Source organism: Ochotona princeps, chromosome 26 (genome assembly GCF_030435755.1).
Source record: "Ochotona princeps isolate mOchPri1 chromosome 26, mOchPri1.hap1, whole genome shotgun sequence".
NCBI lineage: Eukaryota > Metazoa > Chordata > Mammalia > Lagomorpha > Ochotonidae > Ochotona > Ochotona princeps.
The window spans coordinates 3,079,168-3,221,915 of record NC_080857.1 but is presented as its reverse complement, the minus strand read 5'-3'; the positions used below and the strand labels follow the sequence as shown (position 1 = coordinate 3,221,915).

The window sequence follows — 142,748 nt, the reverse complement described above, 5'->3', positions numbered from 1 at the left end:
AACCATTAAGAGAAAAGGTAGACAAGAAGCTGGGACAGATGGAATAATGACAAAAAGATTCACAGAATCTAAGAGAAGTCACAAAATGAAAAAAAATGGCACACTGAAGCTTGAGACTGTCTTAGGCTTCACATTAAAAGCAAAAGGACAAAGACGGGCAAGAGAGAAGGAGGAACAGTTCTGTGCCTCTTGCATGGTGCAGTGTGAGGACAGAGAAAGACGGCTGGAGAGACATTTCACTGCACACCACACTAAAGAAGGAGCTGGAACAGCTGCCTGACCAGCACACACTGCGGGCTTCAAAGAAGAAAAGCTGACTGCGAAGGGGGTATCTGGTAAAATACAAAGTCTAACTTTCCAGAACGTCAAAATAATACCAAATGTGTGTGCACCTAGTAACACAATCCCAAAATGCATTAAGTCAAAACGAACCAAACCCTTAGGAGAAACAGACAATAGCATTACCACAGTGGCAAATTTTAACGTATTTGCAGTTGGTAGAACAGACCAAGCTAGCAAGGATAGAAAAGTTGCGTGCACTCACAGAACACCTCCCCTTGTAACTACAGAGCGCACGAGAGGAAGTTGCCTGCATGCTGAACCATCTGCAAGCCCAACGCATCGGGAAGATGAAAGGCCACAGGAGCACACGCTCTGATCAGAGTGGGAATCAGAGACACGTCTGTAACCACCCAGAATAGTTTTTGGAAGTTAAGAATTAGGGAAAATTAGCAAATACACCAAGTCAAACAAAAAAAATCCTAGCAGAAATTAATGGAATAATAATAAAGCTACATTCTATGATCCTTCCTGCTCTGTAACTCTGCCTTTCAAATAAATTAATTAACTAAAAAAAATAGGGGAGGAAAGGAGCCGATTAAACCTAAAGAAATGGTGGAAGGGGTGGCTGCTGAAGGGCCTGGGGTCGGTCCCCTCCTGGAGGCCACACAGGGACACCATTCTAAAGCAGTCTTCGAGGTAACCCCAAAAATATCAAATCCAGACAGTCCCCGCCTCCTCCTGCTTGTCTGCCTCTGTCCATCTAGTATTTCAGGCTGTGAGACACATGTCCCTGGTTCCTTAGAAGTTGGGCAGGGTCCAGAACAGTGGCGTATCAGGCTAGTCCTCCACCTGGATCTGGGCACAGGCTGCCCCACTTCCCATCCAGCTGCCTGCTTATGGCCTGGAGAAGTACAGGAGAGTGGCTCAAGTCTGCTTCCACACCCATGCGGGAGACCCAGAAGAAGCTCCTGCTTTCTGGCTTCAGATCGGCTCAGCTCCAGCCCTGGCAGCCATTGGGAGAGTGAACCAACAAACGGAAGATTTCTCTCTCCGTTGCTCTGTCTCTCTCTTTCTTTATGTATATCTGCATTTCCAATAAGAATAAATAAATGCTTTTAAAATGAAGTCTAGGAGTCTCTTCACCCATTGAACTTCACATGATTCCCCGTCTGTGAATGGTCGTTCTGGTGCTTTGACCATTTTTTCTATTCGTTTGCCCTATTTTCCTTATTTTTATTTGTAGAACCTCCCTGAATTTTGTCTTGCAAATATAAAAGTTTAATGTTAGTGTGGTCCAGTGGCATTAATACATTGCCTCCAGGTTTGGCGGGGTTTTTGAAAAGCACTGGACAAAAGGAGGAAAAAACATCCCCAAATCAAGGAGCTGTTCCACTCTATTTCCTTCCACTTGTGTTCCTGCTTCTTTTCTTACACTTGGGTTGTTGGTCCATCTGCAACTTATCCGGGGTCAAAGGATGCTAACACCATCTTTACTGCAGATGAGGTGAAGACTCAGGCAGGGGAACAGACTTCCAAATGCCAAGATGGAGACTCAAACCCGTATCTGTCTGATGCTAACCATGTGGCCTCTCCCCTGCACCCCATCACAGCCTTCCAGCTGCTGGCAACACAGTGAACACTGCAGACCGACACATCCACCACACTCAGGTTTACCCTGGGGAGCTCAGCATCCGATGGCTGTCCGGACCAGGATGAGGCAAGGGGACACCCGGACAGCAAGTTCAGGGAACATGAGGACACATAGTGTAAGCACAGGGCCAGTGAGGAAGACGGTGGCCAATAAGCCAGTGGCACGCGAGGTGCTCCTGCCCTAGCCACAGAGCAGGACAACGCTGGGGGAGAGATGCAGTGGCCCTCAACTGCACACAGGGAAAGCGGCAGTATGGAAATCGGAGGCCAGGCCTACAAGATTGAAGGCTGGTTTTTTGCACCCTTTCAGCATTTCTGTACAGAGGGAAAAAGAAGAAAGATGGAGCAAGCATGGCTGTGGGCTGCCTTTCCACCCCAGCTGCCCAGTCCTGGCCCCAGAACTTGGAGCGTCCTGGTTCCTCTGTCCCTAGCCATCCTGGAGGGATTCTCACATTTCCCAGCAATGTCCAGCCATGCCAGTTGTAGCCAGGTGTCCCTGCACCCGATCTCCCCCACGCTTACTCTGCCTGGGTCCCTTGGGCAGGAGCCATTCCTCGCCCCCTCAGGCTCCATTCCCATAAGCCCAGCTCAATCTTGCGACTCATCACCCAGCTGCCAGGCTGCCCCTGTGGTCACTGCAGGTGACCCCAGCACAAGCTGACACTGAGAGTGACAGCGATCCAGCACCAAGCCCACACCGGAAGCCTGATCAGAATCATGGAATTTTTAGGAAGGTACGGTGAATGTCATGTCTGTGTGCGCCGTGTCCACAGTGCGAGCACCACGCCCTCAGTCCCGGGCAAGGCGCCTTCACCTTCATTCCCAGGAGCTCTCTGCCTCTGCACATCATCCGCCTTCTCTCCCTGCTGCCTCCAGCCAACTCTCTGCCTGTCCTACACGGAATCACTTCCAACCCACAGCACTTCACATTCGGTGAGAAGTACTTCAGTCTCAAAGTGATTAGAGGTTGTGTATCAGCCGTTTAAAATTTAAATTAAATCGATTAAAATTACAAGAGTGTGTCACATGTTTTAAGCAAATAATTTTTTTTTTCAAACAGAACCAGAAGGCTGGGGCCAGCCAGGTCCTAAACCTGGGATGAGAATAGGGCCAAAGCTGTTCCCCAAGCTGGCTGACTGCCCTGATCAGGTGAGCCTGGCATACAGCCCCGGATGGAGACCTCAGCCCCGAAGCACAGCTTCATGTACTCCCAGAGACCAGCCGTGACCTGGGACTTCTTCCCAAGGTCACTGGAAGGATAAGGCGTCAGGTGCAGAGTTGGGGCTTCCAGTGCAAACGCAGGAGGAAGCAGGTCTCCATGCAGGGAGTGGGGCCCCTGTGCAGTAACACACATCCCTAGCCCCTACCCCACCCACATCAGCAGCAGAGACCCCACCCCAAGCAGCAGAGTGTGACCAGGGCCTTCCACCCCAGCAGGCACCCAGTGCTGTCACAGATGACGCAGCCCAGCAGAGCAGCATTAACTGCAGAGTTGTGAGTGTGGCAACAGAGACCTGAAGGAACACAGACAGAAAACGGTGCTCCGGGTTGTCCTTATGGCGCAGAGGCACTATGAGCTGGGATCTGCAGGATGGAGAGGGGTTTTCAGGTGGACGTTGGGAAGACAAACACAGCAAGGCCCGTGGGGACGCTCACGGTATTCTTTATTGTTGTTGTTTAAGATTTATTTATTTTATTTGAAAGGCAGATTTATAGAGAGAAGGAGAAGCAGAAAGAAAAATCTTCCATCCACTGATTCACTCCCCAAGTGGCTGCAATGGCCAGAGCCAAGCTGATCCAAAGCCAGGAGCCAGGAGCTTCTTCCTGGTCTCCCATGTGGGTGCAGGGCTGAGATGTCTTTCCCTTCTTACCTTATTCCAAGCTCAGTTTTCAGGGGCCTCCAGATTCCTGAAGCTTTTCCCAAGATTTTCCCATCCTAGAAAGACAGAGACATGAGTGGGTTTCATGGAATGCCCAAGTCTGGGAACACATAGGTGTCTGCTCATCTGTGTGAAGGCTGTGGTCCCGTGGGACAGACAAAGATGCTGTATTGGGGCCAGAGTGTCCTTGCCAGGCCTGGCTGTGTTGTGCTGTGCTGTGGTGGTACATAAGGGTTTCTACCAGCTCATGTCTACGTCTATGTCTCTCCTCTCTGTAAATCTAACTTTCCAATAAAAATAAATAAATCTTTAAAAGGGGGGTGGAAGAAAGAAAGAAAGAAAAAAAAAAAAAGAAAGAAAGAAAGCGAGCTAGCCAGTTGATCCAATTTCCACACCTTCTTGCCGCTGTAGATAAGCCTCCTGAAAGCCATGCATCTAACCCAGCCCCAGGTGTGCTCCAGCGTGGCACGGGGGCACTGCCAACCAGGCCTCGCTCCTACGCTTGGCACACAGACCCTTAACATAGAGGACTCACCCTTGGGAGCACTGACAGAATGTCTGCCCAGCTGCACAGGCAGGTGGGAAAGGCCCCAAGTGGAGGGAAGAGCTCATCGGGAGAAAGAGGTGAGACAGGAAGGTTAACCACACTGAGGGTCCCTACGCAGGGGCGAGAGGGAGCTCCAGGGCGGCTCCCCTGGGGCCAAGCAGGACAAAGCAGGGGCCTGTGCTGTAGGGTTTGGAGATGTTTTGGGATAGGACACTGTGGGGTCTTCTAGCAGGAATGTCCAGGGTGCAGCCACTTGGGGAAGCCATCGGCACCTCCTCCGATGGCTCCACTACGTGAGCAGTGACCCAACGACTCCATCATTAGCCATCAGCCCAGGAGAGCCCAATACAAGTGCCTGCAACAGTCGCCCATGAGCATTCAGGGCAGTGCTGCTCAGACAGCTGTGTGCTCATCAGCTCACGGGTGCAAGAAGGAAATGAGCTCTGTGCACACCATGGAAGGCTGTGCGGCCATTAGAGCAAAGAAAATACGGACACTGTGCTGCCCCAGGGGTGAGCCGGAGGACACGCCCAGGGAAAGCAGCCAAGCCCAGAGAACACAGTGTAAGTTCTGGGCACAGAGGACAGGCCTGGGACACAGAAATAGAGGGGAGACCGGAGCAGCTGCTCAGGGCTGAGAGACTGAGGTGAGGATGATCACAGCAGGGGTCTTTTAGAAGTGAGCAGTGTTCTAGAACACAGTGGTGAAGCTTCTACATGGTTAAAGGCGCTGCATCATAAACTATAAAAGGGTAAATGGTATGGCTTGTGGGTCACCTCTAGATAAAGTTATTTCTAAAAACCACGCAGGGGCAAGTGCTTGGCACAGCAGGGAAGACACTGCCTGGAACACCCGCATCTCTTATCAGAGTGCCTGGGTTGGAATCCCTGCTCCACTTCCATCTCCAACTTCCCACTGACGCACACCCTGGGAGCCAGAGGTGATAGCTCAAGTGCCTTGGTCCCTGCCACCTGCAGGAAGACCTGGGATGCATGGGCTCCCTGCTCCCAGCTTTGGCCTGGTCCAGCCCTAGCTACTGCAGACACTTGGTGAGTGAACCAGCAAATACACAAATAGATGCTCTTTGTCTCTCTCTCTCTCTCTACCTCTCAAATAAATGAAAAGTAAACACAATTTTTGAAAAACCACATGCATTATTCCACAACCTAGCTTAGCTAAAGCTGACCTCAATACAGGGATACTTACCAATGTTTCCCATTTACAAACAAACAAACAAACAAAAAAGACAGCTCAGAAAAGGTGAGTGGCAGCTTCAAGGCCAGAGCCGGTGCTCAGAGCCCACATCCCATGCCGTTACTTCTGTCCTTCAGAGTTCTCAGATCTGGTCCCCTGCCCAATTCTCTGGGCAGCACACATGCCCCTCAACTCCACACTCCTCCCCGGCCCACCCCAGCCCTGTGGCTCTGCCCACATTCCCCAGCCCAGGCCACGTGGTCAGGTTAGGCTTTGCTGCCTTCCCCAACTTTTATCTTCACAGACAATTTCTGCTCCAAATATTTACTACAAAACACTGAGAGCTCCCTTGCCCCTTGCCTTCGCTGGGGCCTGTGTGGGAAGAAGCTTGACATTCCTCAGAGAGCTGTAGGCACCCTGCCCTGGCACGCACACACACACACACACACACACACTAGGCATCAAGTCCCAGCATCCTTATCATGGCGGCTTTTGGGGTAGTATCCAAAGCACCACTCCCAGGGCCGCCCAGAGGAGGTTCTGTGAGGGTCCCAGCAAGACATCCTGGGTGGACAGCAGCCACCCTCAGCTAAGGCACTGACACTCGCTGGGTACCTCAAGCAGGTCACCCCACCTGGCTGAGATGTCCTTTCACTGTCAGTTGACGGCAGTGCCGGTGACATCAGGGTTGACGAAGCGACTTGTAAAGGTCCTGCTGGTGGCAGAACTCACTAGAGTTCCCTGCTCTTTCTCCATCTTTTCTTCTTCCTCCTCCTCCCACACCTCCACCTCTTCTTCACCAAGCATAAGTGCTACAAGCAAAACGGCCACCGCATGCCCATCCCATGGGTCCCCCAAGCCCCACCATTCTTTCCCACAGACACCCCCACTCCGGGGGAGACCCTGCAACCCAGGCTGGCCAGCACCCTCACCCTCAGAGACAGAGAGAAATAAAGCATTGTCCTCTGGTGCAGCCCAATCTGTGCCCCTGCCCATTCAATTTCTCCCCAGAGAAAGCCAACACAAACCCAACATGGAAATAACCATGGTGCTGGATGATCAGTGGTGTCTCCCGTCTAAGTCTTTTTCAGATTGAGGAGGTTTGGGGTAAGAGAAGTCAGCCACCACAGGTGACAGCCTGCACCCCATCCCGCCACCGCTCCAGCAAGGCGGACCCTCCAGGTCAGACAGATGCCAGCAGTGACTGGAAGGCCCCTGGTGGGCAGGGTGGCTCCAGCACAGACCTTGACCAAGTGCCCCTCCCTAGCCTCCACTCCTCCCAGACTGCATTTTTGAGGACTGGTCAGAACAAGGCCGGGGGAACGGTGCCAGCTCCCTCCTGGCTCTAGGCACGCAATGGAAACGAACTTCCCAGACCCTGCAGCGCAGGGGCGGGACCTCTCTGCTGTAGGGAAGATCCCCCAGCCCCCAGCCAGACCGTGTGCTCTCCAGGTGTGCTGCTTAGGCACTGAGCCAGCCCATCCTTCCACCAGGGCCAAACCCGGAGGACAAGGACTCAAAAAGGGACAGGGAAACATCCTCGAGCAGAGGAGCAAGCATGCAACTTGCAGGCAGACAGACCTGACTTTGAACTTGGTCCTGCCACACATGAGCTCTGTTGCTACTCGGCCTCCAAGACTCTATTCCCTCCCTAGCAGGAGAGGTCAGTGAGAATGAGCTACCAGGTAAGACCAGCCCGCCACCATCTCCACCCTCCTCAAGGCTCCCCCCTTTCATTGCCAGCCGCTTGCTCCTTATTCACCCACCACTTGCTCATTGGCCCATTGTTCCACAGACATAGCAAATACCCAGGCGCTTTAGGCAATGGCACCTTGTGCCTGGAATTTGTGAAAGTCTGAATTCCAAGCGAAGCGACAAGGAGGATCACGCCTCTGTCTTTGTAGACCAGTGACTCCAAAGAGGTCATAAGAAACGTGTGTTATACAAAATCATGTGTGGATTTCAAGCAGCTGAGTAAATGCATCTTCTAATTTCCATGAACTTGTTGAAGCTCCCTTCTGTACCAGCTGATTAAACCGCAGGGCTTCAAGACGGGTATATTTGAAACTCCCATACATCCCCATGCTAAGTGGACTTGTGACACTACAATGATGCCAAGTGACACGGTGACCCTGGCCTGCCACCTTCTCTTCCCATGCACTGCAAACCAAGTGAAGACCCAAGGATGGCTGTCATTCTGAGAAAGAAGCATGTCCCTACAGCAGCTCCATGCTTGCCATCGACCAACGACAGCAAGCGACATCTTCCTAGCCCCTGCATGAAACAAATAAATAAACACAGTCCCAGCACCACCTACACCAGAGTCAGCACACCCAGCATGGAAGATGGAACACGGGGACCCCCGGGCCTAAACTCCAATTCTATAAATGCAGACAGAAGCTGTCGAGTCAAAAGGCCAGACCATCCCAATCTGTCACCCTTTTCTGCGATGATAAATTATGTGCACCTCTTCAGAGGGGTCTGCCTGCAGGTCCCAGGTCCTGTCTGAGCAATCCTGCTCTGTTCTCACAAGCCGCCCCCGGGGTCCCGCTCTCCACGCCCTCTGTCCCCGCCTGCCCACCCCTCCCTTTCTTCTGTCTCCTTCGGGCAGACCAGGTGTGCTGTGCCCTGATGGATTGCCAGGCGGCCCCCTCGTCCCGGAGGCATTCGGCCCTGGTGGCGATCATTCCTGGGCCTTTGACAGACAGCAGGCAGGTCAGAACGGCAGGGAGCCTGTCTGGGGGGATCCCCAGGGGCCTCTGCCCTGATCCCCTCCTGGGAGGCCGATCTGACCACGCCCCATGCCTTTCTCCTCTGCTCCTGCCTCCACAGGGCCCTCCACGCTTTTGACTCAATGCATGAAAACCAACTTTTTGCCCACAAGCAGCAGAGAGGAAACAAGGCTTCTCCCCTTCTATGAGACCTCTCTCTGCATGCCCACGAGGAAGCCAGCAAGGCAGCCTGCCTCCAACTCGCTCTCAGGCTCCAGTGTGCTAGAAGGGCCACATGATAAACTTGATCCAAGTCTCTCCTCTCCCTCTCTTTCCATTTTAACCTTACAGGACTGGACTATTGCAAGACTGGTTCCACCTGATTTAAAAAAAAAAAAGGGGGCTTACCAAATTCAAATTCAGAGCCTCTCCCAGACACACATGCAGAAGCATTCAAATCTCCCTGGTCTTGGAACAAAAAAATTCTATCATTAAAAATAAAGGCATAAGGGTATATCTAGAGTCTGGGGAAGGGGGGCAGATTTTAGAAAGAGGAGACGTTTCACTATCACAGTACAATCACAAGATTTTTAAGCAATGTCTCTAATCGCCTTCCCACTGCCCCTCCACAACCCTTCCACCCTGCCCCCTACCCCCTCCCCTTCTTTTCACATCAAGGTCTTTTTATCTTCCAATTTTGCATCTAAAGATGAGGTGAATACCATTAGCTCAATTCAAGCTCAAGTGTAGTCAGATGGGCCTGTGATTTCTGAAAGGCACCGTCTAAGGTCACATTAAAATGTATAAGAGCATCAGGATGCCCGGGAAAGGGGCTTATTATCCAGCGTGGTGTAGGAGAATGGCAGTGACCACAGTCTTGGGTGAGAACGCCAGAGACACCAGGCCTGTGGTCCTTTGTGGGCTCCTCTGCATTCTTCTCTGCACTGCAAAAAAAAAAAAAAGGAAAGAAATGCACAAAACATTTGTAGAATCAAGTGCAACTGGCTTCCCCTCTTCCACGCTCCCAGGCTGATCAGCCTGCACTTGCTTTCCAGTCATCAGTGGCCGTCTCCTTGAGGGGTGGGGCTGGTGCCATGTTTGTGCGTCTATTCTTCCATACAAGTCAGGAACACGTGGCAACAGCCCAGTGTCGCCATGGCTGAAGGACACAGCCCTGAGAACCCACTCGCCTGTCCACTTAATCCACTAAGCAGCTGCCCAGTGCCCACCACAGTGCCTGGTATTAGGAATATAGAGGTGAATGAGACAGATAGACAGAACTTACAAGGGTTTGCTTTCTTGTAAGGTAGGTGACTGCGGGCAGAAATGGAAAGCCAGGAGACAGGTGGAGATGGTCACCAATGTTGAGGACACACCTACTGCTCTGCAGAAGTGGAGGAAACTTGAAGCAAGCCGGTTGTAGGGAGGGTGATTCAGAGAGATCCTCCCAGGTGTTTGAAATGAGATCTGAGGCTGCAGCTAAGCCAGCAATGCCAAGGGCTGAAGGAGGCTGCCAGGAGCTGGGCACAGCAGGTGAACGAACGTATGAGCTGAGCATCTGCTGCCCATCAAGCATCCACTGTGTGGCATAGTCTTGGTGGGGCAATCACTGGGGCAACCAGTGAAGAACAGGGTAGATGACCTCAGAGAAGCCATCAGATGCTCACTGGGGTTGGTGGGGTGGGGGGGCAGTGCATTCCCAGTGCAGGGACATAAATCTGGGGACCATGGGAGTCCATCCCACCGGGGTGGACTGATGCAGACTATTTGGTTCTGTCTATTTTGTTTAAGGATTTATGTATTTGAAAGGTAGAGTTCCAGACAGAGAGAGACAGAAGGAAATCTTCCACCTAACTTGTTTGTTCTCCAAATGGCTACAATAGCCAGAACTGAGCCAGTCTGAAGCCAAGAGCTTCATCCTGGTCTCCCATATGGGCGCAGGGCCCAAGCACATAGATCTGTTGTTTCCCAAGTGCACCAACGGGATCTGGATCAGACACAGAGAAGTCAGAACCTGCAGTGCCCATATGGGACAGCAATGTTGTAGGAGGCAGCTTTATCTGCTATGGCATATACCAGCCCCCATTCTGCTTCTTATATCCCTAAAGTCTCTCTGGTTCCTTGCTGGTCCCAGTTTAGATTTTTCAGCTTTCACTCAGGTCCTCTGAGCATGTCCTAGCCCTTCCAGTAAATGTCCTTTCTGCTCAAGTGAATCAGAATTCAAAACATGATATGACATCTAACAGCCACAGCTTCAACAGGAAAATTTACAAAAATTACTAAGACTGGATTTTCAGATTAAAGAACCCCAGGAAAGCATAGGGCATAGTGGGCAAGAAGGTGGAGTGCACCTGGCCACAAGGAGGCAATGACAATGAGATCCTGATTTATGCTTAGGATGAGGCGCAAGCAGCCAATGGCACAGAGACAAAGCAGGTAAGCAACTTATCACTGCAAGACCCTCAGGAAGCGGTCAGGGTGAGAGCCCGCAGGAGATGGGCTGGACCGGAAGCAGAAGTGTTGCTGTGAGTGGAGCATACTCAGAGCCCAGATCTCGGTTTCTAAATACCATCATCCACTCCAAGGATCCAGGGCCCTCAGAGAGATGCTTCATTCCAGGGATGCGACAGAGAAAGCACGAAATGCTCTGGGAATGAGGGGAGCATGTTAGATCAGAGACATCTGCCACCTTGAAGAGGCCATGTTGGCCAAAGTGGGGGATTCTGCAGAGCTTTCCAACAACTTAATTTTGATGCAATGTGTAGACAATAGAATGCACTTTGATTGTGGTTCGGTGAGTCTTGACAACCATGTGACCATTGCTCTGTCCAATAGCAGGCCCTTTCTTTATCAATCACCCTTCCCAGAGGCAACAATGGCGTGATTCATGTCTCCACTGGTTACTTACACCTTTTCTGGAACCCCACACAATGCAAAGCCATAAAACATGTATTCCTTGGTATCTGCCTTCTTTGAGGAACAAATTTTTGAGAATCCTCCATATGGATGTGCGTTGCCAGCGACTGCCCGTTAGTGCTGAACCACTGTCCAAGCTGTGAAGTCCATCCCCTCACCTCATGGTGGATGGTTATCTTGTTTCTAGTTTCCAGATATTATGAATCAAGCTCACTTGAATATTCATGTGTATCCATTTTTTTCTAATAATCAAGAGTAGGATGTTGGGATTTTCTAATAAGGCTATATTTAACTTTGAAAGAAGATTTTGCAGTGTTTTAAAAAAATGATTGGACTGTTTTACATTCCCACAAGCAGTGTCTGAGAGTTCTAGTAGCTCCACATTCTTGTCTCTATTTGTGGTGGTGTGGGCCGTTCAATTTTGGGCTTTCTAGTAGGCATCTAGCAGTACTGTTGTTTCATTATAGTTTTGAATTACATTTCCTAATGGCCAACAATATTGAGCAGCTTTTCATGATCTTATTGCCCATTTTTGCAGATTTTTGGTAGAGAACATGCCCACATTTTGCCAATTTTTATTGGGTTGTCTGTTTCATTATTGACCTCTAAGAATCTTCCTGAATACAAGCTGCTTACCAGACACAGCATATTGAAATTATTTTCTTCCAATCATAATATTCTTTTTCTTAATGTCTCTGAATTTTGCTTATTTATTCATTTTATCCAAAAGGCGGAAAGACAGATACAAGCAACAGACAGGGAATGGTTGAATCCCAAATGCCCACAGCACAGCTGCCAGCACTTGGCCGGCCAGAAACCAAGATCCTGCAACTCAATCCAGGTCTCCCACACAGCTCTCAAGGACTCAAATACCTGCTGCCTCCTGAAATGTGCATTAGCAGGAAGCTGGAATTGGGGATGAAGACGGCACTAAACCCAGGCGCTCTGATAGAGGATGCAACTCCACCGCATCTGAAGCCCACCCCAGTGGTCTTGTAGTCATCTCATCACATTCTCTTTTATACTTGGTATTGCTGGTGTGTGTCATCCATTGTCAACTTCAAAGTTAGAAATACCTCCTCCTTTGCCTTATTCAGGAGTTTTCCAACTCCAGTCTTCATGTAAGGTATAGGGATCTATTTGGAGCGCACTTGTGTGAGTGGCAGCAAGTGGAGTCGGACTTGCATTTCCCCTGCGGATGTTCAGGGTTCCAGAATCGCTTTGCTGAAAAGGTTCCCACCCTCATATGAAATCAACTTTGCCTCCTTGTTAAAATCCACAGTCAGATATGATTGGTTATAATTCTTTAGCCTTTATGTATGTCTATTCTCATATTCTCTTGAATATTAGAGATGAGCTATGTAAGAATTGTTGAAAGTACGTTACACAAGTCCTCCAAACTGACTTTTAAAAATTATTCTGGCTTTAGTAGGCTGGGTTATCTACATTTCCACATAAATCCTCTGATAGTTTTATAAATTTCTCCCCAAAACTATCAACAGAAATATTGGAATTTCATCTATAAATTAATTTGTATCAAATAATACCATGGTATGCTAAGAAACATATTTATCTCTTACCCCTGGCTCCTTAAATCCTTGGAATTTCCTGAATGAAAAGAGCTTCTGTTGTGGATCACAATCATTATTTCTGTTTCCTTCCCACCCTGAGGTGAAATCCCTCTTAGGCTACTAGATGTGGTTGGTCATCACACTTAGCAGTGACTGGAGAGTCCTGCACTAGTCTCCTAGGAGGGGGATGGAACATAGAGACTGGGTTCTAGAGAAATCCCAGCATGAGAAGACATAGGGCATTGCTGGATGCTGGGAGGAGGGAGCCCCTGGACAGGATGGGGAGTTCTGAGATCCTCCACTTGTGTGTCGGCCTTGGAGCTCTTCCACTGGGCTGTGCCTGATGCTGCATACTTTAGGATGGCAGGAATGCTGGGTGTAGCCTTAAGTTCTGTGAGCTGTTCTAGTGAATTACTAAATAGGAGAGGGGGTCACAGGAACCCACAGTTGTGCACTCTGCTGGGTAGCAATGTGGCCAGTCTAGGCACCTCGTTTGTATCTAGCACCCTCAGCAGAGCCTCTCAGGTTGCTGAGCCTCAAGCCTGTGGCATTCAGGCTCATCCCAAGAATTTGTCACTGGCTTTTACCCACAAGTCACAGTTATGCCTTTTTTTCAGTCATCACAACCTATCTTCGCAGAGCTCCCATATAACTTCACACCTCACAGAGAACCCTTCCCACAATACCCATCCAATGCCCTCCCTGTACCCTACAGGCTTTTGTTTCCCTAATTTCATTTCTGCACATGCAATGGCCCCCTCAGTAGATGGTTATTTTCACTTAAACAGCTGTCTTTTTCTAAAAGCTCTACTCAGGCATAGACACCCTGGCATACATCTATGCTTTTGCCATTTCTGACTGCCCTCTTTCCACACAAGGTGGTTTTTCCTTTCGCCTGAAAAGCTTGGCTTGACATTTATTGTCATTATTACAGGCCCAGTGGTGACAAATGTCCTCAGCTTTTGTCTATCTGAAAATGTCTTCATTTCACCTTCACTTTTGGAGGGATTTCTTGCTGGATATAAAATGCTAGGTGGCCCACAGTGTCTTATTTTCTCTTTTCAACACTTTCAAGATGTCATTGCGGTATCACCCGGCTTGCATTGTTTCAAAGAGAAGTCGGAAGGCATTGTGAATCCCCGTTGTCCTGCATAAAATATGTCTTTATCTATAAAAGCTTTTAGGAATTTTCTCTTTGTCACTGGCTTTGAGAAATCATTATAAGCCTTGATTTAATTTAACTATAATGTCCCTAGATACAGTTTTCTTTCATCAGTCTTTCTTGAGTTCATTGAGATTCATAAATACATGGCTTCAGATTTTTCACCAAATTTGGGGAAACTTGGGCTATTTCCACACTTGGTTTCTTTTCTCCATCACCTCCCTCCTCTCTCTGGGACTCCAGTTACACATGTCACTGACCGGCTCTGTTGTGCCATGTGTCGCTGCACCCATGCCCATTTTTGGAATCCTTTGCTTTCTATTCTTCAGTTTGTAAAGTTTATGACACAATGTCTTCAAGTTCACACATCCTGTACGATGTTTCTAATACATTGTTAAGCAAATCCCGTACTTTTTTATGCATAGATTATATTTTCAGTTCAAGAGTAGCCATTTGTCTCCTTTTTAGCATTTTCTCTTTCTTCTTCACACCACTTCTCTTTGAATCTTTGACAATAGCTTGATAATTCCAGTCCCTCTGGCAGTTCTGAATCTGTCTCTGTTGATTGATTTTTTTCACCTAGCTCTGAGACAGAATTTTCCTGGTTTGTTCTTTGCTTTTGTGTTTTGTTTTTATTTTGTTTTTGTTTTTCACATGGTTGGCAATGTTTCACCAGTTACTGGGCATTGTGAGAGTGACATGGCAAAGCGGCTGGAGCTTCTGCCTGGAAGCTGACATCCTTGAAGTTTGGCCTCATCCTTCCGAGGGTTACTGGAAAGCATTCCTAGAGTATTGATTTCATCCTGTCGCTCAGGCAGCTTCCTCATAGGGCCTGGCCTTCCTGGAATCTCTGACTGCTCCCAGTACTAAACAAGCTCCTTCCACTCTGGTTGGTTGGGATGTCACTGTACCGTCACTTTATCCCCCATGGTTTCTGTGCCCAGTGTCATGGAGTGTCCCCTATGCAAGTATAAACCAATACTGAAGCACTCATGCAATATTCCCCGGCCAAGGATGTCTGGGGTACTCAGTGCAGTTGCTTTCCTTCTGGCTCAAAGTTCTAACCATTTCAGTCCCCCTGGAGCCTCGACTTGTGCTGCCTTAGCTCACCACATCTGCTGCACCCTCTGCAGTGCCCCTTCCCTGTGCAAGAGTCATGAAACTCTTCCAGGAAGAAACCTGGAATGGCTATAGGCTGATGTCATTTGCTTCTCTTCCTGTAGTGATGACAGTCTGGGAAAACAGTGCTCTATTCATCTAGTGTGCTAGTTATTTAGGATGATTCCTCCTGGAAAATGCCAAATCAGAGATAACTTGAGAACCAATGCTGCTATCATGGGTTATAACCACTGAATGAAATAGATTCCATCGAAACAGGTATTTGGCATAATGATTAAGACACTAGTTGGAATGCCTGCATCCCATGTTGGAGCGCCTGGGTTCAAGACCTGACTCTGCTTCCAGTGCCAGCTTCAAGCTAATGCACAGCCTTGGGCACAACAGTCACGATTCAAGAACCCACCAGGCGGGGGTCAGGCCCCTTGTTTCATTCTGGCCCAGTCCTATTTATGCATTTGAGCAGTGAACCAGAGGACAGAACAGATCACTCCTTGTTGCTATCCTCTCCATTCTGCACTTTGAATAATTTAAAAAATATAGATTCTAAATAAGAAGTAAATATGGATAAAGAGCAGGCCAACTAATAAATGTACTAGGAACAAAAGAATTATAAAGTCACCACTTGGCAGTCATCGCAGTAATAATTCATCCAAGAAACATCAATAATTGATAAAAATGCATAATAAATATTTATAAGCAATAGAATATTTAAATAATTTCCAGATATCTTCCCTCCAAGCATTGATTCATTCCAAAAGAAGGAATAACTTTACAGAGGAGCAACCTGCAATAAAATTCCAGGAATGGAACAAATTAAAACTACATGCCACCTGGTATTCTGTGAAGTGTAATCTGTATCCTCCTCAAATTCATGTCTGAAAGCTCTAACCCCAGTGTGACTAGAGATTCAATCTAAGAGTCAGTAACAAAAGTAGGTTGGGGTCATAGGACCGGACCCTAATCCAGGACACAATGCCCTCACAGGAAGGGGTGAGACACCAGGGCTGAGAACAATCAAAGAAGGTGACCACCTGTAAGCTGGGATGAGAGTTCTCGCCAGTGGTAAGATTGGTTCTCTCAGTGATGGGCATCCAGCAAATAGCAGGACCAGGAAGCCATCAGTCTACATCTTTTATCACAGCAGCATGAGAACAGTGACATGGAACACAAAAGGGAGAGCGTCGTCTTCACCTTGGTGTTCGTGACAAAGAGGCTCACCCTGAACAGAGTACCTGAAAAGGAACTAGCCAAACACGTGAGACATTTTGCAAACTACTTTATGTACTTCCAGAATGTCCATGAGAAAGTACTGAGAGGGAAATGCAGACAACCGATTCCAAGCCTAAGGAAACTAAAGACACATGACAACCAAACACAGCACCTAGTCCTGGATCCTTTTGCTGTATGGGATGTGCATAAAACTAAAGGGAGTCTGTCCAGGGATGGACAGTAATCGCAGCCCCATGATGATTCCAAGTTCTGAAAAACGTCTTATGTCTATACAAGAATACGTGGTGTTATTTTTCCTAAAGGATGTGTCAATGATAGGAAATAACATCAGCAACCTACTCTTGTTCAAAGACAATTCTTGCTACTCTTGTGCAACTTTTCTGTAAGTCTTGAAATTATTTCTAAAGAAAAAAGATAAATATCAACCCCCTGGGAGAATTGTAGCTGTGGAGTATTAAATGAAACAGAGGTGATAGTTCTTATCACAGTCATATTCAATTCTATGGCTTTAATCAATGCTAAACTGATGAATGAGGAGGTCACAGTGGGTTTGGATGAATTTAACCAGATGATGAATCCAATTGAAACTGCTCCTTCCACATCTGGTATTCCTATAGGACGGATTAGCTTAATCAGATGGTGAATCCAACTGAAACTGCTCCTTCCACATCTGGTCCTCCTATTCTTTTGAAGCTTCTCAAAGTGTACACTTAACTCATTTACTTTTAGAAACGTCTTGTTTCCTAATAAATACACATGATGCTGTTAATTTTCATTTAAATACCAATTTATCTGCATCTCCCAAGTTCTTCTGTTCAGTGATTTCATTGAAATTCAGTTCTACATATTTTAATTTCTTTTATGAGCTTCTATTTAACCCATGAGTCATTCAGACGCTTTAGTTTATATGTGATATTTCTAAGTGCATGAGAAATATCTAAATGCATGAGTCTTTTTACTGTTGATATTTCATTTTGTTTCAGCTCCATCAGAAGATGTGGTTTGTATAAAAGCTGTTATTTGGAATACGTTGTGTGACTTCCTTAGTGGTTGAACACATTATAGTTTTCTGTAAATAACCATGCATGCTTTAAAAGAATAAACAATCCCCAAAGAGGAGTCTTCATAAGTTTTCCTCCAGATCAAGATTCCTATATGTCTTTATTTATGATTTGCTTGGTAGATCAGCACATTTGGAGAGCTGGTTAATAAAGCCTTCCATCTCTGTTGTAAATTGCACATGCTGCACCCTAACTTTGTGATACCTATTGTTTCTTGTATTCTGAGGATATGCAGATACATGCAAATTGGTGGTTGTATGTCCTCTCGATAGGTTACCCTGTTTATTAATGTGGGGTACTCTTATTAATATGAAATAATTTTTAAATGCTCCATTTTTAAATATTACTCTTTAAATATTATTTTAATTTTATTCATATTAAATTCTGGTTTCCCTATTATTTAAGAATGCTATACTAACTTCCATTTGGCTCACAAATGCCTATTATATTCTTCTCTTTTAATCTTCATTTTCAAATGTCCTTTGTATATTTTTAATATATCTTACATTAATCATAGATTTTCATGTAATCTGAAGTCCGTTTATTTTAATTCCAAATTTAGCCTATTTACATTTATTGTAGTTGATAATATATATGTCAATTCAATTGTATCATCATTCTTTTGTGTTTCTCCCTTTTGTATCTTGTTGAATTGATCAAGATTTTTATATTCCCTTTCATTTCCCACTGCTGGTTAAGAAGTTACACATTCTGTCATTCTAAAATTCACTCTTCAATTTTAATATTGTCTCTTTTGTATCCCACTCACTCCTTCTGGAAATTCTTTCTGGATTTAGGTGTTTCATCTATAATTGCATTAGGGAGAATTCACCTATAGCAACAATTCCACATTCTGGTTCATCTGAAAATATCTGTGTATCATCCTCATCCTTAGTCTGTTATATGATTATATATTCACAATAATTCTCTCTTAACTTCAAAGACTTGATTCCACTTCCTGGCATATGTTGTTGCTCTGGAGAATTTGGCTGACAATCTGATCTCCGATCTGCTGAAGGTACTTTGTGTTTTATTCACTGGTAGCCTTCAAGATCCGTGCTTTACTCTTCACATTCTGTAGTTTTTACTACAAAGTTTCTAAGTGTGGGGTTGAGTCCTTCTGTTCTGGAACAATCCTGGTCATACACTGATTCACTGCCCGTGGCTCCAGTCTCGGTTTCAATGTACGTAAGAGCTTCATTTTCTGTCCACCTGTTTCTTAAATTCTATTTTAGATTTTCTACTTCAATCACTCCCATCTTTGGGGTACTTATGGCGATACTTATTCTACAGTTGACATTGCTTCATTTGTCTCCTAAGTGGTATTATTTTCACATTAACATTGGCCATGTGTTTTCCATTTGACCAGTCATAGGCTGACACACCTAATTCTGCCTTTAAATTCTCTCAAGCTTTCTTTTATGTTTCCCATGTATTTCATGGTTTGTATATCTGTGGTTGTGTACCAGAGCATGGAAGACTTTGTAGGTTTAGTATTAATTCAGTACTTACATTTTAGCCTTCCAATGCTTCTGTCCTTTTCTCTGTGGAGTCTGGTTGATCCCTTACACGTTGACCAAAACCTATTCTTAATTTATCCTTGGCCTCAGTTGCAACAACGTCTGTCAACCCTGATCCTCATCTGAAGGCATCTTGCTCTGCTGTCTTGTCACAAGACGTTGATTTTGGTTTTTGTTGGTTTTTTTTCCCCTTCATTCTTGATTTCTGCTGCTACTTCTTTCCTCAGTTCTTGACAATTGTTCCATAACATATAATGTGAACTACACAGTGTGTTCATTTGGTGTGGTTTGTGGCTGGGGAAGGGACAGGCCAGATTCTCTTCTATCTGATTTCTGTATCCTAAGTCCTTCGCTCTCCAGCCTCCCCCATAGGACTTTCAATCAAAGTATCTCGCTCTCACATAACCAAAGCAGGATTGGCTATATCTTTTGTAGGAGTCCCACATGAAGAATTTTAGAACATCACTGTAGCAACAACAGAGCATTAAACCAAGAGTGAGACCCTTCCAGGGAGAGGTCTGTTCCAGCCTGCCTGGTGACTGTCCTGCAAAGTCACCTTCTCGCCCCAGAATTTCAGTCTCTGCCACAAGGACCTAAGTGTGTGGAAATCTTGGATCTGCTTCTCCCTAGAAGGCACCATTGGTCTCTGCTGTTTGAATCCCAACAGAAGTCCTCAACCCAAGTCCTTGTCAAATCTGACCCATTTGCTTCCCTTCAGTTCTAGCAGTTGTGACCCCCTTTCCTCCCAACTAAGCCTTTGACTTGGTCTAGTAGCTCTGATGGCTAGATCAAGGAGCCCTAAATGAAACCATGAGTGAGAGACCCCACTTGAGTCTTGGGAACTTTGCATTTCATCTGAGAAGGAGAGGTTATGACATAGCTCCAGTGACTCTATTTGGGACTCAAAGAAGAGAAATGAGCATGACGTGTACTCAGATATGGCTCAGTTCCAGGTTTTCTGCCTCACCTCCAACCCCTCTTACCAGACCAGACAATGAAACAACAGGCCCTCAGGTGTCCAAACAGAAGCATCATCTGACTCGGGGAGATCTAGACATCATGTCGCTCAGACCCAGCAGACACTGAGAGGTCCTCCCTTGCGGGGGACCAGCGATGGGAAGGAGGAAGAGTCACAGTGAGGTCAGGACACTTTCCTGCTGTACCCCCTCCCTGGGAGCCAGTCTGGATTATTTGGCAGGGATTAGCACCCTCGTCACAGATTTTCTCTGATCACGAGTCCAGAGTGAGTCTCCAGCATGGCAAGCTGTAAGGATCAGTCTCTAATCCTCCCGGCCCCTGGTAAAGCAGATGGTGAGCCGTACAACCTAAACCAACCAGCTCTGTCTTGCAGGATTTGAATCTTGAACCACCACATGTGAGCAGAGATGTGTTTCTGCTGTACGTACAGCAGCTAGAAGGTGGTGCTAGGGGCCTCCTAAGCAGGTGCAAGACTGTGCTTTGTCTGCCCTCCCTGCTTACCAAGTCTCCTGTGCTTGGGTGCATTCCCAACTCTGGTCTCCGAACTTCCATACATCTTAGGAGCTTCTCAACTCCCAGCATACCAACACCTGGTACTATTCTTCCACCAAAGCCCTCAGCGCTTCTGTTGGCCACATAGAACCTGATTTCCTGCTGGCAAAACTTCCAACTATTGTGGACAGTCAGCCTCACTGCCATCTGGAGCAAACAGCCTGCAAGAGCCAAGATGAAGGGAAGAAGGCAGGGTTGGGGAAGAGAACTCACGGTGAGCTCCTGAGTAAGACTGAATCAGGTCCTGTGCAGAGAGAACCCAGAGCCCAGATACGCACTGAGGGAGGTGAGCACCTTGGATCCCAGTGGCGAAGATAATAAGGTCTCCATCTTCCAGGGAAGAAAAACAGGATTTATGGAGTCCTGTGATATACCATAGAGGCGACAAGCTGGACGTGAGCCACCAAGTCTGAAAGATCATCATGCCCACTTCTGCCACTGAAGGGCCCATGTTTCCAGGTGAAAGGTAACCCACAGTTATTGCGCAGCAACCAAGTGCCAGGCAGTGCCCTTGACCAAGCACAGTGAAGTCACCTGGGCAGTGAAGAGAGGACCCACGTGGCCAAGGGCACAGGGCAGCTGCTTGCAGACAAGCAGAGCACAGGAATGGCTTCAGCCTTCTGTGACAGGAGCAGCACTCTGCTGGCCCAGCTCTGTCTAACTCTTTCTGAGGAAGCATTTCTTTGCAGAAGAACTGGGTCCAAGCCTCCAGCCACCCACAACCACCACGAGAAACCTCGAGGCTACCCTCCTAGGTGCCCTCCCTTGCTCCATGCAGGTGCTGTTGGCACAGCCCTGCCTCCCAGGTTGGTACCACAGGGTCCCAGGCAGGCAAGGGGAGTATCCACCCCGAAGCTACCCATAGGGATCCTGCAACCCATTTGGAACCATGGGGAGCAGACAGCACCGCATGTCTGGGGTTCCCCATGTTTGCAACAAGGAAACAGGTATTTGAAAAACAGGGCCGGGTCCATGTTCACCACATTCACCAAGCAGCTGGGCCCATTGCACCTTACTGTGGAAGGAAGCAGCATCCCGCACAGTTTGTGCACTCATGGTTTGGTCGGGGGCTTTTGTTGCTTGCTTTGTTGTTGTTTTGGTTCATTTTGCTCATCTTAACAAATGTGGCTTCCCTTCTTGGGGAAGTGGTGTGCACAGCCCCACAGCCTCGCTGCAGGGACATGGCTCTGGGGGAGGACAGAGGACTCACAGGGAAGGCGTGGCATGCCCCACGCTTCATGCCACGGCTGCCATGCCTTGAGTCTGCACTACAATCCCATGTGGTAGAACCTGGAAACAGGAGCTTGCCCACGGCCACAAAGCCAGCCACGGTGGCATCCAAGCAGGGAGCTACCTTCCAGGCCTTGCCTGCAGCCTCCACACCTCCCTGGATTCCTGCCCTCCACCTGAACCTGTTCATGGCACACAGGTGTGGGTGAGGGGTGTCTGAGACCATCCTCCTGGCTTAGTTGCTTAGTTGCTCCTTGCCTCCGCTGCTCTCCTCCCCAGGGCAGGGGTCTGAACCCAAACTATGCCTCAGCACATTCTCCATGTGCAGAATGTCTCACATGGTACCTGCCTACCACCCAGGACATCAATGCCAGGGGTGGTGGAAGTCCACCTTCTGCCCTGGTGTTTGCCCCCCCCACACACACACACACGCAATCCTGCAGTCTCCGCCCCTGGGACACAGCCAGGCTTCCCTGCTTGGCTGCTGCGCATGCAGCCGTGCTCAAGAAGCTGCTGCCAGAGAAGTGAGTGACCCACTTGCCTCTTCCTCCTCTTGGTCTGTTTCCCCCCTGGACTCTTTAAAGTCCAATCACACTCTGACACCCTTTGGCCAAGCTGCTGCAGCCCAGCGAGAGCACTGGGCTAGCTCAGGCGAAGGGGATGAGAACGCAATGAGGCTGTCAGAGACCCCAGCCCCAAGGCGAGGCCGCTCCTGCACCCGCCTCACAGAACCCAGGTTCCCCCATATTGGGCCCCAACCCTCCACACCCCATTAAGTGACTGCACGAGGAAGTGGGCTGGGGAATGGCAGGCAGGCTCTGTCTGGGCAGCCACGGTAGGCTCCGCTGCGATGAGCAACATGGAGCATGCGTTGCCACCATCGTTGAGCTCTCCTGTCCAGTGGTCCGCCACCTTCTTCTTGTTGTTTTCTTTTAAAGAAGGAAAAAGAAATGCTGTTCAGTTAAACTAAAGCAAACTAAAAATGCCAAGAATTAAAAATGCAAATTCATCCAAGATGCTCTCTGCCCAAGACAGCGACAGACACATGGCTTGCTATCATTTTAAATGCTAAAAATGGGTAATCTTCAGTAGAATTTACCAGAGCCTGGGTTTAAATGCATCCCATACAGTACTCATGCACCCAGCCAACATTAAGGAACAACAAGTTCCTAGGAAGGTGGTGTGGGATGGAAATGCAGAGAAGGCACAAACTTCACTTGCAGGCCACACTGGTTCTTAGGAACCCAGAAAGCACAGGGACCAGGCCTTGACCAGTCAGCACACTTCCCACACTTGATTGTTCCATCTGTAAAATGGCTACAAATTAAACCTGCCTTACGGTTTTTTTGCCCTAAAGCATCTCAGACAATCTCCAAGGCTTCATCACCCTACAGGTCACTCAGTCAGTAGATACATGGGTTGGTTAGCTGATTGGTGAGTTCGTTAGTTGGTAGTGTGGTTGGTAGGTTAGTTGATATGCTGGTTAGTTGGTAGTTTGGTTGGTTGGTTGTTCAGTTTATTAGTCAAGAAACTGATTCATAGTTGACATGTAGGTTGATCAGTATATTGACTAGTTGGTTCGTTGGTTGAATGCATGGTTAATGGATTGGCTTATCAATTTATTGTTTAATTAATTAAGTAATTTTTAATTTTAGATTATGTCAACATAGTTGATCAGAGTGGGATGGATCAAGGCTTAGGAAAAAACAGGTGTGATCATTGCTTCCAAATTTGCTATTTCTCCTTCTTGTTTTGGGGTTTGGGGGTGCAAGGATAAGGGGAGAAACCATACCCAGCCTTCCCACCGCTCCAGTACCCAGGGATAAGGATAGCCACCCAATATCAAGCCAGGGTCCCAATGTGACCACACTCCAAGGGTTCTGCCCAGGTGGTTTCGATAGTTCTGAAATGTACATCAAGCCAGTCCAAGGATGAGGGAACCCTTTCAATGTTTGAGGCTGACGCAGTCAACCTCAGAGTTTCCATTTGCCTAGATGTTTGCTGTCATTGTTTGGCTGGGGTAGTTGTCCAATTTGTTCTGTCCTCCTTCCTCTGGGATGATTCCTCTGAGATGTCCCCTGCAAGGCTCAATGGGCTGCCATATCCTATAGGTGGATCTGAGCCATCTGTCCACCATTTCGTCTTTTCCACTAAGGAGGACCAATTTACATAGGTGTGCCAAGAACCCGAGCCAGACTACTCGGGCTCTGCCAGATCCCCCTGCTCCCAAGGCTCACAGACCTGGCACCCACCACACAGGGAGGCCAAGGACCCAGGGTACGCAACTCAGGCCCTGCCAGATCCCCCATCTCCCACCCCCGGGCTCACAGACCCAGCACCCATCACACAAGTGTGCCAAGGACCCAGTCCAGGAAACCCAAGCCCTGCCAGATCATGAACTCAGCACCCACCTGCCCCTGATTGTCACAGCTCACCTCACCTCAGCACCTGCCAGCTGATGCCACAGCCTGGCTCAGCCCAGCCTGTTCCCAGTTCCAGCTCCAGCAGGTGGGTGTTGCAGCCCAGCCAAGCCCAGCTAGCTCTCAGTATCGGCCCGGATGTGCTGTTGTTGTAGCCCAATCTGACCTCTCCTGCACCTCATTGTAGTTCTCAGATCTGCCAGTGGATCTGCCCACCTCCAGACCTCAGCCACATGTATGCCGGTGGGTATTGTAACCTGGCCTACTCTGGGCTGCTCTTTTTGGCTTGCCAGTGTATTAGTTGGTAGGCTGGTTAGCCAGTTGGTTTGTTGGTTGATGTGTTGATTGATTGATTGCTGAATTGGTTGTCTAGTTAGTCTTTTAATTGGTAGGTTAGTTGGTCGGTAACCAATTGGTTTGTTCTGAATCACCGCCATTCAGCAGAGGGCCATGTTTACAGTGGGCTGGCAGTGTCTGTTTAGCACTCACATCCATCCACCTTCTCCCATTTGATTTTAACACCTCCAGGTTACAGCTGAGGTAACCGTGTTTCAGAGAAGGGTGGCAATTTGTCCATGGTTCCACAGTCAAGAAAAGCAGCGAGAAGTGTCCAGGATCCCTGATGCCCAGCCTGGTGTCCCTCCTTCTATTTGTGTACATTAAATTCTGAACTCCCACTAGGCAGCACAGAGAACACAGTTCATGAGCAGCCTGAGTTTCAGAATCCTAGGCCTGTGCAAGCAGGCTGCCTTCTTGGCCATGGCTTTCTCACTCTGCAGGCTGCACTCCCCGAGACCCACTTAGAACTGCCTGGCAGGTGCACAAGCCTTCAGCTTCCCCAAGGCAGAGGAAAAGTAAACAGATTATGGAAAATCCAGGAAGGGCTGCCAAGCCCACAGCTAGCAGGATGAAGGTGCAATCCACAGCCCCTGGAGCCTACCATGGAGGGTCATCCATATTACCCAAGGGTGGGCCAGAATGCAGGCAGGAGAGCCAAGCACATCCACCCATCAAAACTAGCCCCCTCAGACCACCATAGAACCACCTGTGAATAGTTCAGATTCCTCCCCAAACTCTCTAGGTCATGATGAAGTGGGGCTGAGTGCTGCAAACTAAACTGGGCAAGTTGTAGATTTAGCCAGACCAGCCAGTTTCCACCAGAGGTACAGCCAGACCTGGAACCCCAGAGTCCCTGGGCCCCCTGCTCTTCCTGCCCCCAACCCCGTGCCGAAGCTATCAGATCTGAGCGAGCCTGGCCTCCCCAAAGCTCTTGCTTCTGAAATGAGAGGAAACCCTTCATGACAACAGCAAGCTGAAAAATGAGGGGAAAATAGCATGTTTGGTCCCATTACTAATTGTGTGGCCTTGGGGTTTTCCTAGTCTGTATTTTTGGTCCACTTAAACTCATCCCACTTAGAAAAGTCATTCTGCTGGCCCCACCACCATGCTGGGCCGTGGGAATGGTGCTCACGACCACCAGTTTCATATCGGTGTGGAACCACCAGTGCCTGCCAGCGGCAAGGAATGGGTCGCCCCCACTGCCACCACCACCACCACCTGGAGTCACCGTCTGGTCACTAGCCTCATCAGGCCACAGCATACACTTAGCACATGCCACCAGCTGGGACCCTTCAGGGCTGGGGCACATCACCCCTTCTTGGAACCCAAGACCCTGCTCTCTACTAATTCATGGATGGGTCTGAGTAGGTCGTTCAACCCATGCAATCAGTGATCAACACGGGCGTAACGGTCACGCGTGCCTTGCAGCATCCGACAGGGAAGTGTGTGGACGTGGCTTAGCTCAGACTGGGCTCCTGGCAGTCGTTGGTGGCCTCGTTCCCCAGGGCTTGCCAGCCCTAGCTGCTTCTCTGCATGCTTCCGCGTAGACATCTCACATAGCTCTCATCATCACCTCCACTTGGCTCTAAGGGCACCCCCGTGCCCTGGGGAAACTCAGACACAACAAACCAAGTCTCTCACCTGGGCTGTCACAGCTGTGGTGTAAGAATCAAGTAGCCTGCTGTCAGCCGTGAGGGAGACTCGGGGGTCAGTCGAGGGGGACACCAATCGATGTGGGCACTGTGGGTCACACAGTCCAATTAGGATGGAGACTGTCTCCTTGGCGAGATGAGAGATTCCCTGGCACACTGCCCTAGAAGCACAATCAACAGGTAAGAGGAAGAGACGCCTGCGTACTCAAAATCAACCTTAAAACGCTGTTCCCCAAAGGGGAAACTATCAACAAAGACCTCCAGCGCTGCGGCACTCCGCGGAGGGCCCCGCCCAGCTCAGCCACCCAACAAGCTGCACACACATGCCCACGCTGCTGCCTGCCCTTCCGTCTGGCCTGCTGCAGGATGGCCAAGGGGCCTTGCACCCCTTTTTTCCCAGCACATGGGCTCTGAGCGCCCAAGTTGCTCAACCAGTTCCAAGATCAACAGAAAGTGCCCACAAGCCCATCTCAGACGGCCTGTGAACAGGAGACGTGCTGTCTTGGTCACAGTGAGCACCAGTTAGTCGGTGCATGTGTGCATGGCTGTGGGTGCACCTGTGGCTATGTTTGAGACTGTGTGTGTAACCTACAAGTGTGAGAGAACGTGTGTGATGTATTAGTGCATAGCAGGGTGTGTGCACACGGCTGTGTGTGACGGATGGCTACATTTGAGAGTGTGTATGCAGTACACAATGTAAAAGAACTGTGGTATGAGTGTGTGCACCGTTTGTAGGTATTATACAGTTGGTTGTGGGATCATATTGTGCACCAGTGTGTGAATATGTGTGATACACAAGTTCGTGTATATGGCACACAAGCGTAAGCGTGTGTAGATGGTGCATGAGTGTGTATTAGATGAGCATGTATCGTGCCTGACTGTGAATGTGTGTATTGTGCGGCAGTGCATGTCTGCGGGGGTACACTGAGGGCAAGAAAAGAAAACCTAACACCTTCCGCTGCCTTCTGAGTCCTCTAGGCCAGCATGGCCAGGTCCCCATGGCCGCGGGGGCCTGGGCAGGTGAATGCAGAGCCTGGCCTGCTGGCTCCCAGTCCAGTGCTCTTCCAGCTGTGCTAGTAGTGGCCCAGGACTTGGCTTTTCTGCCACGTGTGTTGGCTGGGTCATGGGGGCAAAGGGAAGGGAAGGCCATGAGACCTGTGGGGGAGGCAGGTCTCTGGGCCAACACTGGCCCAGTTTCCTGGCCCTGCTGCTGTCTCCCAGTCCCTACCAGCTCCACTCCCACACATGGCCTCCAGGAGATCAGCAGCACACATGTGGAACCTTCCAGGGAGTGGGGGGTGGCCAGAGCCAACACAGGAATGCAAGACCTCCCCTGGGATGGCCCCACTGGCAGGTGGTTCCTCTCCCCGCTCCTCCTCAGCCCCCGTCTCTCGTGCTTCCACTGGCTTCTTCTCCCTGTGTGAGGGCACCGGTACTCCTGCTCCTCTTAGATTTCTCTCTGCTTCTATCTCTGCCTCTAACTTCCTGTCTTTGTCTCTACATGTCTCCCTGCTCTGTGACAATCTCCAAGCTGACAGCCTCAGGTCCCAGTCCAGACTGGTTCCCTTCCAGCCATTCAATCAGACTCCCTTCCAAGGGAATCGGTTGACTAACCTGTGAAACAGGGATGAGCTCACCCATCTCACAAGAGACTTGACCAGGGCAGGGGCAGTGGGCGTGCTGGGGGACTGAGGATCAACAGGTGTTGGAAGTCCGATCAGAGAAGCAGCTTCACAGTGATGGGAAAGAAGGCAAGCTGGCGACACCTCAGACGCAAGCACCTGAGAGCCCTACCCTGTCTGAGCTCTGCTGTGGCCTCTATCTGTGGCCTCTCTCTATCTCTTCATTGGAGTCGGGCTCAGACTTACAAAGTTGCCCCCCTCCCGCCACCTTCCTAGTCCTTCTCCCCAAGACAGGGCAATGGCAGGAACCCATTAAGCATAAAAATCTACCTATAGAAAGTTCTAGAAAACGATTAAATCATCTGTCTGAAATGTTTGGGACCAAGAGTATTTGGGATTTCATTTTCCTTTGGTGGCAGGGTGGGGGGATTTATGCCTGTACTTCATGAGCTGTGTAAACGTGCTAGCCATTTGGGATTTGCATCTGCCTGAAACACACGGCCTGAAGATCGCTGTGCACACAACACTGGTGTACACCTTGTGGCCCATCAGCCGAGCTCCTGCTACTGCCATCACATCGGTGCCCCAAAGCTTTCAAATTTGGGAGTGTTTCAGATTTCAGTCTTTTCAATTAGAGATGCTTACACTGCAAGTCCTTCCCCACATGGAAGCAGATGCCACATCACAACTAAAAATTACGGAAGACCTTGCTAGCACGCAGTCGAGGAAGCAGCGAGGCACTGGGGGGCTCCCGTGCTGATGACGGGGTCATGTTTTATCCTCCACTCTGCAACTAGCATTGGCAACTGCGAGTGCGATGTTGGCAATAAATACAATATTTAATAAGAACTTTATCATTAGGAAATTTTAATTGATATTTTCAAAAATCTGAATACTCACCAAGTCAGATACTATATTCAGACAGAAAGGTTCCATAATTTGCCCAGAGACACGCAGCTAGTAAGGAATAGAACTGGAGGGGAAGAACATAAGACTACAAACATACAAAACACATGAAGCATATGTGTATCAGATTAACACATCACATGTTGCATAGCATACTTTTTAAAATTTATTTTTAATGGAAAGGCAGATTTACAGAGAGCAGGGGAGACAGAGGGATCTTCCATTGGCTGGTTCACTCCCCAGATGGCTGCAATGGCCAGAAGGGCTGGGCTGATGAGAAGCCAAGAGCCAGGAGCTTTTTCCAGGTCCCAAGATGGCCTTGGGCCGTCCTCTACTGCTTTCCCAGGTCATAAGCAGGGAGCTGGATGGGAAGTGGGGCTGCCGGGATAAAATACAGCGCCCATACAGGATCCTGGCACATGCAAGGCAAGGATTTAGCCACTGGGCCACTGGGCAGGCCCATGACATACATTTCTGACATTTTTAAATTTATCTTAAAGGCAGAGAAAGACAGAAAGTTCACATCTACTAGTTTACTCTCTAAACAGCCACAACTACGGGGGCTGGGACAGGCCACACCTAGGAGCTGGGAACTTACCAAAACCCCATGAAACTTGAACAGTGCAGTGGGACACAGGATTGCTCTAAATGCCTGATCCAAAAAGTAGACCTTAAAAGTTCAATGGAGGCAGGTGTTTGACCCAGTAGTAATGACGCTGGTTAGGAGGCCCACGACCCACAACGGAGCGCTTGGGTCCAGTGCTGGCTCCAGCCTCCTGCTGGTGCAGACCCTGGGAGACAGCCACAGTGATGCAGGTGGCTGAGTTCTTGTCACAGGCATGGGAGAGCTCCTGGCTCCCAACTCCAGGAGCCCTGACCACAGCACGCTCCTGGGTGGCAAGTCAGCACAGAAGACCCCTCCTGTCACTCCTCTCTCTGTCACTCTGCCTCTCCCATAAATTCCTCCTTAAAAAAAAATGTTTTTTGTGCAAAAAAAATAAAAACAGTTAAAATCCACATGCAATGTTTGATAATATGTATTTTTCTATGAACTGTTTAAAGACTCCTTGTGTTTAATTTTATGGGACACAATTTATAATTTATACATATATTAAAATGTATAGATGAGATCATATGATTTTATATGTCAAGTGCACATAAAAGCCTTAAGAATTTGCACAGAACACAGCATCACTGACTACCTAGGAAATACGGTGAGCTCCCCATCCTGGGGAGCAAGCAAGCAGAGGCTACAGGACCTGCCCATGGGAGCAGAATACACAGAGCATTGGATCCTCAATGGCCCTTGGCCTCCCACCTTTGTGCTAGATAGGGACCCGACTTAGCAGAGGATGGGTGTGAGCCAAGCCTGAAGAACAACCAGCAGCCTCACCTCCTCCTTCTCAGTCAGGGGCTTCAGAAGGCCAGGGAATCCCAGCCAGGATGAGACGCTCCGGTGGGCTGCAGCATCCACACGCAGAAGAGGAGATGCGAGCCTGTGGCCAGGGCTGCCTGCACCCCAAGCCCAGCTCCCCCCAGAGGGCCAGCCCTGGAGATTCAGTCCTTGCCATGCAATGAGCAGGACACGGGAGCGAACGGGGCTTCAGGGAGATGACATTGGCAACAATATGGGCAGCTTGGCTTGGCACCAGGGATCAAGGAAATGAAATGTGATTAGCCATGATGGCAAGACCTGGCCCCAAACCCAGCCCTGGACCAGCTGCTCTGGCCAAGCCTTCTACTTCTCTCCTCTGTCTAGCACCAGGCCCCTTGCTATCCAACACTGGTAAAGAGAAGTGCAGCACCACCTCCAGAGGGACCCTCAGGAAACCTCCAGGCTGCACATGCTCAGCCAACTGCGCCTACCTCCCACTTTCCTCTAAGACTGCATGCAGACAGGATATGCCTCTGACCCTAGACCCACCTGCGCCGACCTCAGGGAGTTGCTTGGACCAATTCCCCTCCCTGGGCCTCACTTGCCCTTGAGAACAAACCCAGATGCTCTGCACTAGGGCCCCACCTCTTCCACACAGGGCAGGGACCCCAACACAGACCAGCTTTTGGGGTGTGCCTTGCAGAGTGATGGCTCCAGGGCCACAGTTCAAGACAGCATTGCTGAGGCAAGCAGCAGGTCTGGGCCTGGGCCCAGGTGGCCGGGTCATCCAGGCCATGGAACACCTCCCTGGCTTTACTGCCAACTCCTCAACCCCATCTCCCCCTTTACCCAGCAAAGTATCAAGGCCTCTCTGCCCACCTGGCTCCCACCAGCCCACCTCCAAAGTCTCCCGCTTTGGGAGTTTCTTTCTGAGAGCAGAAAATGAAGGCAAAGCCAGAAGGGCACGAGTCTGCTCCCCTATCAGAAACCCTGTCCTTTTTTGTCAAAAACAGTCCTGGTCCAGGGATGGCAGGTGCCAGGAGCCCCCTCCCTCTGCCTCCATCGCAGGTCCTGGTTTGGGGAGTGAATGACAAAGACCACAGCTCTGTGTGCATGAGAAGTTCACACCTCTCCAAGACCATGCTCACAGGGAGGACCAGGGAGACGCCAAGGGCCACCTGTGCCATCAGCAGCGCTGGCAGCCGAGCCCAACTCTTCCTCCGCAAGGTGCAGTGCCCCGCCATCGCCTGCGAGCTGGTCCCTGTCACCAGCACCGCCTCCTGCCCGCCCTCTGCGCTCCAGCTAGCAGCTTCGCGGGGCCCTGCGGCAGGTCTAGGACACCCTGTTTCCAAGGTGCCTGTCTCCCCCGCAGTCAACGGTTACAAAACAGGCACCTTGGAAGGAAGCCCAGAGTGGGGTGGGGAGGGAGACCCACAGTCAAACTAGGACAACGCTTCCCGGGAGGGGCCGGCAAGACTCCACACGATTTCAATCAGGGAAGGACACCCCTCAACCAGCGCCAGACGCGTCCAGCCGTCTGCGCAACACCAGCTCCCTTGCCCCCGGGGGCGCACCTGAAAATGCGCTCCAGCCCGCCCCGCCCTCTGGAGCCGGTCAAACCACTCAGGAGGGCCCTGGGCTGTGCGCGCTCCCAGCTCTCACAGGGTCCAACTCAGGCTGGCAAAAATCAGCCCAGGCCCTCTGCCCCTGCTGGGCTGCTGCTCCTAGAGGGACACTTCGCTGCTCTGCCAGCACCAGAGTGGTCCTGTCTGTGTGCCATGGGGAATGTGTTTCCAGATACAACTGCCAGCAGGAAATCAGCTCCATGCCTCTTGCCGCCTCGAGAAGAGCTGGGAAGCCACTGCCCTGAGCACAGAGGGAAGAGTCCTCCAGGTCCAGTGCTCACCACCCTCAGCCCCTGCAGCTGCTTCTGCAGAGAAAACTCCAGAAGCAGAGCCTGGGAACCCTACCCTGGGATCCCTGGGAGGGCCCAGGCCAGCAGCCAAGGCCCCAGGGGCTGATGAGGAGCTGCCTGGAGCAGCAACAGGCCTTGGGAGATGCTGGACGGAGCCGTCTCAGCCTCCTGTGGCACCTACAAGGTGATTTTGCGGGTGCGGTCACCATGTGGGTCTGGTCGGTTGCATACACTCTGGGGCCATTCTTGCTGAAGCTCCAGGGTGACAGCTGTCAAACACTGCTGTCCACACGTGCCTGGACCCCATCTCTGGTCAAAGGGCACGATCAGAGGGGCCAGGACCGCAGAGAATTCCAGCTAGATGCTCTCCACGGCTCATGTTAGCATCCGTTCCCATCGGAATGCTGAACGTGCTGCTCACACACATCCTGCCTCTGACGCCAGAGTGGGAAGCTGGACCAGTGACAGATCTCTGCTCCCCACCCTGATCTCTCCAGGCCCTTTCCCATCTGTGAACCGCATTGTCCAAGGCTCCTTCCACTGTAAAAGCCTGCAGACTCCCAGCACGCTCCGATTTAAAACAGCATCACCAAGTTCTAGTCCCAGCCCTACTCCCCATCCCAGCTTTCTGCTAACACGCACCCTGGAGGTGGCAGGTGACGGATCAAGCATCCCTGTGAGAGGCTTGGGTGGAGTTTTGGGTTCCTGGCTGCAGCCTGACCCAGCCAGGCTGTTGTGGAATGAACCAGCAGATGAGGCACACGTAAATAACACCTTGGTTCAAAGCTCAGAGACAAGGAAGGATGATGACAAGGGGGACGCGGTCCTGGACCACACTCTTCCACTCAGAACTGGCCCTAAGGCCTCTTCCGCTACGCTCTGCAGAGGCACCTTGTGCACTCGCCCAGGATGCCCTGTCTTCCCGCACCCCGCTCGCCAGTTTCCCACTGTGCGTCACTCCATTCTGAGACGAGCCAGGTCTCACTCATCTAGAGCACCTTGGTGGGGCCAAGTGCAACCTGCAGGGTTGGGACTAGGGCCTTCACCAGCAGGGGACTTGCCCAAGGGCAAGGGTCCTGTGTGTGGTTCTAATTGTACCTATTTTCCCAAAGAGCTTTAGTCAAGTTCTCGAATGTCCTGTTGCCCAGAAAAGGCTCAAAGGCATCCCAGGACAGCGGCCAGTGTCAGCACCATCACCAGAAGGCGCACTGCAGCCCGGGCAGCAGGTGGGAGCTGGCTGGACAGCAGCGCTGAGCTGTTCTTGTGCTGCCAGCGTGGGGAGCAGCATTCCCGGGCACACCGACGAAGGGGACCTGAAACTCTGCCAGACAGAGGTCTGCAGATGAGCCTCAGATGTCACCAGCAGCTCGAGGGTCACAGGGCAAGGCTGCTGCCACATCCCAAAGTGCCTGCGGTGGCAGCCAAGGGGAGGGGCCTTCTGACAGTTCAGTTCAAAGAGAGTGGCCGGAGACCAGCTGCAGGGCCGTGGTAAGGCATGAGGGCAAGTGACTCTATTTAACAGATGAGAACACCAGGGCACAAAGGGTTTCAGCAACCCTGGAAGGTCCCACTGGGAGTCCTGCTGCCACTTCTATCTCCCAGGCACCCCACAAACCCTGAGCCCTAAGGCGCTTAACACTGACCTCCAAACCCAACCCTCTTCTCCAAGCGGAGCAGAATGTGGAAGCTCCTTGTAGGTAGGCCGGATTCCCAGAGTGCCAGGCTGGTCATGGGCAACACAGAGTCACTGGATGAAGGAAATGTCCCCTCAGGGGCCAGGGGCAGCATCCCCACCATGCCACTGCAGGCCCCCCACCTTCCCAGAGACTGGAGAGTGACAGGCGAGCCAGGGAATCAGGCTCCGTGTCTCACACAGCACCCTGCTCAGAATCACAGGACAGGAAATCAATAGAGTCAGACAAATTAATCGTCCAAGATGGAGAGCTGGAGCTGGAGGCAGGGCTTGCTTAGCCGGCCCCTGGAGGCTGGGCCTGGAAACACTGCTCTTTGGCTCCCCAGATCAGGCCCCCATCGGGTGGGAGAGTAATTACCTGTGAGAGCCACAGCGCAGGAGGTGCTGCTCAGCCTGCGAGCTGCTGAGGAAGGAGTAAGCGGCTCTGATACAACGCACAGGAACAGCTGTGCTCTGCCCGCATGCCCGGAAGAGCCCACTTACAGAAGCACCCACAGGGTGTGGGCAGGAGTTCCTCTGGTACAATGAACCCAGGGGTCTTCGAGCCAAACCCCACTCCCCTTCCTGCCCTCCCCGCCCACACAGCTCTCCCACCTCAAGCCCCACCTCCGCCTCCCCCTACCCCACCAGATGATGGCAGCAGGGTCTCTCCAGGCACCCTTGCCTCTAGGCTCTCAGCCCCTCTACTCCACCCCACTCCCAGCTGCCTGAACCGTTGCAAGCCACACGAGCAGTCCCAGCACTGCGCATTCCAGACCCATCCATGTGGCCAGCCGCCTTGGCTTCAGCAAGCAGCTGCCCACTCCCAGGTCTGCAGTTCCAGCCCCTGCTGTAACCGAAGCCCGTGGAGCCTCCAATGAGTCCTTGCACCAAGGAGGTTCTCCCCGACGGTGAGAACTCCTCCTCCACGCCCACCCCTGCCGCCGCCCCACTCTGGACCTCAGTTGCCCTGACTGCTACGCCGCAGCAGGACTGGAGGAGCCCCTGGCCCTGCTTCAGCCTGCCTCTGTCCCTCCTGGGCCCTGCACATACGTCAGTGGTATGAAGCTTGCCATGCCCCCTGGAACTAGTCCTGAGGTCTGGGGCTCTCGCCTTCCAATCCTCCGCTCAGAATGTGTGTTCGTAGTCCTGGGGGAGGAGAGGCCGAGAGGAACTGGAGCAAGGGCCACCTACAGAGCCTGCAGAGCCAGCAGCCCAGAACAGCACCCCCCACCCCCTCACACACACACCACCAGCTCTGTGCCCTGGCGGTCAGGGAAGACAAGCAGCCCGGCGTGCTCCTGGCTGCCAAGCACAAGGCTGTGCCAGACCCTGGTCCTGAGGGTCCCAGGGGTTCTTCTCTCGGGGCCTTTTTAGAAAAAACGGATTGATGGATGGATTGATTTGAAAGGCAACAGGATAAAGAAAGGGAGATACAGAGAGAAGTCTTCCACTTGATAGCGTATTCCCCAAATGGACACAACAGCCAGGACAGGCCCGGGCTGAAGTCCTTCTGGGTCGCCCATATAGGTAGCAGGAGCCATCATCTGCTGTCTGCCCAGGGGCGTCCTGGGAACCGCCTGGCGCACAGGCCCTGCGACTGGAGCCGGCGTTCCAGCACAAGCCGTCAGCCTTATGGACAGCAGGTCGACCAGCTGCGCCACATGGCTGGGCTCTCCAGAACTCTTGTAATGTTCACAGTTACAGTTGGCAGGTGGAGGTCTCTCTCTCTCATTTCTAATTCTCTAGTGACTCGTGACACTGGGCACCCGCTGTGCTTATTTGATAGTCACATTTCTTCTTTGGCATAGTGGTTGTTCAGATTCTCAGCCTTTATTTTGTCATGTCATTTATCTTTTATTGTTGGCTTGGAAGAAATGGATAAAAAATAATGGATACCCATTTTTTATTAAATGTGTTTAGTGAACACTGTCTTAATCCATTTTTATCTCATCGTTTTCTTAATAGTCTTTGAAAAGCAACTGTTTTAAAGTAAAAAGACCATTGATCTGATTTTTTCTTTTAGTTCATGTATCTTATGGTTTATTTTTACAAATATTTGCCTAATGAAAATAGTTTCTTTAGAAGCTTTATAATTTTTACACCTATGTTTAAGCCTTTGATACATTTTTTAGTTTTTTTGGATTTCTACAGCTAATGTTTTGGCGTTCAAGAAAAGGGTTGAATTTTCCTTTTTTGCATGTGGATAGCCAATTGTTCATTGAATTGCCTTGGGATTGTAGCAAAAAATCAAGGGGAACTTACATGTGTGATTCTTAAAAAAGAAAAAAGGCAGATTTGCAGAGAGAAGGCGAGACAGACAGAAAGATCTTCCATCTGCTGGTTCACTCCCCACGTAGCCACAACACCTGGAGCCGAGCCTATCTGAAGCCAGGAGCCAGGAGCTTATTCCAGGTCTCCCACACTGGTACAGGGTCCCAAGGTTTTGGGCTGTTCTCAACTGCTTTCCCAGGCCTCAGGCAGAGCAGCCGGAGTATGAGCCAGTGCCTATTTGGGATCCCGACATTTGCAAAGATTTAGTTGCTAGGCCACCGTGCCTGGCTGCACGTGTGTCATTCTAATTCTACGATTCGCAGACATCTAAGTCCACCTACATACCAACGCCACTCTGCTGATTGCATTAGTGTCCAAACCTTTAAAAGTTATATGTGCTACTCTAGGTTCTTAGTATTTCTACATAGCTTTTGGAAACAGGTTGTCAATTTGTAACTTAAAACTCATGCTGGATTTCAAAATAATCACTTTAAATATATGTTTAAGCATAGGCAGATTTAATATTGAGTCTTGCAACCTATGAACATAGTATATATTGTCACCTCATGGGATCTTTAATTTCAGCAAACTGTTAGAGTGTTCAGTATATAAACATCTATTTTGTTAAATATATACCTTATGTTTATTTCATGTAGCATGTATGTTGTTATTGATTTTCAATATTTCAAGTGATAATTATTCTTTGACATTATGCAGAAGTATAGCCGATTTTTCTTTATTGACCTGCAATTGTATTAAACTGAGTTACCAATCCAAGTTGGTATTTTGTAGATTTGGGGATTTTCTACGGAGAAGATCATTTTTTTAAAAAGCTTTCAGATCCACATGCTTTCGTGGCTCTTTTTCTTGCATTGTGACTCTGTCGAGACCCTTGGCTGCGATGACGGGCAGACATCACCGCCTTGTTGCCTGGTCCTAGGGGAACCGTCCGGTCTTTCACCTCTAAACCTGACATTAGGGATCAGGTGCAGTGGGTGTGGAATGTGCCTTTCTATAGCTGGTTTACAGAGATGTGGTCATAATTATTAGGTACTGAATTTTGTCAAGTGCGTTTTCTTCCTCTGTTAAGATAATGATATTTTTCTTTCTAGTCAGCTAACATGGTGAATTACATTAATTGGTTTTTCTTAATCTGTTGGATAAGATATACTTGGTCATGGTATATTATCATTTCATGTATTACTGGGTTCAATGACTAGGATCTTATTCAAATTTATGTCCAAGAAGGATATTGGCCTATAGTCTTCTCTTCTTGCAATATCTTCATGTTGTTTGGGGATCAGGGTAGTGCTGCTCTCCTAGAAACTGAAATTACCCCCTCTTCTATCAGCAGGAAGAGGTGTTGGATAATTAACATTATTGCTTTCTTAATACTTAATAGAATTCTTCCACAAAAGCAGCTGGGCCTGGAGGGGTCTTTCACTTTTTTGATTTGTATGAATAAGTTTTTAACTACGCATGTAATTGTTTTCAAGGATATAGAAGCTCCTTGGGCTATTTGTTCTTGAGTGAGATTTGGTAGTTCATGTATTTTGAGGAGCTTATCCACATCATTTAAATTGTTCAAACGGTTCTTCTACCATGATTTTCCTGTTCGTAGGAATCGTGTCGTAACGTGACGTCCCCTCTTCCATTCTTGACATCGGCAATTTGTGTCTTCTTCCTTTTTCTCCTAATCAGTCCAACTAAAAACTGACCAAACTTTATTGTCCTTTTCAACAAATGAACACTATTTCAGTCTTATTCATTTTGTCTGTGGTTTTTACAGGGTTTGTTTTTGTTTGTTTTTGCTAGCACTTTCTTTGTTATATCTTCTGTCTGGTTGTATTTTCAGTTTAGTTTGCTCTATTTTTTTTTTAGTGTCTTGTAGTAGAAGATTAGTACTTAATGTTGCTAATTTCCCTTTAACTGCTGCCTTTCTAGGTCCTACAAATTTTCATACCTTCTTTTAAAAACATATTTATTTGTTTGAAATGCAAAATGACAGAGAGAGAGAGAGAGAGAGAGAGAGAGAGAGAGAAGGAGAGAGAAATCTCCCAGCCCACCCACTGGTTCACGTCATTCCTGCCTCCCAGGTGCACTAGCAGGTGACTTGACCGGAAATGGAATAGTCAAGGCTCAAGCAGGCATTCCAACCAGAACACCTGCCCCCAAATACCTTCATTTTCCTCTGATTACTTCTTGGCCCATAAATCATTAAGAAGTGTGATACTTACTTTGTCATCACCTAGAGAATGTGGTAGGGGGAAGGCAACAGCCCCAGCCTGACCCACTCCCCACCTTCTCGTCCCCTCAGGACCTGAAGAGGAACGCTGAAGTCTAGCTGTGCTTTCTACTTGCTCATTTCTCTCTTCAATGCTAGCAGGCTTGGCTGCAGCGCTGTGTACGAGCACAGCCGTTGGGGACTCTTGCTGTCTTCGCGACTGCCCTGTCACCAGGGATCCCTGTGGCCTCCTCTACCAGTGATTGCCGCACAGTTCCGAGATCCGCCACGCTGGAGCGCAGGTCCGAGATCCGCCAAGATGGAGCGCAGGTCTGAGATCTCATCATCCATTTCCCTAACCACTCCCGATTGCCCAGAGCCATGACCACAGAAGAAAAATATATTGGCAACATTCAAACCAAGAAAGTTCCCAACACCATGCTAGAAACCACTGAACACCATATGAACTCAAGACCACTTTGATAATTTAATAGAAACAAAGTGTAACTTCCCACAAATAAGGAATTTCAACTCCGCCGAAGTACTTGGCAAAGAGGTTTTTTTGCCAAGAAACCTCACCAAGAGGTTTGCAATATGACCAGAAGACAGATCTCTTGACAGAGTGCCAAAACAGAGTCTCACAAACTCTAATAACACACTGAATTGAATTGGGAGAGCTGTGTTTGGTGAATGTCCCAGGGAATGACCGCTAAGTAGACGACGGTCACACACCGCAAGGCTCACGGGACGGACAGTGGATCGGTGCTGCTGCTTAGTTGCCACTTAGAACACCCACACCCTGTTATCGGAGTCCCTGACTCAAGTCGTGGCTTCTCCGCTTCTGATCCGTATCTTCCTGCTAGTGCACCTCCGGGGAGCCAGCAGGCTATGGCTCAGGTCCTGGAGTCCCTGCCACCCGCCGGGGAGACCCTGGGTGGAGCCCCTGACTCCAGGCTTTGGCCTGGCCCAGAACTAGCCATTGCAACCATTTGGAGACATGAACCAGAAGACGGAAGATAACCTCTCTTAAATAAAATGAATGTAAATAATTACCAAACACATAGGTGGGGCGTTGCCTCCCTCACTGTTCAGAACCGTGTCCTGAGTGCACGCTTCTGCTGAGGCGCTCTCACCTCCCACCCGAGGCTGTGGCCCACCCAGCGCAGCCCCAAGCCTCCTGAGGCCCGTGCGAGGCTGCACGCAAGTTCAAGGGCCGAGAAGCACTTGGCTTCCCCGATGAACTGCGGGTCTCTCCACCCGTGCTCCTCAGCAGCTGCGAAGCTCAGAGCCCAACTTGAAAATCAAGTCCCATAAACCCATTTCTTGGATATTTTCATCTTATTTTTCTTCTATTGAAATGGACATTCATCTTAATCTTCTTATTCATACTATTATTTTATTAAATGTATTTCTTCCCAGCGCTAGCTGTCTTGCTCTCTCTGATTTATGTGTTTACAACAAGCCACTGGCATGAATAAATACATGACTGTCTCTGAGGGTCACCCCAAATACTTCTACAATCCATGATGATTTTTTTTAAAGATTTATTTTATCTTAATTGGAAAGTCAGATACACAGAGAGGAGGAGAGACAGAGAGGAAGATCTTCCATCCGCTGATTCACTCCCAAGCTGCCACAATGGCCAGAGCTGTGCCAATCTGAGCCAGGAGGTCGGCGCCTCTTCCGCATCACCCACGCAGGTGCAGGGTCCCAAGGCTTTGGGCCGTCCTTGACTGCTTTTCTGGACCACAAGCAGGGAGCTGGATGGGAAGTGGAGCTGCCGGGATTAGAACCATAGCCCATACAGAATCCTGGTGTGCATAAGGTGAGGACTTTAACCACTAGGCTATCGCACTGGGCCCAACAATCCATGATGAATTCTTACAAACTAAAAGGCTTAGTTGCTTATTTGAAAGGCAGATAAAGAGAGAGAGAGAGAGAGAGAGAGAGAGAGATCCGATCACTGGTTCACTTCTTAAGTGGCCACAAGGGAACTCCATTAACTGGAACTCCATGTGGTTTCGCACATGGATACAGGGTCCAAGTTTGTGGATCATTTCCCCTGCTTTCCAAGCTGCATAAGCAGGGAGCTGGATAAGAAGTGGAGCAGCCGGGGCCCGGCGGCGTGGCCTAGCGGCTAAAGTCCTCGCCTTGAACGCCCCGGGATCCCATATGGGCACCGGTTCTAATCCCGGCAGCTCCGCTTCCCATCCAGCTCCCTGCTTGTGGCCTGGGAAAAGCAGTTGAGGACGGCCCAAGGCTTTGGGACCCTGCACCTGCGTGGGAGACCCAGAAGAGGATCCTGGTTCCCGGTTTCGGATCGACACGCAGCAGCCGTTGCGGCTCACTTGGGGAGTGAATCATCGGACGGAAGATCTTCCTCTCTGTCTCTCCTCCTCTGTGTATATCTGACTGTAATAAAGTGAATAAATCTTTTTTAAATAAAAAAAAAAAAAAGTGGAGCAACGTTGGGCCCGGTGGTGTGGCCTAGTGGCTAAAGTCCTCACTTTGAACGCGCCAGAATCCCATATGGGCACCACTTCTAATCCCGGCAGCCCCACTTCCCATCCAGCTCCCTGCTTGTGGCCTGGGAAGGCAGTAGAGGACGGCCCAAAGCCTTGGGACCCTGTACCTGCGTGAAAGTACGGGAAGAAGCTCCGACCTCCTGGCTTCGGATTGGCTCAGCTCCAGCCATCGTGGCAGCTTGGGGCTTGGGAGTGAATCATTGGACGGAAGATCTTCCTCTCTGTCTCTCCTCCTCTCTGTATATCTGACTTTCCAATAAAAATAAATAAATCATTTTTAAAAGTGGAGCAACCAGGACTCAAATCGGTACCATTTTGGATGCTGGCATCGTGGGAAGCGAATCACCCTGTTGCACCACAACACTGGCCTGCTGGCTGAATTCTTGACCACAGCTTTGCACTCTGACTTGGGCCTTTCCAATTGGCTAAAGACACAATTGCGTGTTCACAAACCTAAGCCTTTGGAACTCCAGGCAAAGAGAAGTGAGCTGCCAGCCTTCTCGGGCATTGCACAACAGCCAGGGTCCAGTGGGTACATGGTGACAAGTCGAGCTGTACCCTGGGAAGCCCGACTCCCAGGGGATCTTGTGCACACTATTGGGATCAGGAATGTGGCTTTGCTATCTTGGTCATGTGTCTTTGGTGGGGTGTAGGGCCTCCATCACGGTGTGTCGGCAAACAAGGGCGACTACCCCTGTCCATCACTCACCTGAGCTGACTGACTCTGAGCCACACATGTGTTTGGGGATTCCAGGAGGCAACAACCTCTTCCACAGCCCAAATCAGAGAGCAGGAGACGCAAAGACATGTCTTAGCTTTGGTTAAAGGTGCATCATTAAAAGGCACTGGCATAAATTATCCTGCCTTTAAAAAAAATCCATATAACATTAAGAAAACTACCGAGTATAAAATGTCAGGGGCAGAGATGTGTGGATTTGCAGGGGTTAGCAAAGTGGGCCTGGGGCTCCCTGTGTATCTTGAGCAGCATAAATTACAAATATTGACTGCAGCTAAAATAGCATTTGCAATGAGCTCAATGTTGCAATGTGTTATCCAGCCCATTTGCTTTTAAAAAAATTAAAATATGAATCAAACTCAGATGACAAAGACGTTCAACTTCTCAGGAAAAATCAAATACATCATCAAAAGGTCACAATTGGTAGACAAATTGGTGTTAAAATTTATTACTTGTTTGCGAAATGTACTGTTGATCATTGGTAACTGCTAAATGCTTGGGCGCCCCTGACAAAAATAAATAAATAACGCAGGCACTCTGCAATTCATTAGGGGAAAAACATGAAAAAGTACCTGGAATGTTAAAGACACATCTGGAGAAGGAGAGGGGATGAGAAGACAGCGAGGCTGGGGAGCTGGGGAGGAGGGGCTGAGGGAGCACAGAGCAAGGGAGGAACAAGGCATTGGCAAAGCAGGCTCACCCTGGCTGATTGGGCAGATCTGAGATGACCAGTATTCTAGAGAGCTCTAAAGTCAGAGAAACCACAGTGAGCCAGCCAGAGTCCCAAGGTCCCGGAGGAATGAGCTGGGGAGATTCTGAGCCATTCTGCTCTCTAATCTCTCCAGTCTGAAGACCCCTGCCTGGTGTTGCACCTGTTCACCCACACACGGGAATCATGCCAAGACTCTGGCCTCACAAGGTGAGGCCACACTGAGGCTGGATCCAGTTCCCAGCCAGTGCCAGGCACCAAGCAGGCATTGTGAGCCTGCTTGTGTTTTGCCTCCAACATCCTCTTCCCACACTGGGCATCAGTCATAGCCCATTGGCACATGGTGCTCTGCTGGTCAAAGAACTGGTTCAGGCACAGCCTTGGGCCCGTGACCAGTGAGGCATGAGGGGACACTGGCTATACATTCTAGACAGGACAGTGCATGGTCTTCCAGGAGTGCCCTCTGATCTGTGAGGAATGAGCCATAGTGAACAAAGTTTGGGCCATGGCAGGTGCAGTGGGGTAAGAACAGGCTTTCTCATGTGTATCACTGGACATGACTATCCCCTCCTGCTGATCGAACGCCCCCACCCAACAGGCTGAGACGGAATTATTCACTCACTGCCCCCCTAGCTGCTAGAGAATTGTTCCAGGCCTGGGAGGGTGGGGTACTCAGTAGAAACTCCAGGAGAGTTAGGGGGAAATGGCTGAAGAGTTGGATGTATATCCCATCCTGTCACTGAAAGCCTTTCTAGTGGGCAACTTCCCAGCAGTGTTCGACACAGTATAGGCCTTTGATAAGCGTTAAATACACTTGTGAATGGACAGTTGCATAGCTGGACAGACGAAAGACAGAGGGGTAAAGGGATGAATAAGATGAATGGATGGGGCCCAGCGCAATGGCCTAGTGGCTAAAGTCCTCACCTTGCATGCACTGGGATTCCACACGGGTGCCGGTTCTAATTCCAGCAGCACCACTTCCCATCTAGCTCCATGCTTGTGGCCTGGGAAAACAGTTGAAGACGACCTAAAGCCCTGGGACCCTGCACCCATGCGGGAGACCCAGAAGAGGCTCCGGCTCTTCCAATGCTGAAATGGGGTTGTTGGGGTGAAGACGGGATGGGGGAATTGGCTGTCTGCATTTTTGTCTCATCTGCAGGCAGAACCCACAGCACGAGCTAGGGAGCTTGGCTCTGTATTTTCCTCCTTGGCAGGTCTGTGGAGTCTCAGGCTGCCCTAATCTCTGGTCCATGGCCACTGCCTGAGGAGAGTCTGCACAAGTCCTGAGCCCTCGTCCCCTTCCGAACAAGAACCACAGGACATAGACCACAGAAAGCTCGGCCCTTTCGCTCCAGGGTTGGGCCCTGCCTGCCACTCACATGCAGAAACCCAAAGTGGTTTGGTGCCTACATGCCCAGAATCCCAGAGGATCCTGCCTTCCAGGTGCACTGTGCTGACTGTGCCAGGCCCAGACATGGAGAAGACACGGAGAAGAACCTCAAAAGGCTTGATACGGACGGTTCCCAAGCCAAGGTCCTCAGCCCTCTACCATGCAATGTGGCAGATGCTTCCAGCAGCTGGCCCCTGGCACCCAGGCGACAGCCAGGACTGGTTTCTGGAATTCTGGCTCTTCCTAGGTCAGCCGTGGCTGTTTCAGGTACTGTCAGAGTGAAATCAGTGAAAGGAAAAAAAAAAAGTCCTCTGTCTGCCTCTGACTCTTTGCCTTTTAAATAAATAAAAATATGTCCAAGACAATCAACAAACTAGAATCTTGGAATTCCCAGGCAAGTGCTTTTCCTCTGACACCACTGGCCCTTGAACTTCACCATGGAGGACAATCCACCTGGGTCATTTCATATGCCAGCCCCACCCCTTCCAGCAGGGCTGGAGTTAGACCTGGGGACGGAGCGCCTGAAGCACCCAGGGAGGTCATGGTGTACAACCAAAGACAGGACTCCGCACACAAGGGAACCGGGACTTGCCCCATTGCTCGTTGCTTCTGGGACATGCGCTCCAGAGAAGGTGAGCAGGAAAATGCAGAAAGACCCTCAGCTCACCCTTGTCCATCCCCCACCTTCAAGACACAGGAAAGGACCAGCTTTGAATATCAAGTTCAATGTCCAATTTATTTTTTATAACTTGAAACCAGAACAAACTTGGTTTTGAACAAGCGTACAAATGAAATGGGAGACACATGCTGAACTCAACATTGTGACATTAAGGGGGAAAAGAGGCCCAAAATCTTATACAGAGAATAAAAGGAACAATAAATATTATACTAAGCCATATTGAAATGACCTTCTGTCATCTCAACATTTTATCCATAATAAAAAAAAAGTGCCCGTTTTTGAAACGGAGCACAAATACCAAGCAATAATAAATAGTTCCAAACTTGTAGTAAAAGACAAAACCTCCAAGTAAACAACAAAAGCTCATACAATAAGTAATAGAAAAGGTAATAAAAATATTTCGCCTTGCCAGTACAAATGCAAACAACTTAGATCAGTGGAACTTGGCTTTGCAGGGCTAAGATACAAAGAAGCACCAAATCACGGCTTTGCCTGTGGCCAACAAACCTTCGACTGGCGCTGACTCGGGACCGGGACGAAAGGCTAATTTCCTCGCTTTTCACATTTTGCTTAAGAGTCACGCAGTCTCCTCCTCTCCCCATCAAAGACCCTTGAATGGCCAGTGGCAGGTTCCAATGTGGGGCAACTCTGGGCAAAGCTGTGGCAGTGTGGAACCGGCCTGAGGTTGGCGGTGCCAGCTGCCTCTTAGGCTGGACCAGGTGCTTAGTCAGGGCTTGACTCCTGAACGCCTACCAAGAGCTACACTCCATCCTCTGCAGGCGACACACACACCACACACTTGTGCTTTGGGATGGCTTAGTCTGGCATTCTGGTGATATGAGTGAGCTGGTGAGCGGCTGCCAGCTGCTCCAGCTACAGGGAGGCCACCCCAAAGGCTCGCCAAAGCCTCAGGGGCCTCCCCTGCACCGGGGCAGGCAACCCCTGAGTTCAAGTGGAGCATGTGGGAGACAGAAATCCCGCCTTCATCTCCCACCCTCTCCCTCTCTCTTCTCACTTTGCAAAAGGTTAAACGGCAAGGAGAAAAGTGCGCATCCAACAGAAAAGCTCCCGAAGGCTAATGGACCGCCCCCAAAGAATGCTTGGCTATGCTTTCATCATCAGAAAACAATGGGTTCTTACATTTCCTACAATTTAAAAAAAATGGCTTCCTGATACAGGTATTTAAAAAAAAAAAAAAAAAAGTGGATTCCCTTGTCCAAAAAATCACCATTTTATTATCTTAAAGCTACTTGGCTTTACAAAAAAACTGAGAAAGAAAGAGGAAAGAAAGCAGAAAGAAATTAAATGCAAATATGCAAATACAAAGAAGAGAGAGAGGATCCATGGAGGATGCAGGGGGGCAGGGGAAGACAGGGAAAGGCACAAAGTCATCCCAGGCCTTCGCACGGTGCAGGGCTTCAAAGGGAGCAGCAGCAGAGGAGAGGGGATGGTCCTAGCTGAGTCCTCCTCCCGACACCCCACCTGCTGTCGTCTCAGGGGTTCCACCCTGGTCAGCTAAACCAGCATCGACCACGCCTGACCAGCTGGCAGGGACCAAAGCAGCACAGTCTGCTGCTCCTCCTGCTCGGAGGAACAGAAAAGGTGGCGGTGGTGGCGACCGCCTAAGAAATGTGGCTGGTGGAGAACTCACGACCTCCGCCCGGTTCTGTTGTCCTCTGCACCTGACCCCTGGCCCTCGGCCTCTCAGAGGAAGGGAGGACTCTGACGGGTGGAACTGACATCCTTACAAAAAACCGTCTTTGCATTCCACGAAGAATTACCCTTCAGCCTGCTGTGGCCACTCCAAGGAGCCCTAATGCACGGTTCTGGGCGTTCAGAGCGAAGCCCATTGGAGCCGATGCCGACAAAAATATACACACCTGAAATGACTGGTGAACCGAAGCGCTGATGCCCTTCCCTTAGCTCGCTTTCTCGGGGCTGTCACACAACCCTTGCTCTGCACAATAGGACTCAACATACAAATTTTTTTTTGCAATATTTTATCCTGCCAAATTAAAAAAATATATTATGGCAGCCTGTTTGTTTTTGTTTTTTTTTTTCTTTTTATTTCCAAATTCACTAACAAAAAGGTACATTAAATCCCTTTAAAAGGACAAGCTTACAGTTAAAAAATTACAAGCTCCAGTAAAAATACAGCAAGTGCCTACATCGTATGAACCAACCGAGATATCCATTCCAGAGGGAGGTGGGAAGAGAAAAATAAGTACAGGGCAGAAATGGGATTTTTTTTTCTGCAAAGCAATAACAATATTAAGCACTTTTTTTCTACATACTTTTTCTACATGGTGTAGCAATCCCCTTTTAATCCCCAAATACAAGTTTCTATACATTTTTTTTGAAATAAAAATTCAACACCCAAGGCAGAAAAAAATTTACTAAACTCTGACTTTACAGTTACTGTGACAAGAACAAATTTATAGACCCACCATTGAAATTTTACTGCAACATTTTCAAGGTCAAGAAGAGGGTTTTTTTTTTTTCTTGTTTTGTAAAATGCCCAGGCATTCTCAATTATTACAAATACTGGTCCACTTTTACAGTAATCAAGAAATTTTAATATATATAATATATACTAAAACCCCGCCACCAAAAGAAAACAATAGTCCACGCAGCCACGGAGGCATTTTATAGAACCTAGTAAGCAAACTTTGAAAACAAAACAAAACACAACAAAAAAAGATCGCTCCAACACACATACGCACAATTCTTTTTTACCCTTGTATGTATCCAATACTGTAAACGTATTTTTAAGACAGAGTGCACTAAATTTAACTTTAGAAAAACTTAGCCGTTGCTCCTGAATGGTTTTTGTTTTCATTCAATGATACCAACGTGTAACTTGCGTCACTTGAGTTCTAATTCAGCAGTAGGTCACCTGCGCTCCACCTCTAAGCAGCGTTGTCCCACAATCAAAAGGGGTTGAGGAGAATTCAGCTCACAGGTGTCCGAGATTGTGCTGGGTTTATTTCTTCATTTGATTGGATCTCATATGGCATTTTCACGTCCTCTCTCTCCAACCAGGATTTTTTTTTTTAATCTAAAGTAAATGTGGCTTTGTTGGTGTCTAAAGAATGTACTTTTTCTCACTTTACTGTTTTTAAAAAGTCTTTTCCAAAAAAAAAAAAAAGTTTTGCATTTGTCTCAAGAGACTCGGATAGGAAGATCAGTTTTCAAGGCACTCACATCAAATTGAATGGCAGTAGAAAAACTGTCCAATAAATTATTATTTTATTCGGTTCTTTATAGTGCCAGTATTGTGAATGCCACGCTTAGCAACACTGACACTCGGTCTCAGCTGTCCCTTAAGTTTAACCCAACTCTGGGCCAAAGAGAAGAATATGCTGCAATTTCTTGTTCAGAAGCCATTTAATTTAAATGCAAACAAAAGAGCTTTAAAGTGCGGTCAACAGAACCCAAATGTTTAATCTCAACAGTCCAATGTTTGCTTCCTTCCAGCCTAACGAGAGGGGGAGAATTGGGGAGGCAGCGCAGGACCCCTGACTGGGTCGCTTCCCTTCCTAAGATCCCCACACACATACACACTGTCCCTACAGCACACAGGAGCTTCCTCAACTGGCCATCAGAGCCTGTGTCTTCCTGACAAATGACCCATCCACCACCACTTGTAGTAACGTAGGGCTTGGGAGAGGGAGGGAGGCCTGAGGCCAGAAGCAGCTGGACTGCACACTCACTGCAGGCCAGCACCATCTAACTGCGGAGGGAGACCCTCGGCTCCACCTCGCCTGGGACACGCAGGAGCGAGGGCTTCAGACTGCCCCAGCATCCTACGGGGGCCAGCTAGCTGCTGGCCACGCCCAACCTCCAAAGGATACTCTCTCATCACTTCCCAGTGTCCTGGGGGCCCTGGGCCCTGCTGAGTTTGTGAGGTGCCTGCTCAAGGGGGGGCCACCACCACTCCCTAACCACCCCTAAGTTCCCCTTACAGAATGTGACAGCTGAAACCAACACAGCAAAGGCCTCTGTGACTCGGCAGCTCCTCAGTGCCAGTCTGCATTCCAATTCTGAAACAAAGTGCTACAATTTTTAGGGATTGTTATCCGCTGTACACACCCTCCCAAAAACGAAACAAAAACCAAAGCAAAAACCGCATGCCACATTTTATTTCAGGACAAAAAAAAAGGAATAAAAAAGTAAACTTCAAAAGTCATTTAAGTGTTGGCTTCTTCACAAGAAATTACACATGCTTAGCTTAAATCTCAAAAAAGCAGCACCCCTCCCCCAAATTATAATTTAAAAGATATACTTCTTCTCTACATTGCTTGCGAGTCACTGCTCAGGCTACTATGGGATTTTGTTTAAAAAAAACTATGAAGGGATGGATACCCAACAAAATCTTTTAAAGAAACTGAAACAGAAAGAAGAATAAAAAGTACCTGCACATGCCAAAAAAAATTGACAAAACCCAATAAATACAGAAATTATTGCACAGTTAAAAAGGCTCCACAATTTTTACTGCCTTAATCAACCCTCGAGTTTCCATAGGACTTCGCAGACACAGGTTAGGTTGGAGGGCTGGCACACCCGGAAGGTCCCCCAGTGCAGGAAACAGGTGCACAGGGCACCGCGCAATGGCAGGGCCGCGGAGGTGAGTCAGGGCCGCACAGGTGGCGGGCGCGTGGTCCGGGGGCAGGACGCACACACGAGCACGCAACGCCTCGGCTTAGCTCCGCTCAGCCTGCTCGATCTTGACGTCGTTCGTCAGCAAGTGCTCGCCATGCCACTTTTTCATGTGTTTCTCCAGGGTGCTGTAGACACTGAAAGGCATCTGGCAGATGTCACAGCGGTACACCTCCTTGCCGATCTGCCCATGCGTCTTCATGTGGCGAGTCAGCTTGCTGCTCTGGGCGCACGCGTAGTTGCACAGCTCGCACTTGTAAGGCCGCTCACCGGTGTGGCTCCGCCGGTGCACGGTGAGGTTGCTGCAGTTTTTGAACACCTTGCCGCAATACTCGCACGTGTCGCTGCGGCGGCCCTCCTTGGAGCTGGGCCTCCCGGGGCCCGGGCCGCCCAGGTGCGGCGTGCTGCCCCCGCTGGCCGTGCCGCTGCGGCCCGACAGGCCGCCGTCCAGCAGGTCCCCGGGCGGCGTGGAGAAGCGAAGGCTGCCGTTCTCGGACGAGTGCTCCGACGACGTGGCGAAGGGTGACTGGCGCGCGTCCGTGAAGCCCAGGAAGGGGTCCTTCATGAAGTGGCGCGACGCGGCGTAGCCCACGAGCCACTGCGAGTACACATTCTCGGATGGGATGAGCGCGGCTGGCGGCAGCTCCAGGTCCTTCTCCACCTTGATGCGCTTGGCCGCGCTGTTGAGCCCGGGGCTGGGCAGCGGTGCGGGCTTGCGCGGGAAGAGGCCGGGGAAGGGGTCGGCACCGGGTGCGAAGCCGCCCCCGCGCCCATTGACAGCACCGCCTGTCCCCGCATCTCCGCAGCCGCCCGCGTCCTCGTCATCGCCGGGGTCAACACCAACGCCCACGCCCACGCCGCCCACTCCCGCTGCGCGCTTGAGGAAGGCGCCTCGCTTCTGCTTGTCGGCCAGCAGCTCGCCATACTGTGGCGGCAGTGCGCCCAGGCCCACGTTCTCCATGACCTTGCCCAGCACCAGCGCCTTCTCGTCTGCCAGCACCTTGGCCGCGCCACCCACGCCCACACCTGCGCCAGGGACCCCGGCTCCAGCGCCCACGCCCAGGCCTGCGCCCACACCTGCGCCCGCGCCCAGGCCTCCGCCGCCGCCTCCGTTCTCTCGGTTGCGGCTCAGCTCCGAGTCCATGCTGAAGCTCGACTCGGGCCTGCTCTCGTTCTCCAGCAGCAGCTCCTCCTCTTCCTCCTCCTCCTCCTCGTCCTCCTCTTCGGGCTCATGGCCCAGCGACGGGTCGCTCTCGTGGTGGCGGAAGTCGCCGTCAGCTGCTTTGAGCCCATCGCCAGTCAGCTCGCTGGTGCCAGGCTCGGGCGAGCTGGCGGCCGAGAGCCCGTCGTCCGAGCGCCCGGCCAGCGAGCCGGCCTTGTGCATGTGCGTCTTCATGTGGCGCTTGAGCTTGCTCGCCTGCGAGCACGCGTGGTCGCACAGTTGGCACTTGTAGGGCTTCTCGCCCGTGTGGCTGCGCCGGTGCACGATGAGGTTGCTCTGAAACTTGAAGGTCTTGCCGCAGAACTCGCACGACTTGCTCTTGGCCGGCGGCTGCGGGGGCGGCGTGCCCCCGGGCGGCATGGGCGGCAGCGGCGGCGTGCTCAGGAAAGGGGACTTGGGGCTGGGCTGGAAGGGGTTCAGGAGCCGATGCATAGGGTTGCCACGGCCTGGCGACACAGGCGGCGGCGTGGAGTTGTTACCCGCCAGCTCGCGCAGCCGTCGCGAGAAGTCCATGGCGGGCGAGTCGATGGCCATGGGGTTCAGGCGCATGACTCGGTCGAAGGCACTGGGGTGCTGGGCGACGAGCCCCATCTCCTCGGCGCTCAGACGGTGCGCGTCCAGGTGGTGGCGCGGCGGCGGGCTGAAGAGCGGTGGCGTGCCGGGCAGGCGGCCCTCGCCGAAACCGGGGTGGTCCCGCAGGATGGGGCCCGTCATGCGCAGCAGGTTGAAGGGGTTGCTGTCGCCCAGGAAATTCATGAGTGGCGACTGCGCCACGGCCTCCGGTCCGAGCGGCGGCGGGATGGTGAGCCGCGGCGTGAGTGAGCTGCTGGCCGGCCCAGGCTCCAGGTAGATGCGGAAGCCGTGCGTGTTCTGCGCATGCTGCAGCAGGAACCACGCGCTGTTGAAGGGCTGCTTGCATGTTGTGCAAATGTAGCTGGAAGGCTCATCTTTACCTGGGGAGACACACGGAGAGAAAGGCAAGAGAGGCGTGTGAATGGGGAGGCCAATGCGAGCGCATGGGGTCAAGGGGCACCTACAGAAGGTACAGTGGCCTTGCTTTGGCCCCCTGGGGAGGCCGTGTGTGGGAGGATGCCACAGGCTGGGCAAATCTTGGCCACCAAGGCCATTAGGGCTCTCTGGACTGGAAACCAACTAGACCAGGTGGACTCCTTGAGGCATAGGGGGTAGTCCCTGACCTCCACCTCCTAGGTGCCAGGTGCACCCTGGCCCTTGGTCACTGGGACTGACCGTCTCCAAATGCCTGTCCCCTTGATCTGACCCTGTCTGACTCAAGGACATTTAACCAAAACACCGACTGGGGCTCAGCTGCAGGAAGGGGTCCTGGGGATTTCCTGCAGTAGGGTCTGCCCCCAAAGCAGAGTGTAGTGTGGGAAGACAGCTGCCCATACCTTTCCCCAAACACAGGTCAGGGTTCTGCCTCAGGCCCCTTCCCAGGCCGCTCCCCAGGCCCCCACAGAGAGGCCAAAGGCATGGCTGAGCCCTTGGCTAGAACATTAATAAGTGAAAGAAAGCATGCAATCAGACAAGCAGGCTGGCCTGGCCATGGCAGCTGTCGATTTGTTAGAAACCCACTCTCGTGACACTCGTGGTAAATTGCAGTGACGCCGTTGGCACACAGCCAGAACGTCACTGTCAGTGTTGGTCATCAGGGCACTCACAAGGTGGAGGCCGGACATCTCAGCCAGAACCCCACCCGCAGTTGCCATCTCCAACCCCTGGGTGAAGCTGCCTGCTCCTCCCATCCTAACCACTCCTGATGCTTGAAGCAGATGCACAGGTGCAGACAGGTCATCTCCCATCACCAGTAACTGGCCAGGAAGCGGAGAGACACAGGCATCGCATCTCAGACCAGGCCAAGGCAACACCGACACATGTGTGAAAAGTCCCTTTTGCCTTGTCCAGCTTCCCTGTACCCACAAGACCACCAGGCTCTCCGCTGAGGCCAACATGCAAATGGACCACCCGAGCCCTGTATCCATAAGGCGAGGGGCAGTGGGGGCAGGAGGGTTCTCTGAAACCCCACACAGAGAGCAGCCTTGATTTCCATCCACTGATGGCATTTCAAAGCCTGCACCCTTAGGGGCGGCTCCCGACACCTGCAAACCATCCTTCAGAACCCAGGGACTGGGGAACCAAGCGCCCAGAGTGGCTGAATCCAGTGTGCACCTCTCTCTGATGCCGCCGTTCCTGCAGACCTAGGACCCCACGGATATTGGGTGTGGGGTGTCCCAGGGTCCCCCCAACCCAGGATGGGGGCAGATGGGGTGGGCAGGAACACAGCCACCCAAGGTCACTCTGGTCTCTAGTGTCCTTCTGTGGCTGCTGGTCAGAAGACAGGAGACCAGAAGAGGGACAGGCTGTCTCCCCAGAGCGGCCGGCGCATTTCACTGCCCCAGGAGGCCTGGGTGGTCCAGTTCTCCACAGAGGAGCATTTGAGGGGCAGCTGACCCCCTCCAAGGGGGCAGGGAGCTGGTCGGAGCCCTGGCCTCCTGCAGGCAGCCCTGGGGAAAGGGGCCCCACAGGAGAATCAGCCTGCTGGCTGCCCCCTCCACACTGCTCCTCCAGCTGCTCCAGTCTGACCACCTCCCCTCGCACCTCCCATCTCTTCCCCTCCCTCAGGGGAGCTCCCCTTGATCTGCAGCCACACGTTTTCTAGAAAGTTCTGTGGCTGCTGAGGAATGCGGCTCTCAGGCAAATACGAGCCCCCAGGCAGGCCAGGAATGAAGCTGAAAAGCAGTTTTTTTTTTTTAACTCAAAATGGCAGCTGCCAGGAAACGTGTAGCTACACGCTCTGAAACACGCGGCTCCCACTTCATGTTTGAAAAAAGAGCCTGCCCCAAGCCTGGCTAGGAACAGCATGGGGAGGCCATTACTTGTCCGTGATTCACAGCGGGCTACGTTCATTCTCAGACTTGGAACTCAGGGCCAACACCTACCAGGGTAACGTCCTCCCCGCTCCAGGGCACAGGTCCCAGGAGCTGAAGCCTTCTGAAAAACCCCCAGCCCTCAAAAACAGCTCTGCCCACCCACCCCAGCTTCTTTAATAAATGTTCATCTCCACGGCATGTCCCTGGCTACAGCCTCCGAGCCCCGAACACCACCAGCCGCTCCCTCCGGAAGACTGAGCCGCGTCACCACCATCGTGTTCTCCATCCAGGTACTCACTGGATAGTTTTGAACCCTTGGCTTGTGGTCACACAGCTCATTTTCAAACAGCTCAAGAGCGTCAGCGTGCAGGCCTGGCCATCCTCCCTTCCCTGCGTGACACAGTCATAGCTGCACTCGGCGGCACCTGCCTACAGCCGTGCTGGAGGCTGCTCCGCATACAACATGCAGGCTGTCTGAGGCCCAGCCGGGATCCGCTCCCCACCACGCTGCTATGTCCACCGGAAGGTGATGGCCAAAGTGATTTAGAAGCAATTCACCCAGCAACGTCAAACCTGGGCGTGACTTTTCTGTGCTGAATCCCCTGGGGTGAGGGGTGAAGAACCCAGAGCCTGGGGCTCTGCCAGCATCCCTCCCTCCCTAGTCATGGCAAAACCCACACTGGGCCTTCTTGGTTCCACCAGCTCCTGGGACCCTTCCCTGTCTCTCTCCAGTGCATCCCTCCCCGAGACCCCTCACTCGGGAGAGCCCCTGGGTTCACAGCTCTGCTTCGAGGCTCCCAGGAGAATGAAGACCTAGGCACGCTTGGAGCCTTCATGTTCTACACCTGCCTGCAAAGAGGGCTGGTAAAACTGAGGGAATTCCTGACCCTGTACACCACATGTTCTGGTGCAGATCCTCCACCCTTGAACCTGGTCCTCTCTGGTGTTGGGAGAGTGACCTAGCTATCCCTGGGTGTCAGTGGGGTGTCCAGCAGCCTAACTGTGGCCGCGGTAGGACCCTGGAGGGAGCATGGCACAGCCAGCCCACTGCATTCCAGACTGCAAAATCCCAGCAGCCAGCGGCCAGCAAGGAAATGGTCCTATTTTATTGTGCTGCTTGGGAAGCGGCAGGCAGCCGGACTCCTGCAACAGACGCTGCGCTGAGAGCCGCCGGCAGCTTCCCTTTAAAGCACATTTAAGTGATTGCTGTCTCACTATGCCGCTGCACTAATAACACCAATAAAGGTATCAGGGATATTTAATAAAACACACACCTTAACTGAGTTATTACTCAGTGAGAAGGCCACGATGGAGAGGGACCCTCTCCCCAGGGCACTTCCACCTGCGGAAGAGGCTGTGCAGGGGTGGGATGGGGGGCAGGGGTGGAGGGGGTGGGCAGGGCAGTCAGCAAGTGCCTCACGGTTGGCTTGGCAGCCTCACCGTTGCCTCTGAGCAGCCCTGCTGCCCTGAGGAAACAGAAATACCATCCCAAAGCCAGAGGAGGCAGGGCCATGCCCCTTCCCAGCTCTCTGAACCCAGACAGGACTCCAGCTCCCTCCCAGCATCACCACAATGCACTCCAACTCCCAGCGGCAAGGAACCCCTGGAAAACCCTGACCCCAAGCCAGGCCCTGGGCTGACTGCACACGGCCCTCATACAAGTTCCCAGCTACCTCGGCAATACAGCAGCCACCATCGCCATGTCACCAGCGAGGCAGCGGACTGCAGAGCTGCCCGGTTCTGTCCCAGGCCACAGAGACTGTGCCCTGGCAGTGCCCACTGTGCTGATCACAACAGACTGGAACAACAAAACACAGGCAGGCTCGCGGTCCTGGAGTCCAGAGGGTGGTTGTGTGTGCCTGCAACGGTCGCCACGCCTTCCCATGCCAGACACACTGCTTTGGGCTAGACACACACTAAATGATACCACTTTAATGATCGTACGAGGAGGGGCAGACATGGTTGGTGGCCACAGCAGCACCACGAGCAGACTAAGAACGAACGGACACTGCACCTCCAACACACCCCCTGCCCTACTCGGGTGCCTGTGCAGATGGTGCCAATCCATGCCCACGCTTCTGCTCCAGTCTCAGCATCCTGGGCAACTCTGCACTCCAGGCAGCTGCCGCCAATCAACGTCCCTGGATTCTGGGGCACAGAGAGCCCAGCGGCTGGCCCAGCCTGGACAGGGCCAGCCACCCCCGCTGACATTCTGCTAAGGACGACTTCGAGCTGCCTTTCTTCAGTGTTTCACGTTTGGGTTTTAGGGAGGGGTTTTTGTTTTTGTTTTATAAAACATTCATTCATTCATTTGAAAGGCAGAGCAACAGAACAAGAAGAGACGGAAGGTTTGTCTGCTGGTTCACTCCCCAGATGTTCACAGCAGCCAGGGCTGGGCCAGGTCAAAACCAGGGTGCAAGCACACGAACCAGGTGCGTCAGCAGGGAGCTGGGGAGGAAGTGGAGCAGTGGGGCTCAAACACAGAGCCCCGGCATTGCCCATAACAGCCCAGATCTGGGATCTGGGATGCCACTGTGACAAGTGACAGCGTAACCAGCTGTGGCAGGACACCAGCCCCAATCCACTGCACAGACAGGAAGACCCAGGCGTCCTGTGGCTGCCTGGGGCAGAGACACTCATAACAACTCTGAGCTTTCATGGACAGTACTGCGGTGCTAAGGGTACACGGGGGCTGCTGGGAGAGACAATTCAAGGGCTTAGCTAAATGGGAGAGGGAGGGTTTGACCCCGCAAAGGGACCAGCATCTCGGGTGCTTCACCTCATGGACCCCCACACTGGGATCCTTCCCGGCAGCAACCTCCTCAGGGGCACACCTTTGGCAGGTGTTCTGCACGTGAGATTCAACTTCTGGGCCAGGACACCAAGATCCCTGAGGGCAGTGCCCAGCCTCCAGCATGGTCACTAACACGAGCAGCCTTCCCAACCATCAGCAGCCAATGGTGGCGCAGCGGCCAGCAAATAATGCCCAGTGTTCTCAGTTGTCTGCCAGCAGGAGTGCACTTGGGAGCCAGGACCCTGGGAGAAGGGGCTGGACCTTGCTAAGTTCCAGGCTCCACGTCAGTGTGGTGGACACACACCTGCCTCCCCAGGCAGCTACTCTGCAGCAGGGAAGAACCATCATGGCATACCCACAGGCTCTGGGGTACATGGGGGTGGCGGAGACCCCATGACACACAGAGCATCCATGCCCTGCATCCTGCATTCTGTGATTTCCGGCCATCAGTACCAGGAGGAGAGTGTCTGCCCAGGCCCAGGTGAGCCAGACTGTGCACTGTGCCTTCCACTCTGGGCCATCTCCAGGGCAGGGCTGGGATCTGCACTGCCAGCAAACAGCCTATCTTTCCCAAATGGCCAAACAGAGCCAAGGCACCTCATTGCCGCTTCTACCATGGCCTGCCACAAGCAAGCCAGCCTCCCTAAACATACTGCTGACAGCATTGCCAACTCCCTGCACTCACCATGCCCTGGCCACTCCTTGGTCCCTGGTCTCTAGGCACATCTCCATGCCCCCACCTCCTGCTACCTGGAGCACCTGCTTCATTCTCTACCTGCTCAGGTAGAATCTCCTCTGAATTCCCCAGCCAGGTGTACAAATCTACACTGTGTACCAACCACCATGTCAAGGGTCAGTCCTTGTCCTTGGTTCCATGTGCTCAGCCTGCCCACAGCCTGCATGTACCACGACCCTGGGGATTTCGGGGGGGATGCTCATAGCCACTTTAGAGAGCAGGTTTTAATCCAGATCTTCTTTTTTAAAAAAAAATTTTTTTTAAAAGAAAACTCTTACCACAGTGCTCAACTGAGTGAGATCCCAGGTAACAGAGTCTGCAGGTGGCAGGAACAGGAACACATCCCCATCCATTTACCTGGGGTCAGTGCTATGCTGGGACACACGGGGGCTGCGACTACCAGGAAGCCGTGTCCCCTCATGCCACCTGCACCCGCCATGGCCGAGCCGCCTCTCACTGCTAGCACACCTCACTCAGCCCCCCATGGCTTGTGAGCACCCATTTATCAGATGGGATTCTTGCAGCTGAAGTCAGCAGCAAGGCATGTTCATCTTCCTAGTTACCCAAGGCTTGGCAAAGAACTTAGAACACTTGCTGCAGCCTCGAACACAGAGCCCCGGCATTGCCCATAACAGCCCTGTCTATTGGAAAATGCCAGCAGAGCTTGATGTCCCTGTGCCCCCCAGGAAGAAGCCACAAGTGAAGGTTGGGAAGTTAACACAGGGACTCCAAAGGCAGAGCCGAAGCAGCAGCTGCCCTGTCACTTGGGGATACTCAGAAGGCAACACATGCAAGTGGCCTTCAAGATAGACCACAGGCTGCAAGGCAGGGCTGAAGTGCAAGTGCACCTGGGGTACAGGATGCCACAGTGGGGAGATCACACTTCCATCATGAGAAATGGGAGTCGTAACCACTTCTGGCTGGAGCTCCACAGGGGCCCCGTGTCCCCCAGTGCAGGCAGCCCTTGCTCCCAGACACTTCCTCTGACAGTTCCCGGAAGGGACAGAGAAAAGCACCTGGCCACCCAGAGACGGCACAGGGTTGTCAGCATTTTCATTCGCTCCTTTCTCCCACTGCTTCCTCTCTTCACAGATGCACAGGCAGCTGCTCTGGGCCAGAACCTCTGAGCAAAGGGCAGTAGCCAGGAAGGGCCAGCCCACAGGGTCACAGCTGCAGGGCATGCCACACGGCTGGAAACACTGGCACAGGTTCAGAAGGAATGGCGAGCTTGTCCTGCAGAGGGGAGAGTGCGGGCTTGTCCGGCTGAGGAACACACACACACACAGGTGTGGAAGTGGGAGCCTGGGTTCAGAGGGAACATTCCGCCAGTGGAAATGGGAAGGGGGCAGGATCTGAGAACCACACCTGGAGGACAGAGTGCATCGCAAAGGCAGCAAAGCTTCCACCTCACATCAACAAGTCGGCAGTCACAAAGGCAAAGCCCTCCCAGAGCCTTGCCCCCCAACCACACCCAGCCCTCCTACCCAACACAGGCACCCACGCCCAGGATGACATCCACAGCCCACTTTTCTGTCACTCCAGAGTGGCTCATCCACTCTAGCAAGTCCACCCTTTTGCAGTATCCTAGGTGTGTGAATCTGCCTTAGTGGAACGGGAATGGGGCAGGGGTTGGGGGTGGGAACCACAGACACCAGCACCATGCACCCGAGATTTCCCAGAAGAGCCTTGATGGTAACTGCTCAAGTCTGTGGTCAGCACAGGTGTGCAGCTCTAGGCTCAGCAAATTGCCACCCAGCTCGACAGACACACACACGGACTCGCCAAGTGCAGGGTGGGGAGCCGGGGTGCAGGGCAGGAGGCACACAGCCTTCACATACATGGCCAGCCAGCTGCAGCACACTCCTCAAGGCCGTCTGTAGCACCCATATCCTCAAGAAGGCTCTAGAAACTGCTGGAAATGCCGTATCGCCCCACCCCCAAAGAATGTGTCATCAGGTCCCCCCAAAACCCACCACTTGTCAGCCTCCCCAGCAAGGGCCCACACCTTCCCAGAAGGTTCTGCTGGGCTACCACTCCCGAGGGCTCACCCCAAACTACCCCACACAGACCCTCCTGCAAGCATTCTAGAACTCAGGGGACGGCAACCCCGCAGCGCACGTGGAAGCAGGGAATAGAGCCAAGTCTCCTTATCACGCAGCCAACAAAAGAGGGGCGAGTCAGAAAACAAACTGGTGAAAAGCAAGCCGACAGCCGGCTGCAGGTGCGTCTGCGTGCCACTGCCATGCACATGTGCCCCCCCGCCCCGCCAGCCACCACCTCCCTCCGACACAGGAAGTCTCCCTCCCCCATAATTCACAACTTCCTCCACGAGGCAGGCCGCCATCCTGCCTTCCCTTAAATCCACAGAAATCACGTTCCACCCCAAGAAGTACGGCGGGGGCAGTAAATCTGGTTTTAATGGAGTGTACGTTTAGCTCCACGGAGATAACTGACGTTATGGAGAGGCTGGGCGCCGAGTTCTATAGGTTAGTGAATGCAGAGGGGACTCGTTACCCGCACACTACAAACAAGTAGTAATATATGGATATTGTTGCGAGCGGTGTTACAGCAAAAGTGCTCCGGTCCACGGGGATTGATAAAGCACAGCAAACAGCAGAGGCGCACTTGTAAATTTGTCTCATTTGTCTCAGAAGTTAAAGGTTATTCCCTTGTTCTGAATTTGTAATAAACACATGCTAGCCCAGGGTTGGGGGGAGGATGTTTGAATATTTAAATTGGGTATAATGATGGGCAATTATAGGGTAAAAACTGGACCTTGCATGGCGGGCAGGGTTGCGGTAGGACTCCTAGAGTGTGTTCCTACTGGCAATGCCATGGTGGGCACTTTGCAGGCACCTGCTCCAGGGAGGGGCTGGGGGGGCATAACCGGGTCCCACAGTCACTGCCCAATAACCAACGCAGCTGCCTCTGCCTGCAGGAGTGGGTTCTCCCTCCCTCCTCCTCGCTGTCTTTCCTTAAGCATGCACGCATGGTATCTCTCTCCAACCAAGGGCCAAGACATAGGCAGTGGTGCTGTTGGCACGGCTGGCTGGTGCGTCTGTGCTGTTGGGAAGGAGACTAAGCTAGTGTAGGGAGCGCCCCAGGGGATGCAGTGCCAATTTCCTGTGTCCCCACATGGGGTGCACTTCTCCCCTCCCTCCCTCACCACCCGCCCCACACCCAGGAGAGCAGGGGGTTGGCAGGGAGCCCCAGCTGTGGTGTCGGGGCTGGGGGGAGGCGCTGCAGCTCCCGCGGCTGGAGTCCAGGTGCCCGCCTGGCCGCGTCCGCCCATCTGCCCAGGTTAACCAACTGCAGTGTTAGACGAACTCCAGCCAGCTTGTCACCAAGCACAAAAGTCATCAGCCAGTGAATGTTCTTTTCTGCACCACAATTAAGACGAATCAATACGACGTGCCACAAATGGTATTTTACTCTCAATAAGAACTCGAGCTGAGTTTATTCAGAATATTTTAGCGCTTCCCGGGGGGATTTTGGGCCGACGCAGATGGCAAATAAAGCACTCAGCCTAAGGCTACAGCACATTATGGTAATTCTAATGTCAGATGTACTTTAATATACAGCTCTATTTAATCACCCCATTATTTCACATTTCCATATGAAAAACCTGCGGCACTTCAGCACTCTGCCTCTGCCACGGTGCCAAGCCTGCTCCAGCCCGCTGCCGGCAGCCCAGGACGCAGTCACCCCTGGCAGGCACAGCCCAACCGTGCCCAAGGTCCCAGGTACCCGGATGCGCGCCTAGGCTGCCGAGGCCGTGGATGTGCCAGGCACCACCACAGAAGCTGTGCCAGAAAGAATCAACGTCCCACGCACAGGCACACACTCACGCACACATGCACATGCATGTGGGGGGGCAAGGTTAACAATACAGGCCCTCCCCAGACACCAGCGTGGAGGCTGGGCAGCTTGGCACCTCAGATTCATATAGGCACTGACAGTGACCTGTGACCCCAGTGGATGTGCCCACCCACTCCAGGGGTGTAGGATAGAAGCATCACGCCCCCACACACACGCCTGGTGGGTGGGGAGATGGGGCCAGTGACAAAGCGGTTGCTGTGGGGGCTGGGGAGCTCCAGCCAGGATGACTTAGCCACACTCAGGATTCGATTTGGTCCTGTCCAGCTTCCTCTAGAGAGCCCTGCAGGCCAGGTCCCTGGAGAGACTGAAGGCCCATGAATTCCAAGTGCCTGAGCACCCCAAGGCTAGCTTGGCCAGCTAGCAGGTGGACAGCAGCCAGAGGAAGAAGCACGGGCTTGGGCCGAGCCCAAGAAACCGCTCTCACGCAGTCACGTGGCGTTGCAAGGAAGCACAGCACAAAATGCTGCCGACCACCAGGTCCTCGAGTTCTCAAAGACATTTGGCAGCTGACCCTGCTGGGCGTCCCAGCCCTGTGTCAGCATTTACAGACACCGAGGCTGATTCCTGTAAACGGCCACAGCATGTGATCTTCCTAAACCCTGCCAAGAGGGAGGGCAGCAAAGCTGAAGATGCCGTGAACACTGGCAAAGTCCTCCAGAAGCTCCCTTCTCCAGGAAGCTGCCCAGTAACCTGGTCCCAGCAGAGACAGCCAAGAGCTGACTAGCCATGGGCACTGTTGGAGGAAAACTGTCTCTGGCCAATCCAGCCCCTACAGGTGCGCCTACGACCGGGCCAGCACACCCGCCCGCCAGCCACACAGTTCCCATCAGGACTGTCCCTTGGCCTCTTTGGAAAGCTGGATGTGGCTCAGCAACGGGGAGCCTTTCTTGCTTTCCTAGGCCTCAGCATCCGCCAGGTGATTCCTGATTGTTCTTAAAACTAAACAGAGTCCTAGGAGCCCCCAGAGCCAATGACAAGTCCCCCTCGGGGAAGGACAGGCAGGATGGAACTTCTCACCTGAGCTGGCCTTGCTCGGGGATCCTGGGCAACATCTGGAGCCATGTGGAGCTACAACCACCGCAGGGACCTGGGGCATTCCTGACACAGGGGATGAGGAGGTAGAAGTCAGGGAGCCCACTAAGCACCCCACAAGTGCACAGGACGGCTCCCCAGCTCAGAACCCAGGCTGGGGCTCTACCTGGGACGGTCGCCCCCTCGCCCCTCCCAGCTCAGAACCCAGGCTGGGGCTCTGCCTGGGACAGTCGGCCACTCGCCCCCCAGCTCAGAACTCCGGGCTGGGGCTCTGCCTGGGACATTCAGCCCCTTAGCTCAGAACCCAGGCTGGGGGTCTGCCTGGGACGGTTGCCCCCTCGCTCCCCCAACTCAGAACGCAGGTTGTGGCTCTGCCTGGGACAGTCGGCCCCTCGCCCCCCCCCCAGCTCAGAACTCCGGGCTCGGGCTCTGCCAGGCAACGGGGCAGAATAGACTAAAGGAGGAAAGGGAAGCAGGGCAGAGAAGCAGGGCAGGTGGAGGGGAGGGCGGGCCTGCTGTTGGCAATAAAGGCACATTGAAGAATCCCAGTCCATGTCCTCACTGGGAACACCTTTTGAACTCTGGACTTGCCTGGATCCCAGGATGCAGGGCTCCTAGCAAGCTCCATACCTGAGCTGGCAGAGGAAGAGTGGGCTCTGCATGGGTCACCCCCCTGCCCCTTCCCCTACAGCCTGCTACCAAAGAAACGACCCTGGGGAGGGACGCCCAGGTCGGCCCCTCCAGCGGGGATGGCAGGGGCTGGCCTAGATTCGGCTGCTCAGCTGTGAGCCTTCGCAACCACGGCTGCAGGAGATGAAAACCCAAATATACTTCCTGAAGCCGAAGAGATAAAAATACAGTTTCTGCTGTGTTTGCCACTCTTTTTCACCATGCAGCAACACTGGGCTGGGTCGGGGGAGTGGAAGAGATGACCACGCATGCTTGAGTTATTTCAAAAAAACCATGATCCAGAGAGAGATTACATAAAAAGTACAATTAAGGGACGCTCAGAATCCCGAGGCCTCCAGAATATTTTTAGAACAATCACTGGAGTGATTCTTCTTAGTTGTAGAAACACTCCGAATCAGAAAGTCAATTTCTCCTCTATTTGCAGAAGTGAGCTGGCTCCACTGGACGGCACGCGTGTGTTTTGCTTGGCGGTTGCTCCTCACAGTGTCTTGGCAGCCTTTCCTTGGAGCGTGCACGGTGAACCTGGCTCGCACACACAGTAGCACTTTCATTATATGCGCCGAGCCACGTTTCCCGAATAACAGCCTGGGAACTACAAAACCCCTGTAAGCCTGGCCCTTTAAACGGGGAACAGAGGCGGCCTTTGGGGGGGGGCACTTGCCACAATAGGGACCGTAAGCCGGGGCTGTGCCTTCAATCATGAAACGTGGCTCTCGTTAACAGGCAGAAAACAACACAGCACGGCACGTTCTGGGGACAGCGGCGTGCCAACCAACTTCCACCTCGCCCCTGCCACCCACACGGGCCTGCCTCAGCTGGCTCCTTCCCCGTTCCTGCTGCCAGCGCAGGTACCAGGCGACTGCAGAGCCACCAGAGGCAGGATGGAAAGGGGTCATGACACTTGGCAGCCACACAGAGCTGAAACATCTCATTCCCCGCCCTTCTGGGGGTGGCTGAACTCACACGGCTGGGGCGGGGGGAGCGGGGGGTTAGAGTCCTGACCCTGTGTTCTGCTTTCCTGGCCCACAAGCAGAGACGATGCCCATGCTGAGGTTCGTAGAAGGCCCCAGAGCATGCACGCAGAAGGCCTAAGCTGTGGGAAGCTAAGAAGGCACGTGAGCCAGTGAGTGCAGAAACGAGGGAATGAATAAGAGCAGGATGGAAAGAGGAAGGACAGGAGGTGTCCGCCCAGCTGGGAACGCCAAGGCCACAGCTGTCCACGGGGGGCCTGCAGGTACCCCGGGCACCCCTGCGGACCAGCAGCCGCTCAGCGACTCGGGCCTCTCCGAACTGGCTCCCCGCTGCTGCCTCCGTCTCACACACTCCTCTTCCTTCCTCTCTGTGTTGTTTACAAAGGTTTCATTATGTTTTCAACTCATCAGAAAGGCCCCACTAATACACAATTAACATGTGATTATAAAAAAAATTAAAATAGCTTCCAGAAGAAGGAAATGTAATTAAGTAGAGAATGCTTTTCAGTAAGTGCTTGCTTTAACCCGTTGTCAGAACACAGGCTACGTCCGTCCACAATGCCTGGAACAGATGCCAAGGGCAGAATGTTAAAAGCGAGTAAAAAGAGGACATGATTTGCGGGAGGAATAATCACCATGCACTTGGCACCACGTGCTGCAGGACTGAGTCAGGCGAGGCCTGCCGAGCATCGAACCCCATCAAACCCCACCGTCCCCACCGTGCTTTCCCCACAGTTCTCTGTGAAAATGTTTCCCTGCTTAAAAAAAAAAAAAAGACGATCAAACCCAAACCTCCAATAGCAAGTGTAGCAAGGAGAGGGAACAATAGCTCGCTCAAACTCCACTGCGGGCAGAAGTCCCGACCACGGATGATGTCACCACTTTGTCATCAAGTCTGAGGTCATTCTGGTTCCGATTGCTTCGGGCCACATCTCAGAAGGGAACTGTAAACATTTCCTATCTGCAACAGGCTCTTAACCAGCTGATAAGGGCCTTTCTCACTTTCTCCCCCTCCCCGCCCACCATGGCCAATCCAGCCTTCCCATTGGCCTCAAGGCTTGTCAACTTTTGGCACTTGAGGAGGGGCGCGATGGGGCTGGGGGTGGTCGGAAGGGTTGACAGTTGTTCCTGATCCAAAAGGCCCCCAAAGGAAATCGCAAATGGCAGTGAATCCCAAGGGCACGGGAGTCCAGGGGGAGCTGTGCATGCGGGCATGGGCAGCAGGCACACAGGCATGGCAGGGGGCCAGTCCCAGGGACCCCAGTGGGCAGAAGCGCAGCACAGAGACTCCTGAGTCCAGTCAGCCCCCAGCAACCCTCTGAGCTCAGAGAACGCCCCCAGGCCTGGCAGGACTGGTGCCTGGGCAAACTCTCTACAGTGGCAGCAGTGTCATGAGAAGGCCCACTTGGCATAGACATAGCTGTGTCCTCCCCAGCTCCTGCCCTCCAGCCACGCACAGACCCCCAGAGTAGCTCTGTGTGCCTCAGGCAAAGCATCAAGCTGCGCGGTTGCTATTCCAGAGTGGCCTCCTCTTGGGAGACCCAGGGTGAGACATGGAACCTCTGGGAGCTGGCCCTGCCTGAGATGCCCTGCCTGGCATCCAGGGAAGAAGAGACAGGGCAGGTGGCCAGCCCTACAGGAGGGAAACATGCCCAGGTTCAGGGTTACCTCTCCACACAGGCAGCCTGAGCAATGCCCATGGAGCTACAGCCTCGCCACAGCCCCCTGTCCACTCAGCCACCCACCAAGCCACACAGGAGGAGCCTGTGGCCACCCCAGTTAGGAGGTGCAGGGCAGCTATCAAGGGTGGCCTGACTGACGGGTGGCCTGGCCTTGCTCTCCGTCCCACCGAGACACCATGGCACATGGAGTGCAGACAAGGGGAACCCAAGGGAACAGGGACGTGGGGCTTCCAGCTGCTGTTGAGTTCCAAGTGACAGTAGTCCCGAAAGTCACCCAAAGCACCCCAGGAAAGATGTGTCCCTGAGCCCACGCCAAGTCCCATCCTCACAGGCACCTGGAGTGGTCCACTGTGACTTCAGGCTCCCCGACCTCACAGATGGGATGGGGACACGGGAGGCAACAACACCCCACACTCCACCCCCAGGACCAGGAGGCCATTCTTGAACCAGGCACCCCAAGAACTATGGCCAGCCCATCTTCCCTAACCCGTATGAAGCGCCTCAGCCTCAGCAAACTGAGCCAAAGGAAGCAAGGCTCAGAGAGGTAGAACAGCCTGCCTGAGGCTACCCAGCTTCACCTACCCCAGAGCCTGCCCGTACAGGTAGCATTCACCACCAAACCTATGAAAGTTTCTAGAAGACAGTACCCGCCCCTCTCCCCCCGACCAGGGATGTCCTGGCCTGGTCACCCCTGTGCCCCTCCACAGCACCGCCTGCCAGGTAACAGGTGTCAGCCAACAGCCGCTGGACCAAACCAAAACGGCCCTCCTGCCCACTGCCCAGAGAACCATGAAAATCCTGCAGCCGGCGCCCGCCCGGAGCGTCTGCGCAGCGCCGCGAGAACTGACAATTCTTCCTAGATAAATATCTGGAAAGAAGTAGGGAAACAATTAAAATGAGAAGCTAATAAATGATGAAGAAGCCCAGGAGCCAAGTCCTGGCCCATTTCCCAGTCTTCATTCATGCATCAAAAAAAAAAAAAAAAAAAAATAGCCCAGCAGTCCGAGGCTTCCAGAGGGCAGCTGGGCAGTGGGGCTGTCTGTCATAACAGAAATGGGAATTGGATACAATCGAATGTGCTCGCAGCATTCCCAACACCAGACACCACCGGGCCAGTGCCCCCACCCCGCCAAGCCCCCTGCGCAGGGGACCACGGGACAATGAGCTCGTAACCAGGCAACCAAGGGGTGGAAGAGGTTCCAAAGTTCCTGCACAGGATTCAGGGCAGCCGTGCTCAGCCCTTCTCTGCACCTCTTGTGGGTCATGGAAGGGGGAGGCGCGGGAGTCGATTCTCCAGGGCCCTGGCCTTTGCCCTTCCAACAACAACCACCGTGGCCAAAGCCGGATGCCAGCAGGCTGCCAACCGACACTCCCGGCTAGGGACCCTCCAGGTGGGATCAATTCTCCCTCCTTTCTCTCCATAGTGGTCTGCAGCTGAATCCCCAAATCCAGGGACCCCAAAGCCTGGTCATCTGAATGTGAGAGAGATTTACCTTCAGTCAGAGGGAAGGGGACAGTGGGACAGAAGCCTTGAAGTTTTTGCCAACACTTGACAGGCACCATGAGCTAGAATTCACAGCACTGCCCCAGGCTGCAGAAGACGTAAGAGCCGAGCCCCTCACTCGCAGGGGTGCCCCGCTCCCCAGTGAGGCCGAGCCCATGACCGTGAGTACTCAACGTACTAGGCACCTGTCCTGATGGTGAGCTCAACAATGTGCCCTCGGACCTCAGGTGCTTCTTTTACAGAATCTGTATCCCAGGACCAGAGCCTCTCCGTCCCTCTCAGCCTCCACGTGACAGCCTTTCACCGTCAGTCACCCCACTGAGGGACACAACTGGTACCGATGGCTCAGAAGTCATGAGCAGGTGCCAAGAGAGGACCACGGGCAGAGGGCAGGCATGCAGGGGCCCCTCTTCCTTTCTCCCTCCAGCAATCGAGGTCATTATGCGAAGCAGTGCTCCCCAACACACTCCCACTCTGAACCCTGGCCTAGCTGTCATTTTCATCTCCATAATGCACTTCATAAAGAAGATGAGTAAAAGTGGAAAATTGAAAATTGGAATGAGAATATTTTTTTTGTATGAGGCAAGCCTCCAGTTCCTGTGGGTGCCAGGGGGTGGTGGGGGCACTCCAGCGAGGAAATGAAGGCAAAAATCTCTGCGCATCTAATAAGCTGCTTCTGACATCAGAGACAGACGCTCTTCCTGGCTGCGTGCGTAGAATCTGATGATTCCTCACCCCTCTGAATGGAGATGACCACAGTGAGACACCGGGGACGGCTGGAGGGCAAGTGGCTCAGGGGCCGGAGCCCTCCAGGCAACAGCCAGGAGGAGTGGCCCTGCTGGGGGACCACGCACCCCCAGTCAGCAGAGGAGAGTTCAGGTGCCACGCAGAGCGCTGACAGCCCTGTCGGACACAAGCACAGGGTGCAGAGGCGATGCCAGCCAGGAGGCGAGGACTGCACATGCCAGGGGCTGGGAAGCCATCCATCTTAGGCAGGCTGATGCCGTGTGTTTAGCTCACATCCACAGAATCTGAGGGCTGCACGGTTTTCTGGGAAGTGGAGGGAGGAGCTAATGAAGCCACAAGCTTGGCAGATGCTGCCAGCGCAGGGTACCCAGCTAGAACTTCTCTTCCCTGTGGGCCAGAGTCACTACAACTCTCAAGACCATTGGTACTGCCCATCTCGAAGGACTACTCACTTCTTGTGGAAAACTTGACAGATGCAGACAAGGATGGGGAAGAAGAGCCAGCTGTGCGATGCTGGGGTTTCCCTCAGGTCCTTTCACAGGTGGACAGACACTGCCTCCCACGGCGCTGTGGCTGGGCTAGGTGTGGCCTCGCTTTCCTTGGTGATGCACTCCTAGGGGCCGCTCACTGCCCCGTCCCCAGGCCAGGCAGGGTCAGGACGCGACTTGCTTCCGGTCCCCACAGTGGCAGACAGACCCTGCAGTGGAGTGGCTTATGCTGACTTCACATGCCCAGGTCAAGGGTAGCGAAGCTTTCCCACGTGTTCCTGATGATACACCCAGTCCTCCCAACACAGCAGCTTCACACAAACCCTCACATCTGGAAAATGCCTGGAAGACCACACATCCTCCCAGAAGAACTTTCCGCTGACTCAGTGACATCAGAAAGACCCCCGACGTCCCAGGGGCTGGCAGGCTCACCTCTCCTGGCTCCATCCATGTTACAAGCACTCTCTCCCCATGCGTAAACCCAACAGCACCCAGAACACATGGTGGCACCCCTCCCACTCACTGGACAGCAACCCCACACCACACAATGAGACTTCGCATGGGGCCACTGTCCACATTTTTAAATTAAAAACAAACAAACGAAAACAGAGAGCATTGCCGATACTCAGGCAAGACTTGTCCGCTTCCTGAAAATGTGAGATAATGAATAAAAATGTTCATTACTGAATTATTCACTTTTCCTCCCTGATTCACGTCCTGGTAATTACCATGACCAGCCTAATAAAAACTGCTACAAACCGAAGGTCAACTGGCAGTTAGAAGTGTTCATTTTCATTTCAATGTATTCATCTCTGGCTCCTAATGGTCTCATTTTCTCCCATGCTCCTTAATAAATACCACTGAATTACAGGTTAAATAGCTAAATTAAATTATTGCAATTACAGCGTGCAGAGCCCTGAATCCGGGTGTACCTTTCCCAGTTCAATTAGAGGCGAAGTTTGCGCAGCCGCGGATTCTGACGGCTGTCAATATTCCGGATGGCTGTGGACCTGCGCCAGCGACCAGGCACTTGGAAATAGCGCTCTCAGCTGAAGCAAACATAGCATAGACCTCGGCAAAAACGAAAAGATGTTAGCTGGGGCTCTGGCTAGCTGCTGTGTGCACCAGCACGCATATGTGTGCACACGTGTGTGTAAGCACGTGTGCCCAGCGCACAAAAGGAAAAAATCCCCAACGTCTGGTGGGAAAAGACACATTTCAATAAATACAGACCCTCTCTCTCCTCCGTGCTGCTGGCCCACGGTTATTTTATGGGTCCACATGAAAGAACTTCCTCATTATTTAAATATATTCGCACGCTTGTTGCTATTGCTTCGCCGCAGGATTAATTATCCAACATCCCTTACAAGACAGAGTGTCTTAATAATACGAAGTGCCTGGGCAGAAAGGAAGCCCTTGCCAGCTCTGCTTCCCCGAATCCCAAGCTAGGAGAGGCCATTTCTTGTGAAAGAGCTCCCCCTGACTTCACCATCCCTCGCCTTCCAAAGCCACCAAGTCCCACCATCGCTGGGGTCATCTTTATTTTTGCATCAACAAGCTGATGAATACAGAGCACAGTGAGCTGGGGGGCCCTGCAAGGACCCCCAGGAGTGTGTGCGGGAAACCTGGATTCTTTAGAGGACAGAACATACCACCCTGGCAGTACAGCCAGGCCGGGGTGGTGGCTCTGCAGGGAGAGCAGAGACCACCCAGTGTGCAAGGGGGAGAGGGGACACCTGGCTGAAGCCCTTACCAGGCCCCCCAGTCCAAGTCCAACACCCAGTACCTGCTGAGAGGCTGGGACCCGCAGTCGGAGTTGTGCCAGGGCACAAGTGCAGTGGGTGGAGCAGGGCCATTGGACATATTGGAAAGCCTTCTGTGACAGCCTCCCAGGCCTGGGTCTGCCCCCAAATCAGTGGGGAAAAAGGCCCACCCCTACCCAGGCAGCCATCTTGCCCAGATCAGGACAACCAAGGTCTCTGGACTCATACCCCACAGTCTACCTCCTCTGTTCAGAGTCATGTTACCCCTGCAGGTACCTCACCCCAGGGCCTAGACAACAGCCCTCCAGTGGCCGCACACGCCTGGCATTAGGCAGAAAGCTGGCACAGCCACTGATGGGTCTAACCAGGAATCAGCCAGTCACACCCAGGGACCTGGCCAAGGGCTTGGTCTACCTGTGGCTTCACCTCCAATATCCGATGACTGGCTCAGGGCAGCCCCCAGCCAGTGTTCCCTGATGCAGTAGCCCCCGCACTAGCCAGAGCCCAGCCTCCTCCTCCTCCTTTTCCATCCCATCCATACGCTGCTGGCTTCAGGCCGCGAACACTGTAAGGGTTGGGAGAAAACATGTGGGAGACTGGACATGCAGCTGTGCCCCCACTCCCAGTCCTCATGCCATCCCGAGAGCAGCCAGTTCCCTGGGGCCAGCGGCTGTGGCCATGGAGGGGTTTCTATCTGCACCTGTTCAGGCCACAGTCTTTCCCGGCCACCACACCAAGGCACATCGAGAACCCTCAGAAACAAGCAGGATGCTAACTGCTGAAAACCAACAGAGCCTCACAAGGTGGCAGCATGCAGGGGACACTTCAAGTACCACTATGGTGGTAGTACCACTATGGTGGCAGTGCCACATGAACGAGGCAGATCCCAGCCAGGCCCTGGCTCAGGCCTCCACCACCCTCACCCCTCTGGGACAGCTCTTCCTCTTGGCATGCTAATGAGGATCCCAAGGCACAAAGAGCTGGAGTGACTTTCCCACAGGAGATGCCTGGTCTCCCCATTATCAGCATCACCAGGTGTTACCTAGGGCAATGGCCTCCCCATCCCCACTCCTGGTCCTGGGTACACCTTGATCAACTCCGCAGCTACCTCTGCTTTCTCTCCGCCCCCGTCACAGGCACCCTGATGCTGAGCTATCATTGGCTATTGGCAGGTCCCAAGAGCCTCCTGGCCCACCCTTGATGTGCCAGTGGCCCCTCAGGGACTCCCCCTCCCAGTCACCATCTTATTACAGAGCACCAGTAACTCCTCTAGGTCTGGGTTCCATGCCTAGGGCATCCTCACCCAGGGCTCCTCACCCAAGGCTCCTCACCCAGGGCTCCTCACCCAGGGCTCCTCACCCAAGGCTCCTCACCCAGGGCTCCTCACCCAAGGCTCCTCACCCAGGGCTCCTCACCCAGGGCTCCTCTAGGGACTGCACTCTTTGTTTCTGCAATTCTGGTGTCCAGAATGACATGCGGCTGCTGCTGCAGGCCAAGCAGGAAGTTGCCGACAGCTGGACAGAGCCGAGCCCAGAGCCGCCAGCCTGTCTTGATAGAAACTGGATAGGGAAGGGGGAGGGGGCTTTTGCCATTTTCTTCAACAGATGCACCCTAGAAGGAGGAAGGACAGCGCCCCATCAGCAGGACAGTGCCTGGTGTCTCCATCAGAGAAGGTGCTAGGAGCAGTGAGGAATGAGCAGTGGTCCTAGAGCAGAGAACAGTCCAGTCCCAGGTGAAACAACCACTCATACACCAGCTTCCATCTGGAATCTTGCAACCCCCCCAAAGGGTGCTGCAGCTCTGCCCCTTGCAGACTCCGCCCATTCCCCACCCTTCCCCCCTCTGGTCACAACACAGCCCATGCCCTTCTTGAGCCCTGGAAGCAACGGAGGCCACTGGCTGGCACAGCCCGGCCTCACTCAGGCCAGTCCATGATGGGAGTCAGCAAGGTGTTCCGGGACCAAACCCAGCAAGCCTGGGTTTGATGGTTCCAGCCCTGTGGGGACACCTGACAGCATCCCTTCCCCTCTTTGGGCCTGGGGCTCTAGTCAGGCTGTGAGGTCCAGGCCTCACAGTGCAGGCACCAGGGTTAGAGGCATGTGTGACAACTCAGGGCTTCCACCTATCCACCATCAACGGCTCACTGCCCACAGTTCCCTGAGCTGGCTGTCCATCCCAACCCCACCGTGCACAAGCAGGCACAGGGCCCATCTGGCAAGCAGTCTTCTTGTTGCCTGGGCTTGTAGGGCCCTATGTCTGCCCTTGACAGTGGGGTTGGAGGGCACTGGTCTGAGTTTGGCAGGGGGACTCCTGGTGCCAGCTCGGGTGGCCTCTGAGACCTGCCTTGCCGTTTGTAGGCCGGGCCTCAAGGTCTTGCCAGGAAGTGGGGGGTCCTGGAAACACTGTGAGGAAATGCTCAAGTCCCAGAACACAAGGGCAGAAATGAGAAAGCCACTCCTTTATGACAAGTACATCCCAGGATGGGTATCCCCTAAAACACGTGCTATGTGCAGGTGGACACCCCCTACTCTCAAGTAGCTCACTCACTCTCCCTTGTCCTTCCACTACGGAGTCTAGATGGAGGATATGGTCAGGGACCCCATTCGTGGGACACCTCAGAACAGGGTTATCTTTCTCACACTTGGGACAAAGAGCCATGGGGACACAGAAAGTGGCCCTCTTACATATAGGGCAGGCTCAATCCCACTGATCAGCAGCACAGGCCAGTAACAGCACCCACTTCCCAAAACCGCCCTCCCAGGTCGCTGCACCTGCCAAGGCATCTCCCTGGTGGCCCTGCTGCCACAGTCGCTGTCCCAGCCTTCAGGCTCACTCAGCTTTAGAAAAACAGAGACATTTCCGGCCCCACCCAGGTGGCGTTTGGCCCAGAGCTGGCAAAGGGGGACTGTGACTGGACAGTGGGCCCTTCCCAGGCCACAAACAGCTTCTCCCTCCCTCGAGTTGCTCAGGCCAGCCAAGCACCTGTCCCCTCCCCCAGCTAAGCCAGCCTGCACCTGCGCATCCTGAGCTTTCACCCAAGACAGCACACAGTAAACAGGGGCGGGGACCCTCAAAGACCCCATCCCCCACAGCTGTGGCTGCACCAACAGCCTGCCAGCACCCAAGAGTGACCCCTCCGTGCTCACCCTGTACTGGTCACCAGATGCCATGGAGGCCAAAACTGGCAGTGGAAGCCCAAAAGTGGTCTAGAACTTTTTCCCCCTCTTCTTCCAACACCTAGCACAGCAGTAGCTCCATCCCAGGCGGTGGAAGGAATGTCCCAGGCAATAGGGTCCTTGCAGGCTGCCATGACCTTCACAGCCATGGTTCAGAAACCTTAAACACCTGGGCCAAGAGTTGGGCATGGGCATGGGAGGCTGCTGGGCTGCTCACATCTCATATCGGCGTGCCTGGGTTCAAGTCCCCACCCTGCTCCCAACTGTGGCTTCCTGCTGACGCATATCCTGTAGGCAACAGGTGACAGCTCAAGTACCTGGGACCCTGTCACCCATAGGAGAGACCCAGAAGGAGCTCCAGACTTCTGGTTTCAGCCAGGCCCAGCCCTGGCTGTGGCTGGCACTTGGGGACTAAGCCAGCAGATGGGAGATCTCTCTCATCATTGATGGGTAGCTGCAGGTAGGACAGGCAGGCTAGGATCCAGAGGCTGTACCGCCAATTCTGTTGTTTTCAAAGGGAGGGTCAAGTCATAGATCCCCACAGGACAGACTACCTTCAAAGAGATGGGAGAGAGAGGCTAGAGTGAAACAGAAACACCGGTACCCCCAGGCAGCCAGGAGAGAATTCTAGAATTGGCAGTGATGGCCACCATGGCTTTCAACAGAATATCCCAGAATCCCCCTTACCCAGCCAGCCCCAGCCAGCCAGGACCATGTTTTATGGAGTTCAGGAAAACTTAAGGAGTCGCCAAAAGGCAGCATCTCCCACTTGGGTACCCCCTAATTCCACACAGCCTCCCATCAGGGGACAGTGACCACTCAGGGAAGGAGGGCCTGCTTGGCAGCTTTCTCCAGCATCAGGCCCTGCCCCTGGTGCCTAAGATGAGCCCTGTGTTCCAGAGGGGGACACCAGCTCAGACTGGAATGACCACAGCACCTCTGCCAGCACCCATCAGGAAAAGTCAACACATCACGTGCAAGCAACAGGGCAGCTAAGTTCCAGAATTGGGGTGCCCATCACAGCTCTCAGCAGTCAGAAAGCACCAGGGTGCTTACCCACTGCCCCGTGCAGCCCCACTCTGAGCCAGTGTTTTTCTATTACAGGAACACAGGGGCCACAGACAGGTGAGGGCTGAGGTCAGGCGGCCCCCTAGCAGGACAAATTCCAGGGACCCCTCCATCCTGCCAGTCTCACCACCTTGCATTCTGTGTCAGCTCACAATGGGGCCAATGAGAGGAAGGCATCTGTGTGTGACCACCTCGAGGCCATCAGTCAGGCACTTATCCTGCCTCCTATCTCAGTGGCTAGCCACCTGCCCTTATAAGTAAAGCTTTATTCAACATGGCCACATTCATCTGTCACTTGTCCATGGGATCCCTTGTGCTGTCATAGCAAAGTCAATGGCTCCAACTGAGCCCCCTGGAGCCCAAGGCATCCACCATGTGTAACTGGCCCTTTATCTTATATAAAGGCTGCACCTCTGGCAAAGCTGACAGGTGCAGGAGACAAAGCCTGGCAGGCTGGAGATGGATCCAACACTTGCCCTGTCCTGAACTACGACTCTTCCTTAAGCAAACCAGCCTGCGGCATTTCGCTTTTTGCCAAGGTTGCCAGGAAGCTCCGAGCTGAATGTCATGTTCTGCTCCAGTGTTCCAGTCTGGGTTACCAGGACAACCCAGTTCTCCCTTGATTGCAGGATTCCCACTCTCACCAGCACAGTAACACTTGAGTGAATGATTTGCTTAAACCGAGAAACCAGGTTCCTCTTACTAAGGCAGCAGCAGCTATGGCATCAAAGACAGAGAAAAAGCCTTGCATACAGGATGATGGCGCCCACTTCCAGGTCCCTCCGCAGCCCCCACACTCAGAATTCACCTGGCCCAGGGCTCCTCGGCCCTTATGCTCCCACCTAAACTCCCTGCCACCAGCAATTCCTACACGAACTGGGAGTAGCTTGGTATAGTGGCACATGCAGGACAGTGTATGGGGGGACATACCAGAGCCCCAAGCAGAGTCCAGTCCCCCCCCATTCTGGACCTGGAAAAGCACTGCTCCAGGAGTTCCTAGGAGACCCATATCCCAGCACAGCCAGTGCGTCTGTTTGACTCCACCTGGACACCTCCAGTATCCACACCCAGTTCCCGTGGGCTCCAGAATTGGAGCCATTAAAGGGTCAGTCCTTCCCCATGCAGTGGATGGGATGACAAGATGGCCGTGCTGAGCTGTGCTAGACAAGAGTGGGGGGCACACGAGCATGCTGGCCTGGGAGGCAGCACACCCAGCCACCTCTACCTGACCCTGTCCAGGGGGACTGCGGGTAGGCCACATCAGCCTACTCACTGCAAGTGTCACTGCTTCTCAGCTGGCCCATTCCACAGATGCGGTCAGCCAAGGTGCAATCCAAAGGGCCACACAGCCAGGTCAAGGCCGAAGCCAAGTCCTGGGCTGGGATGCAGTCAGGGCTGACCTGGTGCCAAAGCAATGCCAGAGAGGCCTGCGCCGAGTCATGAGCTCAGCATAGAGGACACAGGCCCAGGCCCAGGGAGTCTGCCCCACACAGGGGCCCAGGAAGGCAGCAGAGGGCAGCCGACCAGAGCTACTAGGAGCCCCAACCTCCGTATCCTGCTCAGTGCTATTCAGCAAAGCAGGCATCTCTGCCCCGGGACAGTCCCTGCTCTGCTCCCTACCTTGGAGCATCCGGGAGAATCTAGCATGCCACTAGTCAACAAGGGACAAAATAGCGTCAGCTGAGCAGGACACTCATCAGAGACACGGGGCTCGCTGATGGGCCAGAGCCAAGCTCTGTGGCAGACCCCACAGCTGCTCAGAAGTCACGTTCCAACCAGAGGCCAGTCACCACAGGGACCACCATGAAAGAGGCTTGGCCACCACAGCCCACAGCATGGCACGCAGCGCATGGGGCAGGCAGGGAAGGAAGCCCCTGCCTGCCCCATCTCCAGGCCTGTGCACAGCCCCTGTGCCCAGCGGGGCAAGCCAGCAAGGAGGTATAATTGAAAGGATTAGCACGAATGCAAGGTCTCCCTTCCAAAAATTCGAGGAACGCCAGAACGACTCTTCTCCAGCCCAGGGATGACTCATGGTTTTAATAGAAGAACTTAATTTCCACTTCTGAGGAATCTGGGCTCGGGGAAACATTGTCTAAGAAATACTCGCTCTGCTCGCTCCCTGGCAACCAGAGTGTGCTCTGCCCCAAGTAGAACAAAAGTCTCCCAGACCCCCCACCCCAGATAGGGGTGACACATCCTCCACAGGATGGACTGGGCTGCATCCGGCCCAGCTCAGCACAGAGCACTGGGCAGGTCCCAGCCTCCTCTGGGCACTACTCAGACCTCATCCCCAAAGAGTAGCTGGTGACCACTCACAGAGATGCCCTGGGAGCTCCCCAGTGTGGCTAGGCCCAGGGACACAGCTGGCGCAGGCATCCCTCTCCCGACCCTGGAAGGTGCCAGAAGGCACAGCTGCCAGTGCCTATGGCTGAGGGAGCCTCAGACTCCAGAACGTCCCTCCAACCAGAGGGCCCGCTGCAGAGTGCCCAGGATCAACAGGCTGAGGCCAGGGAGGATGCCCGTGGCCTGGGCCTCAGATCCACCAGTAAGAATGGGCAGTCCCCAGAACCCTGTTGCCACGCCTCGGCCCCTGGCACAGGCAGCACACACAGCCTAACCATTCCGCTCCCGAGTCTCAGCAGAAACCCGGGCTCCACTATCCATGCCTGGGAGCGGACAGTTTTATACCAGAACTGAGCCCTGGATGCACGGCTGGTGTGTGGGCTTCGTGTGAACGTCACTACCTGGCCTCCCTCCCTTCCCAGCTGAGCCTTCTAATTTACATGGCTCCCAGCAGGTCTCTGCACAAGGACTCTTCAAGCTCAGGGGTGGCTTGTGCAGGTAGGAAGGGATGCTAAGGGCCCAAGAGAAGAGATGGCTTGAGCCTAGAACATCCAGGCACCTCATCCCACCCCTGCAGGACTGCACAGGTGTGTTGCACACACTGAGGCTGAGGCAGTTCCAGGATGCCTGGTACCTGGGCACCTGCAATGTCCCTCCCGAAGGCTGCCAGTCATGTAACAGGGTCTCTATCTGTCCCCACCAGTGCCCAGCAGCACCCCCACCTCACAAGCCCCACCCTGCAATTAAGAACAGATACCTCAATTTGCCCTCCACAACGGCTGCCCACTCCTGCCTGGCCAGAGGAGAGGTACTAATTTCTAAGTCGCAGATCATGTCACCCCACCATTCATCCAAACGTGTCACTAACATCCCATTAGACTGTAATTATTTTTTAATTAAAACTAAGAAAAACTGGCGTGCCTGTGCCGACTTTATGCATCTGTTATGGGTTAAAATAGCTTTTAAAAAATGTCTCAGAGACCGCAGTCTATTGTGGCCGCGGCCCCTGCCAAAGAAAACGCAAGCTTGCTTATTTTCTCCACGGGGTGCAGCGGTGCCTATGTGTGCCGGCACAGAATCGGCTGGCCGTGAAAAGAATTCTAAATAAAACACAAACATGGAATTTGGCAGCACCACAGAAGCAAGCTTAAGACTAATTCCAGCATGCGGACGGCTCTCACATAGCAAGTCTGGCTCCAGCGTAAATGGAACCAGGCACTGTAAAATACCAAGGTAAGGCAGAGCCTTGACTTAAAGAGACAGAACACGGAGCCCAGGCGAGGAAGCTGACGACGCTGGCTGGCACCGACTCCATAAATCCATAGGTTATTAGCTGCCTGCTCCCAGCCAATCCCCTGGTAAAGAGACGTATGTGAAGAGAGAGAGCGGCAGATGAAAACCATCACTGCGCACTTGACTTCCAACACGGTGGCTCTGGAAATGCTGGGCTCATTATCTCAATTAGAGAAGAAAGACTATCTGAGACCTCAAATATCCACAAACCCAAAATGGAGACAAGAAAGCCAGGGAGTCAGGGAGAGGAGACAGAGGACAAATGTGGTCCTTAACCGCAGCGAAGCACCCTCCTGGACACATGCTGGCACCAGCACTGCCACTCAGGATGCAACAACAACTCTGATGATAACAGTTATAGTTCTAACAACAATGAGACACAACAGAGGCGCCACTGCCCACCGCCCTTGGCAAGCCGGCTGCTGCTCAAACGGAACACTGCAGGAATGGCTCTGAACCCAGATGGCCTCAGTCACTTCCTTTGTGAAATGGGTACCTTCCTCACTGAACCAGGGCGAGGGATATCCCTCCCCATGCCCCCTGTCACTGCTAACCTCCACACTGGTCACCTGCTCAGGGCCAAGCTTTAACCCAGCTCCACAGCCCTGGTCCTCCCGGGATGGGACCACACACAGGGCTGGGGACTCTGGGCTCCCCCGAGGGGTTCAGCCAGCCTCAGAAGGCTGTGAGCAGCATTTTCCACCTGTAGAAACCTCAGCAGGCCTTGGTACTAGAATGTGACTGGCCAACAGCACAATTGAGGAGGAATTACAAGTGTCCTCACCACACACACCCAGCGCAGGCAGGGCTAGGGGCAGGGAAAGGACCCATCCTGTGTAGACAGCTCGCGGGATGACACATACACACATGTGTATACCATGCACATGTACAAACACTGACAGGTGCACACAAATGCACATGCTCACACACACTCACATACACACATGTGCACATACACTCACACATGAACATTCACAGGTATGTACACTCCCACACACACACACAAACATAAGCAGCGCTTTTTATTACAGGGTCTGTGCCAGGCCCAAGGACTGGCACAGGCAGTGGGAAAAGCCCAGGAGAAAATTACATGAGGCTCCATTTGGCTCCAATGAGAAAGCCAGGAATGTCTTCACAGCCGTCCTGGTTGTTCCTGGCGGGGCCTCTCAGACCTGGAGTGTCCTGGTGGCTGGGCAGGTTGGCCAGGCCATGCCGAATGAACTGCCATTACCCCCACACTGCCAGCTACCTTTGCAGGTGTGCCCAGAACACCCCAGACCACAGGTGCCCCCAGAAGCCACTGCCGAGCAGCCTCCTCACCAGACGCCAAAGGGACCAAGGCCCGGGCTCCCTAGCTTCTGACCCCAGCCGCTCCTGCAGGGCCCTGGTGGGCTCCGTGACCCGTCATGGTGACATCACCACATGCCTGCTCTTTGCTGCTCTTCCTGAAAAGATGCACAGTGTCTCAGGACATGCAAACTAAAAATACCCCTGGCTTCTCAAAGCCAGTTTACGAAAATAATTATGTTTTCTTAAAAAAAAGTAGATTATAGGCAAGTATGTGCCCAGCTATTTTTAGCTCCTATTCAACTCTGTTCATTTTCTCTCGTAATAATCACTGCAGACTTGCTGTAAGGCACCCCCTCCATTAACAACTGCACGCCTCCCCAGGCACAGGCGGGGTGGGGTAGGAGGGGGCGGTGCCCTGTGTGACCAGGCCAGCCTTGGACAAGGACCACCACATTCCCGAGGGGGGAGGAACAGAGCCACCTCAGCAGAGGCCAGCTTGGGGTCCACGTGGGCCACGGCTGAGCCACACCTATCCCCCTCCCCCATCACCACACGCCTGAGTCTGTCGCAGCCTGGGGAGCTCAGAGGGACACCGGACCAGGGTACCTGCCAGGGACAGGCAGAGGTTTCAATGGGGAAGGGGTGGACTATGGTGTCCACTAACAAACCACTGGGACACTGACAGTGCCAATGACCATGACCTCATCTGGAAGATGGTCATTATAGATGTGACAAACAGCTGTCCTTGCCACTATAACTTCAGAAAAGGAACAAACCACAGAGACTGGGATCAGGGGGCATGGCCACAGCCAAGCAGTACCTACAGCCCCCGGCCACTCGCCTGCGAAGGGAGGGTCCCAGGCAACAGCCTCCCAAGGGGAACACAGCCCTGCCAATGTCATCTGATACTCATGACTTCCAGAAACAATAAATGACCAGCTGTGGTCATGTGCTACTGGGAGTCCTGGACACTAACAGAGCAGCAGAGAAATCACAGCCCCCAAGCAGCACCCTCCCCAAAGCCTCCCAGCCCCAGCTCCTCACCTGGGGTCCAGCCTGGGGGCAGGGTCAGTGTGGCCCCACACCAACAGCGACGACCTGGCAAGGCTCCTAGGACACACGCGGAGCCTGTCCCACTCCGGCCAAATATGGGGCTCTTCTTGATAAGTCACCCTCAAATTAGTGCCCTGAGAATACAGCAAGGACACTATCCACTGGCAGAGTCCCTGCCCCAGCTCCTAAGTCAGCCAGCTAACTGCTCAGCTGACTGCCATGTCCTGGGACACGGGCAAAGGATAACTGGGCCTGAGCCCCAGCCCCATGGCTTCAGGCTGCAAACCCAGACTGGAGTTTGCATTACATGGGCCCACCAGCCCCCCAGGGGCCCAAGGTGTAGCTTCCACAGCTCTCCGATCAGGTGACAGTGGGAAGAACCAGCAGTGTGGTACATGGCTGCCAGCAACATACAACAATCCACGTACTTCAAAAAGCAGCCTGGCAATTCCATAAACCTTTCAGCACAGAATGACCACCCAACCCACCCATTCCACTCCCGGGTGTGTTCCCAGAATAAGAACACACTCGCGCCTTCCTCCCCACCCCGTCAGGCTGCAGGTGAGCGACAAAGCAGTGTGGTCCCCACAGTGGACTACTACTCAGACTTGAAAAGGGAGGAAACTCTGACACTGCTGATCGTGTGATTCTGCTGTGATGACGTTTCGTGAGCCACACACGAGCAGCCCCACGTGCCAATTCCCTGGAGCCATCAGACTCACAGAGACAGGAGCAGCCAGATGGCGACAGGAGCAGTGAGGAGAGGGGAGGAGGAGCCAGTGCTGAACAAGTCCCGAGCAATCAGAGAAACCAGGAACAAGAGAAAGCGCCGGATCCATAGGTGGTTGCTGGAGCTTTCAGTTCTATGCAACTGCTCATTGTCTCATGATCATCGCTGTTGTCCTAAGGCACGCCCCCCGTCAATAACTGCACCCCACCTGGCCACGGGCAGGGCGGGAGGCACAAGATGTGACCACACAAGTCTCCTGCCATGCGAAGACTGGCACGCCAGCCATGTGCACACCTCCAAAGCACACATTTAAAAGTGGCGAACACAGTGAATCTTGTGTGCACGCTCCAACTCAGGAACCACAGGCAGCCTGGTCTCTGAACATCCTGTGACCCCTTCAGCAGCAATGTGTTCGTCCATCACAGTGGCTGCAGTTCACACCTGCCAGGGAGCAGGCCAGGCCAGACCGGGGGCAGTGCGGGAGCAGGGAGCCAAGGAGCCAGGAGGGGCAGGCCCAGACTCAGAAAGCTGGGTCCAAATCCCACCAGACGGCCAATGTCAGACAGCTCCCATTACCTGTCTCCTTGCCTGTGCATCGTGAAAGAGGCCACCCTCCAACAAGACAAGGGGTGGGTAAGACCAAATCCAGGGGTGGACAGGCCCCTGGACCTGATCTGATGGCCCTCTCCCAAGGGACACCTGCTAGGGGAGCTATCCGCACCAGCTGCTCCCGATCACACACCAACCCGGCTCTCAGGAGCCCCACCTTCTGTTTCCTCTCTCACCACATGGACGGACCCTGGGATGGGTCACTGCTCCTTATCAGGGCTCACCCCCACCCCTGCCCTCAGCACTGCTGGGTGGCAAATGGGCACAGGAGTCGACTTGGCAAAGGCTGACATGGGGATTCAGAAGCTACATCCTTGATCAGGCCCCAGAAACCCAATTTGATCATGATTTGATGGAACAAACTTGTCTGGCCCCTCTTCCACATCAGCACTTCCCTCTGGGGTCACCAGGTGCAGCCGGGGGGTAGTTCCTGAGGACACCCACACCTGCTACAGGATCACAGTCTGTGCACAGGAAAGAAGCGAACACCCCGGTGTCCAGCCAGGGTTACCCCAAGTCAGAAGGCCCCAGGCAGATGTCCAGCTTGGTCCATCCTCCACCACTGAGGCCCATGGCCAACACGAAGCCACAGAGGTGGCCTAACCACACAGACCATCAGGACCCAAGCTGAAATCTCAGCTCCACGTGTCTCACGTGTTGTGTGACCCTAAGCAGGTAGTTTGCCCTGAGCCCTAGCATCCTCGTAAGCAGGTCAAGGTGGGGGCCCGCCTCTTCTTACGAGCCGCTCTTAAGACAGCACTGTCCACCATGGGCCCTAGGAACATGGCTGACAGCACCCGCCCGTGTCTCTCCCTAAGAAGGGCTCCTGGACTTGGGATCCAGGTCCCTGAGGCCACAGTGGGCAGGGACTCCGCAGGGACCCGGGGTGGCAGATGGGTGTCCTCAGGCTCCGAGACAGCAGCTGACCAGCATGGTCTCATATTCTTCTGCCTTGCTCGCTTTGGGAAGAAGAGCCAGGCAGACCACACTGCCTGTAGTTGTCCCACTACCATGGGGCGCCCCTGACGGGTGAGGTCATACACGACTCCCCTCCACTGGGCCCCAGGGAGATGGGGCGGCCAGCAAGCAGAGCACAGCCCAGCCACACAGGCGGCCCCTTGGAGCCAAACCTCCACCCAATTTCCCAGTTCCTGGGAGATTAATTTTTAAGTGTCTTCTGCTAGGTGACAAATGTCCTTGTCTGACTTCCACGGTCAAGAAGGGCAGTGTGAGCTGCTGGGCAGACCCTGGGCACCCAGGTCTCGGCCAGCTCTGTGCCTGCATCCGACAGCCACTCCCTTCACGCTCTGCCTTGGTTTCCTCGTCCATACAATGCAGTGGTCAGGTGAAATGATGATGCCCCAGGGTCACGCTGCCTTCCTGGATCACAAAGGACACCACCCCTGGACTGCACGTGGAGGGACAGCAGCAGGCTTCCCCGGCCACTTGCCCAATTCCTCTGCAGGAGAAGCCAGCCACCTGGGTCCGAGGCTTCTGCTGCCGGTGGCCACTGCTGCTGCTTCCCATCCACTCACTGCTTAAAGGCCCCGCATCCAGCACTGCATTAAAAATTAATTACACATGCTATTTTATTGCCAGTGCATAATGTAATGAGCACCAGCTGTGCTAAACAGCCAACCTCCTTTTTAAGACAGCTATAAAAAAAAAAAAGGAAGAAAGAAAGAAAGGAGCTGCACTTCCAACGGCCTCTCCTGTCGGAGCAGAGAACCAGCAGCATCTTGTACAGATTTGAAGAGAAGGCTTTGATTTAGCCTTCAGAGTGTCTGAAGGGCCAGCATGCAGAACAAGATGCAATGTGGTGAGGCTGCCGCCGTGGCCACGCCCGGGACCCCTTTTACCTGAGGACAGCCACTTGCACTGGTAGGTACCCACCCCGTCCCCACACCACTTCACTGGGCCTCTGGTGGTAGTGGCGGTACCAGGGGGACTGTCAACAGGGGGTCTTCTACCTTTACCAATGCCCTGCCAATTTGGCCACCACTGGCTCCATGAACCCTGGCAGGCTCATGGCGGGGGGCCTGGAGAGAACACTGCCTGCCATCACAGAGGGAGGTGGTGACCCCAACCTCTTTGGGGCATGATCCCCACAGGCAAACAGCTGCCACACAGGGCCTGTCCCGTCCCCACCGCTTGAACCCCCAGGCCCCTTGGCAAGGCGAAGGTTGCCTGCATCTTCCACAACTCCACTGGCCCACCGTGAGCCAACCCCCACGTTCCAAAGGGAACCCTCCCAGCAAACTTTCCACTCGCCCCAAGGGGGTCCACCAGCCAGCTTGTAGGTTCATTCTTCTCCAGCCCCATACTCCCCTCCCTCCCCTTCAGAGGCTTAGTGAGGCCCTCTGGGAGCCCCCTCCAGCACCCCTGCTCCAGGCAGCACTGAGGCAGTGTGGCCATCTCGGTCGGCTGCTCATGGATCTTGCAGTGTTAATCAAACCCTGTCCAGAATGACGCTACAGCTTGCCGCTTGTTCTGGTATGAAATGTGCAGAGCACAAACCATATCATTAAAATAAAACTTCCAGAAATAAGGCCACTTTCCAGACAGACTGTATTAATTGCATCAAGCCTCCTCGGCTAGGGTGGTCTAACCTACCGCGTCCCATTGGACGGCTCAGGTTATAAAACCAGCACAGAAGGAACACTGGGATAGAATTGAAGGAGGAGAAAACTGTTCAACCCTACTATTTACTTACAGGTATTCTTTTATCTTTATTGTCCCTTTAACCCATGCCAAGAAACCCCAGACTAGCTAAATAACACAGCAAGCACAATTTCGGTAGAAAAGTAAATTGAATTTAACTTTACAAGATTGCCCTGTGATTTCAGCATATACTAATGACTGCAACTGACTCCCTCTATTAAACCCAAACACTTCCACTTCCCCAAGCTGGAATCCTGCACGTCCGTGCGAGAGACCCTGCACACGCCCGGCTGTACTCCTCACAGGGGCCAACGACCACTTGCAGCTTTGAAATAGGCAACACCACATCTCAGCTCCTCTTCCATGGCCGATGCCAGCACACCACCCGAGCCAGCCGAGAGGCGAGGGCCTGGAATCAGGAATGCAGCTAAGCCTGAGCCTGCCCACAGGGTGGTGGACACCAATCCTGGCCTAAGGGGAGGCCCTTCCCGCCGTGCCATGAGTCAGCCACGTTGGAGCACAGGCAGAGCCAGGCACAGTGCCCAGCTCCTGGCACCCTCAGAACAACCCTCGGGAGCGTGTCCCATCATCACCCTGGCCTTCAGATGAGCAGACTGAGGCTAAGAGAGCAAAAATGTACCCTGACGCCACAGAGCCTCCCCCAGCAGCGAGCTGTCACCTCTAAGGATGGTCGTTTAATTACAGAAGGCTCAGAGACAAGCAGTGAGAGACAGCACAGCCCTTGAAAACCCCGCCTCTGCCCTGCAAGCCCCAGCCAGGCCCCACTGATCCATCTCAATGATCAATGTGCACAGGCCTCATCTATCTTTTGAAAGATTTATTTTATTTGAAAGAATGGAGAGGAGAGAGAGAGAGAGATCTTCCATCCACTAATTCAATCCCCCAGATGGCCACATGGCAGAAGCGGGCCAAGCCAAAACCAGGAGCTTCCTCTGGGTCTCCCGCATGGGTGGCAGGGACCCAAGGACTTGAGCCATCCTCCCCCACTTTCCCAGGAAATTAGCAAGGTCCTGGGTCAGAAGTGGAGCAGCCAGAACATGAACCAGGCCCATAGGGATGCTGACACCACAGACGACAGCATTACCCGCTACACCATGACGCCCATCCCAAGGGCCTCATTTCTGAATGTTACAGAGGCACACACAGGGCCCAGCACAATAGCGTGGCAGCCAAAGTCCTCGCCTTGAGAGCGCCAGAATCCCATATGGGCACCAGTTCTAATCCCAGAGGCCCTACTTCCCATCCAGCTCCCTGCTTATTGCCTGAGAAAGCAATAGAGGACAGCCCAAAACCTTGGGACCCTGCCCATGTATGGGAAACCCAAGGAGGCTCCTGGCTCCCGGCTTCAGATCAGCTCAGCTACAGCCGTTGTTGCTGCTTGGGGAGTGAATCACTGGACGGAAGATCTTTCTCTCTGTCTCTTCTATTCTCTGTATATCTGACTTTCCAATAAAATAAAAATCTTTTAAAAATACACATACATATGAAAGTGCTGTAGAAAGTTTATGAGAAAAAGGAATTAAGAGTTCACTGTTGGTGACCCCTTGTCTGCATGGATTTCAAAACTGGCACTCAAACAAGCTTTTTTTCCAATCCCATTCCTCTGAAACTGTGTCAAAACACAAAAAGGGAAACAGGACATGGCTTGTTCGAGGCCATGAGCCAGCTGGGGTGACGGTCAAGACCCCAACATGCACATCACTGCCACCCTGCCAAACTACCTGCATAGAATCGTCTCAAGTAAGTGCTCAGTGCCCAGGTGCCCTGAGAGAGACCAAGTGCCCGTTCTCCACGGACACCCTCAGGAGGCCTGGGGATGGGGTCCTGTGAGGCAGGGCTGCATCCGGGATACCCACTGGCACACGTTGCACAGCTGTCCCCTCCTATAAATAACTGCACGTGCATCCATGGGCACACAATTAAGACGGGTGCACAGGAGCTCGGCGTGTTCCTGGGGAAGAGACGAGTTCAATGTGTCCCCATCCAACAGGGTCACAGTGAACAGGAGCTTCCTGACGCTTCCTGGAGATCCAACGACTCCACTCCAACTACTGATTCAACAGGCATTGAAACACTTAGGCAGACAACCCTGTGTGGGGCCAGAAACCACAGTGGGCACACAAACCTCTTGCAAGCAATCAGAAAACGGCAGACCAAGGAACATACTTGCTGATGGGGCCCCAGCAAAGGAAGAGGACAGCAGTGGTCAGCAGAATGCAGGCCTGGAGGCAAGAGCAGACCCAGGCCCTGGCCTCTCCAGCCAGGAAGGCGAGACCTGCCTCACTCCTCTCCCCACACAGGCTCATCAAGTGCAGAGGACGAGCCGACAGAAGCCCCAGATGAAGCAGGGGCTGGATGAGGAGCCCAGGTCCCACTCCTGCCTCCTGCGGGCCCCGTCACCTTTCTTTATTCTGTCACCACAGATCCCATGTGCACTCCACAAGCCCCACTCCCACCCACACTGCAAGCCGCAGGCAGGCAGGCCCCCAGGCCCGGTTCTTGCTTTATCTGCAGGCTTCGTACAAACTAGGGGCTGGGAAGCTGGACTCCAGCTGAAGAATGAATGAAGAAGTGTAAGCCCCTCTCAGCCTCGCCCCCTCAGCTGCGGTGCGGAACCTCCAGCTCCAGCTGCAGGCAACACACCCAGTGCACACCCAAGCTCAGGCACCACACCCCAGTGCACACCCAAGATCAGGCACCACACCTCGAGTGTACACCCAAGCTCAGGCATCACACCCCGAGTGCACACCCAAGCTCAGGCATCACACCCCGAGTGCACACCCAAGATCAGGCACCACAGCCCAGTACACACCCAAGCTCAGGCACCACACCCCGAGTGCACACCCAAGCTCAGGCACCACACCCCGAGTGCACACCCAAGCTCAGACGTTCAGTGGGGAAGCTAAGATGCCATCTGAGGCCCCCACATGGGAGTGCCTGCGTCTCATCCCCAGCTTCCTGCTAACATGCACCCGACGAGGCAACCCAAGAAGTTGTGTCCTTATCACATGACCATGTCAGAGAACTGAATTGAGTTCCTGGCTCCTGGCTGCAGCCTAACCTAGCCCAGACAGTTGCAGGCATTTGAGATGTAAACAAGCAAAGAGCTTTCCTCCCTGCTGCCCGCCACCCTCACCATGCCCTCTGAATACTTTATCAAAGCGCGCATGACAGCCCCTCTATCCAAGGTCCCTCAAAGAAGCCAGCAGGGGTGGGAGGATGGTGCATGGCCTAGTTCTTGCACAGCCGAAGCATATTTGCAAGTGCAAAGCTGGCTTGCCCTCCACCAGATGCAGACAGAGCAACGGGGGCTCCGTGAGAAGAGGGGTAGTTGGTGCCCAGGACACATCCCAGCTCGACACCCTGGGCCCAGCCACTCTCCCCCAGAGCCTCGGCTTCCCCACGTGACAGCTCCCACTCTGCACCATACAAACACCCCCACTCCCACCCCAGCACCAGGCACACAGTAGGGAGGGACCCAGCCCCCTGATGGGACACATCTGCTTCAAAGCAAGGAGTCCGGGGCAACCCAAGGAGAGAAGCAGACCACTTCCCTGTATGCACCTGACCCACAAGCAGTGCCCGATCCAGAGAGCCTGGGCAGGCACTCCCCGACCCCAGTCTCAGCCACCAAGCTCAGAGCAGCCAGGACGGGCAGCTCTGAGTCCTTCCCAGGTGATTTTGGTCTTTGCTTTGGCCATTTAAGGCACAAGTCCATAAGAGGCCACAGCAGGGGGTACTGAAGGCTGACTCCCCCCACCACACCCCAATAGCAGGCTCCTGGCTGCCTCAGGACTTCCAGGCAAAGCTGTGGCTCCAGTAGGGACTGTCCCCTGAGACAGCTTTCATGGAAAGAAGAAAATAAAGTTGCCCAATAAAAATAGTTTTCCTTGTCTCAACTCCCAAGTCAAGAAGATGCCTGCATAACGCGCCTGGTGACAAAGCAGGGACACAACAAACCCACAGCCACCCTCTCCTTTCCGGATCCCTGCCACGAAAACCAGGACACTCACCACGTGTGTCTGGGTCAGCAGCCTGGACCAGGTGACCACAGCATGTCTCACAAGGCTGCGGATCCCCAGGGCCCCCGGACACACCCAGGTTTCAGGCTGCAAGGGTGGGAGGGTGGGGATGGAGAGAAAGAGTGCAGGCCAGCTTCCGGGCCACTGCACGGTCCTGTCCCCTCCCATGCCACGAGCCTGGGGCCTGCCAGAGCTAGGCACACAGTAGGTACCCTTCCGGGCCACTGCACGGCCCTGTCCCCTCCCATGCCACAAGCCTGGGGCCTGCCAGGGCTAGGCACACAGTAGGTATCCTTCCGGGCCACTGCACGGTCCTGTCCCCTCCATGCCGCAAGCCTGGGGCCTGCCAGGCACACAGTCCCCTGATGGCACACAGTAGGTACCTGCCCCGCCCAAAACGCCTCTGCCCCACACCTCCCTGATATTTTCTGAGCTCCTTGCTTGAGCTACTTTTTTTTTCCCCTCCTCCAAGTCAACGGGCAACACCTGGTCCCAGGAGAGAACCCACACTTTGGATGGTTCTAGTGGAACACACAGACACCCCAGGAATCTCCCTAGCCTTGCCTGGCAGGAGTGGGGGGAGACGGGCAGCAACAGCAGAGGCAGAAGGAAGCCTCAGATGTTAAACGTTATCCAATTAAGCCTTCGGGACACAGAGAGGGAGCCTAGAGCTGGGGACCTGAGAGGAAGGTGGGGGGCCCACCCGGTGCTGGGGGCCCAAGGCCACTGTTTGCAGTTCTGCCAACAGCCCTGGCAGACCAGAAGTCGCCCTGGGGTAGGAGGGGGGCCCCAGCTTGCCCCAGCTCTGCCCACCATCCCCGGGAGCCCTCCCATCCCCCGCGGTGGCGGCGTCTGTTACCTGACCACTGACACTGGCATCCAATGGGAGCCTCCGTCTGACCCTCACCCTGAGGCCCATCGCCCGAGCCGGGGCGTGCGCTGCAGCACGGCAGGGGGAAGCAGGGTGGGAGAGTGCCCAGGGCACGCAGAGGTGAAGTAATCACGGATGTGTGAGGGTGGGAGGAGGAGGCAGCTATGGGGGCCATCGCTGGCAGCTGGGCAGGCCTGCACGGCCCTGGAGAAAAAACAATAGAAAAAGCTGGTCAGTCGGACTGCGGGCTGCAGACTGCACAAGGGAGCAAGGGATGAGGGGCAGGGCCGGGGCCACACTGTGCAAGGGGGCTGCAGCCCACCTTTGGGGGTCAGGGGACCGCTAGAGAGAGGTCTAGGGCCACAGCTGCCAGGTTGGGTTATCAGGGGGCCCCACACCCAGGGAGGGATTACCATTAGGTGGGACCCATTTGAGAATCTGCCCCCCAAAATTGAGCCAGCCCTCCCTGCAAGAGCCATGAAGCTCAATGCCTTGACTATTGGGGTGTCCCAGGCCCACCTCCAAGAGGGTCTGACCCACTGCCGAGCTGACTACCAGGAGCGGTGGGGCTGGGATGGGGGTGTCTCCACAGCCGAGGCTTCCAGAAGGCTTCGGTGCTCCACCCCAAGAAGCCCTAGCACTGCCCAGGGGCCCCTCAAGGTCCCAGCCTTGGCTTGGGTGGCCCGCCCACCTGACAGCACCACCGTGGGGCCAGGGCCGGGGCTCGCCTGGGCTCCCGGGCGAGGCAGGCCTGCATTTGATTTGGCCGTTTATCTTAAATGGCTGAGAGACCACCAGGGCAAAGCATTTGTGTGAAGCCCTTGCCAAAACCACAAGTGAAGAAGCCCAAACTCCCCGGGTAAATAATTGGGGAAGCATCAGAGAGACGGAAAGAAAACATCAACAAGATGACGGCAGCTGGGCTCTGCCAGGGAGGCCTCAGCCCGCCCACCCCGCTGAGGACCGCCCACTCCACGCTCCGCCCCATCACAGACCACCCCCTCCCCAGAAGAGCCACAGGGCCCTGCAAGCCCCCTGCCTGTCAGGAAGTCACACGAGTCTCCTAACACCCACCCGGGCAGGCACCCATTGTACAGACCAGGAAACTGAGGCTGAGAAGGCAGAAAATGGCAGACCCTCGCAGCCAGGCCCACTGAGCCCCCAGCTGTCTGGCTCCAGCATCGAGCCGTTTCCCCCGCCCCCATCACATCAGGGAAGACATCATGGCATTGGAGAAGACCCCCAGCGTGGGACTCAGGCCAAAGCTAACATGGTTGCTGTTCAGGCCTGTCTGAGCCAGGAAGATTGTTCGCAACCAGGCCCAGGGCCCAGGCAGGGCGTGGCCAAGCAGTCTGGCGCGATGCCAGCCTCACGTTGAGCAGCTCCCCTCCCAGCTCTGAAGAGTGCTGGCACCTACGGCCAGGAATGCCACCTGTGCTGGGCACTGGACACTGTGCATTTGACCCTGTCCACGAATGGTCTCACACATCTCTGGAAGGCCTCTCTGACTTGTCGAAGAGGGCCTCATCTCCCGCACCCATCAGCAGATCTGGCCCATTGTGGCACCAGGAAACCCCAGCCCATTCCCCAGAGGGAAACGGAGGTGTGAGGAGCCCTGACGACTGACCCCAACTGTCTTCAACTTCTGGTTCTGTTCTGCTTCCCGTTGGGGTTGCGGCCTTCCTGGAGCCCTGAGCACCACCACTCGGGGCTGCACAGCCCGGGTCCAGGCTCCGTCTCCCGGGTTCTGCAGCCCTGCCTGCAGGGCTGAGAGCCAACAAGCACTCCTTCTGGCCTGGTCGTGGTCGGCCCAGCGCTGAGGAAGCTGAGCCAAGCTGTGCAGAAGACAGAGCAAAGGGCAAGGAGAAACACCTGTCCAGCCCCACCCTGCTCCTTGTGCGAGACTCAAAGGCAGGGCTCCGGCCAGTCTGTCCAGGGCAGACCCACAGCATGTCAGGCCAGGGCCAGGCACACCCTGCAGGCAAGGCTGCCTTAGGATCCTGACCCTGAGGATATCTACCTGCAGGCGGACGGCAGCAGGACAGTGGAGACCGTCTGGGGCTGGCACAGCCCCCTGCCTGCCCACGGAAGCTCCCCCTTCTCCGGGGTGGGGCCAGCCTCAACCCAGAGCCCTGCTAAGAGGTGCACTGGAAACACTGCTCTGCGGAAGCTGCTGCGAACGCCAGCAGACGTGACAGCGGAAGCCATGTGCTGTGTCCCTCTGAGGGTCTCAAGTGTCATGAGCAAGGAAAGCCAGCAAAACGGGAAAGTAGCGGTGGTCAGCAAGCGGCAGATGGAGAGGAGAGCAGCAAAGAGCAGCCACAGTGACGCTGACTGCACATCGCAACGAGAGCTTTCTGTGTCCGGCCCAGCTTTTAAAAGTGCAGCCTGGAATTGCGTAATGCCAAGAGTCCCCAGCTCCGAGGCACCCAGACCTGCCCCAAGGAAAAAGCCCAGGGCTGGGCGTGGGGTGCGGGGGACTGGGCATTGAGGCACACCGGGCTCCAATGCCTCTTCCTCCTCCTCCACCAAGCCGGCCGCGACCTAAGTTTAGCCACGGCTGCAGGCCTCCGTTCCCTCACCTTAACTGTAGCCTTCAATCAACGGCCCCTGCCACACTTTCACTCCTTCATTCATTTGTGAGCCGTTCCGGACCGTCCCACGCTCCCTCTAGGCCTCACCCAACATGCCCGGAACCCAAGGAGCAGCTCACGCAACCTCTTTAAACAAACACTTTCCTCTGCAGCCCCTGCAGACACACCTTCCCTGAGGCTTGAAGTCCAGGGACTCCAAGAGGCTGCCTTGGCATGACCTGGGATCCAGGTGGCTTAGAAACAAAACCCAGCCTGCCCAGGGTGCCTCTCAGGGAAGTCAGCTTTAATTCATGGGGAAAAAGGGAAACATTAAATACTGAAGCTCCGCGGGTCATATCTGCCTCCTGGCTGCACGACAAGGGGCACCTCCAGCACAGCCCTGAGAGGCACCTGCCGTCCCCAAACCAGGGAGCAGATCATGCCGGCAAAGCCTCCGTGGGGCCTGCAGCGGCCTCCCCTCCAGCCGCCTCCCCTCCAGCCGCCTGGCAGATGCGCCAGGCTCTGCCCCTCACACATGCGCACTAGCCTGGCAAACACGCCCACCGCCCCGACAGCGTGCAAACACAAAAACGCACCCAGGAGCCCCCTGCCCAGCTCCAAGAGGGCCTTGAGCCTCCTCCCAGGACAGCGAATCCTAAGGGGCGCCTTCTCCCACACGGGGGGCGGGGGACGGGGCTCGGGGAGCGAGACCACAGACCCTGAGCTCCCCAGGGAGGAGCGCTGTGTTTGTGTTTTCCTTCCTCCTGGGGCGTGTGGTGGTTCCTTCTGTCCTCAGCCGAGGACTCCTACTGCTGGTGAGAAATGAGTCATGAAGCAAGCAAGGCGATAGGGACAGACAGGCAGCCAGCGCCTGTGAGCGAGGGACGCTGGCAAGGAAACCTGACAGGCCCCGCGCCCCCTCCTCCCATGCCAAGACATTAATTCTCACAAGTCGGAGAAAATTACTATGCATGAATGCAAAAAGCATGATCAGGAGTAATTAACATGGCTTCATATGCAAATTTTATTAATGCAGAAGTACAAAGTCATTATGCAAATGAAACTTACGTCAACTCTCTTGACAAATATTCATCTCTGAGGCTCAAGTTTCTCCCTCTTTATTTATTTATTTAATTTTCTCTCTCTTCCCTCTCCCCCCTTTTTCCCTGGGTTGCTGGGGGAGGGGCGGGGACAGGGAGACTCGAGGGAGGTGGCGTTGGTGGCCGCCAAGGCAGCAAGCAGCAAGCCACAGGGACCGCTGGACAAGTTTGCAAAGTTGTTTTTCGACTGTAAAAATGTATTCTTGCGTTGCTGATTTTTTTTTCCATTGGTGATGTTGGGGGGGTTGCTGTCGGCAGGTACAAGACAGCTTATAGGAGAAGGGGAAAAAATTTAAAAAAAAAAAGCAGCTCTGGGCAGCAGGCAGCCAATCAAAACGCCAGAGCCTGTAATGAGGGCGATTGATGGCTGCTTGGCTTTTACTGCAGGGTAATGAACTACAATCCAGTCTGAGGAGGGGGGAAAATATGAATATTCATGAGACTGCGCTCCTGCCTTTGATGATTAAAGAAATTTTTAATATTCAAATAAGCGCTTGCCAAGTGATTAACAAAGAACAAGCGCGCAGAAATATGGAAATGGGAGCTGGGAAGATTTGAGAGGCGAACGCAGCGTTCGGGAAAGGCAGCCCCAAATTTCACAAACAAGATAGGCAGATAACCCAGCTCGCGCACCGGCAAATAGAAACACTGCTTTCTGATCGCTTCAATATTTTGCCAGCTACTTTGTCTTAAGGATGATAAAAATGCAGTGGATGGAGGGGGGAGGGGAAACCACAGTTAGAAACCCTCACCCCCGTCTGAGCCCACCTCCTTCCCACCCCCTTCCCACCCCCACAGGAAACAGGCTCTTTTTCAGGTTTGCTACAGAGAGGATGGAGGGAAGTCCAGTGTCTGTGTGTCCAGGGCACTGAGGGGGTGGTGACGCTGCCTGTGCCTGTCCATGTGGTTCCAGGGGCCTGCAGTAACCACTGCTGCTTGGCACCTGCAGAGCTCAGGACCTTCCGGGGTTCAAGCCAAGGAAGTCAGGAGCCAGTGCCGACAGAGGAGAGGCCTTGGCCTGACCTGGACACCTTCAGGGCCCAAGCTGGCACAGGGGCAGACACTACCAAGAAAAGGTGTCCCCACCCATCCGGCAAGCCCCACCCATTGGCTGCTCTGCCCCGGGTTCACACAGAGGCCTACACAACAACAGCAGTAACTGGTAAAACGAGCCTGCGGTTAAAACGCATCTAATTAGCCATAGATGACATTCACTTCCACAACTTCCTATCTCCAAGTGGCCAGCCACCTTAACAGAGACAGGCATGGGGATTCACCCAGGAGGCCTGGCCCTGCCACCCCACCCCCGGGGATCCTTCTGCTTCCCGCTGCCCAAGCGCAGAGCTCCGCAGCGCAAGGGGGCGAACCTCGAAAAGGAATTCCTTCACTCCGCAGGTCTGATTCCCCTCCCCTTTTTCCTGCTTAACCATCAAAGACTGGACATCGCAGTCGTGCCATGATAACAAAATAAAATCATACTACTACTAATAAAACAAAGCAAAAAGGGGAATGCAGGCATTTAAGCAAAATAAACAATATGCTGCTGCAAAAACCTGCAGATCCACAACCCCTGCAGCACTGGCCTAAGCCTTGGGGACCCAGACGTGCAAGGCAGGGAGCCAGGACACCCCAAGTCCCCGGACTGTGTCGTCTCAGCGCTAGTAGCCATCTCAGGGCTCCAGGCCCGGGCTGTCCAGGGATGATCTTAGAAAGAGGGGCAACCCCAAGACAAAACAAGGTCTTACAAAGAAGGGCTGCTCATCAACCAGCCAGCGGGGCTCCAGAGCACAGGGGTCCCTGGGCACCAGGGAGGGGACAGGTGGGCCAGCCCCACCCCAGAACACAGGCAGCTGCTCGTCTCTGGGCTCAAGCTACCTGTGCACAACCAGCACCATGCACACAACTGTGGAGACCTCCACCCACACCATCCAGGCCCAGTATGGACACCAGGACCCCCCTCCCTGTCCACCACGAGAAGGGGCAAAGAAGCCAGTTTCTCCAAGCATGCTGAGCCCTGCCCTCCTGCATCCACTGCCACTAAACCCCTGACCACTGGCAGACATGCTGCCCCAGCCCACTGTACGCCTGGACACTGGCAGACATGCCGCCCCCAGCCTTCTGTACCAACAAGCACGGGGCTAGGCCCACAACTGCCCTCCAGACATCCACTTTCCTCGTGCAGGGAACCTCACCATGAGAAACTGGCATGGGCAACATCCCTTCTCGGGCTCCAAGGGCACCCATGCCACCGGCTGCCAACGCCAAGCTCCCCGAGATGCTCTGGTGTGGAGGCTCCCCCGTCCACCCCACAGCCCAGGTCAGTGGGCTCTTGTTTGTGCTTCCCTCCCATAGAGGGGGCAAGGGGAACCCCTGAGCTGGCATCAGATACACCTCAACACTGGAAGCAACCTCCAGATGCACAGAGAAATGAATCTCACTCCCCCTGGGGCGACCTCAGCACGCCAGGACCACTGCCCTGGAGCCTGGGGTAGCAGCAGGGGAAGCCATGTGCTCGACTAGTCAGAAGGTGTGTGCGCACAGTCTGTTGGAAAGGAGAGATCCTATCTGCACTCACAGCTAAACACACACACACACCTAGCAACCGCACAGGCAGGTGGAAAGCCCTGCGTGCGTCCAGAGCCCAACAACAGACACCAGCAGGCACATCCTCTGGCTCTCCCCAGGCCACCAGAGAAGGGAACCCCCAAACCCTGATCTAGGCCTTCTGCTCAGAAGCTGGGGAGCTGCCCCCTTCAACCCTGGGCATCCTGCTGCCCTCCAACACAACTGCTCCACCAAGCACCCTGCTGTTCTCTCTCTTTCCCAGGGCATCCTGGGCGCAGAGTGTGTGCTCCACCACGCTGGAACAGGATTGAACCCGTGTGGCACGCAAACAGAAGCATCACGCTGGCTTTATCCTTGAGGATTCCAAGCAGGAGGAACCGGAGTTTTTCCCAAACAGGGACTCAGGGAGCCACACTGCAGTGATCGGCTTGGCCAGGTCTCCCTCAGATACGTCCCCTCAGAACTGGGTGGTAGAATCAGGAATGCGCAGTTAACAACACACAAGTCACATGTCGTGTGCAGCCATGAACCAGGAAATGCAGCTGCCCCTACACCGTGGGGGTGAACGTAGCACCTTCCTTGCCCCATGCCTGACCCGGCATGTGAAAGCTCGTGTTCTCTCAAATGCACTGACAGCCTGGCGCCTTCAGGAAGTTGTTGTGGCTCCCAAGTCCCACAGACCCCCAGGCCAGCTTTCGCACGAAGGACTTCCTACAGGGAGGCCACAAGAGTCCCCAAGAAGGAAGGACAAGAGCACAGCCAATGGACGGAACATACCGATAGCCATGTGCCCAGCGTGGAGGTGGCCACGACGCTCAAGGCCAGAGCAGCCAGAAAGCCCACCTAAATGTCACATTGTCTCAGAAATGTGAACAAGACCAGACTGTCACCTTCCACCAGGCCAGCAGAGGAACAGGTGCGCATGCACGGAGCCAGAGGAGGTGAGGCGGGACAAAAGTCAAACTACAGAGAAGGCTGCATCTGTGGTTTCCACGCGCGTTTATCTGCTGCACAGGCAATGGAGCTCTGCTACTACATAATTAAAAAAAAAAAAAATCCAGCTCGGCCTGGGTTTGCTGATGCTGGAATCCTTTGCCGGTGGTTCTTTCCCATTTCCTGATGACCATCCCAGCACACGGAGGGAGGCGCACTGCTTCGCGTCACGTCGAAACAAAATCATTCCACGGCCTCGTTACGCGTCTACGCCAAGTTTCAAATGTCACTGACTGAAAAATTGAACAGGCCTGTAATTACTTTCAACTAAGTAGCTCCTTGAACTGAGTTTTCCGTAGGTAGATGGCATTTCATATACATACTACAAGCCTTCTTATCGGCACGGCAGGAGGAGGCACCATGCGTTCCCTTCTGAAGGAGGCGGCCAGAGTGTCACTTTCCCACTCAGTTTTTGACGTGAAATCCGTTTCTGTCCCGAAACACACCAGCGGTGACGTGGGGGGCTTATGTGCACAACAGAATCGGCAATAAAATATATATATATATATATATATATATTAACACGTGGCGGGCTTAATTTCATGAAGACCGGCGGCGCATGAACACAGGGAGCGGTGCTCCTCCCCACTGCAGCCGGCCACGCTCGCAGGAGCGGGCGCGCAGGCAGGCGGGCGGCGGAGCTGCCGCCACTCTCAGTGTTTAATGTAATTAAAGAAGCCAGCAGCACAGGCCTCCGTGGAAATCTCATTTCTAGTGCGGAATATTCCCACCAGAAACTGGGGAGGGGGGGCTGCAGCACACTGACTTTGATTTGCTGTTTTTCGTTTTTTGGTTTTTTTTTATTTAGGGGGTCTCAGCCATCTCTGACACAGGGAGAGACGTCGCAGGAGAAACCCCACAAAGATGCTATGGCCACACAGGCTCTGGTCCCCCTCCAGGAACACCCCATGTTTATCAGCCACTTACTAGGTTTTGTAACTGTTAAAAAGATTTTTTGATTTTCTAATCTGCAGCCTGTATTTGCCTGTGATTACACAAGAAGTTTGTCCAGCAAAAGCACTCCATTATGGAAGTGATTTTTCAAAGACCCCCCCGAAACCCTGGGGGAAACTAGCAGCACAGACAAGAAGGAGCCCCTGGCCGGCGCCCCCACCCATGCCCTGTTCTTTGTAGGGACATCAAGGGATGTGCGGCAGCTCAGGCTCCTGCCAGATGCAAACCCAGTCCAGGCAGGAGCCTGTGCGGCAAGCTCCAAGGAGTGGAGCCAGCACTGCTCCAGAGGCTGGGAAACCAGAAAGAAAAAGCTTCACAGCACAGCACCTGGGAGGGGGAGCATGACTTGGGGCACCTGACTTAGCTCTGGGAGCCCAGACTGTGTCTGCCTCCACCAGCCACCACCCCCTGCCCTTAGAGCAGCCAGGGGCGAAGAAAGCTGAGCCCTTCCTTCCCTCGCCTCGCTAGCCAGCCCGCTGCACAGCCCCACTGCCCTGAGTGCGCCTGGGTCTCGCTGGCCAGCCCGCTGCACAGCCCCGGTGCCCTGAGTGCGCCTGGGTCTCGCTGGCCAGCCCGCTGCACGGCCCCGGTGCCCTGAGTGTGCCTGGATAGCTTTACTTTCACCTCCCCTAAGCACACGTTAAAACCCTGCTTCTACATCCTAATTTCTCTGAAAAAAAAAATCAGTGTCACTAAAAAACGTCACTCTGTTTTGCAAAATCCAGCAGCTTCCTTGGCAGCAAGCTTGGCTGGCTGGCATTCTCCCCTCATTTGACAAAACTACTACTTCTGGGCATGTACTCAAAAACAGGTAGGAAGCAAACGCTGAGAAATAAGGAAGTGGAAGGAGCCAACAGATTTTTTTTTCACTCCCAAGAACACCAAGCGTAAACATGATTTACTTAGCCGTGTTTAACATGGCTGTCCTCCACTCAACTTCAAGCCCACTCGGGCCTCAGGGAAGGGTGGGTGGGAGGGGACAGGGGAAGGTGGGGAGCTGGGGGGACAGCCAGGAAGGAGGCTCTGGAACGGTTTGGTTCTGTTGGAAGTTGTAGGAGACCTGAAAATCTGCCACTCCACACCAGCAGTGGGCGCATGTGTCAGAAGGGGGCAACCCTGATCTGCCGGTTAATTAACGAGCTGCCACTAACAGAAGTGCAGCACCCTGCTCATACCAACACTGTTCACAGGGGCTCCTGAGATCTGGGCCTGTGCTCCCCATTTTTTTTTTTTTTTTTTTTTGGCTGGCTGGAGGGACGGTGAAGACTTCAGGTGGAGAGAGGGGTGAATGTCACTGCCTACCCTGCCCATATACCCAGATCTGCATTCAATTAAGCAGCACCAGGCGGCTTCTGGCTCCAAGCCTTCTCCAGCCCAGGCCGGGGTCTCTGCCATCCTCACCGCGGTGCCAATGCCAGGCAGCAAGACCCCCGTGGAGCAGGGAGAACACACACTCCCTCACCCTGAGGGTTTGGCCCTGCCCACGGTGGGGAACAAACCCAAGGCATCCAGCCAACACCTGCATTTCCTCACCAGCCCTGCCAGGGTCCTAACGTAGCTCGCCCTAACGCAGCACTCGCGAGAAAACAGCAACCAAGCCTCCTGGAAGAAAATACCTCCACGGCAAAGTAAGCAAGGAGCCTGGCAGGCTGCCCAAGCCTGGGTGCCCTGCCTCAGCAGCCAGCTGTGAGCGCCAGGGGCACAGCTGCCCACTTCCGTGAGCTTCCAGAGCTGGCAGCAAGGCGCAAGCAGGAGATGCACTCGGCCCAACCGCGCGTGCACTGGGGGGCACCTGCTGCAGGCAGGCTTCCAGTCCCGGCCCGGTTTCAGGAAAACACCTTTTCTGGTACCTTCAGACTAAGGGCAACAACACTGCCCCGGACCCTGAGTCACTGAGTCACGTGGCAGTCCCCAACACCAAGGGAGGGGAGGCCTCTAAAATGAATGGGCGTAGCAAAGGAGGGTTTCCAATGGGTACTGCATTTCCGAATGGAAAGCCCGGGTCCTCCCCACAGCCCTTCATTCTTCCTCCATTTGATGCCCTTCCTACTGTCAATCAGCCACCCGCCTCTCCCCCTCCCCCCCAGTGCCAGGAGCAACTACAGCCTCCACTTGCAATCAGCCGCTGCTTCCTCCTGCCCACCGCTCTGGACTCCGACCTGCATGACGCCAGGAAAGTCGGCCGCTGGACAGGCCTGCCTGCCAGATCAAGAAGCTAACAGATGAACTGCCTCACCCTGAGCTGTTCAGGAAGCAAATTCATTCCAGGCCGGCAGCCTGGCAGGCCAACCTCTGCGGATGCAGCAGCATCAGGCCCCGGCCACTCCAACAACAAACATTTACAGAGCGTCTGACCAGGTCTCAGGTGCCACGCTGGACACCAGTCTTGCAGAAAATCCTGTAGGAAGCAGGGACCTGTCAAACCAAGAAAGTGCAAGTTCCCTGGTGCTTCTACTGGCCCTCCACTTCAGCAGGCAGGACCTCCCCTCCCCGCCCACGTCAAGGTGTGTCCCCAAGCAGCACTCCTGGACTCAGTCCTGCTCATGCTTCTCAGGGCTGAGGACACAATGCCTGGCCAGGCAGCCCACCCTGCCACAGGCGCCTGGGGGCCCCTTCCTGTTGCCCCCCTCCTGGAGGATTTCAGAAAACCTCCCATCACTTGGCCCCAAACAGACCCTAACCAAACCTATGGGGTAAACTCTGACAAAATCCGTGTCACCAATGGGTTGTCGAGGTCTAAAACAAAGATGATAAGAACCCAACCTGGCCCTCAGTGTCACAGCCAGAAATTCCACCAACCACAGGCTCCTGCACTGCAAGCAAAACCTTAGCAACTGCCCCAACACACACACACACACATCTCCAAAAATCTCCAGCAAGCACACACTGCGAGACCAAGGGGGGAGCTGCACACACACACACACACACACACACACATAATTTGTGTTTCGTCTGTCTCTGCAAAGGAATTCGACAACATAAATATTAATCAAATGCGAGAATCCGCGAATGGACATCTTTACCCGTATTTACAGATATTCCCAGGCAGATTCTATCTTGTTAGAATTGTTACAAATGGACATCTGAGAACTCCTCCAGCAAGTCTGGGCACATACGCAGCCCTCCCTGCCCAAGCCTGGTAGGCACTGTGAGTTCCCAAGGACCGAATCTGTTACCTTTCCTTGGGGCTTTTCAAAAAACAATAACAATTGCTCAATCCCAGACTTTTCTTAAGAACAACCCAAATGCCCACGGAGACACTGTTGCCTGATACCTTAGTGCAAGGTGCGGTCTCCGAGGCACATCACAGATGCACGCGTGTACCGCCCACGTGTACTGCACTCTCCGCAGCTACCTGCGCAGCTCTTCTGAAGCATAGGCACAGGAGAGCCAGTTCTGTCCCGGGGACAGCAAACTGTCTTTCCAGACTCACTGATTTGGGTATTTTTTTTAGCGTGCCCAGCTGGGAGGCTCTGGGGCTGCCAAGGAAGACACGCAGTTGGGCGCTTTAAGCAACACCAGGCTGATTTACAAGAAGCAAAAGCCAAGGGCGTCGTAGCAAGGTGCCCACTCTCCGTGACGGTGGAGTGGGGTGTATTTAAGGACGGACAGGCATTCTCTGCAGTTGTATAGCGCTTCCTGGCCAGCTCTGGTGGTAGGACTCATTCCCACACCAACTGGAGGGACGCTTTAGTACCTGAGTGCTTCAAAGTCCTGGCCCCGAGGTCGTCTGTGCGCCTCGGAGGGCCTCCACGGCAATGGCGGCGAATGTCCCCAAGATCCCGACGGCTGGGAGAAGAGGCCCGGGCCGCAGGGGTTTCAGGGGTCCTGAAATGCAACCTCCTGAGCCCTGCAAGGTCAAGGGCCTGGGCGGACGGGCGGGGGAAGGGGGTGGAGAGGGGATGCTGGCGGAGGAGGGGCAGCCCGGCCCGGTGCACAAAGGGGTCCGGTGGGCTCCCTGCCCTTGACCCTGGGTCTCTGCCTCCATCCATCTTCCGCCGCCTGCCAGGGAAGGGGGCTGGCCCCGGGCCAGGGGCGTGCTCGCGGGTCTGCTGCCAGGCTGGGGGCCGCCAGGGGGCGGGGGGAGGGCTCAGAGAAAGACTCCAGAGTGTACGACTGCTCTGGGGCCGGCAGCATTCCAGCTCGGTGGGGAGCCTGGTCCCGGGCTGCTCCGAATGCCCGCACGCCCCCGCCCCCAAAGCAAAAGTTGCGCAGAGGCCGCCCTCTTCCCCCAACCCCCACCTTCCCCGGACCCCGGCCCAGAGGGGGAGGGGAGCTGTCGGAGGAGGAAGAAAAGAGCGCGCCTTGCGGATGAGGCCAGACGCGGGCAGGGTCAGCTGCGCGCCTCTGCCCGCCCCTCTCTGCCCCTCTCGGGCAGCTGGTCCATTAAGCCCCCGAATTATGCATGGGCGCCCCCTCTGCTCTCCCGCCCCCGGGAAGGCACAATCAGCGAGGGCGGCGGGCTCTGGTCCCTGAGAGCAGGAAAAGCAGTGGCCGGTGGGCGTCTAGCCGCACACTCCAAGCGTAGGCTGCAGGCCAGGCGCTCGGGAGGCAACGGGACCAGACCCGTGCGGGGTGCTTGTGGAGGCTGTGCCGGGGCCGGTGGGGTGCCACCCTCCAGGGAGGCTACTGTGTGCCTCCGGCTCTGCAGCTCAGGGGTATTACTGGTGCCCAACCTCGGAAGCCCTCCCCTCCCCGCCAGCTGCGCAGAGAGAGCTCGGTGTGGGGAGGGGAGAGGGCCGGCTGGCTAGGCAGTGGTGGGAAGGCAGGGGCGACTGGCCACGAAGGCTGGGTCGCAGTGGAGCCATTCGGACATCCACTGCCCAGACGCCGACCTGCCCCGAGCGCTCTGGCCGGAAGCTCCAACCTGCGCCGCACGGCTCTCGGGTTGCCACTGCCCCGTCCGGAGCGCGGCACCAACCCCACTCCCACCCGTGTGTACTACCTCGTGGCCTGTGCGCTTCTGGAAATCTCCGACTTGTCCCTCGGTCTGCCCTTGTTCCCCAGGCAAGGGCCAAGTCTGGACAATGCCATCCTTGTTCTCACCAGCAAATAAAGCCGCCGCGTTTGCAGGGAAAGTTTTACAAGCCAATGATACGGGGAGACGACCACACTGTTTGGGTTTCTTAATTGGCTGGCTTTGAACTCGCGCTGAGAGGGAAAGAGAGGCCCTGGACCCCTGAAGAGAGCTTGGCCCCTCTGGCCGCCCAGCCCCACCCCCACCCGGAAGGGAACACCTGACTTTCTTAAGGCTCCCAGATCAGGCAGTCCCTGGCCCCCAGCCAGCCCCCAGCTCCAAGGGAGGGCCACTGGCCACTCAAAGCCGTTTCTCCACTACTTCTCCTTGAAAAATTTATGTTTTATGTATGTGAAAGGCAGAGTCACAGAGGAAAGAAATCTTCCATCCACTGGGCCAGGAGTCTGCATCTCCATCCTGGTTCCCCACCCAGGTACAGGGGTCCAAGTGTTTGGGCCCATCTTTCTGCTGCTTTTCTGGGTGAATGAGCAGGGAGCTGGACCAGAAGCAGAGCAGCAGGAGCTCAGCCAGGGACAGCAGGGATTGCTGGCAGCAGGAGGCGGCTTAACCAATACACCCTGCAGCAGCCGCACCTACTACTTTCAAGCATGCCATTGGCACCCGTATTTAGGAGTGAATTCAATGTTTTCAGGCGCTGCTGGCGTGGACAGATGTCAGCATCTCAGCAGGGTCCCCCTGCAGTGACCATACACTAGAGGGTCACCCTGGGTGGGCCATCCAGGGTGACCCCCATCCCCAGGACAACAAACCCCCACCCCCAGACATCTTCAGAAATGTAGTGTGGTCCTGGACTGGGGCAGCACCCTTGAGGGAGGGGCTGTGCCCTAGCCACGGGGGGGTCGCTGACCCTCCACCTGCTGTTCTTCCACCCACAAGCTCCCAGGCTCCCTGCAGCAGGAGCGGCAGCTTCCCCAGTGAGCAGGGGTCCGACTCACTCCTCCAGCCAGCCCACCCCATCGCGTGCTCCCAGGCCCTCAGCACTGACTCCTCCCTGGGCCACTCCAGATGGAAACCAACAGAGCCCAGAAAGCTTTGCCTGCCCCCACAGGCTCCCTGGGCTCCCACAGGGCACAGATTGCGGTGGCTAGGCCAGGCTGGGAGGGGCTCAGGTATGTACAATTTGGAGAACTCCCCAGTGGAAAAAATAAATAAATAGAAGAGTCACCATTCACCAACCACCCAATTCCAATGTTAGCGGTGCTATGTTCTAACTCTGTTAACCTCACGGTGGCTATGGCACATCAGGTTAAACCACACTGTGACATCAGCATCCCAAATGGGCACCGGTTCGAGACTCAGACCGAGACTCATCCCAAATGGGCACCGGTTCTGAGCCAGCTCCCTGCTAATGTGCCAGGGAAAGCGGCAGAGGATGGTCCAGGTGCTTGGGTTTCTGCACCCACGTGGAAGACGCACAAGTTCCTAATTCTTGGCTTGGACCTGATCCAGCCCCAGCCCTTGTGGTCATTTGAAGAGTAAACCAGCAGATGGAAGACCTTGCTCTCTCCCAATTCTGGCTTTCAAATAAACCAGAAAAAAAATGCATTTAATAATGATTTTTATTAAAACTAAAATGTTCTCACAGCTGAGAGCAGAAAGACCCTGTAATGTTTCAGTAGGGCTACCTTTATTGTCAGCCACAAATTTGCCCACTTCTTCAGCAAAAATTTACTTGCGAGATCCAATGCGTAAGGAATAGGCAGAACGTTGGAGCTGCAGGGTGGGGAGCTGCCCTGGCCATCCTTATGCTGCACTGACCAGCTTCCGCAGCAGCAGGAAACCAGTGGTGGCTCTTGGTCAACCCCAGCTCAGGCCGAGGTGGGAGGGCTACCCTGCATCATACAGGAAGTCCAACCCAGGTCAGAGCCCACCTACCAGTCACCATCCCCAAGCAGGCAGGGGTCATACAGCTGACAGCAGTGGTCACTGCCCAACCCACAGGTGTGGGGGACAGGTGCAGACCAATCCCCAGGCCTTCACTTTACTCCAGATGCCAGGCCCACCAGCTGCTTGGGGTGGACACCACCAGCAACCTCGCTGACAGGTGCCTGGCCTCGCCATGAAGACACCTGTGTCCCCTGCAGGAGCACCTTGTCCAGTTCCTGGAGCTGACCCTGACTCTTGCTTCCTATTTTTGTGCCCCCTGGGAGGCAGTGGGTGACAGGCCAAGTGCTTGGGTTCTTGCTGGAGTTCCTGACTCCTGATCTGGCACGCATTTGGAGAGTGAACCAGCAGATGAGAGCTCTTTGTGCGTACTGTCTAACAAAGAAGGAAAGAGCCTTCTTATTCCCCAGAGCCTGGGTTTCCAGGAGGTTGACCGCGTGCCTCCATGAGAAGTTGGGGCACAGCCCCACTGTAGATCTCGGGGTGACTGTGCAAGGTACGAAACCTTCCCACCCCAAACGAAAACAGTATCTGGTGTGCGGGTTTCATGGACGGGAGCTGGTGGATGGAAACTGGGATGAAATATGACCACACAAGTGCCGGTCACCAGGGTGGACAGGCACCCCGAGCCCCTGCTTACTGCTGGGATTTGGGCAAAGAACCCGACAGCTCTGGCCTTTACCTTCCTCCTCTGCAAAGCAGGGACATCTGCTGCGGCCACCTCTGTCCCAGAGAACTTCATTGGAACAGTGGCCAGCGCATACACGAGATCTGATACAGATGTGCTAAAAGTCCAAACCCGAAACCACACCATCTGTTTGTTTTCTGGCAGAAAAGGTGGGCGCAGCACCCAGGGATGATAGCTGAGCTGCCTGGCTCAGGCAGGTGAGCAACACAGAGCTACTCCTAGCAGATCCTAGAGCTGCTGGTTATTCATTAGTCAGGCACGAAAATTAGCAGCAACAATAACAACACCAAAAAAAAAAAAAAAAAAAAAAAAAAAACCTGTCAAATGCCTAATAAAAAACTTAAGTCAACTGCTAACGATTTACTGTCAAATAAAAAAGCCAAACCATAATAATCACCAACTCCTGGCTCCGGCCCGCAGCGCTGCCAGAAGGCCCTGACCCCACCAAAAGAATGCTCCGTTCCTCTGACCAGTGCCTTCTTGATCGTGCTAAACACACTAACCAGAGCTCGCAGGGTCAACTGCTGACACTCCACTCCAGGGTGACAACACAGTGGCTCACTCCCCTGCCTCCCTGGGAGGCCAGCAGGGCAGGACTCCGCTCCACCTGGACACCGGACAGCTGAGGGGGTTGGGATTGCACCAGAAGGGCAACCAGCTCCTCCTGAAGGCACAGGGCAGACCGAAGGTCACCTGACCTGATGCCCAGCTCCGGAACACCAGGGCCCGGGACTGAGCAGGTAGGCATGGGAGGGGCCGGCAGCAGGACCCAGGTGGACCGGTGGGAACCAGCCAATGGTCCCAGCAAGGCCTTCTCGAGCCTCCGAGCAGTTCTCAACTCACCAGGTCCCGTGACACCGAGGCAGAGTTTGCGAAAGGCCACAGAGAACAAGACCAACGCACACATTTCCAAAGCAGCATCAGAATCAACCTGACCTTCCCTTTGAGTACTCTCTGCCGGACATGAGGCCCGAGCCAGTCCTACCGAGGGCCTGCAAGCAGAGAGACAGACCAAGAAGGTAATGGCCACGCAGCCCATCACTGGCAAAATCCAGGTCCCATGGAAGACAGTCAATGACCTGAACAGAACAACCTCAGGCACAGGAGACGGTGGCCACACGAGTTCAGGTTCACCTGCTGTCCTTGCTGCCACCACCTGCCCAAACCCCACACTGGCATCAAAGCAGGGCATCTCCAGCCCTGAGTCACAACGGTTACATCTGGGGTGCCCCCAGTGCCAGCCACCTGGACCCCCTTCAGCCAGGCAGGGTGAAGGACACCTCTGCCAAGAGGCCCCCAAGCCCCAAGGAAGCGAGGCAGACCCACAGCTGACTCCACTGTGACACCCAGAGCTGGTCCTTCACCCTCTCGGAGCTCCGACTCAAAGTGGGCCAGAATTGTTTACTGCAAGGCTGAAGAATGAAATAACGAGCTCAGAACGGCTACCTGGCACGGGAAGGGTACAGGTACCAGCCCTGGTCCCCACTGGTCCCCAGCCAGGCGCGAGCTCTGGGGTCAGCCTTGCCCCGGCCCAGAACACCACAGCACACCTTGGTACACACAGAGCTAGTGATTACCAGACACAACCGAATACCAACGAAACAGATCATCCGTGCCACAAAGCACATGGATTTAACTCATCTTAATCTGAAGGAAAAATCACAAGTCTAAGTCACTCAAACACAAGTTTTTACAGACAACCTATGAGTAGGGTTTATCTCCAATTTCCAGTAAAAGCAAATTGTTTAGTTTCTCCCACTGGCCAACCATGTGCTTTTTCAGCATTTATTTTATTTGTTTTTAAAAGTCCAAAGCAGAGGCTGGCATTGTGGTGTAGCGGGTAAAGCCACCACATGTAAGTCCAGTGTCCCACATGGGCATCAGTTCACATCCTACTTGCTCAGCTTCTGATCCAGCTCTCTGCTAGTGCATCTGGGAAAGCAGTAAAGGATGACCTAACAGTTTGGACCCCATTACCTGCCTGGGAGACAGGGAAGAGGCTCCTGGCCAAGCTGGCTGCTGTGGCCATTTGAGGAGTGAACCAGTGGATTCAAGATCTCCCCGCTCCCTCTGCCCCATCTCTGTAACTATACCTTTCAGATAAACATGATCTTTAAAAAACTAATCAAGTCACAAACGAGGATGGTCAGAGCCACATGCAAAACCAGGGCTCAGTAGAGCCCTTCTCCCAAGCCGCTGTGATTGTGAGGGTCCACAGGACTCCCCCAGGCTCAGCTCGACTCTTCCTGGATCCCCCGGGACAGACTAGAGCACAGAGGTGCAGCCCACCTGCACTCCAAGCCTGGGTCATGTGCACCTCCGGTCACCTCTGCCGGTCACTGCACCACAGCAGGAAGCTGACATTCTGGCTTTGGGGCTGAGGAGGCAAACCAGTGACAGCCCGTTGTCAGTTTCTCCCAGCACGGCTTCCTGTGGTGATGGAAGGGGTGGGAACAGACGTGACAGAACCAGCTGGACCCAGCACCTCGCTGCCCCGGCTGCCCAATGGGCGTTCAGAGGCAGGAGCTGGAGGGAACGGCTGAGAAGAGGATCCTTTAAGAGCTCCAAGCTTTGACCGAGAACAGCAAGCACACCAGACTGGCTTTCTAGAATCTTCTGGCCTAATCATCTACCTCAAGCCTGACCCTGTGTCAGCTGGGAGCTTTGCCTGCCTCATCTCATAACACAGAAGAGCAGGTGCATGCTAGGATACAGAGGCCCAGAAAAGCAAGGTGACTCCAGGGCCGGCAGGATTCGCCCAGAGGCTAAAGCTCCAGCTCGGTGGAGGCCAGGCCTCCGGCGCCTCCCCAGCAAGGAGACGCAGCCCCCACGTGACAAATGGCAGGAGGTGACAGGAAACACAGCCTGCGCCCCTGTGATGAAGGGAGTCCAAGGCCATGAGATGCAGCCCAGCTCCTTGCCACAGAGCCAGAGAAGGCAAAACATCAACAAAGAAAAAGCTAACAGCTATGGCACCGCGACGCTGCCCCAGGGGGTCACACCCTGGAGAGTGGACACACACAGAAGGAGGTGAAGCTGGAAGGCCTTGCACACACCCAGGGCTGGCAGGGAGCAGTCACGTGGGCTGGGCCTTGCCCATATGGCTGTGTGTGGTCTTCAAACACAAACACCCTTTGGTCTCTTTCCCCTCCCAGAGAACAGCTCAGAGACCCCTGGTCGCCACTCCTCCCTTTCCAGGGTCAGGTGGGCTCCCGACTCCCCTCAGCAGATGGGCCCCAGCCCTTCAGAAAAGCAGGAATAATGCCACAGGAAGCTGTTTCAGAAATATAAAGAACTCAGTGCTGGAACTGTGGCACTATGGGTTAAGCCTGCAATGCCAGCATCCTGCATGACTGCCAGTTTGAGTTCCGGCTGCTCCACTTCCTATCCAGCTCCCTGCTAAGGTGCCCAGAGAAAGCAGCAGAGGACAGCCCACAGCTTGGGCTTCTGCACCCACCTGGGACTCCTGGATGGATGGAGCCCCAGGTTCCTGGTTTTGGCCTGGTCCAGGCCCTGGTTATTGCATCCATTCGGGAAGTGAACCAGCAGGTAGAAGATCTCTCTGTCTCTCCCTTTCTTTGTATTTAGTTCAAATGAATAAAAGAAGTCTGAAGGGGTGAGGGAGGAACAGGACAAGAAGGGAAGAGAGGATTCCTCCTATCCAGGCAGACCTCTGGCCAGCAAATGAGCAGAGACCTCCCTGCCCATAGCAGAGGCACACAGTGCAAGGTCACTGCCAGCTTGCACTCCTGGCAGCCCCTACGCAGGACATCCCGCCGTCTCAGGACCACTGTGAGCCATGCTGGCGCCAGGCCACATAAAGCCCCTTCAGCCACCTAGGCTTGGACTTGGGCAAGCCTGGGTGGCCTAAGTGAGAGGCACAGTCCCAAGAAGGAGCAGCCACCTGCCAGGACTGGCCGGGGCCAGCAAGACGTGGGGGCAGCAGTAGGGTATGCAAACACTTGGAAAGTCCTGCGGAGCCATGGCCAGGGGCCCAAGAGAAGCCACCAGTGGTCCAGGGCCTGGGCGGCAACTGAGTGAATTTCCAGAAGCCAGGATGGAGAAAACCTGGAGATTGCTAGTTTCCCTCTTAAAATATAAAGACTCAATTATCTTTGAGCAGCTTGCTTTACACATGAATTGACACATTTATTTTACAATAAATAACTGAAACTTATCTGTGTTTCCTTTACTGTTAATCTACACAGAGAAATAATAAACAGGGCTTGTCTAGCAAAATGCAACCACTGCAATCCTCAGAATTCAATTAAGCCAAAATAATTAATGCTCCTACCCTGTTAAATGACTTTACACATTTGAGCCACTGAAGTTTTATTCTTTAATCTTGCCTTTTTATTAAATAAAGGGAAATAAGGAAGAAAAGTTAGTGCCAAAGTAGGGAGGGGAATGGGGAGACGTGGACTAGAAAGGCATGGCCACACCGCACAGTATAACAGAGCGGTCGCCCTCCGCTGACACAGCATGCGGACTGCTTTGTGCCTTTGATTAAAATAACATTTTAAATGCTTTGAACAAACATATCTGCTTAGACTTCTAAGGGATTATTTTACATATTTCTTCCAGCATAAAAAAATCCACTCGTCCTGCAGCCAAACGGAAAAGGCAGACAATACCTTTCGTCACACATAAAATACAACTCCTGAAAGTGGCTGCATTGTTACATCCTGGGGAAGAAGAAAACAAATAAAAAAGATAGGGGGTGGGAGTGGAGTGAGGACAGAGCTGCCTGGGAGATTAACTCTGCCTTTTGTGAAATCATATTTAGCCGCTTTCTTAAACAAACCTACCCATGGGGCCTGTAGCCTCTACTCTGGAAATTCCTCCGATGTACTGGGTTTTGGCGATGACCCACAAGAAGTAGCACCAAGACATACACGAGGTTCAAGTCTCCTCCGGTCAGCCTCTGTCAGGCCTGCGTGCCCCAGTCCCAGACATCCCCCTCCCCAGCAGTGCCAATGACTCTCCTGGCACAGGGGACCCAGCCCCTTCACTGCCCAGGGCCCAGCCCTACCCCTCAGCCATTGCCCTCAGCGCCCTTTGCGTCTTGGAAGGACCATTTTCCCACCAGAACACTCTCCTGGCACACGCCTGTGAGAATCACACTGATCCCATTATGTAGGTGGGCAAAGTGAGGCCCAAAAATCGCACCCAGATTGCATCATCCTGCCTGTCTCCTGGGTGGGAGGGTCCGTGCCCTGGCCTGTGTACACAGCCCTCCAGAGTTTCCATGGGGATCAATGCGCACGTTCTGCCAGCCAGCCACCCGCCTGCGCACTGCGCACCCCGCAGGAACCCCTGCGAGGAGCGCTGACCCCTCACACCAAGACTACTGACAGATGGGGAAACTGAAGCTCAGACCTACAACACAGCCAAGGTCACTGGGCAGCAAGACCGGACTCCTCAGCCACAAGAACCTTGCCGGCTGGCTGCCTGTGGGCGGCACAGGCTGGCTAGGGGCCCCCCAGCCTGGTCTCCCCCAGGCCTCCTGAGCCCATAAGCTAACACTCTAGCTTGCAGCACTGCCTGGGTGACCAGGAGGGCAGGACTCGGGACAAAGCTGTGGCTGAGAAGCCTGGGTGGAGAAGGGAACCCAGGCCTGGGGGCACAGAGCCTCACACTTGCTTCTCCAGTGAGGACAGCTGCCCAGGGGACCAGCAAGTTCCCACAGCCCCCTTCCCAGGCCTGTCCTCAAGGTCACCAGGCAAGGTCAGAAGCAGCCCCTGAGGCCTCCTTTTGCAGCGGGAAGTTGAATCCTGAGAGGGAATAGGGGTGAGCACTCTCAATCAGCTGTGCCTACCAGATACCCACACACACACACACACTCACTCACACACATAGTTTCATTTCACAGTTGGAGAAACTGGGGCAGTCAAGTACTGAAGGACAGATGATGACCCGAGAGACACCAAAGCCAGGGGCGCAGCCAAGACCACCAGCAAAGAGAGGGCCGACCAAACACTGTTCCCCCATTTCTGTTCCGTGCTCCAAGGTACCTTTGGGTTAAGGGTCCCAAAGGCCAAGTCTCCAGCCCAGAAGCAAAGTATCCAAGAGCCCCAGGCCAGTCCCCTGGGGGGAGGGCAGCCTGGAGGGTGGGTCCTCAGGAAGGGTGGGCCCCAGAGGCAGGCAGTCAGCCCAGGAGTCACCCTCTACACACACACACAAAAGCACGTAAGGCCATGGGACCCTGCGGGAGGGGTCGCAGGGGACCTGGCGAGCTTAAGTTCCATACCTGCAATGTTCTCCTGCTTGGGACAGATGCCTTTCGTGGGTGAGAGCAGGTGCTCATCTTCGTCGGGGGTCACCTGGATCCCGACCTCCACCGGCTCGGCCACTTTCCTGAGCTCGGAGCGTGAGGAGGGTGGCGGGCTGGCCTTGTCCAGGCCCTTGTCGTAGCAGCCGGCCAGGCTACCGCCACACTGCTTCTTCTTGTGCTCTATGAAAACCAGGATGTCCCCCAGGGGGAAGTTCATCTGACACTGGCCACAGGTGAGCAGGTCAGGGTCGGGGCCCGCGAGCATCAGCCCCAGGCTGCCGGGCTCCTCTATCTCCAGACCTTCATCTTCGTCGAGGATGGCGGCCTCTGCGTGATCAGCCTCTGCTGGAGACGGGAGACAGGGGAGGGGTAGAGAAGAGAGATGGACTTAAGCGGCCGCCAGCACCCGGCCCGGCCCAACCCCGCCCCCGTGGCTGCCAGGGCTGCGCAGCGGCTCCCCACCCTGGACAAGATGGACAAACTGAGGCTCAGCACGTGCCACTGCGGTCCCCGGAAGCTGGTTCACCTCTTTCCGGCTCGCCTTTTGCACATTTTTCCTCACTGTACCCTAACAGCATACATGCACACATACTGGCTGCTGCCACCATCAACAGCAGACACACCTTTCAAACTGTCCAGGGCACCCTGGGCACCCCCAACCAAGCACACGGGGAACCGCACACCAGCATTTCGTTGAAGATGCTCCACGTGCCTGGGGAGGGCAGGGAGGCTGAAAACCAGCCTGCACCCAACCCCGGCCAAACACTTCCATTCATGCTTACGTCCGCCCCTTGTACACAGTTCCTACCCGCATTCCTCTACGGCTGCACACTGGAAACTCAGGCTGGCGGCACAGGGGCCGGTGGCTCGCACACTGGGAAAGCAAGAGAGCCTGGGGCCCCAGAATACCCAGAGACAAACCATACAGAGCCAAAGACACAGGACGGCATCAGCTGAGCTGCCAAGCCCCCATCCCTGGCCACACATCCATTTCTCCACCGGGTTCCTCACGCTCATCAACTCCCTTCTGGCGTGGGCTGGCGGAATTTTCACTTCCGGCAAAAAGCGCTTGTTTTCCAACTGCAGCTACGCTTCTGGGTCAACAGCAAACCACCCTTGCAATGGGCTTTATGTTTTCTTGTTTTTTTAGCAGTCAAACTATTTCTTCCTCCCCCCTCTTCCTCTTTTTTTTTTAATTGTAGGGAGCACAAAATATTTTGAAACTCATAAATGTCTCTCAAGGCAACAACCCCTTGCATCAGCCAGAAGTAGCCTAAATAAAGGGGTGGGGATATGCAGGGAACCCCCTCCTCCCTACAAGGGGCTTGAACACATTGAGGCTAGAATTTTTCCAAAGTCAAGGTCAGTAGCCATCAGGCAAAAGGCACAAAAGGCAGGGTCTTCAGAGACCTGGGTGCAGGCCACAGGAGCAGGTGGACAGAACCTAAGCCAAGTCAGGCACAGCAAGAGACACTGGACGCCTCAGGAGAAGGATGGCAAGGAGGAAAAATATATTCCGTGGCCATGGAGTTAGGGACGGGCCGGAGCCAAAAAAACAGATAATTTAAGGAAAAAAATCCTGTGGCATCCTCCATGCTCCGGATTTTGTGAACGTGAGCACCTGCAGGGTCCACGAGAGTACCCCCAGGACCAAACACGTGCATGTCTGTGCGGCCAGGGAGCAGCGGGCTCTGGCCGGGAAGGGAGAGCGCGCCGGTGGCTCCCACAGAGCAGACGGGGCCCTCAGTGGATTCCGAGGACCCTGGCAGCCGAGGAGCACCCCGCGGACCAGGGCACCCGCACACCCTTCTCCAACAACAACAATAAGAAAGAACCGACAAGGTAGAGGCAGCCCTCACAAAGCCGGTCTCAGAAACCATTAATTACACTTGAACAAGAAACCCGAGTTTACTTAAAAAGGAGTTGGAAGACAATGCTACGTAATTAATTTACCAATTTATTTTATGAAAAGATGCTTTGCTCTGGTTAAAACATAATCACAGCCTTGCCGACGCACAGCCACGGTGGTTCGAGGGGGTGCCCAGGTCCCGGGGACGGTTGTCAGATGCAAAAGGTAATTATTCCGTGCCTCCTTTCCCTTTAATGATCTAGCATTGAGCAATACTGTTGATATTGAAAAGCTCGCACCTCTAATTACCAATTACATATACGTTTCCGAAGACAGAGGAGAGGGTTAGGAGAACGGTTGTTTAGAAATATAAGGATGCATTGTACACCATTTGCAAAGAAGGGCCGCTAATAAACGGGAGGGGGTGTCAAAATATTGTTTTGTGCAAGAATTAAAAAGAGAGACACAAAGGAAATGAGCTGAGAAAAGGGACAAAAACGAAATCGACAGTTCACACGGGGACTAGTTGAGGCTCCGGCCCCGGCACTGCGTGCTCGAGGCCATGGCCACATCCACAGAGCCTTCCAGAAAGCCAAACATCAACACAGCCCGCTCCCCACCCGGTCTCCCCCTCCCTCTCCGGGGGGCTGACGAGGGGCTTTGTTTCCTGGTTTGATCTTTCGTGTACTTTTTATTGCCTCTCGTTAACTTTCTCAGCCACATCTGCCCTCCCGGCCGGGAATCCCAGCACACGGGAGGAGCTGCTGCCTGCTCCGAGGGTTCACGCTACATCCTTGCTAATCCCAAGGAGAGACAGCCCAGTGCTAAGATTTGCAAAGGTCACAGTCGCCACTTCTCCCCCCGCCACCCCCACTCCTCTTTGGCCAAGGTGCTGCTGCACCAACATTTTCTTCCCCCTTTGGTGAAATCTTGTCTTTCTTCCCACGGCCTCTGTCTGCCAGCACCAGGAACCAAGTGAGAAGGTCTCCACTGGTTTTGACTCTACAGTCACTCAGGTTTCTACAGCTATATGTCCCTCATCACCCGCCAAACTGGGGAGCCAGGCTCCCACCCCACAGCCTCAGCTCCCCAGCTCCACCACGGCTGCAGGCTGGGCTCTCAAAGCCGCAGCCACCTCCCAGCGCAGGGAGCTGAGTCTCAGAGGGAAAGAGATGAAAACAAAAGCAAAAACAAAACAAAAACGTCCCTCCCCCTGGAACAAGAGGCTGCTAGGATGAAGGCCTCTTCACCCAGCTCCCAGGGATGGTTTTCTGTTCCTGCTGCCTGGGCTGGGGAGGGGGGCCTCGGGGCTTTGGCCCCCTGCAAGCTATGCTGCCTAGGGAAATGGCAGTAGCACCCCCCATCTTCTTGCAGCACATCCAACCTGGACCCCAAATTCAACCAACTCGGGGGTCGGAGTGAGTTGGTCCCAGCAGCTGCGTTGATCTGAAAGCACCCACGCAGGCCTTCAGAGTCACCCCAGAGAATGCGGTTTCATTTCCGCTGGCAGGCGGCAACCAACCTGGGTGGAGGGTGTGTGTGTGTGCACACATGCACGCCCCTTCCTAGAACTATATCAATAATCGAAGAAATCCAAGCAGAGAGAGTGCCTGGGCCAAGCCCCAAACAGGCAAAGTGCTCGGCCAGCCACCTTCCCCCAGCCCCCAGAGCCCTGAGCATCAGGCGCCTGCTCTCCTGGGCAGACCAGTCCAAGCTGCCACCCAGAGACAAGACAGATCCCGCCTCTCCGGCCCCTCCTGCAGTCCAGCCTGGCCAACTCGGGCCTCGCAAAGCCAAGGTGAGGATGGGGGTTTTGCTTCTGTGAAAAGCAAACCAAGAGTCGGGCAGTCCTGCAAAACACTGCTGATGTCGGTACACTCCATGCCGCACAGAGCCAAGCGATTGCTAAAATGCGTGACTCACGACAAGGAAAAAGGAACGGATGCGGCAGGCAACGTGTTCAAACGTCAGATATCAGAGGACCGGGCCGAGTTCTGAAATGTTAAACCCCAACGTGCACGTGTGAACAGACATACATTTACACACGCACGTGCAAGCACACATGAGCTAGAATTTCTTTTACAACAAAACCACATTTTATTTACAAGGTTCAGCCTCCTCCCAGCTAGTAAGTGCATTTGGAAGCAATGAAATCAGGCTCTACAAATAATACTGGACATCGTTGTTAACTGGAGGGGAAACCCTTGATCCTTAGACAAACTTCCCATGTCTCAGCTTGGCTGGGAAGGAAGTGGGAGAAGAAGACGGAAAGGGGGGAACACCCTTCATGCGAGCTCGGCCGAGCAGTTCCCGGCAGCTGCAGAGGCTCCTCGCAGCCTGACCTGGGGGAGCTGCTCCCACGTGCAGGGCCCAGGAGCCCACCTGTCCAGGTCCTTCTCTAATAACTGCCCTTGCACCTGTCCTGCAGCCAAGAAGCCAGCCACCTGCTGTCCCCAGAGCACAGTGTGGCGTGTGCGTGCCACACACCGCGTACGCAAACATGGCTACATGCATGTGCACTGCTACGCACCAGTGTCATTGCCACACATGCACACCTGTGTTTTGCTACACACGAGCCCACCCACCCCTCCACCCTGCACCGATTCAAATCCATTTCTCTCATGTCTAAGCCACAATGTTTTAGGAGAAACATAAGGAGTCCTTGCTTCAGGTGGGGACAGGGCAAGGATGTGGGAAAGGAGTGCCATGCTCTTAAAATCGTGTGCCACCAACGTCACGGCGCCTGTGTTTACAAGAAGTGCTCGGCAGCCACCCACCACAGCCCTGCATCAGACACCTGCTTCCTACGAACGAGTTTGCCCGCGAGGCCGAGCTCCCCAGTCATACGCAAGGGACGCTTCCCACTCTCCTGCCAGTCCACACTCAGGGAGGGGCGAGGCTAGCGACATGGAAGCCACCAGCGCACACACACTCAGCAGAGCCCAGCACTCTTCCGAGCTGCCATCAATTTTTAATTTATTGGATCCCAGGGAAAATAACAACCGTGGGGAGGGGGGAAGAGGAGGGGAGGGTGGGAGAGAACAGGAATCAATTCTTGGTGGAGAAAATAATCTACGGCCAGATGACGCTGAGAGGCAGGGAGAGAGGTTTTATGAAGTTCTCCTAACGGAGGGGATAATGAAGCCGCCGAACATCAGAGGCGGCACGTGTTGGGAGGAGGTCCACATGGGCCATGGCGGGATGGGCCACGTGGCGGCGGGGAAGGACACAGCCAGGCAGGACCCCAGCAGGTAGCATCGCACCCAGGATCCCTCTCACCACTGCCCACCTGCCCACCTGGAGGGAGGAGCCCAGCCTGTCCCAGGTGTCACAGCCTGCAACCCTCCCCAGAGACGCCTGCATGTCATGGCCACCACACCACCAGGCCCCGTCTGCTCGGTGCCCAGCACGCAGCACACACCACAAAATGTAACCATCACCAATTCTGACATCTGGGTATGGGTCTCTCTCCCAAAAGGCAGACCAGGACCCAGCTGACCGGGCAGCAGGCCCAGTCAGTTTGAGCCTGGCCCGAACTCCAGGAAGCCCTGGGTGGAGGAGGCCGTGGTGGGCAAGGACTTGCTCGGGTGACGCGCCCCTGCAGAACTGCAGCCTGGTCTCTTGGGCTCTCACCAAACCCAGAGCAGGAGAAAGAACAAATGAATCAAGAAAGGAACCCCCAGGGGCACCTGCAGACCCTGGCCCTGGCCAAAAGGCCACACGTGAAAAGCTAAGTGCAGAAGACGGTGTGACTTATGTCGTGAGAAATAAAACAGTGGCTTTAGGGGACAAGCCTTGCCGTCACCCAGAAGTCCTTCTGAACACGACCACATCCCTGCGCCCTGTGGACACCTCGCAGGGCTGGGAAGGCTGCGACCCGGAAGCCAGCTGGAGACCCAGAGGACAGCTCTGAGGCAGCGCCAGGCTTTCCCCAAGGCGCTAAGGGGAAGACAAGAAAGACCGGCCGGCTGCAGCTCAGATTCTCACCGACAGGCAACAAACTCACCTGTTTCCGAGGTGGGAATTGAAACAGGCCCTCCTCCCGCTCCCCTCTGGGTTTTTGAGCTCCTAGACAGGCATGCTTTCCCAGGCGCGTCAGTCACACGGACGCTCCATGGCTTGAGTCAGTTTTGTGCCCGTTGTAGCAGAGAACGCACTAGTACCCATCACAGACCTCTCTATCTTTTCAGTGGAACAGGGTCATAGAAAGTTACATAAAACAGAGGATCTCCCCCCTTTTCTATTTCTCTTTTTTTTTCTTTTACTTTGAAGTGACTTCATTTTGTACTGTCTGGGACCACACCGCAGTCACAGAACACAAGCCAGCTAAGTCGTCACCCAAGCTCACGAGCCGCTGTAACACGGCATGAATTTCTTTCCATTTCAGCAACTATACAAAGAATGTGCCCTTGTGTCAAGACGACAGGCCAAGTCCCCGTGACCAGGCCCCATTCACCAAGTCCCACTTCATGTCATTTTTGCCATGGTGCTACACAAACACACACACACACACACACACACGTAGCAGACACAGGCTGCCTCTGCCTCCAAGTGTTCCCCAATAGTCTGCGAGGCAGGACCCTGGACAAACAGCAGGTGAGACCAGAACAGCTCTCCCAGGACCTGCAAGCAAGACTTGTGGACCCGGAAGCCGGGCAAGGACAGGCTCATGGGAGTGAGGAAGCGACTACTCAGAAATGACAAAGCCGCTCTCAGCAGTGGGAGGACATAGCATTCACTCCCAGCATCCTCCTGGGCCCGCGCCCACCCCTCTACAGACACCAAAATGCATCCACCACGGAGACTACCTTCAGAGAAGGCTGCACAGCCGGCCCCAGGGAACGGGCCGCGTGCTGCCCTGCACAGTCACCCCTGTCCTCCCAGATGTGCCACCAGCAGCAACCTGCAGGCCAGGGTCCTTGGAGACTGTGGGCCAAAACGTAGCCCTCTGCCGCAGGCCCACAGTGGTGAGAGAGCCCCCCCAGAGGAGGCGCAGCCGCCCCCACCCTGCCCTTTCTCACACTCGTGTGCTTATGCAGCATTAGTTAGATCCATGGCTCTCTACAGCCAGCGAGAACTCCCCCCACGGCCAGTCCCCCACCAAGTTCCAAGGCTGAGGATTTCTGAGTTCATTAAAAAAAAAGAAGAAGAAACATTTGCTACAGCCTCGAAGCCACCACCGAGCCCCAAGCCTCCCAGGTGCCCGAGGTGTCCGGCCACAGCAGCTTGCACGCTCACAGCCAGCTGGGTGCAAACCCTCGGTGAAGTGGAGAGATCATGAGATAAATTGCGGGGCTCAGGACGGGAGAGTGAAGGCTCTTTCTTCAGCTGGTGACAGCGCTCGGCTTTTGTCTGACCTAATTTATTTCTCTTTCAGGTTAGAAGAAACAGCTTTCCTATCGCAGGCTAGGGCTCCTGTGCTGAGACGGAGCTCAAATGGAAAGGCTCGGGGCAGCTGCAATGCGTGCACTTGGGAGAGAAAATACAACGGATCCAGCCAGCCTGGGACCAGCCGTCCAAGGTCCCTAGACACTGAGTTACCCCACGCACAGGGAGAAACACCCTCCCCAGAAGCCACGAGGACCGCCACCCTGTGGGGTGAAAGGCACGGATCAGCGCTGGCTGTGGCAAGCTAGCACCCCTTTCCAAACCAACTTCTGTGGTTGCGTTTTCTGACTTTAGGGAACAGGCAGGACACCTAGTAAATGGAATTGAGATTCCAAGGTTGTCAATTCGGAGCTAACACGATTCCCCAAAGCTGCTTTCAGGTCTAGGACAAGCCAGGGACCAGTCAGAGAGGACAGCACACACACAGCATTGCTGCCTTACACACAAAGCGTGCGCCCCTCTCCCAGTGAGCCCCCACATCAGGGGACCACAGACTGACCCAGGAACAAAATTTTAGTGATTTTTGAAAAAAAAAAAAAGGCGATGAAAGAAAAGGTCTCTTCTGCCCGAGGAAGCTTACAGAAAAAGAGATCTCTCAAAGTTGCTTCCCGTTTCGCCCGGCACGAACCTCAGCAGGAAAATCGGCATCGCAACTTGGCAGCCCAGGCAAGCTGCGGCGGCTGCTGCAAGCCCGGGCCGGCCGTCCTCAAGACACGGGCACCGAGCGCCCCCTAGCCGCCGCGCGCCGGCCCAGGCGCCCAGACACCCAACTCAAAGTTTATTTTGGTAAGTATTTTATCACAAGCAACATAGAAGGCAAAGCAAGCAAGATAGGAGATGAAAGGGGGATAAGTGGCGGCGCGAGCCGTGCTCCAGGCTGAGCAAGCGCCCGGAGCTGAGTTCCGATAAGGCGCTAGGAGTTGGAGCAGGGCACCCTCGGAACCGGGAAATCGCCAGGCCTGCTGGCTTCCTTCCGCACTCCCACCGGGCTCACCTGGGACAGAATCCTAATCACTGCCCAATGCACCTTCCCTTCGGCGGAGGGAGCCCCGCTCAGAGCGTGGCACAGCACCATACCCCACCATCTAAGCCCGCCTCCCTCCGTGTGGTCAAGGCATATGCTGCACACCGCTGCATTTGCTCCAAGACTGGTTGTTCTGATAGAAAAATATGTGGAGGGCCAGACAGAAACCACTGGAGACCCTCGAGGCTCAGGCAGCCAGCAGCCTCCCCACCCCCTGTCGCAACAAGAGAGGTGCATCTGTGTGTAATGTACTCAGGTGGGGGGAGGGGAAGTACCCTTTAAAAATATTAGGGCTTGTTAAATTATGCTCATGGCTGTTTTCTCTCAGGTGTGAATTACAAATGAATAAAACCCGCCTGGCCTAACACCTTGGATGCACACATTTGTATTCTCCCGTGGAATTGGAGCAGCTGGCTTGCATCACACTTCTAATGATATGGGGTTCCCTTCTGTGCAGCATGGCACGCTCAGAGCCTGCCTCCCCAGCAGCCGCCGACAACAGGAACTCAAGGGCCCACCACCTCGGGAAACTGATCCGGCCCAGTGTGGAAGGCCCAGTGGACCCTCAGAGACACACTGTCCATGCTCCCCCTTCCCAGAACCCCGGCATCAGAGGGAGCCGGGATCAAGGCAGGCACGGTCACCTTCGGAACATACAGCTAGAGCAAGACAGCCGTGGGAGGAACACAACTCGCCTAACTTGTGCACCGGAGCTGGAGCCCCTGGCTGTTTGGCACCATTGTGAATTCATACCACGCATCCCTCACTTCGGAGGGAGTATTGGTCTGCTGGAAAATCACCTTGCTTGGGGTTGGGGAGTGCCCATGGATACCACCCGTGTGCAGTTGCTCCCAGAAGCCTCAGGCTACCCCCCCCACCCTGGACTTGCACTCTGCCTTACTCCCCACCCCACCCACGGGCCTGCCTGCCTGCCTGCCTGCCTGGCGGGCCACGGCCTTCACCCTATGCCTGGTCAGCCACCAGCCCCTTGCCTCCCCACTCCCCTGTTGTCCCTGTGCCATGTTGTTTGTTTTTATTAATAGTCGTGTCTGCCTCTGAGTTTCAAAGCTATCTCCATCTGGGTCAAACGTTCTGAAACAAACCAGACCCCACAGCTTCGTCTGCAGCTGTCCCCAGACTCCCTCTGCTGCCGCTTCGCCACCCCACCTTCACTGTCACTGTGGATACGTTCAGCCCATCGGGGAGCCCTTCTCCCCTGCCTGCACCTCCTAGGAGCACCACGACCCTCCCTGGAGCCCCCATCCTCCAGGGACAAAGTCGCCAGTGCTGTTGGCTGCCCTTGAGTGCCAGACCTGCCTCTGGGTTGCATCATCCCTGAGAACCTGAAGCTACAGCCCCAAGGCCCGCCGCCACCCAGCGGCCAACCACCCTGGGGCTCTGAGTGGGCTCCATCCCAGTCACAAATCTCCTGAGGGAAGCCTGGGTGGGGGCCGGCCAGGGTTCCAGGATACCCTAACTCCACGACTCTGCCTCCTTCACACACAGGCCGGCCATGTAGCTTTGTGGCCTCGGCTGCCTTGTCTCCTACCTGCTTCCACCTCTCGGGGAAGAGGTGGGAAGCAGTTGCTTTGGGGTCACAAATGGCCTCATCTGAAAACTGCTTGGGCCCAGCTCCCTGCTTCAGCCCTGCCCCAAGCCAGCCCTCTGGCCTGTGTGCCCCCCCAGCCCCCGCTCTTCTCCACTCCTTACTTTTCCCTCCCTGACATGGCTTTCCCCAGTGTGGCCCTGATCAGGGAGGCAGAGAGAAACAGAACCAATACAGGTGGGCTATACAGCACCAGGCACCCCTCGCCCCCAGTCCCAGCTGCCATTCTGCCCAGGGCTCCCTCCGGCTGGCCCAGCAGTGCCAGGAAACTGGGAAGCAAACCGAGGCAAACCTACCTGCCTTCTCCCCCTGCTGCACAAGTGTAGCCTCACCCTGCTCTGCTGCAGCCAGCGACTCCCCTTCCCCAGTTCTCCCACACCTCCCCCTCCTCAAAAAACAGCTCTGTAATTAGACAGAGGCTCCGTGGGGCAAAACTGTCTCCTGCAGAAATCAGTATCTACACACACAGTGTTCTTAGCAGCCACCCCTTGCCAGAGGGGAGGGAGTTTGGAGGAAGTACCAGGCCGGCCGAGGCATCGGACTGTCAGCTGAGGGACCTTCTCAATCCAAGGAGCCTCAAGTCAGAATGCAAAAAAATTTCCTCTCAAATGCAACCAGCAAGTCTGTGATGTTACAATGAAAAAAAAAAAGAAAAGGAAAGGAAAGAAAAGAAAAACGAAGCCCTCTCCTCTCCTTGAGAAACAGCATCCTTCTAGGAAGGCAAACCCATTTTCCTATTTCTTCCTCCTCCCCAAAACATAAAGAATAATAAATTCACAAATTCTTACTAATGTGTCTGGTGCAACAAAGGAGCGACCACGGCCACAGCAATTGCTCCGAGCAGATGGCTCCCAATGCTGGGATTTCGGAGGAGGGGAGAGCCCCTTTATATATTTATTTATTTATTTAAATTTTTAAAAATATAACATAAATATTCGGCCCTCGACCGCCAGGCAGCCAGTCCTCGGCCGGGGCTGTGCGCAGCCGTCTCCAGCTTGGCGCGGGTAGCCCGGCCCCAGCCCAGAGAGGAGCACGGAGCTTCTGCAGGAACACAACCTGGATGGCACCCAGAGGATGTTTTATTTCTATTACAATTAAAAACAAAATAGCCACGGCGACTCAGGCACCCCGCGCGCGAGAGGACGGCGGAGAAAGGCTCGCGGAGGATCAGTAGGGCGAAGCGCTGCGAGCCGATCTTCCCGGGGCTGCCCAGCGGGGGCCTGGGGGGCTCCCCTGCTAACCCCGCACCTGGGTGGCCGGCGCTCGCTCTCCCCCTTCCTAAACAGACCCAACTTGGCAGGGAGAAGCGGCGTGTCGCTGCCCGGCTGCCGGACTTTGCGCGCTTCGCGTCTCTCAGGAAATCCACCCGGCTTGAGCCCAGGGATACCCGCCCGGCCCTGCCTCGCTCGTTCGGAGAGGGAAGGCGAGAGATACCGCGACGCGGAAGATGCAAAGAAGCCTGCTGGCTGAAGCGTTGGGGGGGGGGGTCCTTTTTTTTTTTAACAGCCCACCCGTCTCTTCCCACTCCTGACAACCCCTTCCCCACACACACACCTTGCAGCGCGCATTTTTCACCAACCCCTTTCCCCCCACCTTCTTCTCTGAGTAGGAAGGGGGGGGGAGAAGGCAAGATCACCCCAGGAGACCGGCGGAGATGAGGAGGGGGCGCGTGAGCGGTTAGCTGCCACGCAGCTGGATTCTTGTGTAAATAGCAAGAACCGGCGAGAGAAAGGCGGCTGCCGAGTCCTCCGACCCGCGGGGCCGGCGCCCTGCCGGGCCGAGCGCCGCAACCGGGAACCCGAAGCCCGCGGCCACCCCACGCCTGCAGATCCCCGGGCCCGTGGTGCACCCCGCGCTCCTCCGCCCGCGCCGTCAGCGCGGACCCACGCGCTCGCCAACTTTTCCCCACTTCCCGGCTCCCCCCTCCCCCTCGGCTCCCCCAGCCCCCTCCCCCTCCTCTCCAATCCCCGCCACCAGCGCCGCTGCAGCCACACACGCCGCGCGGAGGGGCGAGCGTCCGGCCGGGCTCGGCGCGCGCGCATACACACACACATACACACACACACCTCCTCCAGCCCGTGCGCCCCCTCCCCGGCCCGCAACCGGCTCTGCAGGCCCCTCTGGCCGGAGACGCGTCTGGCTGCAAAGAAACTTTCCTATGGCCCCCGGCCCCTACCGCGCTCCAGGCCGCCCCTGCCAAGCCCGCAGCGGCCCCGCACGCGGCCCGGCCCGGCACGGCCTGGCCCAGCTCGGTGTCCCCAGCCCTGGGCGCCGGGAGCCCCATCCTCCGGCCCCTGGCGCGCACGCCGCAGACACTTACGCGTGATGAGCTCCCTCTGGGACAAGTGCTGGGGGTTGCCCTGTTTGCGGCGGGACATTGCCCCGGCATCTATTCTGGCATCGCCCGGAGAGCTGCACCGATGGGGGCCGGGGAAGGGGTCCGAGCCGCCGCTGCCGCCGCGCCGCCGCGCCTCCTCCTCTGCCCGGGTTGGTGTTTTTTTCCCCTTCCTCTCCTGCCCTCTCTTCCTCCTCCTCTTCTTCTTTATTTTGCTCTTCTTTCTATGCTGTTTTTTGTTTTGTTTGCAAAAGGAAAAAGAGCAGAAGAAAAACACCAAAAATCTTCCAATTTAGAAACTGAGAAAAGGAAAAAAAATTAAAAAGCCGCTGCCGCTGCTGCTGTTGGCCGGCTGGTTTCTTTTAAAATATATTCTTTTGAAGGAAAAAAAAATCTCTTACACTCCTTCAAACTGCTTGGCTCCGTGGACTTCCAGTGTCTTCTTGAACTTAAGCCGGGTTTCGCACCGGCTGCTGACACTCTTTCGGGACCTGGTAGGTGGAAAGCGCACTTCTACCAGGAGAGGGGAGGGGGGGTGCAAACAAATAAAAAAATAAATAAAAGAAAGGGGGGAAAGCAAAGCAAAAAAAAAAGCAAAGAAAACTTGGGGACTTGTCTCGCAGCCCTCTTACCCCGCCCCCTCAAAAAAACCCAATGCAATGTGGGACCGGCCCGGTCCGGCTGTATCTGGGCTTTCTGCGGGGCCGCCTGCTTTTTTTTGCTCGCAGACTGACCCTTCCGAGGCTCTGGGGTACTCCGAGAGCGGCTCCTCCCAGTTCCACCTGGCAGGCGGGCGCCGGCCGGAGGGGCTGCCCAGTCCCTGCGAGCGCTCCCCAGCGCTCCCCCGGCGCCGCGGGCCCAGGGGGAGCCGGGCCGAGGGCGGCTCGCCCAGTGCGCCTGGGTCGCTGCGGGCGCGGACTGGGAGCTATAGACTGCAACGTGAAGATGGCGGAGTCCGGGTTCTCTGGGAGCTCTCGGTCTCTCTATGGCTGGGGCTGCCTCTGTACAATGGGATAAAATTCAAGTTCAAGTGCGGACGTGACGTTTAATCTGCACTAGAGACAAAAAGACCCAGAGAGTCGGAGCACTGGGGGCGACTAGCGGTGGCTTTTTAACATTGTACCCTGCAAGAGAACAAGAAAGCACACAGACACTCGCGCGCGCGCACACCCGCCCGTGCGCACCCCCGGCCCGGCCGGCCACACGTGCAGCCCGCGCTGGCGTGCGCTCCTCTCCCCCGGCACCGGTGGCGCGGACGCGGCGGGGGGAGGGGGGCAGGATGCATTTCTTTTGTAAGGAAACCCCGCGCGCCCCTCCTCCTCTCCCGGGAGCAGGACCCCCTGAGAAGGGGGGCGGGGTGAGGCGCACAGTAACGTGAATGAAGGCTGATCCCACCCACCCAAACACTCCTTGGGGAACTTGGGGGGGTACTGGGGGCCAATATGGGAACGCCTGGGGTCTCCAGGAGGACAGGTGATCGACTACTCAGGACCCCCACCCCGGAAAAGTAGCTAGATTGCTTTGCTTTTACTTTTCTTTCTTTGGGGGTCCCGGGTGAGGGGAGAGGAGGCCTGGAGTTAAATTTCCCAGAGAGTGCCTCCTCCTGCTCGGAGCTCCTACGACTGGCACAGCAGGAAGACCAAGTGGACAACTGGAGAGCAACTAAATCAAGGGGGTCCCTGAGACCTCACTCTGAGACCCATTCCGGAAGAGATCTTCCCCTCTTCCCCCTTCTTGACCCTTCCTCCGTTCACTCCCAGAGGCCAGCCGCGGCACCTCCCCTACCGCCGAGGTCTGCGCGCAGCTGGGGCCAGGAGGCAGGGGCGCTCCACGTGGGATAGGACCTGGGCTTGCCGGCCCAGGCGTAGGTGTGGCCAGATCTCCGCCGCTCCTCTGACGGCTGCGGCGGGAGCTGAGGGGGGACGCCCTGAGGCCCCCTGCAACCTGGAAGTCGCTCCCCACTCCCCGCCCGGCGGCCCCAGAGGACGTGAAATAGCCTGTCAGACTTGGGAAGGCCACAGCTGCCTCGTCAGCCGTTTGATCTCCAGCCGGCGAGGCCAGGCGGAGTTGTGGGGGCCTGTCCGTGGCCCGGAGACAAGGCCAGCCCGCAGTCCTCTTGGACAGCCGCCCCCCCCCCCGCCCTTCCCCGGGCCACGGCCAACTTTGTCTATTTGATGACCCGGCCTCCAGGGCTGGGCGCGCCCCGCACGCGGCTGGACCCCTCTTGCCTTCCCGGGACTGTCCTGCGGCCAGGACTGGTCCGGGCCTGGCTCGGGCTAGGCTGGCATGGGCAGGACGAGCGGGTTCAGCTGCCCGCACCCAGCCCGCGCCCAGCCCCGCTCCGCCGGCTTCTCCCGAGCCAGTGGCCAGGCCGTGACGCCTCCGGGCACGCCGCCTCTCTCGCGGCAGCCGGCGTTTTTGTCAGCTCTCAAGGTCTTAGCTGCGGCGGCGACACCCGCAACGTGACACCGCACAGCGCCCAAGAGGGGAACAGAGGGCACCCTTTTCCCCTCCAGCTGTCCAGAACTCTTCGTCAGACGCGCCCGCGCAGGCGGTTCCACAGCCCTGGGGCCGCAAGCCTTGCGGCTGCACGGGTGGAAGCTACGGTGCGGACCGGCTCGCACCTGCTTCCCCGGCGGGGGCGGCTGCGGGCTGCTGCCCACCTCCACGTGCTCCGAAGTCTAGACGCGCCTCCCTCTCCGGCCCTCTCACCCCACCCAGAGAATCTTTCCAGGAAAAGCGGCCTCGGTATGAGAAAATGCCCGCACCCACCTTTCATAAACTTCTGAAGAAATTCATACTGGCCTTCCTGATTTGTCGAGCAAGGCTCGTAAGCCCTGTGTTTCTGGGAACCCGCGATGTAGTGCCCAGAGAGGTTGAGAACATTGCCCGAGGACACACAGCGTGAGGGAACGGACTGGGCTCCCCGCACCGGGCGGCCCCAGGGCGCGAAATTCTGACACGTGACCCTCGCGCTCCAAGGGTCGCTTACAAGGGGAGGGGGCTCAGGGCAGGAGCTCCTGCGAGCGGGAACCGGCCGCTCCCCCACACCCGGCAAGGGTGCCCCTCCGCGGGCAGCGCCCAGGCGCGGAGCTGGGGTGGGGGGACGGCGGTCCCAGCTGCCGTTGCCAACTTGCACTTAATCAACGTGGCCCGTCTCAGGCAGGGGGCACCGCCGGCCAGCAGGAAGTGGCGGGCAGGGGGCGCCGCAGGCCCCCGACTGACCGGAAGGCCCCCGACGGCAGGAAGAGGGACGCGCGGACGGGCAGGCGCAGGGCCGGACACGCCGCGGCCAGGGAGAAGCTGCAACTGGCCCTGCCCGGCCCTACGCTGGCCTCCGCCGCCTGCTCCTCTTCCTCCTCCTCCTCCCCCGAGAGGCGGCCGAGCGCAGCAGCGAGCGAGCCCAGCTGCCGCTCGCGTCTCCTCCTTCTCCCTCTGCCCGTCTGGCACGGGCATCATTAACGCTGCGAGCTGTTAATGTCTGGTCTCACAGCTCCCCCTTTAGTCTCGCTGCGCTCCCTGTCTCGCGCTCCGAGCCGATCGCCTTCCCACCGACCTTGACCTCCCGCTCGACCCCTCCTGGCCCCAGGCCACTGGCCTGGCGCTCAGGTTTCCGCTCCCAAGGTGCCCCAGCAGCGGGCGGGGCAGGGCGCGCTGGCCCAGGCGGGGCAGGAGGGTGGCCAACAACGTGGGCCACACGCCTTCCCCAGGAACCCAGGGTCCAGCACCCTGCTGGGGTGGGGGCGTGTCCCTGTAGCACCACCCATCCGGGCCCCCAACCCAAGATGCCTGAAGCCTTCGTTTCGCCTAAAGGTCACTCCCACCACCACCCCCCAAAAAAACTGGGGGTGCTGGTGTAGTTAACCTAACAAGACAGCAGAGGAAATCGACACAGGTACACACACGTGGCCCTGAACTGATGTCAGAACTTGAGACTCCTTTGGCCCCACCCCCACCCCACCCCACACCTGCTGCCGACTAATGGGTGCACCGCCAAGGCAGGGTGGGCTTGGTGCAGATTGGAGTCTTATGGGAAGAAACGCTACATTTTCTACCCGGTCTTTAACGTGCCTGCGTGCACACACACACACGTCAAAAAGCTGTTTGAACTCACAAAACATTTTCCTGCCATTCTCCTTGTCCAACTTCATGGTACATTCCAGCAGGTAATGCCCCATATTCCAAGTCACGTTAGCTTTATGTTCAGAGGTGTTTAGAAATTAAAAATGATTTCATCCCGTTAGAGTGTGCCTTGAGCAGGAGTCGGATGGCAGCTGAGTACTGCTGGGGGCAGGTTACACAGCCAGAGACACCCCACCCCAGCATGGCTTGCTGTTCGAAGTTCTGTGAATGAGCCTAACACAGCCGCGGCTGGGCGCTCACGGAGGTTCTACACACTGTCTTTGCCTTCTGAGCTGTTATATTTTATCTTATGTCTTCACAAAATTTTGGAAAGACTTGAGATAAGAAGTGGCAGGAGAAATGGGAACTCCTGATGTTTCTGGGTAGAGAAAGCTGACATTTCCTTTGGTTATGTTCTAGCTAACAAGGAGCCTGCTTCACAAATGTGAGCAAATAACTTGGTAGCCATAGGAGAGCTCAACAACACAGAATTACTGTGGGCTCCACTGCAGGTGCCTTTTTCCTCCTTTTTTGCCAAACTCTTCTGAGCAGACATGTAGGCAGAGCTTAGCAGCAGCCCATGTCTGCTGGTTCTGCTCCTCCAGAGCTGAACGCTGGACTGGCCGTGACCGAGAGCACAAGTGCCCTCCATGGACGGACTTCACCCAACTTTCAGGGAGACAGCGGTGAAGGCTCCAGCACATCTTATTTGCTCCGTACCTTCTGCCTCAGCGGTCTGAAATCTGGGAGCTATCAAACCCAAAAGCAGAAAGACACAAAAGAGACCCTTTTGGGTTTCCTGGCATAGCTTCTAGAATGATTCTAGGTTGTTTCTGAACACGGCTGCATTTTTGGGGGTGTTGCACGCACTGGATTTGGGCTCTGCTGGATTTTGGAGGGAGGTCCTGCTTTGTCACCGGAGAGCAAAGACCACAACACTCGCCCTGCCCTGGTTGCTTGGTTGAGTCTTATCAGGTACTGAATTTAGCAACATTGCATTTGTTAAAATATGATGTCATAGCACCTTATTTTTGTCTGCAAGCGATGCTTGGGCTCGATGCAGCGGCAGGTGAACTGTGGGAAGCATAGGTGGGCTCTGGGAAACCGAGGAGACCACTGCTTGGTTTCTAGATATCTGCAGCCTGCAAAGGGTTAAACCAAATTCACTGTTCCTGATTCATGTATTATTTTCCTTAAAAAAAAAAAATCCTTACCCAGCTTTCTGTGTACGAGAAAGACTCACACCCACATCGAATGTTCCCAGCCCCGTCCTTGTCATCAGGGTGATATTGAATGGCTGGGTACTAGGGGAACTGGGACTATTTCTACAGCTTTCTCACCTCATTTGGAATTTTCTTGCTAATTTTAATTCTTCAGTTGAGTCATCAATTCAAATTCGGTGGGGACTGGCATCACCCAGTTGGTCGCCTGAGGGGACAGTGCTATGGGGTGAAGATGACCAAATTTCCTCCCCAGCTGCCAGGTGGAGAAGGTTGGGTGTGGCCGGGTGCTGCTTCCTCCTCCTGCCTGTGAACTGCCAGACCATGGACCTGAAAGTGCAAAGGGGACCGTTTTCCTGAAGATGCTAACGGCCTTGCTTTGAACACATATGCGCACACACACACACCTCTGAACTCACTGGCCTACTGACCAACAACCCACCCTGTTTAGAGCACAGACCAGAAAGGAAGAATGAAAAATGGATCATCTGGGAAAAGCACTAGGATTCGGAAGGGAATTTTCAGACACTGGCTGTCAGCCGCCTTGAGACTGGAGCGACAATGAGGTGTCTGGTGATGGGGACGGGGAGGGGCTGCCGAGGGAGGCAGTCATGATCACCTTCCTAACAAGGGCTTTATGAGGCTGCGAGGATTAATTAGTTTGTATCCTTCAGCATTTGGAAAAAGAGGAAATTGCCATAAAGGCTAGGCTGGAGTTGTAGACAAGTCTGACTCAGTGGCGAGCTGTCCCCTTCGCCCACCTCCATGCCAAGCTCTGGGCTGTGCTGCTCTAGAAGGAAGTGAGGGGGAAGAGCTGGCTGCTGGAAGAACAGAGCAGGGAGAGGCGTGAGTCAGGCTAGCCTGCCTCCTAAAGGCACCGCTAATGAGACTGTGCAAGGGGGCGCGCACCAAAAAATCAAAAGACAAACCAGCCACACCTGGCTGCAGAGACGCCTTCCAGAGCCAGAAAGAAAGCAGGGCTCTGGGAGGTCTCATCTGCTGTTTTGTAATTTTAGAAACCGCCCCGCGTGCTTTCGAGTGAATTCAATGCAGGGAGTTTGTCTCCTAGAAAAACACGTGAATGGCTTTCCCTCTGTTTAATAGATAAGGGTTAAGACAGCAAACTAACAAACAGATCCTGCTCTAATCCACAAAGTTTTAACTGCAGGTGCATGGCTGAAGATGCAATAATATTGCTGTAGTACATGCAACTTGTAGAAGTCGTTCCATTACAGACGCATCACCACACTGCATCTGCGTGAAGATGCACTTTCAGCTCAATTTACAAGGCAGACAATTTGCTACAACAAAAGATAATTAATGCTACCCAGGGAAAACTGAGAGGCTGGATTGCTATGCATTCTGATATTAGTTTAATCTAGATCTTTTTTTAAAAAAAAATCATTTCAATGTGATTTTAAGCCTTGGGGATCCTTGTAACAACGATGGCTTCTGAAATATGGATGTGGCAGTAACATCTCCCATTTGACTGTGGCAGAGACCGGTCTCACACACACCCTTCCCTTCTCCCTGTCTCTCCCATGTGTGCCATGAATGGGAACAGTAGGCAAAGCAAAGCAGCTCAGCTTGGACCCGTCTCCAGGCCACCCCAGTTGAGGATCTGGGTTCCAAATAGGACAGATTTATGACCAACTGTTGCAAATCTGTATTTGGACCTCAGGATTCAAACGGGAGGCTTCATCAGCTGCTGGGATTTAGCACAGGCATCTGCAGTTTCATTATTTGTATCTGCTTAACAGGAACAATTAGAGAACTGAAGACTAAGAATGCCTGCTTGGGGATGGGTTTGCTATTGTACCCAGACCACACATTCCGGCTGGGAAGGAACACAGTAATGTATGAAGCATTAGTGGATTTAGCGCTCCGCGTTGTGCTTAGGGAATCGAATCGTTGATGTTTCTGGCAAGAGCACATCCTCCAACTCAAATCTATCAAACACCTTAATTAGCTCCGGGTACCAAAATGCGCCCAACCCAGAGGCAAGTTGGAACGCCAGAGAAGGAAAGGGCAGGAGCTGGCACCCAAGTGTGCCCACCTCCCTCAGCAGCCCCAGGGCCCCGTGGCCTCCCATTGCAGACCAGGGTGGACAGGCCACAGCACAAAGTCAGACAGGCTGGGGCTCGTGGGGCAGCAGCCCCCAGGATGAGACGGAGGGGACCTCAGTGGTTTGACCGGTGCTGGCCAAGGCGTAAGAAGAGCCTACCCAGACAGCACGCTGCCATGGCAGTTGCCGGAGGCTTTGCCTGAGCCAACCGTTCCACCTGGACCTCAGTACAAATTATTGTTTTCAATTACCACCTGTGTATTCCTTCCCATGCAACTTATTGATGTAAAATTACAGCTACACCGGTATAAATAAGTTATGCTGCAGTTGTAAAATGGAAGAAATTTTGTTGTAGCAATTATGTTCAGCAAGATGACAAAATAAATTTCCAGAGCTATGCCTGCTGTAACCTGGGGAATTTAAACCTCATAATTTCCATTCATTTCAGATAATTTGGAGTAATTTCTATATGTAATAACTTTGTAATGAAAAACACAGCGGTACTGAAGTGATTTCACTCCATTTTTTTTCTCCTATGGTATACATGGCACAAAATAAATGATAAAAATAATATTTCCTTTTTATATGTGTGTGTGTTGAGTAATTCCTTCAGTAAAAATCATAAACTAATACCCGGACTAAATCTCTGTCCACAAAATGAAAAATAAATTGAGTTAAAGAAAGTGAGGAAGTGTGAAAGGCCCCGGCTGTTTCATTGTGACTTTATTGCATTGTCTTATTCCCACAGCCCTTCGGATCCCACAAGGGGCAAAGGCAGGTGAGGCCCTCGGACTGCGGCGTTGCAGCCCCCCAACCCCACCGAAGGCTGGGACTCCTGCAGCACGTGGCGTGTTTCCCAGGGAGTGAGCAGACCCTCGTGTCCCTCCTGATGCAGGGGATGCCCTGAGTGGCTGACGCCTTGGCTTGCCCAGAAGGACACCTCCCAGCGAGGCTGGAGCAGGGGAAAGGGTGCCTGGGTGGGTTCTGACGGGGCCAGGCAAAGCTTCCTGCTCCCACCACACTGGCACCCTGCCCAGCCTCTGACAGGGACACCTGCGTGGGATGCACACAGCCCCGCACTCCGGGCTGTTAGAAGGTGACAGGAGCTACATCAGCTCCCAGCCCCAGGCAATTAGCCTCTGCCATTGCCACAGCAGCCGTCAAGGGCTTTCTCGAAATGAAAAATGGAGGCTGCAGAAGAGGGATCCACGGGAGAAACCCACCGTCTAGGAGCGATGGCCAGGCCGCCTGTCAGCTGCCTGCCAGGCTTGTTGTGCAGAGCCTGAGAGCAGCAGACTCAGGTGGGATAAACGGCTCCCACCAACCTGCCCCAGCTCAGGGCTCTCCCTGGTAACGGCGCTTCCGAACGCCTGGATGAGTACCTGCCAAGTGCACCCACCTAAAACACCTGGCCACACCGTGAGCGTCTCTGTGGTTTTGCTCCTGGACCCACGCCCGTGGCCCAGTCTGGGGCAGAGACATCCCCTGCGGTAATTTCGCTGCTGGGCACGGTGGGAACTTGGTGGCCACATGAAGCTGGGTAGGACATGTGCCACTGCCACACCGAGGGGTGGTCTGGGCCAGGACCAGGCTCTGCCAGGGAGCAGCACATCTCAGGGCTCTGAGCTTCTCCCAAGAGGCCACCCAGAACCCTCTGCCTCCTCTGCCCCTGGCAGGCACATAGCAGGGTGTCAAGATCTCAGGGCAAGACCTGGTACTTGTGCAAACATGCAAGGGCATGCTGAGAGTCAAGCATGCTGGGTCCCAAAGACAGCTGTGCTTTATGATGGTCAGTACCCGAGGTCCCCAGCCAGACAAGCCTGAGCTTGCACACTGCCCCAGATCTGAGGAACAAAGCAAGATCACCGCAAAAGGCAGTGGAAGCTGTACCACCGTCACAGCGCACCTAACACCAGCTACCAGAGCAGTCCTGGGAGATTACAGCGTTCCGGGGTGCAAGCAAGATCACACCAAACATGCCTTAGGTTTATCAAGGAGTCTTCATTAACCAAGCTTGGTGATAACAGGGCCCACTAGAAATAGCAGATCACACATCCATACGGCAATCCAACCAATCATAACCAACCAATCGTAATACTAGAAATAGCAGATCACAAGTCCATATGGCAAGCCAACCAATCATAATCCATCCAGACATAATCCAACCAAACATAACCCCAAGAGGAACAAATGGTCATTACCCTGAAGCCCATCCGTTAAGCTGAAGACCTATGTCCCAGCTTCCCCAACGATACAAGTTCTCCTAAGAGACACGCAACGAATAACCTGGACACACTTCCAAAGCTGCAGACACTCACCTTTCCCTGGCTTCTCTGCCCACTTTCCATCACTGCTAGGCCTCACCTCTTCTGGGACTCCTGACAGTACACAGACCAGAAATAACACTGCTATATCCATTGTCCCATCTGAGCAGTACACCGGACCATGCTCAGGGGATTACCTGTCCTGGGTCAGCCAAGAGTCAAGGTGCCAGAGTAATGGAAGCACCCGACCAGAAAGACAGCAAGCCCCTCTCCCCCGCATCACAGGCCTTTTAAAGCGGTTTGTGAGGGGAGTGGTCACACAACAAGGCAATACCATCCCCTCTCAGTTGATAAGTGAGTCACAGGTGGGCAGGAGCCAATACCTAAGTGTTGTGGGTTAAGGAGTAATTGGCGCTCATTGGGATGCGCAGGAACAGGAACTGGGCTTGTAGCTAAAAAGACTAATTGGACTCATCTGCATCCAACATCCCAGCCGAGTTAGGACGTGCAGGGAAGAGTACACAAGGAGAGGTGAAGGAGCAATCACTGGCTGCACTCCATAACAACAGGGACCAGGGGACACCCATGGCCTGGCGACACTGGTCCTGATGCCACAGCGGACCACAGAGCCCTTGCAGACACACAGCCGCAGGGCCAGTTGATAAAGCGCAGTGCAGCTGTGCTTATCACACAGTAGGTGAGTCACAGGTGAGCAGGCAGGGATGTGTACAGGGAAGAGCAGGCCTACTATGTGCACATATCACATAGGAGGCAGGGGGTCCTGATCGCAGATTACAGGGTCCTGCCAAGACCCTCAGGCCTGCAGGATGTAATCACACTGTCAGCAAGCTGATGTTGCCTAGTCCTGGAGAGCACAGCCTTGCTCCCCATTACACAGCTGACTCCCTGCCAGGCACCAAGAGGCAGCAGGGAGGTCACTCCAGGTTGGTCCCTGTGTGTCACCCCACCCTGCTCCCCGCTATTCCTAGCCACCATGCAAACATGTCACTGGCTGCCTTAGGCATCAGTGGATGTGGAACCCAAATGACTGGACTAGAACATGGCAAGGAAGAAGCAGGTGTGACATGAGCAGCCGGGGCATTCTGGACCAGCAGAACAGAGAGGGTCTTCATTGGCACTGTGATGTTCAGGAGACAGGACAACAGCTAAGAAACCAAGAAAATGAGGCACAGTGAAATGGGGCAAAGGAGGGAAGGTGGAAGGGATTTGGGGGTGGCATGGGGGCAGTGCTGTGGCACTGAAGGTGGCAACGCCACCTCCTTCAATGCTGGCATCCTGTACGGGCACTGGCTGAGTGTGGCTGCTCCGCTTCCCATCCAGCTCCCTGCCGATGTGCCTGGAAAAGCAGCCAAGGACGGCCCAAGTGCTTGGACCCCTGCACCCACATGGGAGACCAGGATGGAGATCCAGGCTGCTGGTTTTAGCCTGGCTTAGTGTCAATTGTGGTCATTTAAGGAGTGAATCAGTAGCTGGAAAATCTGTCTCTGTATTTGCCTCTCTTTGAAATAAATAAAGTAAGAAATGTAAGAAATCCCTGAGACTGAGTCACATAATAACGATGTGTTTCGTCACGGTTCTGGGCACTGGTGTGTGCAGGTGCCAGGTGTCAGCAGGTTCGAAGATGGCTCCCTGCCTGTGGCAGCGATCTCAGCAGGACCACCACTCCATCCACTTCCGGCAGAACATCAGGGACCAAGCGCAGCCCCTCCCTGCCCGTTTTTAAAACATTGATGAGGGCGGAGCCCAGGACTCATTGCCTCAAAGACCCCAGCTCTCTTTTTAATTAGTTTATTTAAATATTTTCATTTTCTTCAAAAGGCAAAGGGAGACCTTCCATCGACTGGTTCATTCCCCCGAGCGCCTACAACAGCGAGGGCTGGGCCAGGCCGAAGGCAGCTGCCAGGAGCTCCATGTGGGTCTCCCACAAGGGCGACAGGCTGCCCACCAGCAGGAAGCTGGGACAGGACAGAGCTGAGCCAGGCACTCCAGTCTGGGGCAGAGACATCCCCTGCGGTAATTTCGCTGCTGGGCACGGTGGGAACTTGGTGGCCACATGAAGCTGGGTAGGACATGTGCCACTGCCACACTGAGGGGTGGTCTGGGCCAGGACCAGGCTCTGCCAGGGAGCAGCACATCTCAGGGCTCTGAGCTTCTCCCAAGAGGCCACCCAGAACCCTCTGCCTCCTCTGCCCCTGGCAGGCACATAGCAGGATGTCAAGATGTCAGGGCAAGACCTGGTTGCAAACTGCAAGAAGCTGGGCCCACAGAGCCCAGGCAAGGAGGAGCCCCTTGGTAGGGGTCAGCTGAGAAATGGGAGCCTGGGGTGAGTCGAAGGGGAGTCATCATTTGCTCTCTCTCTCTCTCTCTCCTTTTGGTCTCCAAACGCCCTGGGATCAGCCCCCCAAAGTCCAAAATTAGACGTTGCAGCAACTGAACCTTTTACCTAATTGTACAAGGAGGAGTGACAAGGAAAAGCAGATCACCCATGGGAAAAACAGCGGACTAGAAAGAGATTCAGAAATGATGGCTGCTATTGTGTTAGGATTATGGGATTAGAGGGACTTTTAAAGGAACTTTATTTTCAAGCCTCCTAACGTGTCATTAAAGGCTTGCTATGTGTTTTTATAAATAGTTTTATCAAACTCTTCTTTGCAAAAGAATCTGGGGAGTGCTGACCGCGCTGGGAAGCAGTTTCCTGTGGTGTCTGGTCCTGGGGGCCGCAAGGGGAATGTGGTGGGACGGGACCCTGGGTAAGATGCTGGCTGCCTGTCCTCCGCTTGCCCAGCAGTCCCGGGTGCAAGCAGCCGGGGGTGCGCGGGCCTCCCGCCGGGCTGTGTGCTGGGTGCGGGCTGAGTGCGGGCTTCTCACAGACGCTTCCAGGGAAGGATGTCCTCTGGGAGCTGCCTCCTCCTTCCCACCTTCTGTCATCCGGGGAGATAATTCATTTATGCAGCTTCACAGAAGACTGACATTTTCGACTTTTTTAGCAGAATAAATTTATAAGGTAAATTAGGGGGTGGGAGCCCTAGTGTCCTAGGCAGACTCAAACTGGTAATTACACAGGGCCTGATTATGTATGCACCACGGAGCCTTCTGGAACAGGCAAGGCTGCAGGGGCCGTCCTCCCGGCACCTTCACCGCCAGCCAGAGCCACGGCAGGAACGCGCTGGCACTGTCAGCACCCACGCCCTGCCGTCTGCACCCAACGACCCTGACCTCAGCCGGGGGCTCAGCTCTCCCCCTGCAGCCAGCCTACAATGCCTCCGAGGTGGGGGAGCTGGAGGGGGTCCTGACCTGGGTGAGATCAAAGTCCAAGACTGAAGGCAAAGGGCCCAGTGGTTAAGCCTGCACTTTGGACACCCACATCTCATGTTGAGGTGACACTCCATTCTGCTTTCCTACTTCCTGCTAAGACACCTGAGTAAGAGCAGCAGGTGTGGCCGTGACAGCTCAAGTGTGTGGGTCCCCACGCTCACGTGGGGAGACCCACCCAGAGTTACTGGCTCCTGAGTACGGCCCGAGACGGTGCTGGCTTTCGCAGGCATTTGCAAAGTGAACCAGCGGATGAGAGATCTGTATGTATGAGGGATGTGCGTGTGTGTGTGCATGTGTGTGTGTGTACAATGCACAGGTTTAAAGACTTGCTCTGCTCTGTTCTCCCCACCGCCTCCCCAGGATTCAAGGTCATACCCTCTGGGATCACAAGGGCAGGGCTGGGAGCAAGGCCCGTGTTAGACATCTCCGTCACATGGGAACTCGGCACTGGGTCTGGTCTCACCGCCATCACCAAGTGAAGGACACATGATTGGCCACGGGAGGCAGCCAAGGAGAGCCAGCAGGCATATACTGTGTGCCCAGCAGAAAGGCTCCTCGGTTAAGCAGCATGTTAGGTGGACCCCAAGCCTGTCTCAAGCAAGGCAGTGCCCCTGGTACTCGGATACACACATACACACAGAGCTAAAATGCAGAACCCTCCTCTCCGCATCCTCCTCCCCTCTTCCCCCTCGTGCCTGAGGCGGCCATGTAGGGCACACTACTGCCCCTGAGCCACGTCCCTCAAAGCCTCCGCTCCGCACCTGCAAACGGAGCCTCATGTGGATGTTGGGTCTCTGCAGATGCAATCAGCTGAAAGAGAATGAGCTGCATGGGGCAGGCGAGCTGGCATCTAATGGCCATGCCCCTCCAGAATGCCACCACCTAAACACAGACACCCAGAGAAAGGCAGACTGCTCCCTGCGCCCCCCCACCCCCTGGAGCAACCGCTGCAGCTGGAAGAGAAGGCCCCTCTCTTGGGGCCGCCAGCTCAGACCTCTGGCCTGCAGGTGTGCAGGGCAAAGTCGGTGGTGTGAAATCGCCCTGGATAGCAGGGAAACTGCTCCACGGCCCTGCCATGGGCCAGACAACGCGTGAGGCTCAGAAACACAGAGCCAGGATCACAAACGCCTGTTCTGTTCCTGGAGGCAGGAGGCTCAGGAGCCACAGGCCTTCCCACCAACCCTGTGACAAGTCGCTCCCACAATTTGTCTTTGCAGGGACAGTGTTCACCAGAACAATGCCAGGTCAGCAAAGAGGAGCGATGTGTGGGCTGCAGACAACGTGGGCCACGACGGTGGTGACAATGATGGGTTCATCGCATGCTCTACGGGCCTTTCTTTCTCCAACCTCTTGTCCCAGCTCAGCACCAGGACCAGGGCTGGGGCTGAGGGTACCATGTGTCTACAGGAAGTGCCCGGGGCTGCAGGACATTAGCAGCACCCTGCCCAGCCACCTGCCGAAGCCCCAGCTAAGCCTCCACTGGCCGCCAGGCGAGGTGTGAGAATGGCCTGTGGTTCACTGGTTTCCTTTTCATTTGTGTGATGACTAAACAAAGGCAGGAAGACTCAGCACCTGAGGTTAAAGCAAAGAGAATTGGGATAAAAGACACGTCTCCCTGGTTCTTACCATCTCTCTCCCCACAAAAGATTCAGGCGGACGCCCTCTCCACCCCCACCCTGTGCCTGCCTGCCTAAGACCAGAAAGAACCTCTTAACCTCTTGACCCCTCTCCCCCAGCTGCCTCTGCAGACAGCTCTGGCCTGGGCAGGCAGCCTGCTGGCCAGCTCTGTGGCCCCTGCTCTGCGCGCAGCCCCGGGGGAGTTCACACTTCTGAGACGCGCTGGGGTTTGCAGCCCACACAGTTGTGCAGTTGTCCGCGGGCGACTGGCAGCCCTGGCACTATTTCCTGGTTAGGCTGTAACTCTCCAAGAGAGAGGAGTTGTGGGGCCAGGGCCACAGGCTAGAGCTGAGCTGGCTGTGCCCCTAGCTGTGCCGGGAATACTTCCTGCATACTCCCGCCTGCGGGCATCCCACTGCATGGGGCACAGCTTCCCTAGGCAGCATGACTGACCAGCATTAGCCCAGGCAAGAGCCACATGGATGTCTCCAAGGCTGTGTGTGCCCTTCCTCTTGGCACTCTCACGTGTGTCCTTCCAGATGAGCATGGCTGGGAGCAGGCCAGTCTGCATCTAAGAGGCCAAGTTCACCTGTCACTTAGGCCTTGTGCTCATGGAAAACCCAGTGGCCTCCAGGGCGATAGTGACAGGGAAGCAGGGAACAGGGCCCCCAGGGCCCTTAGCGCCTTCAGCCACAGGAGACCCCCAGAACTTGTTCTCACAGCTCCCTGGCCCATACTGGTCCCCTGACCCAAGCCAAGCCCAGGGGAGCTAGCATGGGTGGGCACCACTGTGCTGACTGCCAGCAGCAGGGCTCAGCCAACCACATCCTGTGGTCTGGGGAGCAATGCTAGGCAACAAAACACGAGGGAGACCCCGCCTGGATTGGCCGTGCCACCTCACTCTGTGATGACAGCTTCCCATCCTCTGGCGTTGGCCAAGGCCCTACCTGTGTCTCCCTAACCGTCCTGCTCCATCCCTCAGACCAAGTACAAGGCCTTCGCGGTAACTTCACGCAGGAGACTTTGTTCCTTGTGCACCGTTCTCTGTCACAGGCAAACAACCTCCAGATCAGGGGTGACCCACCTGCTCCTCCCCACACACACAAGGCTCCCACCCGGGGCTTCCAGCTAGCCAAGCACAGGACACTTCAGAAGCTGGGAAGGCGTGAGGCAGGTGTGTGGGATAATGTGAACCAACACCCAAGCTTCGCTTCAAAGGCCTCAAAATAGTGCTTGATGGATGGATTTGGAACACAGCATTCGGAAGCTGGAGGGAACCAAGAACTAATGCAGTCCACCTACCTTGGGAGGAGGTCTAAGACTGCAAGGTGTGGGGGCTTGCCCAAGGGGTGTGCCTGAGCCAGGAAGGATGGCCCAGCTTGGTGACCCAGCCCTGATCCCAAGTGCTTTTTTGACCTTCAATCAAAAGGAGAAACAGGCAGTTGGGAAACCACAGAACTTTGGTTCCCAGGCGGACGGAGGAGGCAGTCTTGGGGAGACCACAGGAGCCCAGGTGCGGGGGATGACCCTGGCTGGTCAGCACCTGGTGGCCATGACAAGAAGACTCAGCACAGGCTAGGGAAGTGGAGCCACTTCCCTCCCATGGGCACAGCAGCAGGGCCCCATTGCCAGCCGCTCCCTCCCAGGGTTAAGCCATGTGCAGCCCGTGGCCCCGGTGACCACGCCAAATTACCCAGCTGCCTGGGAGCAGGCCCTGCAGCTGAACCTACAGGGGTGCCTGTGCCCTGGCCCCACCTCTCTGTTTGCTCCTCTGCAGGGCTGCACCTCTGGAGCCTGTGTCCTGTCTGACAGGGATGCTGAGTTCCGAGAGGTCACAGGGCTGAGTAGGTGGCCCAGAAAACTGAACCGGAGTTCTGACCCTGCCATGACGTGTGACCCCAGGTGATGGCTGTCAAGCCCCAGGGCCCTGCTCTCCTCCTCCGCAGAGAGGGTTGATGACAGGCCCTCCCTCCCAGAGGGGTGCAGAGGGTTCTCTGGACAGCGCCAGTGACGACACCAGCCTGAACACCTGCAGGTGGAGGGGGCTGTGTGAGTGTGAACAGGATTCCGAGGGGGAGCCGGTCAGAGCAGTGAGGCACGTTCTGCAAAGAAGGCAGTGAGGTACAGTCCATGATGGAGGGCCTCCTGGGGGAGGGGACCACTTTACGTCTCTCGCAGGGCTCAGCCAGGCCTCTCTTCCTCCCCAAGCAGGGCTCCCCAACTCGTGCCAGGTGGAAACACCCTGATGCCCACGGTCTCCACCTCTGTGAGCCCGCTGCAACCCAGGAAGTGGCACGTGCTGTAACTGGTTCTCGATGACCAGCACTGCTCTGTGCACAGCCCTCCAGGGATCACCCCTTTGCTCCAAGGAAAGCGACTTGTTGAACGGAGCTGTCTACACCTGCGGTTGAGCCACTGTCTCCCCGGCCTGGAAGCAACTCCAGCACTTCTGCCCTCAGGCTCCACCCCAGCTCATTCCTGTCACAGTGGCCGGTGACCTCTGCGTCGCCAGGGTCAGTCCTTGTCTTGGCCTTGGACCTCATCCCCTGCCCCTCCCGTCTTGGCCTCTGAACACTGGGCTTGGCACCTGGGCCTCAGCTCAGATCCCCGCCCCCACTGCCTTGGTGGTGCCCCCCACGGCTGGCACTGCCATCTATGTGCCAGGGGCTCCCATATGTGCAGCCTCCACTCCGGGCTTTCTGTTCTCATCCTTGACTGGTCAGTCTGACTTCTTCAAGCAAAGGTCAGGTCATAGCCGTCTTCAGTCAGAACTCCACCAGTGGGGTCTTGGGGACCCAATGGTCCCCCTCCCCCGTCTCCCCCCCACATCTCCCTCTCCATCATGGCTCTTCCGGCTGCTTTCTGTCCTGCAATTCACTGTGCCTGTGCATATTCATTTGCATGTACTTTGCATCTTCCATTTCCTCCCTGCCTTCCCCAGCCCCTGTTAGATAAAATAGACTAATTCCTTGAAAAACACCAGTTACCCTGCTGGCATGGGAAGAAGCAGAGGGAGAAGAGCTCTTTGCATGGAGGGAGAGGAAAGAAGAGATGAGGTCCTGGCATTGTTGGTGCAGCATGTTAAGGCTCTGATGCCGGCATACCATATGGACACCAGTTCCAGTCCCGGCTGCTCCACTCCCCCAACCCAGCCAGCTCCCTGCTAATACACTTGGGAAATCAGCTAAGGATGGCACAAGGGCCCCTGCTACCCAGGTGGGAGACCCAGACGAAGCTCCTGGCTTCTGGCTTAGAACCTCTTCTTACAAAATATCCATTGCACTGGATGCCAGTCCATATGCCTGGCCTCAGGATCTCTGTAGGACAGCTAGATGGAGTGTCATGGATGGCCCTCAGCCCCTCGTGATTGCCACAGGGCTGGATGAGGACAGAATGGAAGGGCGGCGGGAGGGGAGGCAGTGAGACTATATCCAGTGTGACCCTGGCCACGCACCATACCTGTAGAGAGAAAAGAGAGACAGAAGGCCGGTAGATGAAGAGCAGGGGTGTGTGTGTGTGTGTGTGTGTGTGTGTGTGTAAGGCTTGCCAGCCGTGTCAGCTGAGAATGGAGAAGCCTTGGGACCATCACCGTGGCCTAGCAAGTAACATTGCTGCCTGCAATGCCAGCATCCCAGATGGGCGCTGGTTTGAATCCCCACTGCTCCACTTGCAATCTAGCTCCCTGCTACCAGGTCTGTGAGGAGTCTGCTCCCTCTCCTGCGGGATGGAGGGAAGCCACTCGTGATCTAACCCCAAGAGACATGCCCAGGACTGGTCCCCCTCAGCCTCGAATTCTCTAGCAGTTGCCAAACGCCATCCAGATCTGGTCAGGAATCAGGACTGCGAGTCACTCCTTCCCAAGAGTTACCCCACAAGTTTTCTTGGCTGCTCTCCTTGCAGGCCAGACTGCGGGCAAAGGGGTACCCAGCACACTCATCACCTAGGATGTGTGCAGGAACCACCTGGGGGAAAGCAATGGAACCACAGGACATTACGGCAACACGGAGGTCCCTGCTGTGGCACAGCACATGAAGCCAGCACCTGCAGCGCCAGCAGCGCATGTGGCTCTATTCCAAATCCTGGCTGCTCAGCTTCCCGTCCAGCTCCCTGCCAACATGCCTGGAAAGCAGCGGATGACCCAAGTAAGTACCTTGCCACCCACCTGCAAGGCCCAGATAGAGTTCCAATGTCCTGGCTAGAGCGAACTAGAGCCAGAGTTAGGGTTAGGACAGAAGCATATTACCTGAAAAGGAGAGAACAGGCTAAAACTTGACGACCCAGTGTCCACATCTGGTTAGGCAAAAATAAAGATAATTGGACAGGAAGGTAAAAATGGGAATAGCGGCGAAGAGAGCAAGGTGCGGAAAGAAGCTGGAAAACAAGCAGACAGTGGAGACGCCACAGGCGCAAGTTCCCGTTGGAAAAGGAGAACGAAGTGAGGAACACCCAAAAACAAACCAACAGAAACAGCATGAGACGCCAACGTTAGACACAAAAGGTGCACGCCACCGCCCGTGTGGGTAAGTTAGACACCTGCTTCCCAGAACACCAAAAACAGAGACCCAGAAAAACACAACTTTCCCAAACTGACACAAGACCTAGAAATTACAACTAGCACATAAATACTTAAAATTACTTTATAATTCAAAATCTTCTCCCAAAAAGAAGTGCGAAGGCAGTTTCTCCGGTGACTTGTTTTCGACCGGAGGGAAGAGGTGATGTGGAATACTGCACACACTTTCAGAAAGCAGAAGAGGAGCCATTATTTCCTACCAATTTTAGGATAATGTCACAACTTTCATGTCGAAATCTAATGATGACATCACAAAAATGAGAAACTACAGATCTGTCTCTCTCATAAACTCCAAATGCTAAAATCCTAAGCAAAGTATAAGCAAGTTGAATTCTATGATTTTTCTTTTAAAAGAACACTTTGCGACTTAAAATGATTAGCTTCAGTAATGCAAGTCTTTTTAATATTTGAAAAAAAAGTAACCAATTTAATTCTCAACATTCAGAGAAAATCACATTATCATCTCAAACAGATACAGAAGCACTTGCTAAAACTCAACATCTCCTTATAATTACAAAGAAAACACTCCAGAGGATGAGAGTCCGGCTGCTGGTAGGGCGTGCTCCAGCAGCCTTGCAGAACCCTCCGCCTGCAGGCCCCTCCTGCCTATGGAAGACGTGATCGCAAGCCCGCCACTTATATCAACGTGGCTCCAAAAATCCTGGAGAGTGCGACACAGAAAAAAAGATAAAGAAACAAAGATATAAGAACTGGAAATGGTTTAATGAAACTCGTTCTTGCAAATAACATAAATAGCAGGTGTGAAGAAATCCGAAACAATCCGCCAAATGTTAGAAGTAACAGGTGACTTTGGCAAAATTGCTAGATAGGAGATCAATACAAAAAGTCATTTTTATATAACAGCGACAATTAGGAAACAGGTTGTTGAAAACACCTATCGTTTAAGAATCTGGCTGATTGAAAGAGCAGAATTTTTCAGGCAAGCACATTCATAGAGAACAATCTAGACAGAATTTATCACAAGAAACACTACCTGAGGTCACCAAAAAATAATCTGAAAAAAGCAGAAACCGAAGGGGACAGGTG

The 142,748-nt window shown here is 54.3% G+C and overlaps 1 protein-coding gene across 4 annotated transcripts; it reads right to left on the bottom strand.

The window, feature by feature from the left end:
* Positions 1–48,515: 48,515 nt before the first annotated feature.
* BCL11B (BCL11 transcription factor B) lies at positions 48,516–123,588 on the bottom strand. Of its 4 annotated transcripts, none has more exons than XM_058655571.1 (4): positions 122,490–123,588; positions 110,279–110,644; positions 88,222–88,437; positions 48,516–50,875 (listed from the first exon to the last, which is right to left on the bottom strand). In XM_058655571.1, exons 1-4 carry the CDS (start codon positions 122,545–122,547, stop codon positions 48,744–48,746), a joined length of 2,772 nt encoding a protein of 923 aa, XP_058511554.1. In that variant the 5' UTR covers positions 122,548–123,588; the 3' UTR covers positions 48,516–48,743. The 4 variants fall into 4 exon arrangements, with proteins under 4 accessions (XP_058511554.1, XP_058511553.1, XP_058511556.1 ...); XM_058655570.1 differs by having other exon boundaries at positions 110,279–110,647; positions 122,490–123,587; XM_058655573.1 differs by lacking the exon at positions 88,222–88,437 and having other exon boundaries at positions 122,490–123,584.
* Between the last annotated feature and the right edge of the window lie 19,160 nt (positions 123,589–142,748).

Excerpts from the sequence above, each read along its gene's own strand:
- BCL11B (XM_058655570.1), bottom strand. The coding sequence starts at position 122,547 with ATGTCCCGCCGCAAACAGGGCAACCCCCAGCACTTGTCCCAGAGGGAG. Across the intron at positions 110,648-122,489 it reads CCAGAGGGAGCTCATCACGC|CAGAGGCTGATCACGCAGAG; the intron begins GTAAGTGTCTGC and ends TCCCGTCTCCAG. Across the intron at positions 88,438-110,278 it reads CAAGCAGGAGAACATTGCAG|GGCCGTGCAGGCCTGCCCAG; the intron begins GTATGGAACTTA and ends TTTTTTCTCCAG.